The sequence below is a fragment of the Lontra canadensis genome, unplaced genomic scaffold (genome assembly GCF_010015895.1).
Source record: "Lontra canadensis isolate GAN:19392208 unplaced genomic scaffold, GSC_riverotter_1.0 scaffold182, whole genome shotgun sequence".
In the NCBI taxonomy this organism is placed as follows: domain Eukaryota; kingdom Metazoa; phylum Chordata; class Mammalia; order Carnivora; family Mustelidae; genus Lontra; species Lontra canadensis.
The window spans coordinates 34,579-178,757 of record NW_022631176.1 but is presented as its reverse complement, the minus strand read 5'-3'; the positions used below and the strand labels follow the sequence as shown (position 1 = coordinate 178,757).

General features: G+C 49.2%; 1 protein-coding gene across 1 annotated transcript; it reads right to left on the bottom strand.

The window, feature by feature from the left end:
• Window positions 1-30,313: 30,313 nt before the first annotated feature.
• LOC116860717 (transmembrane protein 132C-like) lies at window positions 30,314-135,146 on the bottom strand. Its single transcript, XM_032846897.1, has 5 exons — window positions 135,127-135,146; window positions 134,640-135,076; window positions 32,200-33,088; window positions 30,936-30,987; window positions 30,314-30,445 (listed from the first exon to the last, which is right to left on the bottom strand). Exons 1-5 carry the CDS (start codon window positions 135,144-135,146, stop codon window positions 30,314-30,316), a joined length of 1,530 nt encoding a protein of 509 aa, XP_032702788.1.
• Between the last annotated feature and the right edge of the window lie 9,033 nt (window positions 135,147-144,179).

Below are 144,179 nucleotides of genomic sequence, written 5' to 3'. Positions count from 1 at the left end.
CCTGGTGCACGGCCACTGGCGACCAGCGGAGCCCTCTCTCCCCTGCACTGAGCCACGGCCTCAGCACGCCCCATCCGCACTACACTGCAGCCATCAGGAGACCGGGGCTGCTGTGTTTGCCATCCTGGATGAGAAGCGTGAGCTCACGGAATCCACCTCAGCTGTCTCCCTTTTACCAACACCAGGCACGATGCACATTGCCAACACAGCTGGTGCACGGGCTGGCTTTTACTGGTTCCGCCAAGGAGCCCCGTCCAGTCATCCTGGGCCTGGCGAGACCCCCGCCCCACTGAGCACAGCTGAGTCTCTGGGTTCTTCCCCGGACCCTGCCTGCCTTCTCTTCCTTTCCTTGCCTTTTATCCCCCGGGGCTGGGTGTTCATGACCTGCTTTGTATAAACACTGATAAAATGAAGATTGTGTTTACTCATTACCCACAGACCAAGGTCTTCTGATTCCACTTTGCTGATTAAAATGACAAGACAACAAGACGTGGAAAATCTGCTCCTCGCAATGTAATTAAGGGGCTGATTCACTAGCCAGTTCACAGGATCGCGGCGCGAGAAAGTTACTTTCTCTCACGATGAATGACGAGGGTCCCACATTTCCTACTATGGCTTCCCTGTCATTCTGCGGGACCAGGATGTCACCTCGATGGGTGAGACACACATCATTCGTCCTTGAACCCAAACCGAGGGGCTGAGCCACACAGCATGCAGGCGGCTCGTGTGTTTTCCTGCCTCTTCTTTCTGAAATCGGGCCCTGCCATTCAGGGAGAGAGTCTGGCTGTAGTCCGACAGCAGACCCAGTTAATTGGATTTGACAGCCCTGATTTCTTGACTGAGCAGCGTTTCCCTCCAAGCCATAATCACACACCTAAGACTCATCTCCAGCTTACTCTGAGTACCAAAAGTTCAGGGTTTTCCTGACACTCTGTAGTCACAGGAGAGGAAGGGGAGGGAAGGAAGCATATCACAAAGGAATCTTAGAAAAAAAAAAAAAAAGAACCCCACTACATGGCCTGGAATGTCTGCCTTCCGTGGTTGTCTGGTTATCCGCTTCGCGGGTATGAAGGGAGGGAAATGAGCTTTTCCCACCTGTGCCCCACCTCTGACCCGGCAAGCCTCCCCTCGGGCTCAGTCTGAAGGCTGATTTCAAAGGAGACAGGATCAATCAGCTGCCTTCCTTGGAGGAGCGGGAGACCCCTCACCTCTTGCATCCTCAGGACCCAGCAAGGGCAGGGGACAGCAGCTCTCAGGCACGAGCCAGAAGCCAGGACACTTCAGAACACATTTGCCCAGACCACCTTCCGAATATATCTGCACATTGTTGGTTTCTCATCCTATTTGGGGGTTGGGGCTGCCCAAGGGGAGGAGGGCTAATGAGAGAACCAGTGCCCCAAATCACTCAGGCCATGCTGTCTTTGGGGCAAGCCTGAGAGTCCATCCCCGCCCCCCAACCCCGTTCTCTCCATCCACTTGCTACTTGATCAGAGCGAGATGACACCCGACCGGGTGTGAAATCTGAGATCTGGCTCAGAACCCGGTTCCAGTGTAGGGCTTGGCAAACATCTCTGTGAAGGGCCAGAGGAGACTTGCTTTAGCCCTCGAGGGCCAGGAGGCATGTTTGAGGGTGTTGTGTCGGTCCTCATCTAATAAGAGAGGAAATACATTTCCACCAAGGCTCCCTTGACACTGTTTCGGGTTATACCTGCATCACAGCGATTAGCGGGGTCCCAGCAGGGCCCCCGTGGGGGGGGGGTCTCTGCCGATATTCAAGTCCGTCACAGCCGCGTGGAAGCAGCCAAGGGGTATGAAGGCAGGAATGGGCATGTCCGTACCCCAATAACACTTCATTTATGTTCTTGAGAATGACGAATGCTATGCAATTTTCATGCATCATGAAGTGTTACTCGTCGGATCTTTGAGTTTGTTTAAAAATGTACAAACCATTTGTAGTTCCTGGGCTTTGTGCTGGTAGGTGTCAGGCGGGATTTTGTCCTCAGGGCGTCAGCTGAGGACCCCAGGAGGATGGAAACCCCGGCTGTGGGATTAGCCACTTTTACTTCAAGCCAGTGTCCTGGGGCTGCCAGACTGTCCTGCTGGGTCAGCTAAGGGACCTTCGAGGAAAGGTCACACATGCACTGAGCTCAGCCTGTTCCTAGCTCTCCCCCTGTCTCCACCAGGGAGGTTGGGTGGAGGAGACATGGCTACATTTTTGGGATGCTCCCGGTCAAGGGTGATAACAGCCATGTAGGACCTGCAGTAAGAGTTCTCAGGACAAGAGACTGCTTCCCAACGAGGTCTGCTAAGGGCTCAACTACCACTTTGCTGGGGCTGAGGGAGCATGATAAAAATGTACAAGTCATTTTAGGTGACACTCCCAATAAACAAGAAAGGACCGTCGAGCCTGTAGCCCCCGTCCCAGAAGGAGGAAGGGGTACACGAGGTCCCAGGGGAATGATGCTAAGGTATGGGACCTGACAAGGGCTTTGTGCTGGTAGGTGAACATTCAGTTTCCTGGGACCGCTGGGGGGCACCTGTGCTGTGTTGGGGTGGGGCTCTGTCTTTCTCCCCATATCACTTCCATGTGCCCCTAACGCCTCGGGGATGGGAAATGCCAACAATACTGTCCACCCACCCCTCCCAGATAAAGCACCTCATCCTGGGAAGGAATGTCCAGCTTGAGTATCTCCTCGATGAGAAAAGGGATCTTCTGATAAAGATATGATTGCTCAGCACCTGTCTTTCAAGAATGGGTACCACACTGAATACCAAGACCCAGCGAAGACCCTCGTATAGGGTCTCTTAGACACAGCCGCACCTGCCACACTGCTGATAAATGTGGAAAACTTTCACATTTTTATTTGGTGAGGTGGCTCATATTTAATTCAACCAGATGAATCATTCACTTTTAAAATGAATTCTACAAAAGTCAAAAGGTGAAAGGATTCTGTGCGTCCCATTTTATATTCATTTAGCCCCACGTTTAAAATAGAAAACAGTTTCCTCTTAATCACCTTGACCTAATTTTGATTTTCCACCCGGCGATAAATGTATAGTTCCCCGAAATATCATTTAACCCTGGGAGGAAATGCTTGAAAACCTATTATGGCACGTATCTGTAATGTTTTCCATCCTAAGAGCTCCAGGCTTCCTAAATGAATGTGGGAAGTGTTCAGAAGGCCCTCAGGCATTTTCAATCATCAAAGCAAAGCGGAGACTGGGGGGTAGGGATGGCAAGACGAACAGAGATGGAAGTGGAGGTGGGGAAAGAGGAAGAAGAAGAAAGAATCGGAAGGCACCCAGAAGAAAAGTAATAAGATGCATCTGGTACTTTCAAACAGCAACCTTACTCTTCTTAAGATTTATTTATTTATTTGACAGAGAGAGAGAGCATGAGCAGGAGGGCAGCGAGAGAGAGAGAGAGAGAGAGAGAGAGAGAATCCCAAGCAGACTCTATGCTGAGTGCAGAGCCTGACATGGGGCTCAATCTCAAGACCCTGAGATCACGACCCTGAACAGAAATCAGGCATTGGATGCTTAACCGACCGTGCCCCCCAGGTGTGCCATAAACTTACCAGATTTGATGGAGGTAGTGTGACAGTCCAAAATCCAGAAGCCGGGTCACCAAGGCTGGGCAAAGACCACACCTGAGGTCTGCAAGGTGCCTATTAGGAAGGAGTGGACCATTTTCTCCCCTTCATCAATGTCAGAAGAGTTAAATATCTAGTGCGTTTGCCAAGGTGGGTGTGGTGTACCCTACTCCCATTGGCTTAACCAATCAAGGAATATATTACCTCAAAAGAAGGTAGCTCAGTGGTTTCAGAGCTGGCTACTCCAGACATTTACATCAAGAACTCTACCTCCTTTCTTCTCTCCTACCTGCTACCTCCCCCATTGGCTTTATCCTCAAGCTGCCACACAAACGGCAAACTGAATTCTAGGTGTCACATCAGACGCAATGACAGTCAGAGAAGGAAAGGGAACTTTCAGGTGACACAAACGGTGACCCATGTCCTTTCCTAAATCAATTCATGGTGAGAGGAATGGATTTTCCATGGACCCACTGTGAGAATTTTAAGATATGGCCTCAAATTCCTTGACATTCCTTTTATCAAGAGCCAGGATCTATGTGCCCTCCCCAGAACTTCAACCGATAGGGAACATCAAAAAGGTTGCATATGAGTTCCAAAGCTGGGTCTGAAAAAATCTCTCAGGATGCTTTCTTGGAGGGAAGCCAGTCACCAAGTCAGAAATCTGACAACCCCGAGGTCGCCATATTGGAGAGAGCAGCCGGCCACCGACAGCCCCCTACGTTCTCGGCCGACGGCGCCACCTGACCCCGTGGAGGTCCCAGATCGTTTTAGCCCCAAGCAACATCTCTACAACCTCAGGAGAGACCCCAAGGAAGAACCGTCCTGAAAAGCCCTGTCCCAACAAAATCATGAGCTAAACAAAACTGTTGTCTTAAGCTTCTATGTTTTGGGGTAATTTGTGAACAACAACAGTAGCCAGATAAAGAATCATATCAACCCTGGTGCTGGCAGAGGAATCAACCCTCCGAGGCACATGGATGGGTAAGAAGGGTAAACATACGAACTTGAACTGACTCAGGAATCTCTTAGGATAGAGCAAATGGATGATGTGTAGGCACCCAGCAGTAATTTGTACAACTTTGAAAAATTCTAAGCATTAACCTCCTGGTAGCTAATTTGTGCAAAGCATTAACATGGTTCCTGGCATATAATAAAGCCTTGATAAATGATAGTTATTTCTATTATTATTCTATGTGCAAATGTACTTAAGAGTTTCTCATATACCTTCCCACGGAGTTCTCCAGCAAAATTTGGTTATCTTGTCTACTCCCTTGTTGATCTAGATGGGAAAAAATGCACAGGGGCAAAGACAAATAGATCTTCCTTTCAAATAAAAAGGACCCCCATAGCTAAGTCTCTTTATTGAGTCTTTTGTTTCTCTTTCTCTACCTCCTGACTCACAGTCTGCACATGTTCTCCCTTGCTTTCTTTCCCAACATTCTTACCAGACTCAAGGAGTAAGATGTAGGATCTTGCCATGCTGCTCGGCCCATCTTTCTCGGCTTCCTTTAGATGGCCAAAGACCCCAACCTCCTCCCCTTCTTTCCTTCTTCTTATCTGAAAAGCTCTGAGCCCTGAGTGCTGCCTTGCCGCCCCCATGACATCCACCACCGTCCACGGTCTTCTAAATGCTTCCTAACTTGCTGACATCCAGCGCTTTTCCAACCCCAGAGGGTGGGTTGTTGTAGACTTCTACCAAAAGTGGCTGCAATACGGCTTTGCAGCTCTTCCCACGGACTCACAGCCCCCCTCCTTGATTCTGGCACGCCCAGTGGCTTGCCTTGAACCTGGCGACTTCGACATTTGTTTGCTGGAAGTCCTGAGCTGCCACGTGAAGGAGCCAAGCAAGGATGCTGGAGAGACCACAGGGAGGGAGAGACGCCGGAGGCTGAAAGAGGACGGGAAGAGAGAAGCCCCAGCTGGGAGACCAGACGGAGGGTGAGGCAGGAAAAGCCTGCAGTAGCCCAACCCGAAGCTGTGTGGGGAAGCCCAGCCTCTCCTATACCAGCGGAGCCCAGCGCACCTGCTGAGCCCCAGCAGATCAGCCCAGGGGGTCATGAGCAAACCCAGACTGCCGTGGAGGCCTGGGTTTTGGGGGTGCATATCAGGCAGCAACAGAACTCTTGATCCCACTGCAGTGACTAAAGAATCAACAAGGTCCTGTCTTGCATTTGCCCCTCAGGTTATTATTTTTGCCCACATGGCACGACCTCAGCTCACCGGAACAGCCAGGCGCATGCAGTGGTCACCAATGTTCTCATGTCCATACGCTAAAACTTCTGCACGTGACTTAATACTTTTCTTTATGACAACTGGCCTTATTTCCTAATCGATGTACTAGGAAATGAAACTTTATGTTACTATCAAGAATGGAAAACTTGCCTCACTTGATGGGAATGGGAGGGCAACTCACCACTAAAAATGGAGGATGCTGACCCAGGGACCCCCAACCATGCACGAACCACACTTGGCAACACTGCCTTAAGTCCAGCTGTGGAAACGTCCTGTCCTTCCGTGCTGTGCCTCCTTTCTCTTTCTCAAATCATTTTGGATATTAGACGTGTTGAGAATATGGGAACAAAAGCTCAATTTTTGTTTTAATTTTTTCCTTTGCACCTATCACCATACTTTTAAGCTACTCCATTTTGTGATCTGATAATTGCCCACCTGTAGGGTGGAAAGATCCATTAGGACACTTTCTGTCCATTTTGCTCACTTTCCTACCTGTACCAGGATGGAGAGACCACACTTAGTAGGTGCTTACCACACTAGGTACTGGATGAAGGAATAAATGAATAAATTAATGATTTATGCCTCAAAGCATATAACTCCCCCCGCCAATCAAGAGTAAACTTGTTTGATTATAAAGACTCTCCTGGGAATTTTTTCCCCCATAAATCAATACTTTTTCGCCCAAACCCAAAGTGAAATGCTCACTTCCCTTCATATTTTAGTTGCTAGCGCAATACATTTTTGATGGTGTATTTATTTTCTGCCAAGTAACAATGGGTCTGATGAAAAATGGGCAGGCCTGAACCTTGGAATGTGCGAGAAAGAATAATGCATTGATTAATCAACCTCACAAAATATGCACCCCCCTCTCCTTCAGAGGGTGGCAGGCAGAGACACACACAAACAGAAAGGATGAAGAGAATCAATTTTCTAGGAACTGGAAGGCCAAGGGGGCCGGAGAAAAACCGAAGGCACGATTTTAGCCTTCGATGCCATTTCATTTCTTCTAGCACTTAGTACAGCTGAGCAACAGAGCATGGCTATTCTGTCTTCCTCTGCTGCTCAAGGATAGACCATGGAAGTCTATACACATAACTTTTTTTTTTTCGTGTTTTGTTCCAAAAGGGGGTAACACCTCAGTAGGAAAAAAAAAATCTATGTTCTTAGCAAAAATAAACAGCAAATGACCACAAATCTCGGACACGGGTCTTTCAATGGGGGTTTCACTCTCCCACTAGAAAAACCACAAATGGAAAACTTCAGATCCATTTTTGTTTTCAATAAAAATCTTGTTTAACAGCGTCATGAATATTCATGCTTTCGGCTTACTTCCAAATAAAAACAAGAGAAGCTAAATGAAACAAGGAAAAAAAAGTAGTTCACTCAGCTGCACAAAGGTTTGAAGGACAAGATTTTATGTTTTAAGACATGTGCATCTGTTAAAAAAAAAAAAAAGGAGAAAAAGAAAGAAGAAACTTAGGATAATCAGAGCACGAAAAGTACCAGCAGCCACATCAGCAGTTCTTAAGAATTCAGTGAATCCCTCACTTTCCACATTTGCCTTATCGGAGGACCAATGATGGCATTGTTTATGCGGTATTTCTTTTCGGCGGATGAATTCCATCCAACTGATTTGTAAATAATTTAGCCTCAACTCTTGTCTCTGACACTACTACTTTTATGACCTAATTATAATTTCTTATACATATTAAAGCAAATGATAATTACGAAATGAAAGAAGCGTGCCCAAGCAGTAGCTCAAGTTTGGTATACAGCCAGTGGTCTGCTCACCCTACTTCTGGAACGAATTATCCACCCAAACATTGGGCATTTCATTGGCCTCCATCTTCATGCGGTCATTAATAGCGGGCCCCATCTGCCGAGGGGCTTGGGGACAGAGCTGTGAGAACACAGACTGACTTCAATGGCTCATCCTTCAGTGGAACTCCAACTATAAGAGGAATTGGGCCCACTCTACCATCTATTCTAGACATTGGACACCCAGAAGTGGCGCTGGAGGCCAGGTTCCTGAGTGTCCCACACTATTCAAAATGGTAGCCACATGTGGTTACTTAAGTGAAAATGAATTAAAATTAAATATGATCCCAAATGTAGTGGCCCCCATCTCACCAGCCACATTTCAAGTGATCAATAACCATCCAGCGTGAGGGGTTGCTAAACTGTGCAGGACAAACATGCACAGGTCCTCTCTATCACCTGGCAAAGCTCTACCGGCCAGCTGTGCTCCAGGAAGCATGGTCCATTCCCTCCACACCCCGAAGCTACTTCTAATAATTTGCTTGTGAAATTCAAGGCCCCACATCCTCTACGGGGAGAGGGGGATCCACCCCCAAATCTTCGTAGGCACTGTGAATATCTCCCTGAAGATTCTGGAACCTTCTGAGAGTTAAACTTAATTCCTTTTCCCAGAAGTTGCCTCGTCTTGCTTCTGTGTGTCAAATATACCTTCCCCTCCTGGCAAAGGGTCCGCATGGAACCTTCCCTAGGAAGCAGCAGCCTGATTCACTTTATTCTCACGTGGTAAGACATATGTCAAAAAAAAAAAAAAAGGAAAAGAAAAACCACTGCTCTATTAGTATCTTGTACTCTGAGGGGCACACTGTAATACATACATAGCCAAGCCCTGATAAGACTGCGTCTTCACACGTTACATATTGGAAAACTATTATCACTTCCTCCATAATGGACTGGTGATAACATCAAACAAGAATGAGGTTACATCTTGGCTTCAGTCCAAACGGAGAAGTCATCCTAATAAACTGGAAACAGACCCAGAGCCCAGAGTAATGAGAAGCTCTCTGGTCTGCCTGTTTCTTGTGGAGGAGTCGGTTAACACAATTAACGTGATGAAGCCAAGGACGGAAAGCAGAGCAGCCACAGAAATGCTGAATTTGGGGCTGGGAGTGCAAATGCCTCCAGGGATCAGGAGAGGAATTTAAGTAAGTAAGGAGGCTACGGGGAGGTCCCGGGGGAAAGTGGGGGGCTGTGTTGGAACACGGAACAAAACCCTCCCAGAGCAACCTCGAGTTGTCTCCGAAATCTCGGGAGCAGAAAAACGACCTCAGTTTTCAGATCTTCTGATTTTGTAAAGGGAAAATGGAAAACTGGATTCTTAAATAAAACTTGTTTTTAAAATTCTCTGCATACCCAACAAAACATGTCTGCAAGTCCCCAGACCCTAAGCCATGTACTAAGTAATGGTTTGATGAATTGGTTCATCAAGGAGCAACAAAAAGTGTAATTTCCCGATTAGGTGGATCCCTCGAGGTGTATAGCAGAAACGACCATGAGACTTGCCTTCCCCACCCGGGGGTCCCTTCACAAGGCAACTTGACAGCTCCTCTCCTGCAGAGGTGAGGTCTGTGTCCCCAGCTTAGGATTAGTCACATGCTAATGTCAGGCTGGGGCGCGCTCCCTGGAGCCCAGAGGTGGCCATGTGAACAAGCCCAGGTGGGTCCCCCGGCCCCAAGACCCCATTATCCCAGGCCCCCAGGCAGCCCACTCACAGATGACTGGGGAAGGGGCATTTCAGACAGGAGTGAGCCCAGCCCAGGTCACATAGATTACTGACCCAGGACATCACAAGGTAAGGAAGTTCTTGTGGGTGTAAGCCACTCATTGCTAGGGTGGTTTCTCATGGAAAAGTCTCCCATAGCTCCCATGGCTACTGTCTTAGCTCAGCGTCTGTGTCAACTGGGCTCATGCCCACCTCCATCAGACCCTCGCTCTGTGGCTTTGAAATGGTTCAATGTCTCAAATTCCTCCTCAGTACCATGAATGCAATAATAACAGTAACAATAACAACAATAATAATAATAGTCCTCCTCTAGGGGGTCTTTACAAGGATTTAGTGACATAGGACGGTCCACCTGATGCATGGGACTGGAGCCTGACACACTGTAAATTTCCTGATGAATTGTTCCCCCTAACAATTTTGTTCTCTTCAACCCATTTTTAAAAAGGACCTCCAATCCTTTCTCATCAATAACGATTGGAAAAAGAAAAAAAAAATGAAAGAGATCTTCATTTTACCAACTGTTCTCCCTCAGCAGGCAGCTTCTTCCAGAAATTGGGCACACGCGGGGGGGCTTGTGTTAGGGATTGTGTTTGTATGCTTTTTAGAAAGCAAGAGAAGTAATGACTGGCACCCAGGGGCATGCTGAGCTGGCCCATCCCAGCTCAGGAGCCCACATGGTAAGTGTTCAGGAATTCGATAAGCTAGATGGTCATGTGGATGGAGAGGGTATTTACACCACAGAAACCAGCTGATGCTACAAATAAGGGTTGTCTTTCCCCCTTCCCAGAGAACGGTTATCAGGCATTGATCGGCATCCCTCTGTGTGTGCCTGTTACACACCCAGACAGGTATCAAATGCAGTCCCTTCTTTAGTAAGAATCTGGTGGCACTGGATTCCTTTGTAGGATTACCTCTGATCCCCTCTGGGTAGTCTTAAAGGATTTCAGAGAACTAGAGGTAGAAAGAGCCATATGCTCTCCTAGACATTGGAATTTGACATCCCATATATTCTGCATTCATTTATGTATGTAGCTATGGAACCACTTTTAGAAAAGATTAGTGCCAGCACACCTGGGTGGCTCGGTCAGCTAAGCAACTGCCTTCAGCTCAGGTCATGATCTTAGGGTCCTGGGATCGAGCACCGAGTGGGGCTCCTTGCTCAGCAGGGAGCCTGCTTCTTCCTCTGCCTCTCCCCTGCTTCTGCTCTCTTTCTCTTAAATAAATAAAAGTGAAATCTTAAAAAAGAAAGCAGTAGTGAGAATAGTCCCAAGAGGCAAACTGGGAAGGAAGTATCATTTTGATTTTAAGGACATTTCTTGGGGGAAGAAGCAAGATGGCAGAGGAGTAGCAGACTGAGATGGCATCGGATCCCAGGAGTTCAGCTAGAGAGTTACCAAACCACCCCAACACCTGCAAACTCAACAGGAGATCCAAGGGAAGAGCAGCAGTTCTAGGAACAGAAAAGCGACCACTTTCTGGAAGGCAGGACATGCGGAGACGTGAATCCGAAGTGACGGGAAGACCATGGGGGGAGGGCCGGCTTCCAGCAAGCAGTGCAGCAGCAGAGCACAAAATCGGAACTTTAGAAGTCGGCTCCATAGAGGGACGTCGCTCCAGAGGCTGAGCTGGGGTGGAGCCTTTGCGAGGACAGTGTGGTCTCAGGTCCCACGGGGTCACAGAAAGACCAGGGGTTTCTGAGTGGCAGAGCTCCCAGGCATCGGACTGGGGAAGTGGGTGACAGAGACGGAGCAGAGGAGTGAGCTCCCAGCTCGGGGGGACCTTAACCCATGATCCGTGGCACAGCTGGGACACTGGTCTTCCAGCAGGGACCCTGCAAGTGACGCATACGCAGAGACTCACCTTCCTTCCTTGAGGCAGGAATCTGCTGGGTTTGAAGACTCCAAACAGGGCCATGCACCAGAGACAGAAACGCTTGGTCATAGGCTGGGTGAGCTCAGAGCACAGCCGGAGACCAGGGAGCTGGGAGGGACTGACGGCTTTTCTCTGAGGGCGCACTGAGAAGGGCCCCAAGATCTCTGCTCAGCTGGGCGGAGACTGGGCAGCCGCCATCTTCATTCCCGTCCTCCGGGGCTCTACGGAAAGCGCTCAGGGAACAAAGGCTCCAGCGCAACCAGTAGCAGATGACTTAGCCCGGCCCCTGGCAAGGGCGGTGCAATTCCACCTCGGGCAAAGACACTTGAGAATCATGGCAACAGGCCCCTCCCCCAGAAGATCAACAAGAACATTCAGCCAAGACCAAGCTCACGGATCTAGGAGAACAGCCGAGCTCCAAAGATAGGGGAAAACAATGCAAGGAATTCGTGGCTTTTTTTCCCCATGATCCTTCAGTCTTTCAAAATTAAATTTTTTAGAATTTTATTTTTTTTCTTGTTCTATTTAACTTTCCCTCTTTCCTCTTTTAACATTTTTAACTATTCTATCTTAACAATACCTTTCTTAAAAAATTTTTTACAAATTTTCATTGTTATAGTCATATTTTATCCCTTCATTGTAGTCAACCTTATTTTTTGTATACATATAGGTTTATTTTCCTTTAAAATTTTGGGATACAATTTCTTCTAATAGATCAAAATATACCCTAAATCTAGAACATGGCTTTGTTCTAGTCTCCAGCCCGATCACATTCTCTCCTCTTTTTTATTTTTCCAACCAAATTATCTTATCAATTCCTTTTTTAGAATCTTTTTAAAATTTTCATCTTTACAATCATATTCCATCCCTTCATCATGTTTACCCTTATTTTGTATATATATAGGTTTTTCTTTCTTTAACATTTTGAGAGGTAGTTTCTTTTAAGAGATGAGAATACCCTCAAAATCAAGTGCGTGGCTCTGTTCTATTCACCAGTCTAATATATATAATTTGTTTTATAATTTTTATTTTTTCTTCCTTTCTTCTCCCCCCAGTTTTGGGTCTCCTCTGATTTGGTTAACACATATTTTTCTGGAGTCTTTGCCATCCTTTTAGTATTTTATTCTCTCATTCATATATTCTTATCTGGATAAAATGACAAGGTGGAAAACTCACCCCAAAAAACCAAAAAACAAAAAACAAACAAACAAAAAAAACCAAGAGGCAGTACCAACGGCGAGGGACCTAATCAATACAGACATTGGCAATATGTCAGAACTAGAGTTCAGAATGACAATTCTCAGGGTGCTAGCTGGGCTTGAAAAAGGCATGGAAGATATTAGAGAATCCCTTTCTGGAGAAATAAAATCCTTTTCTGGAGAAATAAAAGAACTAAAATCTAACCAAGTTGAAATCAAAAAAGCTATTAATGAGGTGCAACCAAAAATGGAGACTCTTACTGCTAGGAGAAATGAGGCAGAAGAAAAAATTAGTGATACAGAAGACCAAATGATGGAGAATAAAGAAGCTGAGCAAAAGAGAGACAAACAACGATGGGACCACAAGGGGAGAATTCGAGAGAGAAGTGATACCATAAGACGAAACAATATTAGGATAATTAGGATCCCAAAAGAAGAAGAAAGAGAGAGAGGGCAGAAGTTATATTGGAGCAAATTATAATAGAGAATTTCCCTAACGTGGCAAAGGGAACAAGCATCAAAATCCAGGAAGCACAGAGAACACCCCTCAAAATCATTAAAAATAGGTCCACACCCTGTCATCAAATAGTAAAACTTACAAGTCTTAGTGACAAAGAGAAAATCCTGAAAGCAGCTCAGGACAAGACGTTTGTAACATACAATGGTAGAAATATTAGATTGTCAGCAGACTTATCCACAGAGCCCTGGGAGGCCAGAAAGAACTGTCATGATATATTCAGAGCACTAAATGAGAAAAACATGCAGCCAAGAGTACTATATCCAACTAGGCTATCAGTGCAAATAGAAGGAGAGATTAAAAAGCTTCCAGGACAAACAAAAATTAAAAGAATTTGCAAACACCAAACCAGCCCTACAGGAAATATTGAAAGGGGTCCTTTAAGCAAAGAGAGAACCTAAAAGTAGTAGATCAGAAGGGGACAGAGACAATATACAGTTACAGTCACTAGATTCATATTTGTCAATAGTTATCCTGGATGTAAATGGGCTAAATACCCCAATCAAAAGACACAGGGTATCAGAATGGATAAAAAAACAAGACCCATCAATATGCTGTCTATAAGAAACTCATATTAGACCCAAAGACACCTCCAGATTTAAAGTGAGGTGGTGGAAAACAATTTACCATGCTAATGGACATCAAAAGAAAGCTGAGGTGGCAATTCTTACATTAGATAAATTAGATTTTAAGCCAAAGATTATAATAAGAGATGAGGAAGGACACTATGTCATACTTAAAGCATCTGTCCAACAAGAAGTTCTAACAGTTTTAAATATCTATGCCCCTAACATGGTGGCAGCAGCCAACTATATAAACCAATGAATAACAAAATCAAAGTAACACATCGACAATAATATAATAACAGTAGGGGACTTTAACACCCCTCTCGCTGAAATGGACAGATCATCCAAGCAAAAGATCAACCAGGAAAAAGAGGCCTTAAATGACACACTGGACCAGATGGACATCACAGATATACTCAGAACTTTCCATCCCAAAGCAATAGAATACACATTCTCCTCTAGTGCACATGGAACATTCTCCAGAATAGATCACATCCTGGGTCACAAATCAGGTCTCAACTAGTACCAAAAGAATGGGATCATTCCCTGTCTATTTTCAGACCCCAATGCTGTGAAGCTGGAACTCAATCACAAGAGGAAATTTGGAAAGAACTCAAATACATGGAGGCTAAAGAGCATGAATGGGTCAACCAGGAAATTAAAGAAGAATTGAAAAATTAAAAAAGAATTGTAAACAAATGAAAATGAAAATACAACTGTTCAAAATCTTTGGGACACAGCAAAGGTGGTCCTGAGAGGAAAGTATATAACCATACAAGCCTTTCTCAAGAAACAAGAAAGGTTTCAAGTACACAACCTAACCCTACACCTAAAGGAGCTGGAGAAAGAACAGCAAATAAAGCCCAAATCCAGCAGGAGAAGAGACATAATAAAGATCAGAGCAGAAATCAATGAAACAGAAACCAAAAGAACAGTAGAACAGATCAACGAAGAGCTGTTTCTTTGAAAGAATTAGTAAGATTGAAAAACCTCTGGCCAGACTTATCAATAAGAAAAAAGAAAGGACCCAAATAAATAAAACCATGAATGAAAGAGGAGAGATCACAGCCAACACCAAAGAAATACAATTATAAGAACATATTATGAGCAACTATATGCCAGCAAATTTGACAATCTAAGAGAAATGGATACATTCCTAGAGACATATAAACTACCACAACTGAACCAGGAAGAAATAGAAAACCTGAACAGACCCATAACCAGTAAGGAGATTGAAGCAGTCATCAAAATCTCCCAACTAACAAGAGCCCAGGGCCAGACATCTTCCCAGGGAAATTCTACCAAACATTTACACAAGAATTAATACCTATTCTCCTGAAACTGTTCCAAAAAATAGAAATGGAAGGAAAACGTCCAAACTCATTTTATGAGGCCAGTGTTACCTTGATCCCAAAACCAGACAAAGACCTCATCAAAAAGAATTACAGACCAATACCCTTGATGAACAGGGATGCAAAAATTCTAACCAAAATACTAGCCAATAGGAATCAACAGTACATTAAAAGGATTATTCACCATGACAAAGTGGGATTTATTCCTGGGTTGCAAGGTTGGTTTGACATCTGCAAATCAATCAATGTGACACAATGCATTAATAAAAGAAAGAACAAGAACCATATGATACTCAGTAGATGCTGAAAAAGCATTTGACAAAGTACAGCATCCTTTCTTGATCAAAACTCTTCAAAGTGTAGGGATAGATGGTACATATCTCAATACCAGCAAAGCCATCTATGAAAAACTCACAGCGAATATCATTCTCAGTGGGAAAAAACTGAGAGCTTTTCTCCTAGGATCAGGAACACAACAGGGCTGCCCACTATCACCAGTGCTGTGCAACATAGTACTAGGAGTCCTAGCCTCAGCAATCAGACAACAAAAAGAAGTAAAACGCATCTGGATAGGCAAAGAAGTCAAACTATCACTCTTTGCAGATGATATGATACTTTATGTGGAAAAACCAAAAGACTCCACTCCAAAACTGCTAGCACTCATACAGGAATTCTTTAAAGTGTCAGGATATAAAATCTATGTACAGAAATCAGTTGCATTTCTATACACCAACAGCAAGACCAAAGAAAGAGAAATTAAAGAGTCAGTCCCATTTATAATTGCATCCAAAATCATAAGTTACTTAGGAATAAACCTAACCAAAGAGGCAAAGAAACTGTACTCAGAAAACTGTAAAGTACTCATGAAAGAACCCTATCAAAATACCATCAATTTTTTTCAAAGAAATGGGACTAATAATCCTACAATTTATGTGGAACCAGAAAAGATCCCAAATAGCCAGAGGAATGTTGAAAAAGAAAGCCAAAGTTGGTGGCATCACAATTCCAAACTTCAAGCTCTATGACAAAGCTGTCATCATCAAGACAGCATGGTACTGGCACAAAAACAGACACATAGATCAATGGAACAGAATAGAGAGCCCAGAAATAGACCCTCAACTCTATGGTCAACTAATCTTCGATGAAGCAGGAAAGGATGTCCAATGGAAAAAAGACAGTCTCCTCAACAAATGGTGTTGGGAAAATTGGACAGCCACAAGCAGAATGAAACTGGACCATTTCCTTACACCACACACGAAAATAGACTCAGAACGGATGAAAGACCTCAATGTGAGAAAGAAATCCATCAAAATCCTTGAGGAGAGCACAGGCAGTAACCTCTTCTACCTCAGCCACAGCAATTTCTCCCTAGAAACATCACCAAAGGCAAGGGAAGCAAGGGCAACAATGAACTATTGGGACTTCATTAATATCAAAAGCTTTTGCACAGCAAAGGAAAGAGTTAACAAAACCAAAAGACAACTGATAGAATGGGAGAAGATATTTGCAAATGACAAATCAGATAAAGGACTAGCATCCAAAATCTGTAAAGAACTTATCAAACTCAACACCCAAAGAACAAATAATCCAATCAAGAAATGGGCAGAGGACATGAACAGACATTTTGCCAAAGAAGACATCCAGATGGCCAACAGACACATGAAAAAGTGCTCAGCCTCACTCAGCATCAGGGAAATACAAATCAAAACCACAGAGAGACACCACCTCACACTGGTCAGAATGGCTAAAATTAACAAGTCAGGAAATGACAGATGTTGGCGAGGATGCGGAGAAAGGGGAACCCTCCCACGCTGTTGGTGGGAATGCAAGCTGGTGCAACCACTCTGGGAAACAGCATGGAGGTTCCTCAAAAAGTTGAAAATAGAGTTATCCTAAGACCCAGCAATAGCACTACTGGGTATTTACCCTAAAGATACCGATTTAGTGATCTGAAGGGGCACGTGCACCCAAATGTTTATAGCAGCAGTGTCCACAATAGCCAAACTATGGAAAGAATCTAAATGTCCTTCAACAGATGAATGGATAAAGAAGATGTGGTATATATATACAATGGAATACTATGCAGCCATCAAAAGAAATGAAATCTTGGCATTTGCAATGACAAGGATAGAACTAGAGGGTATTATGCTGAGCGAAATAAGTCAGTCAGAGAAAGAAAATTATCATATGATCTCTCTGATATGAGGAATTTGAGAGGCAGGGCAGGGGCTTTGAGGGTAGGGAAGGAAAAAAATGAAACAAGATGGGATTGGAAGGGAGACAAACCGTAAGAGACTCTTAATCTCACAAAACAGACTGAGGGCTGCTGGGGGACGGGGGCTGTGGAAAGGGTGGCTGGGTTGTGGACACTGGGAGGGTATGTGCTATGGTGAGTGCTGTGAAATGTGTAAGCTTGATGATTCACAGACCTGTACCCCTGGGGCAAATAATATATTATATGTTAATAAAAATAATTTTTGAAAAATGACATCACTTTTTAGGGAAGGTCTGAATGAGATAGAGAATTTCAGATGGCACTGAGAAAATGGTAAGACAGGCATCCTGTGATCTGAGAAGGCTAGTGCTCCTATATGTGTGGTCTCTAAGGTCAGGTTGTGGGCTTGACCCCTAGGACAGATGCTCAACACTCATTCCCACATCCATGTCATGGGTTCCCATCGAGGCTCATCACATCTGCCAGTCACTGTCCCACTAGCTGGAGAACCCGTGTGCACCCCTTATGGCCCGGGACCCACAGCTTCTCAAGTTGAGACTTGAACTCAGCAAGCCACTTCCCCAGAAGGCCCAAGGAAGGGTGGACCCCTTGAGTCTGATTTCTCCAGGAAGGGCGAGGATTTCAAGCAGGTATCAGGCAGAATCATGAGCGCCACCTGTTGGACGCGGAATTAACATATCTCAGAAGATATATCAACGTATCTTAATAGATCTCAGAAGGCAAAAGCTCTTGCCTGGAGATCTGCATTGGACCATGCAGTCCTACTATGAAGCTTCTTATTTTTCATAGCATTAGGAAAAAAAAAACTTGATATACATGAATAACTCATTTTATCGCACTTTGCAGATGTTGTGTTTTTTACAAATTGGAGGTTTGTATCAACCCTGCCTGGAGCAAGTCTATTGGCTGTCATGTTTCCAACAGCAGGAGCTCACTAGTGTCTCTGTATCACATTATGGTAATTCTTGCAATTGTTCAAACGTTTTCGATACTATTGTATTTGTGATGGCGATCTGTGGTCAGGGACTGTGAGTCGCTGAGAGCTCAGATGATAGCATTTCTTAGCAACAAAGTATTTTTAATTAAGGTATGCCCCATTTTTAGACATAGTGCTCTTGCACACTTAATGGACTACGATATAGTGCAAACATTTTCCTATGCTTTGGGAAACCAAGAAATTCGTTTGACTTGATTCACAACGATATTCACTTTTTGTGGTGGTCTGGGACGGGACCTGCTATGTCTCGGAAGCTGGACTGTGTGGAAAAAAACAGCACTATAAGGTTGTTAGCAGCTCTGAAGATGACGGAGATTAATCCTCTCCCATTTGTTAGGACTCAATTATTATGACTCTTTACCGTTTTGTGCTCTCTCCTTTCAAGTTCTGCAAACAGACTTGGCTGCCTGTCTGCAGATAGAACGTTCCCGAAACCAGAGCAAAATCCCCGGTGGGTGCTTTTTAATCACTCTTGACTCCATTACGGACAGTTACTTCTTATTCCACACAGACTTTTCAGCCAGTGCCAGACCACGGACAGAGACACTCTAGAGAGTCTGCAAACACCAGGCGCTCAGGGCGAGTCCTCCACACTCCAGCCCAGGGAGGGCTTCTCAGCGGCAGCCACAAAGTGCTCCTGGTGAGACCAGGGACGGGGCTGAAGAGCCAGAGAAGAGGGCTTGTCTATTTCTACGCCAGTGTAATAGGCCAGTTCTGGGGGACACCTGCACCCCACAGCTCCTGGCCTTTCTCGCTGATGCAGAATGCTCTAGGACCAAGACACACCACCCTGAATGTCTTCAACTCCGGTGTCATCACAGAGGGGCGTGGCTCTCCCTGCCCAAAGTCTGCTGAGGGCTCTGAAAGCACAGTGATGTGACCGAGCTCAGGGGACGTCAAGCAATGAGGGGCACCGGGCACCGATCCTATAAACTGTGCCCTCTCTTTCTACCTGTTTCTTTGTTCTGTTCAATTAGAATGCACACCTCTTCGAACTGTTTCAATTAGATGGCCAAAATGATAGCAATCTGGAGGCTAGGAAAAAAGTTGTAGGTATTTATGTAACATTTTAGGCAGGAAAAAAAAAAAAAGTCAGCCATCTCCATAGCAACAGGCGTGCTGCCGGAGCTTCTGGAGACAATTCAAGAGCCAAGGAAGAAGCAGAAATGGTCGATGACTGAATTTCAGGGATTAGTAGAAGACTTTTTCCAGATTCAGGTATCCTGTTGGGGCAGGGTGCGGGAGGACGCAGGGATAGCTGAGCTCCGGCTCCCAGTGAGCAGGAAAGCTACATTCTGCCACTCCCTGGGGTCAAAGAAGCATGGACGTTGTTTCTTCCCACAAGCACCTGAACGCAGCCTGGCCTGAAAGCCAGAGCCTAAGGTTGTGCACTGCTCCACCCACATAAACCCTTCCTCAAGGACTGTCATTCACAAGCCAAGGACAGCAGAATCTGAATAATCACTTAATCCACCATGGGACAGGGGGGAATATGGAACGATTAACATCATAAATGTCTGTGTCACTTTCACCTAAATTGACCAAGTCTAAAATTTTTGCCATGCCTATGTTTGCTTCTCCGTCTGTCTCACTAGATGCACACATTTAGAATCTCTAGGTGTTGGCAGAATTGGTTTCTTCTGAAGGGTCCTGGTGGTTTGCTGATGTCTGTGACACAGCTGCCCTGGTTTTCCCACGAGATGTCCTGGATTAGGTCCCCCCTCCCCCCCATACTCCAGTACGACCACCCTTCACTGATGACATCAGCAATGACCTGATCCCCAAATGAGGTCGCTTTGTGAGGCACTGAGGGTCACGACTTTGGCGTGTAGATTCTGCACATAAATGTGAGCAGTAATGCCAGGGAACTGGCTAGAAATATAAATTCTCTGGGGATGCCTGGGTGGCTTCGTCACTGGGCACCTGCCTTCGGCTCAGGTCGTGATGCTGGGGTGCTGGGATAGAGCCCCACGTTGGGCTCCCTGCTCAGCAGGGAGTCTGCTCCTCCCTCTCCTTCTGCCTGCTGCTCCCCCTGCTTGTATTCTCTCTCTCAAATAAATGACCAAAATCTTAAAAAAAAGCCCCAACTATAAATATATATATATGTATATATAGATATATATCTATATATACATATATATATATTCCCTAGCCCAACTCTACATCTACTGAGCCAGAAACTTTAGATGTGGAATCTTGTGATTGACATTTTATCAAAACCCAATGATGTACTAGTGTACAGTGGCTAACTGAACACAATTAAAAAATTTTTTAAAAACCAATAAAGGGCACTCTGGGTGATATTCACGCCCCATCTAAGTGGGGAACCACTGGTTTAAGCTACTCGTGTCTGAGAATGGCTCACGGCTGCTGCAAGCCCCCAGCGGATGGATGCCCAGCCTAGCGGAGCATCTCCATTCCATGGGGGTTGAGGGCAAGTGGGGCCTGTGGCCCCAGGGGTTGACTAAGAATGGGGAGATAGACTCTTGACCTTGTGAGAGACTCTGTAATCTCAGTGGTTGGTGAGAAGGAGGCTCCGTTGTTCCCTGACCTGGTAGCCAAGAGCTCAGCTCAGTGAAAATGGTCCCTTCCCACTGTCCATGTTACTGTAGCTGCCTTGTTGGACTCTCATCTCCCAACCGTGCATTTCAGAATGGCATAATTGGGGTTGTCAGCTGGATGCAATCTTCAGTCCTTCCATCTGAGAAATCCTGACACTGATCTATCAGCTGGGAGAACCAGTCCTGTGCCTAAGAAGCCTGTTCTGGGAAGTGCTCATTAACAGCTAATGAAATGAGTGTAATTGAAGTGTGAGGCACTTTCTGCCAACGTGACATCAAGGATGGGCTCTTTGAATATACATCTCTGATGTTATCAAAGCACCCACCTCCCCTTGCTCCCCCTTCCCCTCCTTCTCCCCCCTTCCTCCTCCTTCTCCCATTCCTCCTCCCCCTCCTTCTTCTAAGGAAATTAAGATACACTTATTGTGACGTATAAACTAACTGGATTAGGTCCTTGCTCTTTGGTAAACATGAAAATTGGCCTTGGTTCGGATGGCTTATTGCCACATTAACTGTTGCCAACATCTGGGAGGCGTGTTTCAAAGAAACAGAACCTCTTACATTGCCAGACAACATCAGTTCCCAACAGATGGTTCTCACCACATGCTCGTGGGCACCTACCTTCATGATTCACTGAGAAACACAGCTGGCTTCTAAGCCTGAGAAAAGCGGAGTTAAAACCCATGATCACAGCCATGCCCTGGGGTACCAACATTTGTTTTCCTCAGGGTTTTTCAATGCCAGCATCCCTGGTTAGCATTTTGGGTTGGAAGAGCCTTTGCTGGGGAGGGGCAGGTTGTCCTGTGCATTCTGGGATGTCTAGCATCATCGCTGCCCTCCATGCACGAGACAGTGGAGGAAATGCTCTCCCAGCCTGGATAAACACGTATGTCTTGAGGTGTTCCCACATGTCCCCAGGGAGGGGGAGTAACCTGAGCCCTGATTGAGGACCTCTGGTTTGGCCTGAATGAAAGCAAGGGCGTCCCTCCTCCTAAAGGATGTGGGTGTCACCCTAGAGATGGGAGTTCCTCAATTAGCACACTTTGGGGTGCTTCTGGTGGCTCTCAACCAAGAGGGGCTGTGATGGGCTCCCTGTGTCACATCAGGAAAAACACACGTGATAAGACAAGAATAAAAATGCAACAATAATAAGCCATATTTACTAGGTGCTTAACTTGTGCCAAGCACAGGTTAAAATTCCATCCCGTCAAAGCCTCGCAATACCCCTACCCGTAGCTGCTATTATGCTTCTCCTCGTAGAGGAACCGAGGAGGAGGAATCCCTCTGCATTGCCGAGGAGAGAACGGTGGATCTAAGACTTGAACGTGAGCCTGTGTCTCTAGAGCTTAGACCCCATCCCAATGCCACTGGTGGATATCTACTGTTCCTTCCTGCCCAGCAGGTAGACCTGTTGTCTTCTAGCAGCCGTTCCTCTGTTTCCCCTTTGCCACACACTGTGCCTCTGCTCTCAGTCTACATGTCTTTAGCAAGATTAACCCAGCCCTTGTCACTTGAAGGGTAGCTGAATGAAGGAACCCATGTCATTTGCTGCTTTCTTCAGGAAATCATGTCCAAAGGGATCACAATAACAGGACAGAAAGCCAGAGGATGCTGGCACTTTAGGGGAACGCGAGATACGGTCTTTATCTTCTCCTATGCATCGTCTTTGCGAGGGGCCCCACCCGAGCAACAGCCGCCATCTGGGTCTGAGTGTGTTGGTCCGTCCAGCCCATGCTTCCGAGCTAAAGGGACAGAGGAAGAAAGCCCTAGGTGACATGAGATGGGCTAAAGTAGCAAGGTCAGGCCTTGGGAATAGAGGAAAGAGGGGGAGGGACAACGGGACCCTAGCCATGGGGGACTCGAGGTCACTGGGCTCACCTGCAGAAATGGCTGGTACCAGGCCTGCACAGCCTGCCTCTCCCCCTTCCATCCCCTCCGACACCACGTCCTCCTCTTTGCCTTCATGTCCCCATTCGCAGGACCCCCTCCTTTCTAAATAAAAAAGTACATCACCCTTCTGAAAGTAGACTGGAGCCCAGCTGGCCACGGAGGACTCGTAGATACAAGAAAATAGACCAAACGTTTCTAGGAACACAAGGAATGGGGCAGACACAGCAACAAGGTTCAAAGAAGCTTCCAGACAAGGAATGGTAATGCAATTGGAATGCTTTAGAAATAGGTAAGCTTTGTCTCCCTACCTGAGACTTTAATTCACTCAATAACTCTTGTGGATGGCCCACATTTCCCATATTAAGGAACCCTGAGGTAACGCCATGACACCACGCAAAATGGCAGCCACTCAACACTTAAAAGCGCCCCAGGGACTTCAGGCAGCTCCATCTATAGAGCCTCTGACACTTGATTTCAGCTCAGATCATGACCTCAGGATCCTGGGATCGAGTCCTGCTTTGGGCTCAGTGCAGAATCTGCTTGTCCCTCTCCCTCTGCCTCCTGCTCCCCCTTCTTGCTCTCCCTCTCCCCCCTTCTCTCCCTCTCTAAAATAAATTTATAAAAATCTTAAGAAAAAAATACACCAGTATGGAGGCTTCTGGCTGGTTCCATTGGTGGACCGTGTGACTCTTGATCTCGGGTTCATGAGCTCAAGCCCCAAGTCGGATGTAGAGATTACTTAAAGATGAAAATCTTAAAAAAGCCCCAGTGTTCTTGGACACTGGAGGATCCCACACTCTCACTGTAATTATTACTCACCCCCAGCCTGTCTCCGCTCTCTGAGAATGCCCAGGTGGACGAGCCTGCCTTGTGCACAGACGGAGCTGTGATCCAGGAAGCTCAAAGAAAACGAAGATGCCTTTTATTATTTTTTTTAATTTTTATTTCATCTTATTTTGAAAACTAAGATGACTCTTAAGTCCGTTAAAGAATGTAGCATAAAGGAGGAAGGTCCCGGTCAGGAAGGTTCTGCTTCCTTTCTCTTTTCAGAGAGCTGGAGTCAATTTTATGTGTAAATGTTTTTCCCACAACAGTCAAATGTCTCACCAAAGCCGGGCTGCCTGGCAACGCAGATGTGTTGTGGGGAGGTGGGGAGGGGGCCCTGGGCAAGAAACATTATTTCTTCACTTCTTCCCAAGCAGAAAGAAAATTGTTCCTTTTCTCTGTTCCAGAAGAATACATTTAAAATGACAAGCTGAACAAAATGAAAACAAACCTTTCCTTCGGAGACATTCAACAGGGAGATGAATTTTAGACAGAGTGTGGGAAAATGAGACTCCAGAATTGTCTGAATTACCTCCAAATTTGCAGTCAGTGCGAACCAGACTGTGTTTTGGGGTCTCCTCCTAATGATGGGTCTGGGACAGTCAGGTTACTCCTGCCCCGGGGGATGGATGCCTCTTTGGAAATGAAGAGCCAAATCGTCCAGGGGTGAGCCAGGGATCCGGAAATTTGCCTTTCAGGCTTTTCCGTACCCTTGGACACAAAGGGGATCAAGGACAGAAAAAAAAGCTCCCCCAAATTCACCTGGCACAGCACGGGTGCTGGCAGTGGTCAGTAATTGGAGGGAGGGTTTGAGAGCAGATGCAGGTGCACTGGGCACAGAAAGGCATGTTCTCCACGTGGTGAAGGCTCAGAGCCCCACTGGGAGCTCTGCTCTCTCACCAGCTGGAGGGGCCGAGGGGCACGCGACAGTTCAAGCTTCCCAGGATGACATGGGGTAAGGCCCTGAAATGCATGCCTGTCCTCTCCGGTGTGGGTGGGAGAGTGGGCCTCCCCCACTGCATGTCCATGCGGGACCTCAGAAGGTGGCCTCACTGGGAAACAGGGTCTTTGCGGAATAACTAGTCCCAGATCTCCGGATGGGATCATTGCAAGAAAGGCGAGGGGATCGGAGACATGGACACCGGGGGCCAGAGAGGGGACAGCGTGTGAGGACAGAGGCAGAGCCGGAGCGATGCAGCCGGGAGCCGAGGCACCAGCTGAAGGGGGAAGAGGCGGGGAAGGATCCCTCAGTCCCTTTCCCACCCACCTCCCCGAGCCTCCGGAGGAAGCCCGGCCCAGCCAGCACCCCAACTTCAGGCCTCACCCTCCAGATCTGTGCGATGCCACGATTCCGATGCTTTACACCACCCCGTTTGGGGTAGTTTGTTACAGAAGCCCGAGGAAAAAAATACACTCTGCTCCTTTGAGCCTTGACTTAGACCAGGAGGGGCATCTCAGCCCGGGGGTACCATCAGCTCCCCAGGCCTGTGCGGTGATGCTGGATGGTGATTCCGTTGTCCCACGGCATAAATTCAGAGACTGCACCGAAAGCCCGTGTTTTTAGCGTCTTGCCAAAATCGGCAACTTGGGGGCCGGAGTTGTGGGTCCCTGGCTTCGTCCCTCAGCATCACGGTTTCAAGACTCACCCACGCCATGGCCTGGATCACGACCTCAGTCCTTCCTGCGGCCCCACGCTGTCCCAGGACACGGGGAGATTGCGTTTTGTTTACTCATTTGCCGGTTGACAGACACGGGGGTTGTTTCTACGTTTTGGTCATTGTGGACAATGCCGCTGCGAACGTAGGTGTGTTTGTGCATTTGTGTATGTTTGGGGTACAACGAAGTGTGAGGGGGCTAGACCGTGCAGCTCCCCGGTCGGCTTCAGTCAGGACAGACGTGCTCCGTGGATCCCGCCAGCCGCCCACCCATGGGGGGACAGCACCGTGCCCTCCGCCCTGGGCTGCCGGGAACTGGGTTTACCTATAAAAGGTCCACATTGCAGAATCCTTCTAGAGGAGGGGGCAGCCAGGCCACGATCCCCAGGGGCCCTCCCTCCTCATGCATTCAGCTTCTAGGAATGAGTCCACCAACAACACATCGCGTCCTGCTTGGAAAAAGAACCTCTCCCAGCACCCCGTGTGCAAAGTTACTTTAGTTCATCGCTTTAAAAGCCTCTTCCCTACTTCCGCCCTTTATCCTTTTCATTTATTTATTGGAAGATGCTAGGAATGTGGAGAGGCTGTTAAGGGCACAGGACGTTGCATGGATTGGGTTGGGGCAGGGCCGCAGGACGCCGGTTCTTAGCAAGAATGAGCACACATCCACCAGTCCGACCGGGACAGGACGCATGAGTGGGGAGCCCCGTGACCGAGCGCTGTCTGTGCCCCAGCGGAGGGTACCCGCTTTGCCCCCTTCTTCTGTGATCCTGCCCCTACAATCACGGGCTGTTAGAGTAGACACAACATAGAGTGTCCCTCCCCTGATCCCATCTCTTAGGATTTATGCCCCGAAGGCTGCATTACTGGTTCCAGCCACAAAACCTACCCAGGAAAGGGCAGAGCAGCCCTACAAACTGCTGCTCGATTGTCGGGTGTCCCCGAGTAAGCTCACAAGTCCCGGGAGAAGGAACAAAGACGGAGATGGGGAGGTTCCTGTGGGTGCTTCTGTGCGGGGCTGGCTGGTGCAGAGGGCAGCTGCCTCGGGGGACGGCTCGGTGGCCGTTCCTGGGCTGGCGAAACACAGCGGGACCGCTCGAAGGCCACGGGAGTCCAGACACATGGGGAACCCCCCTAGACCTTCAACTAGGTCGGCAAGCCTCCCATCACACACCGCTCATGTTCTGCTCTCGCTGATGCCTCCCTGGGCACATGCGCGCAACCACAAAGTCCCTGGTCCTCTGAGAGACCCCGGGGAGCCCCCACCAGACCTCCAGAACACAGGTGTCTGAGAACTCTAAGATCACGACACTGAGCCGGGCGAGAACTTCTCCAGTGGTGACGGGGAACAGGAGGATTCATAAAGCTGCTAACCCAGGTGAGACAAAGCAAGGACTAACTACGGGAGACTGAATGAACGGACGGAGGGGTTACAATCCCGGTGACCTCGTTTAAAAACACGGCTGGCTCTTTGATATTTTCTTTTTCCATTGAAAGGACTCCTTTCCTCCTCTCTTTTAAGGCATTTATAACGTGCAGCCATTTGCTAAAGCCTATGCCTGTAAACACAGATTGAAAACACGTCCCCCTTTTCTCCCAACGGGATCTCTCCAGAATTCAGGAACTCTGATGCAATATTCTCATTCTTCATGACCATAAATATATTAGAATAAACTCAATGAGAACCTGTTCTCTTTGCAAGGCGACTCCACTGGACAAGTCCATAGCCTGGCTTCTTGGCATGAAGGCACTTTAAAGGTCTATCTGAGATTCCTTGTCATTAGAAACTTTTTTTTTAAGATTGTATTTATTTATTTGACAGAGAGATCACAAGCAGGCGGAGAGGCAGGCAGAGAGAGAGGGGGAAGCAGGCTCCCCGCTGAGCAGAGAGCCCGATGCGGGGCTAAATCCCAGGACCCTGAGATCATGACCTGAGCCAAAGGCAGAGGCTTTAACCCACTTTACCCCACCCAGGCGCCCCCATCAGACACTTTTAAAGAACAGAGGTTGACCTTAGAGAGCCCTTGACACCCCTTGGCTATGACCAGACTTTTTACTGAAAAAATACCATATTTGTGAATAGACATAGCATCAGTATCCTTCCTACACTGACGTCAATAATCCTATTCAATGAGTCTACACTGATTTTTTTTTTACAAACAAATGATATTTACTGTGTCTGTGATAAAAATGAAGTAACTACAAGAATTGTCTTTCAGATGGAAAACTAGGACGTGCCCATGATCAGTCTCTCCCTGTGAATCATCTCCGAGGCTCCATGACCTTCGTGTAAACTTCAGGGAAATCGCACGCAGAACATGTCCGGACAACCTTCGTGCCCACTGCTGGGTGGGAACGCCCACGACATCATCAAAGGGTCAAACTGCCAAGCGGGGGGACCCTCCCCCACACGGGGGACTGAAGCCGCCAACCTCATTCCACCATGTGAAGACGCTTCCAACTCCAGTCTAGAGATTTTCTCGACTGGCTGCTGAGAATCCACTCAGATGATCCACCATTGCTTTCCTTACATTTCCAAAGAGATGTCTCTTATTCAACGGCGGCTGGGCTCCCGTCAGACAGAGACCTGGTTTGCTCCTGACTTACAGGACTGTCTCCTGAAATAAACCATTCTCGTGCACATCGGGCCCTAAATGATCTTGAGGAGAGATGGTTGCTGATACCTCGTGTTGTGGATTGACGTCAGCAGGTAAAACCTGAGTCTGATTATATACACTGGAGTCGCTTCGTTGGTTAGATCTCGCTTTCTGGGAATCTACTTTTGGCCACTTATTTTCCTTAGGTCGTCTGACCTCTCTCTCCTCTCAAGGGTTTTAAATGCCCCTTAATGGTCACTCATGCCTCAAATGACATCCATTGGGATCTGACACCTTGGGGAACTCAGTGATCCAACCACTCATGTGATGGCGATGCACCTGTCAGCGCAAGGGAACCTGGGAGTCCTCAGCCTGGCTGCATTATCAGGCGTAGCAATGGAATGCCGTACAAGCGGCTCACACTCTCAGTTCACTAGGGGATGGACCCAAAGCAGAGAGGATGTTAAAATCACACGCAAACCACAGAGCCCAGCCTTGAAAATTCCTTGTGCTGACAAACCCAGTTTCGTCATGCAAGCAAAGCTTAATTCAGCTTGTTTGGCAAGACAAGCGAGGCCAACTTGACCGGGGTCATTGCTTGCTTATCCCTCGGAAAATCATGAGCAATACTTAAATTGTTCTCCTGAGTTGTTAGGAGATCACCCCTAACCCTTTGCCTTTCACTGAAGAAAATTCCCATACTGTAAACAATGTCCAGGAAGAATAGTCAGTCCCTACCTCCGGGCTGTGGGACCTCCCTGTTTCCTAACACATATGCAAGGACCTCCCCTGGCCCCCACAGAACCCTCAATTCTGAGCCTCATTCCAGGCTTTGCTTCCAGGGTTCCCGGCATGCAAACTTGTCCTTTTGGTGTGTTCACAATAAACTTCAGTGATTCATTGGTTTTACTACTTTTTTTTTTCCCCTGGACTTTGGACACAGCAAAGCCAGCCCATTCTCGAGTGCAGAAGACCCTCAGCCACCCCTCTTTGCCTTGTAGACATCAATTCTGGTTACTCAGTGATGAGGTCAAGACACCGGGGCTTCCCCAGCTCCCTCCCCTAAGTGGCCTGCGAGGTCAGGACCAGCCGAGCTAAAGTGAACATTGGTCCCAAACAGAAGAAGTCATGCAAACTCCATCTAACGCAGAGCTTTGAAGAAGCAGGGGTCTGGGGCAAGTGCCATCCCCCGCGCCCCGAGGCCTTCATGACGTCCAGGCACGTGGGGGTGGCAATGTGATTTGCTGATTGTCGGTATATTCTGGAAGCCCTTGGAATACAGAGTCATGCCTCTGCTTGCCGTAAGAATCTCAAGGTTTATTTCAAGAAGCCTCAGTTGGGCACGAAGGGAAACATCCAGGAAAAGCAACGTCTGTGATCTAGCTTTGATAGCACGAAATCCATAAATATTTGCTGGGTCTTTGCTCCACACCAAGGGGCTTACGCCCATGAGTGAACACACTTCGACGTGTCCATGAAACACATCTGGTTATGCGTTTTTCATCTACGTTGGCGATCACGATTTCTTATTTTCTCCCATAGTTTTCCGAAATCGCTATGACTACGGAAAACAAAGCTTCAACTTTCCACACTTTGACGCCCTTGAATTAAAGACATGAAGTCGTGAGCCAAAAGCCGGCTGCTTCCTTGGGCCCGTGGAAGACAGCATCATTTGTGAAAATGATCTTATAAAGGAGGCCTAGACTAGGCTCCCAAATGGGCTACCAGCCCTATAAAAATCCCTAAAAAGTCCTGGCGGTCTCCAAATATAGCCTTGTCATCAAAGCCACCATGCAAGGTAACAAGGGAGAATGCTTCTGCATCTCACAGGAGAGGTCTTTGAAGGTCTCCTGCAAGCCCCCCGAATTTCTTGGTAGAAAGGTCCCCATGATGGGAGAGATGGGTTTCCCTGCAGTCTACCCCATGGCCACGGCTGGAGGCCATTGCAGGCACGCAGGTCCCATGGGCACGCGCCCTCACATAGAATTTACTGTCTGCCTGCGTCTGTGTCCTTCCTCTTATTGCGTATTTTATCCTTGAAACAATTCATTAAAAAGTGAACGTTATGTTTAACTAAGTTACAATTAACTATGTTCTCTGGAAGGGAATGGCAGTGCTTCCTTCTGCCTCCCGTCGTGATCCCACGTCCCCTCCATCTCTCCCCCAGGACTCGGGTCTGTGGTTGGAACGATCGGGAAGGCAGACACAGGGCTGCTGCCACTCACGGCCCTGCGCAACACTGACCCGAGAACCACGCCAGCACCGCCCTCTGTGCTCCAAAGTGCTTGTCATTATAAAACAAAACAAAACAGTTTTGCTCTTTAAACAAAATCACGGTGAGGCGGGGATCAATATGGCATTGAGAACAGACCTGGTGGGTATAGTTTTATGCAAGGCACGGAGTCCTTTTACTGTTAAAACAGAATTCAGCGCTTAGGGAAGTAGTGATGGATGTTTAAATACAACCCCTCTTCGTGGTATTCAATGTTCACAGACACACTTTTATGGGCCAGGTGCTGTCAGAAGCAACTTACAAATAAATAGTGGCCCTTGGGGGCTTCCCACCCCTTCAGCAGGAGGTGCCATGAGGACATCTGATGTGGGGACAAGGGGACAGAGGTACGTGGAGGTCGGCTGAGCTGCCCACAGTCCCACAGCCAAGGAAGTACAGGAGCCAGGCTCAGAGCACAGCCAGCCGGTGCAGGAGCTCACCACCGTTCCTGCCGGAGATGATGGCAAATACAGAAAACAGCACCACCTGTCCAACGAAGCAGATCTGGGGGTTCCCCCAGCAGCTGAAGGTCCATATCTCCTGGGACCCAGGCACCCGGTGACTCACTCAAACCCGCCCCTGGTGGACCACAGAGCCCGCGCTTCCGAAAGCAAAGTTAAGGCTCAGTCCAAGTTTGAAGGGAGAAGGATGACTCGGGAAGCATGACGTGTGTCGGTGGTGCCCTCCTGGTCTTCTGCATCTACTTTCCAAAGTCAGGGCTGTGTATACTTATCGTACAATGAAATGATCAGAAGCCGAGGGTGCTGAGGGACCCAGGGAAACCAAAATTCAAACCTTGCGGATCAGTGTCCTTCCCAGCCAAGGCAGGAGGAAGCAAAACCTTGACCCTCCGATCTGAACATTTGCTCTCCTGGCCCCGTTAGAGGTTGATGCTTGCACCAAGCCACCGGCGCCCTGACGGGGAGGGCTGTCCCTCCTCTCACAGTCAGCCGGTGCCTGATTGGCCACTGAGGCTGAGAGTGCAGAGGTCACGGGAGTCCCCGTGGGGCAAACTTTGAATCCTGCGAACGATAGAGGATTTCATGACATCAGGGACCACGACGACGTAGAAGTCCTTGATCCTACCCAGAACACATGGGCGAGGAGGATCGGGTCCAAGGAGTCCACTTAAAAGTTGAAAGAGTGCATGACAAGGACGGCGACCAGACGCGCATTCTAGAAGAGCACCGTTCGAATGAAGGATGAAGAGACACCTTGAGAAGCACTGAAACCTTGGAGTGCATTTTGTGAAACAAACACAGACCCTTTAAAGATGACCGTTCTTGACTCCATACAACGGAACTTAAAAAGAAATACACGATAGAATGCTATCATTCTATTTCACAGATATTTTCCCAAGCAACTCACTCAACGTGTGATTAAATGTTTGTTTTAAGAAAGAAAATAAGGCAGAGCTGTAATCATGACCCCAGTCCTTCTAGAATGGGGGGAGGCACATGATTTTTATCATCTTTATCTTTTGAACAAATCCCAAATATTTTCTCCTTATTATGAAATGCTGGTCTGCATTTTAAGAGGATTCTCCATACATGGCTTTTCTCCAGTGTTAATAACCCTCGGAAACCAGACGCTTCCGGACCGACCTCAGAAGCTTCTCACAACAACAGAGCAGCCCTATTGGAACTTGCGAAGTCTCCTGAGTCAGCAACTGTGATGACAGGTGGGTTATTCTGTCGTTTCAATTTACTTTCTGTTCTTTCTCTTTTTAGGAGAAGGAATACCTCCGCGTGATGATTTTCTGTTGGGCACACTCCTTTAATCACAGCTACGCCGTGCTCAGGAACAGAGGTTCCCCCAGCCCTGACTTGGCAACATTCAACCTCGCCGACTTTTTTCGTTAAAGGGCGCCTCCTTGCCTTTTTTCACACACACACCCAAGGTAAAAATACCATAAATGTCATAAACCCTATGTCTCTTCTTGGGGTCTGCAAAAACAGACTCTCAATCACGCAACAAGTACCCATGTATCTACAGAAGAATTCAAAGCTAGAGAGAAATTGCATCCCTCTCCAAGTTCAAGGACAACTCAAGGTCAAAAGAAAGCGAGAGAGCGATTCGTTTACCCTTGCTTCTTTTGGATGCGGTTTCTGGCCCCCTTCCCCCGTCCCCTAACGCACGATGTGAGAGGCGCTGCTGAGTGCCTGTGGGCAGCTGCAGAGTTGGGCTTCACTGTGAAGCTGGAGGGTCCCCCGAAGGGAGCGAGACCCCAGACGTCCGGCCCCACCGCACACGAGGCCCGCGCAGGCCTGCCCGGGGCCAGCCCAGGCACCTACCTCAGGATGAAGAGGTCCACGGTGGAATTGCTGGCCACGGTGACGTAGGCAGTGACCACATCTCCTTGTTTGACTGGCCGGGAGGGCAACCAGATGACCACGTTGCTGTCCAGACGCAGCTCGCTAAGCTGGGCTGTGTCCTGGGCCCGGTAGAGGCTCACAGCACCAATCCTCTGCAGGTGCGGCACGGCCTCGTCCAGCCCGTCCCTCCCCGGCCGGATGGCATTGCCCTTCCGGACGTCGCCGCCCGCGCAGTCCGCGCGCGCGTCCCCCGGCTGCACGGAGTAGTAGAGCTCCACGGGGCTCCCCTCGGGCGGCCCGGGCGCCTTCTTCCTCCCGGCCACCACGCTGGGGGGCCCGAACCAGGCGGCCAGCAGCTCCAGCTCGGCCACGCACAGCCCCAGGGGCCCCTGCAGCCGGCAGCCGGCCCGCACCTCCCGGGTCTCGCGGAAGGCAAACAGGCGCAGGCACGGCAGCCTCTCGCCGGGGCTCGGCGCCGCCCAGTCCCGGCCCAGCAGGTGGAACAGCACCTGCACCTTGGGCCGGCTCAGGTACACCTTGTCCTGCAGGATGTGCGCCTTCAGCTTCCAGTTGAGACCGAACTTACTGGTTGGACCTAGAAAGTTCGAAGTGACCATCAGCTCCAGAGGCACGACTTTCTGCACGGAGAAGGGCCCGTAGCTGGCGTTGAGGACCGGGGGCCTCTTGGCCTTGTAGGTGAAGAAGGACTCAACCCTGGTGTGCAGGCTGGAGTTGCGCATGACGTCCTGGTGGGCCTCCTTCAGGAAGAAGGAGGTCTCCGCTCCGAGGATGCGGTAGCTCACGGGCAGGAAGGGTGGCAGAGAGGAGAACCGTGGAACGTTGTCTGTGACCCCTCGGCCCTCGATCACTGCAGGGGGCAGAGAAAGAAAAGGAAAGGACAAAGACGGGGTTATTGCTGGACTCCTTGGACAGCAGGTCCATAAGCAATTTAGAAATGAGGAGGAACATTCCAAAGCCCACATGGCCAGAATGTCTATGGTCTCCTGGGATCAGCCAGTAAAGGACCATATGCTAGTTATACACTTGTATTAGGTTGAAGCCAAGAAAATGTAGATTTTTGTATGTTTGGAATGATTCAACAGTGATGATTTCATAATGCCACCGAGCAGAAAGCTGGCAAGATAGCCATGAGTGTGGAGTTGGGATGTTTATTAATAATTTGCATGAGTTTAAAGCATTTTGATGGCATGGGTACATGGAGAGAAAAACAGACCAAGGGAATGGATGAGTCCGTAAATAAACTCACGTGTGCTTGGAAACGTAGCATGTGATAAAGATAGCCCCCAAGTCATGAGTCAGAGAGAGAGTTTCTCATAAATGCTACTAGGACAAAGGGCTAGCCCCTTGAAACAAAAGATACAACTTAAAAAAAAAAAAAAGGTACAATTAGATCCATACCTCACACCATACACAAGAATAAACGTCAAGGGAATCAGAGATCTACACATAAGGAAATAAAATTTTTCCAGTACTAAAAGAAGATAAGGGATGAACTCCTTCAGGAGATGGGTGTAGGGAAACCTTTCTAATGATGACTCAAAACCCAAATGCAATTTAAAAAAAGTGATAAACTTGCCTATGTAAAAATTTTTTAAATGTCTTCTGTATAACAACAAATTCATTAAGTCAAAAGGAAACACGGTGCCCTGGGAGATACTACAAACTGCTCGCTTACGGCACACAAACCAGCCTGGGCATGGGCTCTATTTGGTGCATGGTATTTTAGAAGACCGCTAAGAATGGGAACCATCTTGAACAACTGGGAAGTATCTGAGTTTCCAGCTTCTCTTTACACATCAGAGGACCTGGCAACCTTTATGCGTCATGTCCACATGGCAGCAAGGGGAGAAGTCACTCGGCAGGCCACGGGGCTCGATTCTGTTACCTGCTTGTATCAGTGCAGGTGCATCTGAGTTCCCTGACTGGAATCCACAGCGTGTGAGCCGTCCTGCCCTGGAGGCTGGAGTTCAGCGCTCAGACAGGCAAGAGCATCACCCCTGCCTTCCTGCCCTCCTCTGTCTATCACAGCCGTACGACCAGCAGGCTCCTTGCCGCTCGAAGGTTCCCTTAGCTTCCTCTTACACTGTGGCAGGCTCACTGAGGACTTGCTACACGCACAGGGCAAAGAGGTTCAAGTGCCCAATGGCTGACTTTGTAAAGCCCCCCAGAGCCCACAGCCATGCCCTTGTCTTTGAAAACCAGCCCAGAAATGCAAGTGGGCCCCCATTCATATAGCTGTCTCTCCTCCAGCAGCTCCACCCTCCCCCACTGGCCTTCAGCCCATCTAGCATATGGGGAGGCCTGTGTGTCTCTCCTCTGGAAGCTCCCCTAATCCTCCTCCCAGCAGGGACACTGGCTAGCAGATCAAAGCTGCCTTCCCTGGTGCTGAGGCCAAAAGGGCTTGGGTTGTCAAGATGGCTTTTCAAAGAAACAGCACCCTCCCTTGTTCTCTGCCAGAGGCTTTGTTCTAAGGCCCCCAGGAGCAAGGGTGATCCCCCTCTCTCTCTGAGGAATGTGTCTGCACGTCCATTTTAACCCTCTCCTTCCAGAACCAGGTAAAATCACCCTCCACATCCTCTGCCAAAGCAGAACATCCCAGAAAGATCACTGGCTCCACGTCCATCTAAGCAACTTAGAATATTTTGCAAAAACCAAACTAAATAGCCACATCAGATGTTTTGTTCCTGTGTTCTTGTCCCTCTCCAAAAAAAGCTCTTACACCTTGAAGTGCGGTGATTTAGAGATGGATCTGTTTGGGGATGGGGTCCTGATGGAGCAGGGAAGGATACACTCCATCATGGGAAGCACGACCAACAAGGCTTTTCTCCGTTCTTCACTCTCCCTGTGTGCACAGATTCATTTTTGCTACTACTTTTGGGTCCCCCCCCCAAAAAAGCCTAAAATATGAATCTCTTATGTTTTAGTAAATGCTGAGCTTGTTTTCTATAAAATAAAGCTGGAGTGGGCTTGCTTTCCTGCTGTCTCCTTTCTCAGGATTCTCCCTTATTTAAGTGGGTCACTCCTTCTCCTTCTCACAGAGGAAAAAGTGCCTCGGTCTTACTTTCCTGCTGAACCCGGTTCTGAGTTGTTCAGTTCATGAGAGATTTAATGTTAGGAAGAAGAGACAGACAAGGTGAAGAAAGTGGGTCTAGAATGGTGGTTAAGGGCATGAAGCTTGTTCACGGAGGCATTAAGGCTTGACCTACTCAGCCATCATTGGATCTTGACCAAGTTCTTACCTTCTGGGAGTTTCAGTTTCCATGGATGGATGGACGGATGGACGGATGGACAGAGGGGTGGATGGATAGATGGAAGGATGAAGAGATGGAAGGATGGATGGATGGACAGAAGGGTAGGTGGATGGATGGATGGGTGGATGGATGGGTGGATGGATGGGTGGATGGGTGCATAGGTAAATAGATAAATAGGTAGGTAGAGTCAGATATATGGGATATAATAGAAGTTGTATAGAGCAATTAAAAACAGCCCCAATTCTCCTTCTGTATCTACACCTTTTGCATGTGGCTCTGTGGTCTTCCGTTCAAGAGGAAGAGTCTATCGGCCTCCTTGAATCTATGCTAGTTGTGTGATTCATTTTGGCCAACGAATATGTCAGAGAGAATTTTAAGGGCAGTGAAAATACTATACGATACTGCAACAGTGGACACGTGTCATTATACATTTGTCCAAACCCACAGAACCTACAACACCAAGAGTGACCTGTAATGTAGACCACGGACTTTGGATACGTGGGAACTCTCTGTGCCTTCCTCTCAATTTTGCTGTGAATCTAAAACTGCTCTAAGAACACGGTCTCCAAAAAACGAGAAGTTATTGAGCACACACATTCCCATGACACCAAAGAACATCTCGCTCCACACACAAGGCTTCCAAGTGAAGACAGTGTCTCCCCAACACCAGGCATTCAGACGCTGCTCTCATGACATCAGCCAGATGTTTATGCATTGATAATCAATCAATGATTTTTTATCAATAATTAATACTTTATTACATACTTGATCAAACACCAGTGAATTAATGAATACATGTGTTTATAGAATCCCAGCGTAAATAAAAACAGGATCCCATGACCCCAATTGTTGCCAGTCTATGGCTCTGTGCCGGACATTTGCCATTTCTTTGTTAAATGGGGGTGGGGGGGCACATTCCTGTGTGTGAGGACCTCAAGATACAGTGACACCAAAATGAGACTCCCTCCTTGATGACATTAGAATAATTCAAAGAGAATTGAAAAGGGAATTGCTTTCTCATTTGTGAGACTCAGGTGGCTTCGTGCCACGTCCACACAGCCCCATGAGAATGGCTCCCCCAGGACCTGGGCCCACTGCCACCCTCCCAGGCTGTGAGTCTGTCCATCAGCTCAACTCAACTTCATCCCCTGATCCAGGGGATGAAGGAAGCAGAGGTGATTGCCAGCCGTGCCTGCATTTCTTTCTCTCCTGACACTTTGTCTGCTGATTGCCAGGGAATGATCTCCTGGCTGCTGGGACCAGTAGAGCCCAAATATGCCCCCTTGAATTCTCGTGGATCTGCTCACACTGTCTCTGCAGAAGATAGGATTATTTGGTCATTTTTATTGATCTGAAACAATAACCCTGCGAAAGCGCGATGCCGGTTTCCTAAGGCCATGGGAGAGGGAACGGGGGCGCCGGGGACAGCTGGACCTTTTTATCTAGGTTCCCCATTGACGGCACGTTCATTCGCCATCTGCCCTTCTGTTTATCCATTTTCTTTATCTGTGTCGCCTGTCAGTGCTGGGGAAATTGTGTCCTCCGTCACTTGCTCACTGGAGAACTCTACAGCAGAGCTGCCACCGGAAATTGAGTTTTTGAGATTCTGAGATAGTGAACCTAGGAGAACTCTGTGTCACTTAGCACCCAGACAGAATAACGCTGGGGGAAGTGACCCTTTGGGCCTGCGGGACGTGTCACCTTTATCACGACGCTCACTTGTGGATGTGGTGATGGGGATGGGTTCTTCGGAGCTGGTTCTCTCTGGGCTGGGTGGTGGAGCTTGGCCAGACTGGAGAGAGGACCCCTCCAAGAGAGGGTTGGGGCCTCGGCTTGTGAGGAGCAGGGAGGCAGTCTGCGAGCGTGGGAGGGGGCTGGAGTTTGTTCTGAATGGAGGAAGCACTGGACGCCCACAAGGGGTTTGGTAAAAATCCAAGCTCCTGCTTTCCTCTTCAACTGGAGAATGTAAAAACCAACACATGCCTTTCAAAAAGACAATCAGAGGGGAGGGGTTCACACCGTACTTGGTTTGCATTTGATTTTAAAGCATTGCCTGAGAGATTAAAAAAAAAAGTGCACATATCTGCTCATTTTACAAACAGGAAACCAAACACCTAGGAAAGTTAGTGCATTTGAACTCTACAAAAGAAAAAAAAATCACTGGAATCACCCAAATGTGTAAGTGGTATTGTTTTAAGCTATGCAAAGGGTCCTCAACTCAGGGCGAATTGGTCCCCGAGAGACGCCTGGTAATGTATGGAAAACTTTCTGGTTTTCACAAGCAGGGTTGGGGGAGCTCCTGGCATCCAGAGGCCGGAGCCCAGTGATGCCAACAGGACAGGTCCCTACCACAAAGTCTGTCCAGTCCTAAATGTCACTAGAGCCGACGCTGAGGAAGCCTGTCCAACCTGATTCCCGGGATGAGGTGTTCGTAGTGCATCCAAGGTACAGACGAGACAGAGGAAAGCTTCTGGCCAAACCCTCTTCCAAGCAGGGAGGGGAAATGTATCCTTGTGGGTTAAGGGCCTTCCTGATGTCACATGAAATCCAAGGAATCCCTGCTCTACCATGTACTAAAGATTTCGTTGCTATTATTATTTTTTGGTTTGTTTGTTTGTTTGTTGGCAAATACCTTAAATTTCTGAGCTTCAACATCCTCATTTCTTTCTTTCTTTTTTTTTTTTTAAGATTTTATTTATTTATTTGACAGAGAGAGAGCGTGAGAGAGGGAACATAAGCAGGGGGAGTGGGAGAGGGAGAAGCAGGCCCCCACCGAGCAGGGAGCCCAAAGTGGGACTCGATCCCAGGACCCGGGTAATGTGACCTGAGCCGGAGGCAGACGCTTCACCGACCGAGCCCCCCAGGCGCCCTCAGCATCCTCATAGCACCACGAAGTCCCAGAAGGCAATACGCAAAGTACCCCGGACAGAATGGGCCGAGGGCCGGGAAGGGTGCTGCTGCTACCGAATTCTTACCTTCTGAGCATGGTTCCTCTCACCATGGTTTCAGTCATGCTGGAAAGGTAGAGTAGCACGTTTTCAAGGCCACAGAGATGTGGAGAGGAACCGGCGCCTTCTGTGCGAGGAAAGAGACTGGCACCAAGAGTGGCGGGCGGGCCGTTCATGAGCCCAGGGGCCACGGGGCCACGGACACCTCCCACTGACCCACCCAGTGTCAGACCCCCCTGCCCCGTCGTAGGAGAGTCTGCCTGCCCCCATTCACCTCAAGGAAAACCCTGATGGGATTTTCCTTCCAAGTCACCGCTGCTTCCCTGAAACCCAAACCGACCCGAGTATTCTGAGATTTTTTCCCCCTCTCCTGGTGGGTGATTTATTAACATTCACCAGACACACACTGTCTCTCTCTGCTAAATATGGCACATTGTTTCTTTTTTCTTGAAACAAAAGGCACCTTGATAAATGGATTATTTGATTTCAATGCCTCTTCTGAACAACGCCTGAATATCCTTTACTGAAATTACACAGCGTGGTTTGCAATTTTGGAACAGAGAAGCTGTCCTCTAAAAGAGTCGGTACTTATCTCCCCCTCTGGGCCCCTGCCGGGAGCCCCCCCCCCTTTCTCGGGGAGAACTCTATCATCAGCCTGAGTGTGGCCCCATTGCTACCCCAGCCCCAGGAGAGCAAAAGACTTATGCCTTTCAAAGACAAATTCAGTAAAGGACCTGGAAGCAGGGACTCTATCAGCATGAGAATAGTGCCTTGGGTATGCACACGCCCTGGAAATATTTACTAGGGAGAGCCATAGATCTAAAATGCAATGTTTTACCTGCACTGCATGTATACTTCCTGAAGTCAAGTTTGGCAAGTAGTGTGGGGTCCCTGTGGCTGCGGTTGGTACCCCCCACCCCCGCCGTGCACCACCCCTCTCTGTCCCTGGGTATGACTTGGACCCCAGATCCACAGGGGGTTCCGGGGCTCCAGCCAGCCTCCCCCTAAGGCTTCCCCTAAGGGAGGGGCTCCCCTGTGAGCTGGTGTATTGGTTCCCCATTGCTGCTGGAATAAATGACACAAACTTCACAGTTTAAAATGATGAGAGATAATTTTTTATGGTTCTACCAGTCAAAAGTCGAGGTGAAGGTGTGGGCAAGGCTGTGTTCCTTGCAGCAAGTTCAGGAGAGAGTGTTTTTCCTTATCTGTTCCACTTTTGAGAGGCACCGGCAGTCTTTGGCTCCTGGTCCCTTCCTCCCTCCTCAAAGCCAGCAGCCCAAAGCTTCAGGTCCCTCTGACCGCCTGCCTCCCTCTCATGGGGACCCCTGTGATTAAATCCCATCTCAAACCATCTCACACCAGTCAGAATGGCTAAAATTAACAAGTCAGGAAATGACAGATGCTGGTGAGGATGCGGAGAAAGGGGAACCTCCTACACTGTTGGTGGGAATGCAAGCTGGTGCAACCACTCTGGAAAACAGCATGGAGATTCCTCAGAAAGTTGAAAATAGAGCAATCCTAAGACCCAGCAATCGCACTACTGGGTATTTACCCTAAAGATACAAATGTAGCAGCAATGTCCTCAATAGCCAAACTATGGAAAGAAACTAGATGTTCATCAACAGATGAATGGATAAAGAAGATGTGGGATACATATACCATGGAATACTACACAGCCATCAAAGATGAAATCTTGCCATTTGAGACGATGTAGATGGAACTAGAGGGTATTATGCTAATGAAAATAAGTCAATCAAAGAAAGACAATTATCCTATGATCTCACTGATATGAGGAATTTGAGAAACAAGACAGAGGATCATAGAGGAAGAGAGGAAAAAATAAAACAAGATGAAATCAGAGAGGGAGACAAACAATAAGAGACTCTTAATCATAGGAAACAAAGTGAGGGTTGCTGGAGGGGAGAGGGTGGGGGGGAAGTAAGAGGTAATGGGGTGATGGGCATTAAGGAGGTCATGTGAAATCATGGGCGCTGGGTATTATGTAAGACTGATGAATCACTGACCTCTACCTCTGAAACCAGTAATACATTATATTTTAATTAATTGAATTTAAATTTAAAATGTTTAATAAAGAAATAAAATAAAGAAATTTTTTAAAAAGAAAAATAAATAAATCCCATCTCAAATCCTCAAATTAATCACACCCGGGAAGTCCTTTTGGTCATATAATGTCACAGATTAGTAGGTTCTAGAAGTGGGGGCTCTTCAGCCCAGCACACATGGTATTTGGGGGACCTTGGAGGCATTTCTGGTTATCACAAGGGTTGGAGGGAGGATCCCCATGGGCATGTAGAGAGTGGGGTCCAGCTGTGGGAGACTTCCTACAAGGCAGGAGACAATCCCATGAGATGCACAAGTGTCCAGGCTGGTGCGACGTCTGGGGTCCCACTAGATACTCACAAGGGTGGGAAAACTCCTCTGCATACCCAAGCCAATAAGCTATCTCCAACAGCTACAAAAACAGAGAGGAAGGGGCAGGAATTTTGTATATGAATTACAACTACTGGGGCAAAATTGTACTTTAATTTGATAGAACTTTAGTGAAGAAGGGTTTCTCCTTTTGGAAAATGTCATCAGCCATACCCAGTCAGTTTGTGAATGCAAGGGGTCCCAATTTGTCCACAGCAGTGAGGATGCGTGGCTGACCCATGCACGGGACTCCAAACACAGGGCTGGTACCTGGCTCCTAACATCTGGTCTTCCCAGACATGTTCAAGATACAATTTTATTACAGATTACTCCGCTCATGTTTTTCCTGTTTAGGACAGGGCACTATGTGGATTTGTTTTTACATGTATGCATAAATAGGCTGTAAGTTTCCAAATCTAGGGGCACCTGGGTGCCTCAGTCAGTTGAGCTTCCAACTCTTGAGTTTGGCTCAGGTCGTGATCGCAGGGTCTTGGAATCGAGCTGTGCACCAGGTTCTGTGCTCAGCAGAGAATCTGCATAGGGTTCTCTTTTTCCCTCTCCCTCCTCCCCTCCCCACCATATGCTCTCTCTAATAAATAATAATCAATCTTTTAAAAAAAGTTTACAAATTTAATTTTATGCTGTATACAGGGAAGGGTTGAGACCCCTGGTCTAATCCAGGGGTTGGCAAAAATTCTTTGAAAGGGCCTTTGAGTAAATATTTTGGGTTTTGCAGGCTGAGAGGCAACATCAATATTACACGGGTACTTACAAAGCCATTGACAAATGTGAAAACTATTCTTAGATGTGGGCCCTACAAAAACAGATGAGGGGCCAAATAAAGCCCCTGATGTCATGTTTGCCATAAATCCCTGATTTAAACCAAATGGGTAATTCCAAACCTGTTTCCAGCAACGAGTTCAGTTATGCACCTGTCTACACCAGTGGTTCGCAAATAAGGGGCACTTTTGCCAAGAGGGGAGGGGGGTGGTGGTGGCATTCAGCAATGTCTGGGGACATTTTTGTTTGCCGCCTTTGGTGGGGGAGATGTTAGTGCCGTCTCGCAGGTGGAGGCCAGAGATATTGCTCAACATCTCCATGGGCAGGATCATCCCATAACACAGATACATCTGGCCCCAAAGGTCAACAGTGTTGATGTTGGGGACCCATGTCCTGGACCAATGGGGACCAATGAGCTATGAAGAGGAGTTTGCTGGGGCTTCTGGGAAAGAAATGCCCTCCCTCTTAAGAAAACCAGGAAGCAAATTCTTTTCTCTCCAAAGGCAAATGAGGGACCAGGTCACCCCATTAATGCTGTCATCTATCCCTGAACTATGGGTGAGATCCCCAGAAACGGCCAGCAATAGCAGGCACAGTAGAGGACTGTGGGAATGGGTCTTTATGACAAAGAGGGAGTCTTGAATGAACACATTATCCATCTTGATTCCCCGCCACACTCCCCGTTAGGATGACCAATGAATATCCCCTGTGCCTCATTGTTTTCTTTCAGCAAAAGCTTCTAAAATGGTACCCTTTGGCTTTGTTCAAATGGAACTTACTGGCTTTTGGCGTCATCTAAGGAAGAGACGAGCATGCTTTTTCCATCAAGTTCTAGATAGTAATATTTTGGGCTTTATGGGCCAAGTGGTCTCTGCAACCACTTAGCCCTGCTGTTGTATTGTGAAGGCAACCAGAGACCAGGGTAAACACACAACTGTGTCCCTGTGCCAATAAAACTTTATTGACAGACACTGAAATGGACATTTCATAGAATTCTCCCATATTAGAAACATTGTTTAAAAAATCTTTCTCGATCTCAAATACACAACGTAACCCTACACCTAAAGGAGCTGGAGAAAGAACAAGAAAGAAAGCCTAAACCCAGCAGGAGAAGAGAAATAATAAAGATCAGAGCAGAAATCAATGAAATAGAAACCAAAAAAATGATAGAACAAATCAATGAAACTAGGAGCTAGTTCTTTGAAAGAATTAATAAGATTGATAAACCCCTGGCCAGACTTATCAAAAATAAAAGAGAAAGGACCCAAATAAATAAAATCATGAATGAAAGAGGAGAGATCACAGCCAACACCAAAGAAATACAAACAATTATAAGAACATACTATGAGCAACTCTATGCCAACAAATTTGACAAACTGGAAGAAATGGATGCATTCCTAGAGACATATAAACTGCCAAAACTGAACCAGGAAGAAAGAGAAAACCTGAACAGACCCATAACCAGTAAGGAGATTGAAACAGTCATCAAAAATCTCCAAACAAACAAAAGCCCAGGGCCAGATGGCTTCCCGGGGGAATTCTACCAAACATTTAAAGAAGAATTAATTCCTATTCTCCTGAAACTGTTCCAAAAAAAATAGAAATGGAAGGAAAACTTCCAAACTCATTTTATGAGGCCAACATCACCTTGATCCCAAAACCGGACAAGGATCCCATCAAAAAAGGGAATTACAGACCGATATCCTTGATGAACACAGATGCAAAAATTCTCACCAAAATACTAGCCAATAGGATTCAACAGTACATTAAAAGGATTATTCACCATGACCAAGTGGGATTTATTCCAGGGCTGCAAGGTCCGTTCAACATCTGCAAATCAATCAATGTGATACAACACATTAATAAAAGAAAGAACAAGAACCATATGATACTCTCAATAGATGCTGAAAAAGCATTTGACAAAGTACAGCATCCCTTCCTGATCAAAACTCTTCAAAGTGTAGGGATAGAGGGCACATACCTCAATATTATCAAAGCCATCTATGAAAAACCCACTGCAAATATCATTCTCAATGGAGAAAAACTGAAAGCTTTTCCTCTAAGGTCAGGAACATCAGGGATGTCCATTATCACCACTGCTATTGAACATAGTACTAGAAGTCCTAGCCTCAGCAATCAGACAACAAAAGGAAATTAAAGGCATCCAAATCAGCAAAGAAGAAGTCAAACTATCACTCTTTGCAGATGATACGATACTAAATATGGAAAACCCAAAAGACTCCACTCCAAAACTGCTAGAACTTGTACAGGAATTCAGTAAAGTGTCAGGATATAAAATCAATGCACAGAAATCAGTTGCATTTCTTTACACCAACAACAAGACAGAAGAAAGAGAAATTAAGGAGTCAATCCCATTTACAATTGCACCCAAAACTATAAGATACCTAGGAATAAACCTAACCAAAGAGGCTAAGAATCTATACTCAGAAAACTACAAAGTACTCATGAAAGAAATTGAGGAAGACACAAAGAAATGGAAAAATGTTCCATGCTCCTGGATTGGAAGAATAAATATTGTGCAAATGTCTATGCTACCTAAAACAATCTACACATGTAATGCACTCTCTATCAAAATCCCACCCATTTTTTTCAAAGAAATGGAACAAATAATCCTAAAATTTATATGGAACCAGAAAAGACCTCGAATAGCCAAAGGAATATTGAAAAAGAAAGCCAAAGTTGGTGGCATCACAATTCCGGACTTCAAGCTCTATTACAAAGCTGTCATCATCAAGACAGCATGGTACTGGCACAAAAACAGACACATAGATCAATGGGACAGAATAGAGGGCCCAGAAATAGACCCTCAACTCTATGATCAACTAATCTTCGACAAAGCAGGAAAGAATGTCCAATGGAAAAAAGACAGTCTCTTCAATAAATGGTGTTGGGAAAATTGGACAGCCACATGCAGAAAAATTAAATTGGACCATTTCCTTACACCACACACGAAAATAGACTCAAAATGGATGAAGGACCTCAATGTGAGAAAGAAATCCATCAATATCCTTGAGGAGAACATAGGCAGTAACCTCTTCTACCTCAGCCACAGCAACTTCTTCCTAGGAACATCGCCAAAGGCAAGGGAAGCAAGGGCAAAAATGAACTATTGGGATTTCATCAAGATCAAGCTTTTGCACAGCAAAGGAAAGAGTTAACAAAACCAAAAGACAACTGACAGAATGGGAGAAGATATTTGCAAGTGACGTATCAGATAAAGGGCTAGTGTCCAAAATCTATAAAGAACTTTTCAAACTCAACACCCAAAGGACAAATAATCCAATCAAGAAATGGGCAGAGGACATGAACAGTCATTTCTGCAAAGAAGACATCCAGATGGCCAACAGACACATGAAAAAGTGCTCCACATCACTCGGTATCAGGGAAATACAAATCAAAACCACAATGAGATATCACCTCACACCAGTCAGAATGGCTAAAATTAACAAGTCAGGAAATGACAGATGCTGGCGAGGATGCGGAGAAAGGGGAACCCTCCTACACTGTTGGTGGGAATGCAAGCTGGTGCAACCACTCTGGAAAACAGCATGGAGTTTCCTCAAAAAGTTGAAAATAGAGCTACCCTATGACCCAGCAACTGCACTACTCGGTATTTACCCTAAAGATACAAACGTAGTGATCCGAAGGGGCACATGCACCCGAATGTTTATAGCAGCAACGTCCACAATAGCCAAACTATGGAAAGAACCTAGATGTCCATCAACAGATGAATGGATAAAGAAGATGTGGTATATATACACAATGGAATACAATGCAGCCATCAAAAGAAATGAAATCTTGCCATTTGAGACGACGTGGATGGAACTAGAGGGTATTATGCTGAGCGAAATAAGTCAATTGGAGAAAGACAAATATCGTATGATCTCCCTGATATGAGGAAGTGGAGATGCAACGTGGGAGATTTGGGGGGTAGGAAAAGAATAAATGAAACAAGATAAGATTGGGAGGGAGACAAACCATAAGTGACTCTTAATCTCACAATACAAATGGAGGTTGCTGGGGGGAGGGGGGCAGGGAGGAGGGGGTGGGGTTATGGACACTGGGGAGGGTATGTGCTATGGTGAGTGCTGTGAAGTGTGTAAACCTGGCGATTCACAGACCTGTACCCCTGGGGATAAAAATATATTATATGTTTATTAAAAAAAAAAAAGAAAAAAAAAAGAAAAGAAAAAAGCTTTCTCGACCATTTACAAATGTAAATGCATCCTCCCTTGGTGGGCTATCCAAAAACAGGCGGGAGGTCCTGGATTTGGCGTGAGAGCTACGGTTTGTTGACCTCCGACATGGACAAAGTCATTCTAAGAGTTGTGTTTCCTGCAGGTGACGGCTTTCTTGGTGTTTTCTTCAGGGCCCTTTGCCATGTGAATTCTACACCAGGTTTAGCTCATTGATCCGAAATGTAAACACAGCGTTTACTATGCCTCCAAAACAGCTTGGAAATTGAAGCAAAAACAAAACAAAAAAAATTGATCAAACATCAGAAAGGATTTAGAGTTGCATAATATAAGCCTTTATAGCAGAATTTAAATCGCTGCATTTGCTGCTCATATAGCTTCTGGTTTCAGGATATTTAGCTGTGTCTATTCAAAGAGAGAGGATCTATTTATCGCAGATGGTGGTATTATTTATGATGGAAACTTACATTAATCCTGAGAGTTCCAATTATCTCAATTCATGTCAATAAAAGGGAACAGCATTCCCGTTCTTTAGAAGGTCTTTTTCCTCAAAAAGAAAGAGCTTATTTTTAATATAGCCCACATATTTTCTTTTGCACTAATTATAGATAATTAAAAAAAAAAACAAAAACCTCTTCTCTATCCCATTTTTCCCCCACATATGAGTCCCATTTTCCTGCTGGTTAGCATCTGTAGTTTTGTTTGGTTACCCCAGTATTTAGGATGATTATATTAATGAGAAGTCTTAGGACACAAAGTAGAAAATGCTTTCCTGATGGCGAAGTAAATAAAAAAAAAAAAATAGAAAGAAAGGACACACCAGAAGATGAAAGCGATTTTCTCTTTCATTATACGGTCTTTAACTTTTGTGTCGTGAAAGAGGACGTTTGCACAGAGCCTCCTGAGGAGAATGGAGCATGTATAGCAGAGAATTCTTAAAAGTCAAGGAGAAAAAAAAAAAAAATCCCTAAAACATAAGATGAAATCTTGGGCTTGTGAAGCCTGCATCATCGTGACCCAGAAGGATGGAAACAATAGCCCCAATCATCAACAGCCTGTGGGTCTGGGTGCTCATCTCCTACCTCTCATACCACATGCTCCTTTCAACCTTCAATGGCCCTCTTGTGATCCACACTCTAGCCACCTCATTTTATACCTAAGGAGATGGAGGCCCAGAGAGGTTAAGTTTCTTACCCAAGGTTACACAGCTAGGAATCCCAGAATCAGGATTTGAACTCAAGACCCATGTGATCACCTTTATGCTATCCTGCATGGAATATGGAGTTAGGGTGCCAGAGCTTGTTAAAATAATTAAATATTTAAAGTAGTGGTGAGAGTACTCTTCTAAGCACTGCATCAGCCCAGAGATGCTGAATCCCAGCTTGAAAGTCAGGTTCACACTGAGGAAGGAATGACTGAGAGATGGAGCCCCTGGATCCAGCAGTACCTGAAGCTGGATGGTCTCTGGAGGTTTCCTTTCGTGGCTTAAGCCAGTCCAAGATACGCTTCCTTTGAGCTAACCAATGTTCAGCTTCCTGTTCTTTATTGATAAGCCCAGTAGGCTCATGAGAAATGTTCTCATTTAGTATTTCAGGGGCAAGACTCAATCCTGGTCTTAACACTAATCTCCAAGAAAAATCCACTGGGGGATATTACGAGGCACGCTTTTCATCAAACAAAACATTCGTTGAGAGTCTTTCCCATGTCCTATGCTGCCTGCTTTTATGGGAAACACACAGGAAAGTAAGCCATGTTTCTCAGGCTCAGTGACTGCAAACTAGGACAGAGAGCAGCCACAGAAGGGAAGGATGAAGATGGTAGAAATAACTATGCACGAGGACTGTGGCGGGTGGCCAAGGTCGGGACCCAGGTCTCAAGGGAGGTGTCTGCATGGGGCAGGGATGCCAGGGGCGGTGAGGCACGCTACACTGCTGTTGCTTGGTGTGCCATAGTGACAAGGACCAATGTCCACTCAGTGTTATCCTCGTCAAAGTCCCTACAGCATATGGACACCTCCCCGCCTCTCTGCCCCGGCCATGGTGTCCAGCTGGAGCTGGGTGCTGGACGTCACTGCCGTCTACAATGGCTCCAGAGAGATGTACCCTCCCCCTTTGGGAAAGGTACAAACTTAACGAGCCACAAACAAGAGAAAGAGAGTGCAGCAATTTGGAAAGGGTACGGCAAAGCCCCATGCAGACCTTCCTTCTCACACTTGGGACAAAGGCCTGATGCCAAAGGGGGAAGGATAGCAGTGCATGCCCTGAAGAACACAGGAGAGCCCAGGGTGCTGGGGGAAGGGGCAGAGACCCACCCTGGACTACTGGGTGCTTGCTCCCAGGGCAGAGGTTGAGGGGAGAAAGGGGCAGCCACCTCACAAGCAAGAGATGTTGCTGGCAGTCTGTGGGGGGCACCACGTCGGCACCTGCTGGGGTGTACGATGTTCCTTCCACGGACTTGAGCCTCTTCCTGGTCAGGAGCTACCCCAGGGACATGCCCATCCATAGGCACAGGTGGACAGGTCCAACGTGTCCACTGTGACCCTCTCCATAATTGTCCTGGATTGCAAATGATGTAAATGCCTATTGAGGGGGTGCTTACACACAGGGGCCACAGAAGAGAACCCTGTGAAGAACCAGGGCAGAGGAAGGGGCCCAGTCAAGAGGCCAGGTCACCCAGTTCCAATCCGGCCTGTGAGGCTGGCTGTGAGGTTTAGCTGCTTCCTCAGCTCATCTGTGCCTCAGTGTTCCCATCCCTGTAACGCATGCAATACCAGCGCACACCTCAAGGGAATGCCAGCAGATTAGAGCAGCTACTGTGCAAGGTGCTCAGAGCTGTGCCTGGTACCTGGCAGGCGCTCAACACCACGGTCCGTTCATTCCAACCATAATGAGCCAGCGGCTCAACAGGACGACCACAGGCACTAGTGCAGGAACCTCTCCAGGACACAGCATGGGTGACAGCCAAACAAATAAACAAACTAACCACAAGGACTGGCCTGAATCACATTTTGCTGCAGATTATTTTTCCCACAGAAGTTTCCAGAAACACTACCCAGGACTTATTTACTGGCTCCACAGATTCATTAAGGACACAGGATCCCTGCCTCTAATGCAGACCTTCGTGCCCACGGTCACAACAATGCTGCCACCCATCTAGCCATTGCATCTGAGTTCCAGAGAAGAGAAAAAAGGAAGGGAAAATGTCTCTACAAGGTGAGTATATTACATGATCCTGGTGTTTTTTGTTGGCTTTCCTGGAAGACTCCCAGTACACTTCTGCTTATAACTTCTTGCCAACATTGGTTTGTAATTATGCAGCTGTGAGTGAATCTGGAAAGGTGACTATTTTTAACTGGGCACGTTGCCATAGCCAGCAAATTAAAAAGAAAGAGGAAGGAAGCATGGATCCTGTACAGACAATCAGCATTATCTCACAATTATTACAGAAGTAGCACATCCTTTATGCTAAAATAATTATGTTAAAAAATAACCATCGATACTGGTATTTGTAAATACTAAGATGTTTCACATCATTCCGTTAAAACCACAAGAAAAACGCACGCACATGCACACACACACGAGTGTTTTGAAAGTTCTTCATGATAACCCCACGTTTACAGAAGAGATTACTTGAGTAGAATCTTTTAGATGTTCACACAGAAAGCAGGGCTTTGCCGGATGCTCTGACTTACTTTATAAAACAAGAGAAGGTATTTGCATGTTAGTTACGCAAGTAAAATGCTCGAAGCAGCCACCGGGGTCGGGGAGTGGGTGGGCAGGGCTGTGGTTACCTGCTTTGACCGACTCAAACCACAAAATAGGCGGAGCCACGGTCCTACAGGTTCGTGGCTTAAAGACAGGCTGACTTCTCCCCTCCCTGATCTTTGCTCTTTGTTCTTCCTTCTACTATCTGGCTTCAAAGGAGAGGGAAGGTAAGGGATTACACAGATCTCTGTACATCCCCATGCTTTGGTTTTAGCCTGGAACAAGGAGCAGTTGCTGGATGCTGGGCTGCCTGGAGGATTTCCTCGGGGACAGCCCCTATATGGGGGGAGGGGTGTCCATCCAAGCTGCACAGGTGTCTCTGCTGCACTACTTCCCTGCTGTGCCTTCCACACAGCACAGTTTACTGAGCACCTGCTAAGTGCCAGGGCGCTGTTCTAGACAGAGAAGGTACCCAGCAAACGAGACAGTCCCAGGAACACGGGCACTGACACTGCAGGGGGAGAGAGCAGAAAACAATGGGATGCTGGCTGGTTCTGGGAATCTGGAGAAATCCCTGTGTCCAGGAGCTCAGTCCGGACTGGACCACCCCAGCCAAAGCAGCTCTCGCCATTGGCTGACCAGCCTGAGCAGGAGCTCTCATTTTACCTAGTCTTCTGGCTCTTCCTCGTCTCTCCCAAAACGATCCTGGTAGACTGGTTAGTTCCTCTGCTTTAGGGTCTCTGTGCTGGAGAGAGTCCCTCCTACCGGCCAGGAAAACCCATGACGCGGAGACCCCAGCTTCTCTCTCCCTGGTGCCCAGGCCAGTATCTGGAACTCAGTATCTCCATACATACATTCTGAACAAAGCAATGAGTGAGTGAGTGAGAGAGCGAGTGAACAAAGGGACGGAAGAGATAACTAAATGCCCTGTGAGCCCAGAGCCGTCCACTCCTGCAGCGGCCGAACGGATTCCCATGTCCTGCTGGTGTCTCTGGCTTTGGTTCCTCGGGGGACCCTCCTGAGAGAGGCTGGTTGAGGCCACGGAGCTCGGGCCCCGGAGAGCCCTTCTGGAAAGAGGGGGTGGGCCGCCAATCCTTTAAAATTAGAGGGAGCACATGCACATTCATATTCCTAGTTTCTCGTAAAGGACTGCAATTGGGGGCCCTACCAGGCTGGCTTCCTGCTGGCAGCAAGTGGCTGGGGCCAAGAAGGAGTGGTCCCCCTGGGTGTCCAGGTCACCGGAACCCCCAGTAGTGCCCTCTACATCAGCCACCCCAGCCTCTGATCCCGTGTGCTCAAGCCCACTGATCCCAAAGGAGGGAAGCCAGCCCAGTGGAGCTCTGCTGTCAGAGAGGCCCCTGACCCAGACCTCTGCCTTGGCTCAGGCTCTCCAAAGTGGGGGGGGGGGTACGCATCGATGCTCTAAAAGACGGGTCCTCTCCCGGTGAGGATCAGGGGAGCCCCAGAGTGGGGGAACATTCCTAAGCTGCACCACCAGCGGGTGTGCTCTGAAGGGCCCAGGGGACGCCAAGGCCACAACCAGGCCAGCCAGGAGCCCCTCAGCAGCCAGTCACCCAAGCTGCCGACGCCCAAAAACCCCCGTCCTGTAGGCACGCAGCGGCCAGCCCTCCGTGACTTGATCTGCAGCATCTCAGCTCTTGAGGGTTTCTGCATGAATCCACCCCAGAGCTCAGAAAACCCCTCGGCTGGCCTGCAGCCCCGGATCGAGGCTCATGTTTCCCATGCCAGGGTGTGCGAGGTGCCTACGTTTCCTCGAGCAGAAACCCCAAATCGGGGACAACCCTGGAGCCCACATTCATTCACGAGCGGCTCGGGCCATGAGGAAGAAGGCCCCCAGGCCAGGCCAGAGCCACAGAGCCTGTGACTTGTCCTGTGGGTCCTAGAACTGGGTCGGGGAGGGGCACAACTCAAGGCTCGGCCCAGCTTTGTAACCGCCTCACTCCCCGACACCCAGCCATCCATGTCCTCTGCTGCCGGGAACCTTCCAGTGCACGGACGGAGAGGCACCGGGGGCCAGAGAAACACAGAGTGCGCTGTGTTGCGTCGAGTGCCGGGGGGCGGCAGAGGCCTGGAGCATCCAGGCAAAAGGGCAGTGGCCCTGGGCCAAAGGCCTGCCTTTCTCTACCAGACACAGTCCTCTGAGCTGTGGGAGAGCAGGAATGCCTGGTCAACCAGGTCGTCAAGAAGCAAGAAGCCAGAAGCCAGTAACAGCTTAACCCAATCCTGCCCCAGAAGGCATCCGAGGGCTTGGGGCTGTGTTACCTTGTTACTGGGCACCCTCCCACTCCCCTCCCAACCTCTCCCAGCCTTCCCAGCCCCGGATCCACCTGCTACCACCGCTACCACTGAAAGCAGGGCTTGTGCGGGGCTGGGATGAGGATGCAGAGAAACACAAGGAAGGGAGGAGGAGAGAAGTCCCGCTTCGGGGGGCTGGCCTTCCATGGGGCCGTGGGGGACTTGGGGACCTCCTGCATCCTGGGGGAGCTCAAATGCAGATCCCCACACTGTCAGGCACCGACCTCCCTGCCGTCTCGGAGAGGACACAATGTCGGTTGGAGTGGGAATGAATGGTGCCAGGTTCACCCACAACACAGACAGAAAGAACTGCGCCCAGGAAGGGGCGCCTGGGCTGGGATGGGGACAGAATCCCCAACCCAGCCGATGTGGCCAGCCAGGCTCTGCTCGGTAACATGCCACACAGAAACTGGGGACTACTACCTCGTCCCCCGCCCACGTGCCTGCCAGGTCTGCTTGTCACTCTCCAGCCGGCCAAGGCCACAGGCTGGGCTCTGGGCTCAGGGATGGCCCTCAGTCCCGGCTCAGAGCCGGGGGTGGGTGTGGAGGACGCAGCTCATGTTCTCGACAGCCTGGTGGGGTGAGGCTCCCCCCTTACTCCCAGCGTCCATCTCCCAATCTCAGCAGCAAACCCGCTCTCTCTCCTGGTTGCAGGTGCATGCTACACAGCCGGGCTGCCTACACACGGGCTTTCCCACGGGTCCTCCCGGACCTTCAGAGCCGCGTCCCATTCCCCTCCTTGCTGTCCTCCGCAGCAATTAAGGATTGAAATGGTGCAGGCGTGGGTGTTTAAACGCACCCTCTGTTAAGCAGACAAGTGGTTTTCTGCACGACGCAAACAGTACACAGGCTGGGTCTTCTCTCGTGGGCACTTACCTTAACCGAGAAACCCAAACAAAATTCTAGGGGACATGCAAACCAGACGGTCACCCCTGGTGCATCGGGTCCAGTGCTAGGAAGTGGGGTGTTTGTGTCAGAGATTTTCTGTCCCCTCCTGTGTCATCAAAATGGGTGGTGCGGCTCCAAAGGTACAAAATTCCACACAGAAAATAAATAAGTCCTAGGGATGTAACGTACCACACGGCGACGAGAGCTAACCATCCGTCTCATACATTTCGAAGTCTCAAAGAGAGCAGATCTTGAAAGTTCTCACCACCACCAAAAAACATGTGTGACTGTGTTAGTGATGGACGTTAGCTGGACCTCCCAGGGTGATCATTCCACAATATAAACACTGAATCATTATGTTGTACACCTGACACGATTATGATTTGCTATGTCACTTGCATCAATGATATCTCCATAAAACAAGTCCTGCTAGGCCTTGCTATGCCCATTGCACAGATGGGAAGAGTGAGGCTGGCAGGTTAACGAAGGCTCCTCATAAGGGAGCCCAGCAGAGCTCCGCCCAAATTCCAAACCTAAGCCCTTCTCACTACATTCTCCTACCTGCACCTGCGAAAGTTTGCAGTTGTGGCCCGTGAGGGTTCCAGGCTGTTTCCAGACAAAGCAACAAAAAAATCGAGATGTGAGGCCATGTTCGAGGCTGGACTGTTACAGACTCAGGGCCTGGATAGGGAGGCATACTGCCTGGGGGGCTTCTGGGGACTCCGGTTGTGCAGTATTGGGTGTGAGGCTGGTAGCCCGCTGGGGCTGGTGAGTGTCACTGGGGAGTGGAGGGAACGCCGCACCCTCCCCTCCGTGGAGCTGGTCTTTGGTGCCTCCACAGTGTGGGGGTGGGGGAGCTGAAGGGACCAAACGTTCACCTGACGAATGACGTCTGCTTACATGAACTCAGAGTCCCTCGAAATATGTGAAAAAGTCAGAACTGAACGAGATGCATTCATAAGACGGACCCTCTCCAAACTGGGGGGACCCCAGGGGACTCCGGTGCCACATGGTGACCTCTTGAAGCCGACAGAAAGGCCACCAGATGTTGGGTCACCCAGGTGCCTCACTTGGAATCAGGGAAACTGGTATCTGATCTTTGACATGTGAGACGAGAAGCCCTCCCCTTAAATGCTCTTGACCCCTTAAAAGGTCCGTAAATGCTCTTGACCCCCCTTGGCCTGATGGCAACCACATTGTAAAGCCCCACCCCCCCACAGTCATGGGGCCAGGACCACAGCTAAAGGCAGGCTCCTCGGAGACCCAGCCAGACCCACCACGGAGCTGCCTGCACCCCGAGATGCCCCCCAGCTCTACCGCCTGGGCCCGGGTCCAGCACACCCAAAACCAGCAGCCCCAGGGGACCCACCACAGCTTCCCCTCCAAAACCTTCCCTCCTCATCTTCCGAGAAGGAGAAGGCCAGACTTCTGTAACCCCAGCCGTGATTTAGGTCGCTCGCTCATTGGATTTTTCCCTTGGTCCCTTTTCTGGAACCCGACTGCCTCCTTTTATTTAACAGCTTAAATTTTTTTTTAATTCTCTTTCTCTTTTTTTAAACCGATCAGGTTAGCTAAACTCCACACCCGGGATGAACGATTGGCTGGTAGTACACCAGCTGAACAGATGCTAGTTTTCTTAGTTGTTTGAAAAGCCCAGCTACTTAGATAATCCCAAAATGCCCCGGTTTTGAGGGATTTCTCAGTTAAAAAGAGCAGTTACAATACCGAGTTTCCTCGAAGCCTAGCACGGCTTTGGGAGCTGTTAGAAAAGCAAAGTGGCTTAGCCCCCTTTATCCCAGAGCTTCGGATTCCCTCCCGCATTAATTGTGCCTTTCTGGGAAAGTACTCGCCTGGAAAAACTCATTCAAGGGACCTCTGAAAACCCTGATGGTCCCCTGGCCTGCCAAGACAACGGAGGGGAGGGAGCAAATAGAAATCCCCTGGGGCTGGGGGGAGAAATTTGGGGATGATGAAGTGATTAGGAGAACAGGGGGGCTTTGTGTCATTAATCTGACCTGACTTAATCTTGCCCTGAGTCCAGGGACACCCAGGGATTCCCAGTCGGGTGTCCCGAGCGTGAGCACCATGGGAAACAGCCCGAGCATCCATCAGTGTGGAGGGTAGATTTGGGCCTCGTGGTGAGGTGCCCAGATCCGTTCTCGCAGGGTGTCTGTCTCGCGGCTTAGGGGAACGACTGAGCCCGGGAGCCGCTGGCCCTGTGAAGGCAGAAAATGCACCCATCCCGACCCCCTTGTAAGTTTCTGCCCTAGAGAAACACACACACACACTTGCTTGTACACTCACGTACACAGGCACATACACATGCACACGCAGACATAGAGACACCGCATAGACAGACACACACACCACATGCATGGAGAGAAACGCACAAGGGGGCTCATTTGGGCCTGAGTTTTGATGTCGTTGGCTGTGGGTCTGGGATTAATGAATCAATGACAATCTCTTAAATCAGGGCCTTTACACAGAAGCACGCGTGAAGTCAGGGTATGCATTTGTGGGCGGACAGAACTGTAGTGGCCAGGGGCTCACAAGGGGCAGTGTGGTTCAGATCGGCTAATCCGGCGTTCACGGCGACTTTTGGGAACACCACAACTGTGGACGAGGCGAATAATGACGATCGACGAATTTCCCTCGAAAAAGACAGGAAGTTCGAACAACGTATTTGGCTACAGCGTTCTCTAACATCCTGCGGCGTGTTTCTTACGGAGAATGGACGATAGCCCAGGCATTACGGATCTTGTGCAGAAAAATAACGTACAGCCGTAGGTTACTGTAACTCAGAGAACATGGAGAACCCGAGGGGGGGCGGTGGGGAGCCTCGCCTCGCAGATCACCTTGCTTTATACAGATTCCTTCATCTGATTCACTCAGACGTCTGCCGACGCAGCCCGCCGCCCATCCATGCGTCCAGCACACCACTCCTGAACGCTTGCTTTGTGCCGGGCACGGGTCGAGGCCCCGAGCTTAAAACAGTGAACGCAAAGTGTCCAAAACCTTGTCTTTCCGGCACTTACTTTCCGTTGGGAGAAGGACAACTGGCGTGGGGGAGTGGGGAGCGAAGTGACTTGCCCAAAGTCCCTTAGCAGAGATGTGACACCACTTCCTTCTCTTTCCAGCTGTCCTAACGAGCTGGCCCCAGGTCCCAGCACAGTGTGTGCTCCTGGGAAGTAATTCTGGAACAGAAGCTGACTCTGACCCCATTAGGATACATGTCCTCCCTCTTCGACCGTACGGTGGGTTGAATGGTGGCCTCTGCAAAGATAGATGCACTTGGAAACCCCCGGTTCCTGCGAAGGTGACCCTATTTCCACAGAAAGGGGTCTTTGTGGATAGAACTAAGGATCCTGAGATAAGACCATCCTGGATTTTGGGTGGGCCTTTTAAGAAACAGAAGAGAAGACGCAGAGAAGAGAAGGCCATGGGGACAAGGAAGACGGATGCAGGCACAAGCCAAGGGAAGTTGGGAGCCATCAGACGCTGGGCAGATGGGGAAGGATCCTGCCCCAGAGCCTTCAGAGGGAGAGCGCTTAGATGTCTTGCCTTCTTCTAGAATGGCGAAGATACATTTCTGCTGTTTTAAGCCCCCAGCTTGCGATCCTTTGTGGAAGTCCAGCTCAGAAAAGCCAACCAGAGCCACCCAGGATGTGGGGGCCGATGGGCCAAAGCAAGACACGGGAGGACAGATGCAGACGTCAGCCAATCCATGCCAACACCACCCGGGACATCAATCTTCTCTCTCTATCCCTACGACCTGCCCCTCCACCCCACATCCTTCCCTCTCTCCTGAACAAGAACCTGACGGTGGTGCAGGACACGCAGCTCCAGCAAAGGTGCCCAGACCTTCTGCACCTTGTAAACCCGTCCTCACCTCCTTGCTAAGCCTGGAGAAATCGGTATCACTGTGACGAACTGTACTGCCGGCGTCGACAGACACCCTAACACTGCCAAAGAGTTCTTTGACGAGGGCAGCCTCGAAACCGTGTTCTCCTTCAAAACCCGGGATAGGCATCAACCACGTGTCCGTTAAATCTCGATCTCCCCACTGTGTAATGAAGGTGTAAATGAGCAGTTGTCCTTTGATGCTTTTGAAACACTCTGTGCTCTTCTTACATCTCCGGGCCAACATTTCCCATGGGTACAGTCACAGACCTGAAACACCAGTCAGATGACTTGGGTTCCCGGGCCCATTCTCAAGGGCGGGTCACCCTGTGCCCGGAGGTGACGTAGGCGGAAAGGCGATCTGAGGTACATATGTGGGGACATCAGAAGTCCAGCTTGCCCCACGCCTGTAACTGCCCGACCAAGGGCAAGAACCCATGCGGTTCCCAAGGGAAGGAAATTGATGGCAGAGAAATATGGATGAATCTAAATATATTTAAATATTACACATATATTATATTATATATGTATATATAAATACATAAATTCAGCAAGCCCAAATGCAGGCTTCCTTGTGCAGACCTCTATGTCCTCTGCTCCCCGTTATTCTGTGCCATCCAATTCCACAGCATTCTATACCATTCTAACTCCTTTTTTTTTTTTTTTTTAATACCTAAACTCTCCGCTGAAATGATCTCACCTCCTTCCAGTGGGTCACCGCGTGCAGTTTGAAAAACACCAGCCAGCCGGTACCTGTCATGATGAGTTCATGAGACAAAAAGGTACAGTCCATGCATCCTTCGGAAAAGTTCTCAGGAAAGCATGACGGTGAAGAACGGGGTAAAACACCTGAGCTCGGCGAGCCCTGCGGCATCTCCCTGCAGCGTCAGGGAAAGAGACGTTTCTGCGGCTGAACACAGGTGGTATGCCGCTGTGACGTGTGTCTTTGCACAGGTGACTCACAAGGTGAGGAGGGCAGAGGGCGGAGGGCAGAGGGCAGAGGGCTGAGCGCAGAGGACGAGGCGGTGGTGGGATCAAGCTCTTCCTCCTCTGTCTCTTTCTCTTCTGCTTTCTGTCGTCGGTGCACCATGGGATTAGCACCCCGTCTGCGTGATGTTTTCTCATCTCTGCAATAAGCGTTCATTCATCCAACCAGTGTCTTTGAATGAAGCCAAAGTTCTGCTCTGACTTTCAACATCCCCTAAATGAACTCACAATTTGATCAGCCTTATCTAGGCTGAACCTCACCTGACCCACAGGATCCGACTGGCTTGTCTATGGCCTCAAGTTATTGAGTGGGTTAGCCTCTGAATTCTATCAGGTCATGGCATGATTCTCTTGGTGTTTATTTTTTTATTTTTTATTTTTTTAGATTTTATTTATTTATTTGACAGACAGAGATCACAAGTAGGCAGAGAGGCAGGCAGAGAGAGAGGAGGAAGCAGGGTCCCCGCTGAGCAGAGAGTCCGATGCGGGGCTCAATCCCAGGACTCTGAGATCATGACCTGAGTCGAGGCAGAGACTTAACCCACTGAGCCACCCAGGTGCCCCATCTCTTGGTGTTTAAAGTCAATATTGTGCCCCAGGCGATATTCTGGAGGCTTTATTTCCCCCTCTCAAGACCTTTGAGCGAGTCATCATAGGAATTTTATTGTGAGACAAGTAGAAAAGTTTCAGATTCCTAGGAAAACACCCCAGAACACATTCGATCAGCACTTTCAAAAGGGAGACCGTGAGACCTTCATAAATCAGAAGAAGAAAGCTAATCTCTTCGAAGCACCTGGTTACTTGGAGCCCAGGAGATAATCAGGGCAGGCTACTGTGGCGCTTCTTTCGTTTGCTTCCTCTTAAAAATCTCAGCTGATGATTTCCAACATTCTCATGGTGTTTACAGCTTGCTGATGGTTAACAGCTGCAACGTCCTCTCTCCTGAAGCCTCCACCAGAGGAAACACGGAAAGTCAGAACAGACCCAGAGCAGCCACGGCTTCAAACCTGGCCACTCCCTGGCTCTCAGAATACAACCAAACCTCTTCTTGTGGTCCTGAAGCCTGAGTTTTCCAAACTCACACTCCCAGCCTTCCCCTGACCTGGCCGCCACCATTGTTCCCTGGTACATCATGGTCGTTTGTGCCTCCTGCTTGATCCCTCCTCTCTGCATCCGTGACTCTTTCTGACTCTCGCTCTCTTGCTCTCTGTCTCTCTCTCTCTCTCACACACACACGCACATACACTTCTGTACATGCCTCATTCCCACACTTGTCACCTCTGTGGGTAGCATAGTGGTTCGAACTGTGTCCCCCACAAGATACGTCCATGTCCTCATCCTTGGTCTGTGCCTGTGACCTTGGGAGCAAACAGGGTCTTTGCAGATGTAGTAAGTTCAGGATCTCCGCGTGAGTTATCCTGGACTTAGGATGGGCCCTACATCCAATGACCGGTTTCCTTGTCAGAGTATGGACAGGGATATTTGAGGCACGCAGGCAGAGAGGACAAACAGAGAGAAAGGCCATGCAAACACAGGGCAGAGACTGGAATGATGGGGCCACAAGCCAAGGACTGCTTGCAAACACCTGAAGCCAGAAGGGGTGTGGGAAGAATCCTCCTGAAGAAATGCTAGAAAGAACCAACCCCGCTGATACCTTGGTTTCAGCTTGGTGGCTTCCAGGAACTTCTATTGCTATAAGCCACCAACAGCAATGTAATTTTTAATGGCAGTCCTGGGAAATGAACACAGGGAGACGCCCTTAAACTTTCTAGTGAACTAGCGCCATCCACTTTCAGCCATGCTCCCTCCACTCTGTTCTTTCAACTGGGGAGATTTTGTCCTCTAGAGGACATTTGGCAAGATCAGAAGGCACTTTTGGTTGGAACAACTGGGGGATGCTTCTGGCATCTACTTGGTAGACACCAGGGATGCTATTAAACATCTCATAAGGCCAGAGGCTCCCCTACAGCAAACTTGGCTGGCCAATGACCAATAGTACTGAGGTTAAGAAACCTTGTTCTAACCCACTATTTACCTTCACTTATTTTTATGAGCCTTATCTCTGCAAGATGGGTATCATGTGATTATTCATTTATGGCTTTATTGTGTCTCCTACTCTAGAATGTAGTAAGTTCCAGAAGGACAGAGACTGTGTTTTGTTCCACACGATGTCCTCAGTGCCCAAAACATCATCATCATCACCACCATCATCACCACCATCACCATAATCATCATCACCATCACCACCACCATCATCATCACCATCATCACCATCACCATCTCCACCACCATCACCACCATCATCACCATTACTATCACCATCATCATCACTATTACCACCATCATCACTATCACCATCATCATCACCACCACCATCATCATAACCGTCATCACCATTATCACCATCACCATCATCATCACCATTCATCATCATCACCATCACCACCATCATCACCAACATGACCATCACCATCATCATCACCACCATCACCACCACCTCCAACATCACCAACATCACCATTCATTATCACCACCACCACCACCATCACCACTGCCATCACCACCATCATCATCACCATCACCAACATCACATCATCACCATCATCACCATCACCACCATCTCCACCATCTTCACCATCATCACAATCGCTATCACCATCATCACCACCACCATCACAGGCATCCCCATGTGTCCTGGTTTACCACGTGTCAGCCATCACTCTTCATACTTCACCTCAATTAACTCATCATATGGAAGTGATCTCACTCATTTTCCCCTTCTGAGATGAGAAAAATAAAGCACAAAGAGGGTAGGTGGGGAAAGTGGGATTTCAACCTAGGAATACAGACTCCAGAGCCCACGCTTTTACCTAGTCTACACCTTAAGTCCAGCCACTTGCCCGATTGAAGCATGGAAGTCAGGCTGTGGCTCCAGGAGTGGAACCCACTGAAAACGGAGCATGGAAGGCCACCCACGACCTCCTTCCCAGATACCTTTCTGGTCTCACCTCCCTGACTCTCATGTTATGGTATATGAATACAGAACTGCTTGAGTGTCTTCTAATACACTGAACAGATTTAGATATCCCTTTCGTTGCTCATGCCTCTACCTGTTGAGCCTTTTCTGTCTCCCCTCCTCCATTCTCAAGTGACGCTGCACTTATCCTTTAAGATGAACTCAGTAGTCAACAACTTCGGATCTTCCCCAAAGCCCTATGGGGCCAGGTGCCTACCTTCTGTGCCCTGTGACACACCACACATCTCTCTATCTTAGGCACAGGATAGAGAAGTCATCTGCCCAGGAACTGTCTGCATTCATCATTTCCCCTTTGGCAAACATTGCTAGCTCCCTCCTCCTCCCCTTCTTCCTCACCAAGTGACACTGATTGTGTCAAGTTCAGCAAGGTGGTGATAAACTGGTCAGACAACCCCCAATCCCATTCCCATTGGACAGTTTCCTCTATTTCCCAGCTGACCTAGAAAGTAGAGGCGATCCAATTCTGCTCATCTATAATTAAGGGCCTATCTGCTTGTGGGCAAGGCTTTTCCTATCTTGATAAGAAAAAAAAACAGAAAGGACTGACCCCCCCTCCTTCTTCCTTTCTTGACCAAGGATGTGACACCTCAAGGGAAATAGTAAATTTTGATCCTGAGGAAAGAAGCTGAAAATCTGAGGAAAGCCAAGCAGAGAGGTAGAAAGACCCTGGGTTTCTGAGGACATCTGAGTCACTGAACCACATCTGGAACCCCTGCCCCCACCTGACAGAGCTCTTGGTATTAAAAATAATTATAAGCCTTTGTGTTTTACCATATTATTATTTGCAGCCAGAAAGATTCATGAATGTCCTAATACCCTTATGGCTGAGCACGTAACATACAGGGCACAGCACAAAGCACCTAGCTTTTTGACCAGATCCAACCCTGTGCTCCCCATGGATGGTGTCATACACACCCCTAGAAAACTCATTTTAGCTCATTGCACTATGGAGTGGCTCAAGAGAGAAATCCAGCAACGGGTTGGTTTCGTACACTTCTAAACACCTTATTTTAAAAACTAAGCATATTTCTCCCTTAATTGTGGATACTCTAGAGCCTAGAGTTCAACTGTCATCTCAGCCTTTAGTAATTGTTCATGTAAGTCTTCATTTAAGCTTTTGGCTTACTAAGCTTTGAGGTTCTGAGTCCTTCCCAGCCCTCACCTCCTTTTTGCTTCCTCTTTCTTATTTTCCTTTACTTACTCTTCCTGTCTTGTCAGCATCTTTTTAAGTCTCCTTCTTTGTATGAGACAGAATATAAGAAATTAATAAGTAGGCATTCAAATTTTTTTCTGTGCAAAGGAGTAGTCAACACGATGCCAATTTAGCTGAGAATAATTACTTGTCTACATCCCATCCGGCTCTTTGTCACCAGCAAAGCTTACCTGTACTCTCTCTCATACTCATTTCATCTTGCAGTCTCTGTCTCTCTCTCTCCCCCTCTGCAGTATAATTTATAATTTTTTGTGTCTCTCCATGGCTCACCTCATGTCCCTATGCCTTGGTCCAATCTCAGACAAGACCTCTCCTCAGTGTGCCAAGATGGCGGCCAGCGATCCCCAGAGACCAACAAGGCTGGGGTGGGACTCTGGATGAAGGCGAAGGAGATGTCTTAGGGCATGAAGGAAACATCTTAAAACTGGGCTCATGGAGACGGTGGCACAGTTCAGTAAAGTTACTGAAAATCATCAAGTATATACTTAAAAGAGTGAATTTTAGAGTATGTAAATCATACTTCAATAAGGTTGTTTAAAAGAAAAAAAAAAAGTTAAGAGCAGTTGGAGGCTTACATCCTATCACGTCATTCCCAAAGCAGACATGAGGCCTTTCCCTCAGCAGAACCTGTAAGAACCCCAGGACCAGTCCCCTTCACTCTGGTTGGTCTAATTTGTGTTCATGTCTATCTCTGGACCAATCAGTTTGGCCAGACGGAGGGAGAGAGGGATGCTTGGATTGGACAGGCTTGGGTCACATGCCTCTCCTGGAGGCCGGACAAAGTTGACTTCCATTGCCAGAGAGCTAGGTTTTCCTCCCCAAGGAAAGCCCCGGTGCTGCCAACAGAAGAACGAAATAGATCTTCAGGAGGCAAAGCAACAATATCCACACCCCAACCACTTTCTGCCCAACGAGGGGCACGCTGGCATCCTGCTGCTCTTGCAGGAGGCTACCTATGTCCAAGAGGTGTAGGGGAAAATGGTTTACTCCCCAGAGAGCCCTGAGCGGAACATCTGGGCATGGCAGGCTCCTTCTGTGTGTTTGCTGTTCCTCTCATGTTCTGCAGGAGAGGCTTAGCTCTACAAACATATGGAAGTCAGTTTTAGGAGCCTTCCCACCACACCTCCATTCATCTCTGCCTTTCTCTGTGTCTTGGGGAGCTGTCCAGCCAATGAGTCATCTGGACTCCTTGCATGCTTGCTCTGAGCAAGGGAGGAGACAGTGTGGAAAGCACACAAGATCGGGATCCCTTTCCATGTCCCTCTTGTCTTCAGTGCTGTCTCTGGCAGGCGCTGCTTCCCTCCTGGTTTATGTCTCCATCCTTGGCAGCTCTCAACATCGCTGGCTCTAGGAACATGAAGTCCTTTGGGTTCCCCCTGCTGCATGCATCTCCCTGGGTACTGGGAACATCTTTGTTCCCTGACCCCTGCCCCAGCTCGGTCAACAGTCCCTTCGTTCAAAATGCTTCATTTGGTTTCTCTCTCTCTCGTTTCCTTTGCTCATTTGTTTTATTTCTTAAGTTCCGCCCATGACTGAAATCAGACAGTATTTGTTCTCTGACTGACTTATTTCACTTAGCGCAATAGACTCTACTTCCCCCTGTGTTGTCGTCAATGTCAAGTTTTCGTGGCTGAATAATATTCCATTGAATGTATATTCCGTGTCTTTACCCATTCATCTGTCTGAAACTAATGACACTGAATGTTAACTATACTGCAATTAAAATGAAAAACTGAACAAGTACAGATGCTTCATTTGAACCACACTGGGGACATTCTGTTTTTTGCTGGGATGCTGTCCAAGTCAGGAATAATCTCTCATGCCGGTATTCACCTGAGGCACCTTTCGCTGGCCTGAACGGTCCAAACTCAGCCCATGCACAGGGGCCAAAGGAAACCATTTCTGCACCAGGACACTGCATGGTGCTCATGCACATGTCATAAGACCGGTGGAGAAGGTGTGGCTTCCCCCCTGCACTCCTGGATGAAGCTCTGGCCCGAGGCTCACTGGCCAGGGCATTCGCCAGTCTAAGCCTGGGCCCTGAAGATGTCCATGGATGCTGAGGGCGGGGACAATGGGGGAAGGAGAGAGAGGGTTTTAAGAAATGGAAACTTAATCAGCCACAGAGAGCCCAACTCTGGACTTGATACCCAAATTGAGTTTTGGGGTGGAGAGGAAGCCGGGGAAACACTAGGAATAAGTGAGCAGCTATTTCATGATGTACGTACTAATTTAGAATCAGGGACAAGGATCCCTACAACAAGAACAAGTCAGGAACCCTAATGAGCACATGTAAGGACCAAAGTGCCCACCTCAATTCACCTCCAAGTCAGCACGGCTTCAAACCCCAGCACCCCCCCCACCCGAGGACTGGGTGAAAACCCCCACTGGATGTGGGTCACATGCATTCCAAGGTCTGGACTCGTGAACAGAAACCATACCCCAGGCAGTCACTCTCCTTGCAGACAGCCACCGTGAAGACTTTCATTGGAATGGAAGAGCAGGAAGGACAGGGCTGGTGATGGCTGCGCCTTCTGCCTGCTCCATATTCATCCCAGCTTTCTGCTCACTGGTCCTAGAACAGTGTGAGATGACGGCATGGTCACCCCACTTTACACATGACAAGACGGAGTCTCCAAGAGTTTGCGGCACCTGCCCAGCCCTGTATCAGGAGTGCAGATCTGAGATTCGCATCCAGCGGTCAGCCCCTTGCACAGGGCACCCAGCTGTAAAGGGGGGACTGGGCCGGAAGCTGGGAGTTTGTTTAGAGTGTCCATGAGATAATCTGCTTCAGGTGCTTAAAGTAGCATCTGGGAAAAGGGCTCATCAAACAAGAGCGACCATGACCCCCTCTCACCTCATCATCTTTGCACTGTCACAAAAACTGAGTGGCTTTATGAGCATAGCAGTAGCCTAAGAAAGGCAATGTCTAACAACCACCAGGTCATGTACCCCTCTTGCAAGACCCCCAGGGAGCCGCAGGGAGCCTGTGTCTGCATGCCACACCCCTGCAGTGCTCCCCCTGTCACCCCTAAATGGCAAGATGTGGCGAGCTCTCTGTAGCTTCAGGGAAAGCTCAGGTCCCAAAGCCCGTCCACCTGCCCTTGGTGTGTTCTCCTCTAACTTCACACCCTGACTCGCGGTTTCCATATCCATGCAAGGCACTGACAATGTCTGCTCTGGGAGTGAGAGAATGCATAAACAGTCATCCAAACACGGTAAGCAGGAAACATGGTCTGCACTTTGTAGGATCGCTTTGTGGGGGGACCAAGTAATCCAGACTGAGGGTCCTCCAAAGCCAGAGAGAACTTTCCTCATCAAGCTCATCTGTTCATACTTCATGCCCTGCACCCACCCCATGGAGCTACCACAAGGACATGTGACATCACGACAGCAGTGGACGGCTACAGAGTAACTGCTCTGTGTCAAGGCTGGACACATGGGAGAGTCATTGATCCCTTCATCAGACCCACAAGGCCCTAATACCATCATTGCTGTTTTATAAGTGAAGAAAGGGAAACTCAGAGAGCTTAAGTAAACCATCTAAGATTAGATGTCTGGCACTTTGTCTTCATAGCTTGACCAGAATTCAGGCATGTCAAACCCTACAGACAACAGTATTAACCACTAGGCTACCTTGCTTCTAATAAGACTCCCTGGTACCAAACCAAACCATATTGGTTCTGCCTATACAATGTGGCACAGGAGACAAATCAGTCCTGGGCTGCTATGGACAGCTGTGCAGGCTGTGAACTGCACAAACCCTCCTGGCCAAGAGGGCCCTGGTGCAGTTTGAAGGATAACCCATGCTTCATTTTCCAAGCCATGCCCTTGAATAGGAACTGGGTCATTTTGGAAAAGGGGGCATTTTCTCTTTTTTATTATGTATAGAGGAAGAAGCTTTTTCTAATTCACACAAAGCTGCTGTGTATAAAGCCAGCGTTCCAGGAACATCCTACGTAATATTACCTCCTTCCCTTCTCAAGTCCAATGGAAGTGCAGTAAGATTGCTAGACCAGTGCGTTCTCATACAAACACAGCAAACACGCCTCAAACACAGGCCAAAACAGAATTTCCTGGTGTCCATAGTCAAAGGTAAAGAGAAACTGGTAAAATGAATAACATATTTTATTTAACCCAACCTACCCAAAATATGGTGGTTTCAATGTGCAATCATCATATAAATTAGCCATGAGATTTTTGTGTTCTTTTTTTGTAGAAAGTCTTCAAAATGCAATGTGTATCTCACACTCACGACACATCTCCATGCAACCCGCCCACTGCGAGGGTTCCACGATGCCTGTGACTCTGCGGGAAGTCGAGCAGGGTCAGGGTCACCAGCAGATGACCCTGGAGGTGGGGCGGGGGGGCCCATAGGCCTCTGTAGTGGGACCCGGACTCTCACTTCTAATCACTGAGATTTCTGGTTTTAAAGTCCTGGTGGCCCGACGGCATAGCCAGGATTAGCAGCGGGAAGGGAGGAATTCATATCCATGTTTGGGTACAAACGCTAAGTTGAAACCCAGAAGATGGAGGGGGATATGGTTTTGAAGGCAACACAAGGACTATTTTAAGAGGCTGGAGGCCATTGATTCAAACAAGGCTTCATGAGCTAAGAGGAACAGACAAGTGGACAAAGAAGTAATAAATGGGGGAGAAAAACCCAGGATCAATGAGGAAGGAAGATAGGAAGATGCACATTTGGAAAACCTCTCCATCTGCAAACACCAGAGTCATGATTATTTTAGGCAAAAGTCATCAGTGGATGACAAAGTCGGGAGGGCACAGAGGAGTAACGAGACCTTTACCGGTCTTGTGGTATTTCCCTAGGACATACTTACTGGCCATGCAGGGAAGCAGGGGCTTTGTGGAGGAAAAGACCAAGCAGGAGAAGGTTCATTGTGACCAGATGGCCTGCATCGGACCCAGAGGAAGCCCAAGGGAAACTGGACAGAGGGGCGTGCTGGGAGACCACTACCTTCCTCATTGCAGGTGCACAGGTGTGGCTGACTGTGACGTCCCAGGGAACCCAAAGGGCCGTTCTGGGCCCACGCAGAGTAAGGGATCCTAACCACTGAACCCAACACGTCACCCGGGACATTCTTTTGCTAGGAAGGCTATTTCCGCGACAGCTGGAGAAATCCAAAGAAGGTCTGAAGATGGGTTATAATATTCCGTCTGTGTGAACTTCCTGATTTGAATGATCTTGTGATGATGGAAGAGAACCTTGTTGTTTTATGAAATTCAGGGGTGAAAGGACGTCATGTGTTTACCATGCTCTCAAGCATTTCAGAGAAAATGGTGTGGGGTTATATACGTATTACATATATGTATGCACGTTAATATGCACACGCATTGGACGGGGGTATGAAAGAGGTAAAGAAAATATGGTAAAACATTCACATTTGGACATTGGCGATGGAGAATCTGGGTGAAAGTCATGCCAGATCCATATTATTCTTGCAACTTTTCTTAAATCTGGAATTGTATCAGAATATCTATATATCTATATCTATATCTATCTATATATATGTATATATATATATACTAAAGGACAAAGACAAATGTCCAGGCAGTGATACCGAGGATTAGAACAGAGCAGTGGCGTCAGAAAAAGGAAGGATTCAGGAGAAACCAGACAGGCTGGATCCACAGGGCAGGTGACCCACGGGAGGTGGGATGGAGCAGGCGTGACTCCGAGGTGTCCGGAGGGGCTAACCAGAGAATGTCACTACCTGGGGTGGAAGCGGGGTCTGCCGAGAATTCGGACGATGCTGGAGAGCTCATCGACCCAGGTGGGGCACGTCAAAGGGGCTGTTGTGAATCCACACGTTATTTTCCAGCCCTTTGGGTCGAAGGTGGGGACTGTGACCAGATCAGCTGCTGAAAACAACCCACTAGCACAGGCAGCTTTCTCCCCTAAAGATGGCCGTTCTGCATACGAGCACAGGACTGAGAGCTCACGTATGTCAAATCTGCAAGAACACAGTACTCAGGGGCTGGTCCCAACAATGGACAGAGCTTCGGAAGCCTCTGCTCCTGACACAGACCAGCGTGCTCAGCAAACCCGCAGGAATCAGTCTTGGAGGCCTCCACACCCGTTTACTTACCTTCTAAACCCCGGTCACACTGGTGACCTTTCTGTGGGGCCCAGGGATTTACTTTCCCATGCCCCTGGGCCTTTGCACGTTCTGTTTTCAGCCTAGAATGCTCTTCCCATGGCTGGTTCATTCATTTCATTCTAGTGTCCACTCCAGTGTCACCTCTGCAGAAAGTCCCTCTCTGATACAACGGTTCAGGGACCTTCAAATCCACACCCCCTCCCAGGTACCTTCACGCCACCCATTTGGTTTCCTTTCTACCATGTATGCTTCTCTGAGTTCACATTGATCACTGATGCACTTGCTTACTTTCCGCCTCTGTCCATAGGGATGTCCCGGCTTAGCGTTCCCATTCTGCAACTGGGCAAGCACCCAGCCATGAAAGGAGCTTAATCAATGCACCCTAGATGAATGAATAAAGCTAGGAAGCATCTTACAGCCCGCCTAGTGCCCTCACCAAATGTCATGGGTGAGGATTCTGAGACCGCCTCAGGGTGCCCCCGGGATGCTCCCAATTTCCCCCACTACCTATCTGTTACACCAGCCAAGCTCAGCCAAGAGGAGGGAGACAAGGGCCACTTCCCTGTCCCGTTTACTAAGACATCAGACAGTGGCCAGAAATCCAGGACACCATCCAAGAGCTCCGTGATCCTGGAGTACGAGGACCCCAGTCTAGCTGGGAAGCTGGGAGGAATGTCACGAGAGGTTCCGCATATTCTAGGGACACATGGGTGCCTTTTTTTTTAAACCCCACCCCACAGGACCTGCCAAGGGGAGTAAGCAAGTTTGCGTTGTGCATTTTTCCACACTGGGAAAACTGCATCAAACAGACCTATTCCTTCCAAGACTGGCAATGGGGAGGTCGCCCAGTGGAGGCACACGGGCGGGGAAAGCAAAGCCCGCTGATCAGGGGTCCGCAATGTTAGGAGGAGTGCATGGAGACAAGAACGGAGGCCTGGGAGGAGGGGGAGCAAGGCACCCCGCCCTCCTCGGCACACATCTTGTCTCTGTGCGCGGGGCAAAGGGAAGCCCATTCACAGCGCCTTCCCAAACACCATCTCTGCAACAAAGCGGGCAATGTGTTTCATCTTGGCCCTCGGATCCAGCTGAGTTTACAGCAGTGGGTGGCTTTCAAACCTAACATTTGATCAAAATGAAAAAGTGGCCCTTCCTTTCACCCTGTGACAAGCCTTGGCGTATAAATAACAGCCTTCCCGGGGAGGGCTCCTCGGAGCACAGTCCCCCGGGGAAGCCTGGCCCACCTCCGTCCCATCTGGACAAAGGGGGCTGGGGCTTCCCAGGGGGCCCAGGGGCCTTTTTAAAGGCCCCTTGTAAAAACGAAACTCAGACCCCGTTCCAGCGCGACCAAGGGGGCAGGGATGGAAGCCATCCTCCTAGGAGCTTTGCGTTTTATTGGCTTTTAGAGCTCAGTGGAAAGCACACCCCCTGCTAAAACTGTGCTCTGGAATCCAATGCTACAAAATCAAGCGGAGGACAGACATTTCCAGGCTTCAGAGATTTCTAGGATTTGGATTCTACGAGAAAAGAATTGAGAAGTGCGCCTCTGGTTGGGGAAAAAGAAAAAAAAAAGTGTGAGGATGATCACGATGATTTGAAAAGAAGCCACTTGTCACTTAATAGTTAAGAGGTTAGGTTGGCAAATTAATAATAGTGGCAATGGTAAAATTGTAGAATAAGATACATGGTTGCAAAGTAAGGACGACAATAGCAGCATACAGGCAAGAATGTCACCAAGGATTCCCATAAAGCTGGCCAGATGTTCAAACGCTTGAACACCGCTGTCTCCTTAAATCCTCTCTCCCAGCTTTGCGGAGATGTAATCAACATATCACATTGTATATGATTAAGGCATACAATGTGACAATTTCATACACAGGTCCCGTCCAGTGATAAGCACATTAAGGTTAGCTAACATATGCACTGCCTTGCATAGGTGCCTTTTTCAAAATCTGGGGTGGGGTTGGGGATGAGAACCTTAAAGAACTCCTCTCTTAGCACACAACAGAGCATTGTTCTATGTTCCTTGCTGAAGGCTACCTTCCCCAGACTTACTCCTGGAACCTCTCCCATCTTGCTTTGCCCCAGGCCCTGGTAACCACCTCTCTACTCTCCCTTTCTAGGAAGTTTGATGCTTTAAAGACTCCACATATAAGTGAGCTCATAGGGTGTTGGCCTTTCTCTGTATGACTTCTCTCACTCAGCATAATGCCCTCCAGACCCAACCACATTGCAAACGGCTAAAAATGTCCCATTGTGCATAGACACTAGAGCTTCTCTAGCCATTCGTCTCTTGGTGGACGCTTGGGTTGTTTCTGTCTCTTGGCCATTGTCAATAATTTGGTGGTGAGCATGGGAGAGCAGATATCTCTTGGAGATCATGAGTTCCCGTCCTGTGGAATTGATCAGAAGGAAAGGAATCTTGATCCTTTTAACAATTCTGTGTGTGGTCACTGGGATCATACCATGGATCAAAGGGACCGCAGGCACTTGTCCACCCAAGGGGCAGACCCAAGACAGGGGCCCACTGGTCTGACTCCCATGTGGACCCCACCCCCTAGAGTCCCCACCTTAGAAAGATCACCGGGTGTCCTCTACCTCCCTGTCTCACCATCAAAGCCCTCAGGGGGCTCATTTTAATGTGAGAACTTGCCAGTTCTTAAACCCCATGGTAAGCAGTTGATGTGGGGTGGGATGAGAAGGCTTTACCTAGGGCTTTCTTCTGAAGAGTGAACACTATGAAAACTATACATTTGCTCTGCCATTTAGCAAAGTGTGGGTTGTAATGAAGATCATGTGCTCACTTTTAGAACAGAGATTTTCGGTGAAGACACGGCAACTTGACTTCTTCCTACAAGACTGAGTGATGGTGCTATCAACATATTTTTGTATCTGACTTTTTGCAGCTCAATCATGAAGCAGGACTTTTTAGGGTTTTTTGGTTTGGTTGGTTGGGTTTTTTTTCAAAGGTTTAGACTGTTCCATCGACCTTATGAAGGCCCTCTCTTGAGACTGCGATCCTTCCCTTTCCATGTCCTCGTCTTCAGCAGCGGGTGGGCAGGGCCATCCCCACCCCCCATGCCCGACCCCGCTAGGCGTCCCAGGGACCTGTTCACATGGGTTTTGCATATGCTGGGAGCAGTTTCTCTGCACAATCTCTTCAGGAAACCCTGCACCTTCTGCAAGATTGCAGATTCGCTTTGGAAAACACTGCTTTGCCTCACGCAGGGGCGATGTTTCCGGTACCCCCAAATTACAACAGGACCAAGAAAAGTCTCTCGCCACATGACAGGTGGAACCTCACCTCGCCTCTGAGCTAGTCAAGTGCTAAATGCAACCTCCCCTCAGAGGCTGTCACCTGGTCACAGTTCTGGGACAGCAATCCGACCAGGACGCAGGGCCACTTGGACTCCATGGGACAAGTTGCAAGGACTCGCGGGCAAAGATGACCCGCCAGCTCCCCACCTCCAGAACACCTTCAGTCTCTCGGGATGTCAGGGACACCCCGCTTGCTGTCTGTTGTGATGTCTTCAGAGTCTGGCCATCTTGCAGGTGAGAGCGGGGTGCAGGTGGCAGGATCCTGGGGGATGGCACGGGGGGCAGGCCTGTAGGGTCTAGAGCAAGGACCCCTCCCTCGAGGATTTGGGGCAGACCACCCCCTCCTTCCTCATCTCCCCTCACTCCGAGCACTGGGTTGCCCACGTTTCCAGCTTGCTGAGGCTGCACGGGCTTGACGTTTCAAACCTCTCTGCGCTGTCCCTGTGTCTGCTAATGAGAAAGAAGGAGGCCTCCCGTTCCTAAAGAGACCTGCTCTGGGGCCACGGGCACCGAGAACCCCAGCAGGTGCACGGCAAGCGCCTTTGTCAGTGCATCCTCTGGAGAGCGGATTCTTCTGGAATTGGAAGCACGTGGCCTGCGTCTCTTGCCCCGGGCACAGGGGGGCACAGAGATGTAAGAGAAAGATCACTTGGGAGAACTACGTTTCGGTTTCTGGCAAGCCCAAGGGGCCCGGAAGCAGTTAAGCAGTTACCCGTCACGCAACCCTGTCCCCAGGCGTTGGCTACTCCCCATCACTCACTGCTGCAAGACCACCGATGGAGACGTTTACTCTCTGGGGAAGCCCAGACTTCAGAAGGCCCGTCTTGCTGAGGGTGAGGGGGTGGCGTGGACCAGACAGGCGCCTTGGTGCCTTGGTGCCCACGGGTGGGAGATTCCCCACACGGATGCCCAGGCGCTTTGGGGTCCTCTGGCCAAGCACGTGGGCCATGCACACAGAGCCCTTGTAACTTGGCTCCTCCTTTCCTGGTGAAGACCCCAGAAGTTCCAGGAAACACGCTGAGCCAGAGTCCTGGCTTATAAGCAGTGGAAAACAGCTTTGGCTCATGCACCCAGAGAAAGGATTGACCGGGGCACCCTCGGCATTGGGGTGCACTTGGAGGACTGTCAGGAATATGCAAGAAGGAGGGGAAAGGAGAGCTCCTGTAAGCTAAAGGCTTGCATCGGCTGAGTGTCTTTTGGGGTATCAGCCCCGAGCTAGTCAGCTCCCAAAGCTTGCTAAAGATTCCCACGCCTGGAAGAGAGCATCCCGTCGACTCATCTCTTCACGCACTCACTGCAGCCGAGTCAGGCACTCCGAGCTGCCCCGGTCCAGGCGTGTGATGTGCCTCTCCCTTGGAGTTAGCGGTGAGGTCAGCTTCTCGAGACGACACGGGGCGAGCGTGGGGGAGGTGGGAATGTCCCTCGGGAATGTCGGGGAGTGACCAGCAGGTGTGCGCCTGTGACAAGCATCAAACTAAAATGTCTATTTCAGGTTTGTCCACATCTGATTCTTCTCTTAGACCCTTCAGTCCCCAGAGCTGGCATGGCGTTGTTCTTAGGGACTGCTCTGTGTCTGGTACCCCGGTCAGACACTGGGTAAACACCAGCCCAACAAAGACAGGAGTGACATTTGAGCCCGCTGCAATGATTATCATTCTCCATGCAGTTTAACAGAAATCACCAAAAAATTAAATCATTCTTCATCACCAGTCCTCCCGGGTTCCAAATTGATATTTTGTCTTCTCTGCTGTAAGCCGTCACTCTCATTAGCTTGCTTCTAATTAGCTTTATCTCGCTATAAAGACTCATTAGCCGCTATCTTTGACTTAGCACTGATCCAGGTCCTGTCAAGGGGTGTCTCTGATGAGCAAAACTCACGTGACCAGCGAAGGAAAAGCACGCAGTGTTCTTGAGGTGTTGGAGGTCTGCCGGGCTTCCACCTGGGAGGTGCCGGAGACTACGTGTCATTGGTGGGGGGAGGGGGGTCTGCAAGATGAAAACACGCTCAGAAAACCCCAGCAGAAGTACAAATGTTGGTCATCACTTGCTTTTTAGAACAGGGTCGGGGGAAAGTTGCCTTCAGAAGGAATGGGTGGCTTTGCTTCTGATGTCGCAAAAGAAAATGACAAGCAGAAGATCTTAGGAGCTCTTCAAAAAGACCCGGAGGTAGAAGGACATTGTGGTTAGAGGTGAATCTAGACTCTGTCCCTGTGATGCCTCCGAGAACTCACGTGTGTCCTGGGGCCTCTTTGAACCTCAGTTTTGCCATCTGAGAAATGGGAACGCTGTTACGTCCCTTGCTGTGGGAGGGATGCGATGGGCTGATGCACAGCAGAGACTCCAGTCCAGAGACCGGCCACGTAAACACTTGCCCGGGGCTTGCTGTGGCCACGTTCGTGGCTTGTACCTGTTGGTGTGTTCTCTTCCTTTGCTGATTGGAAGGAGAGCGAATGAACTCAAGTATCATCATTGAGTGACTCGGTTTTCTTGTCCCACATCTCAGAAGGCTTTGTGCACAACTCAAGCTTGTATGTGTTTCCTTGAGTCTCCTCAGGTGTGTTTGCTGCATGAATCCAATACGAAGTCCCTCTGTGGGTACCCTGAGGGCTCTGGGGTCCCTGGGAGCACATGCAGGCTTCACCCCAAGGCACACGCTCTTGTCCCCTGGCCCCAGGGACGACATGACTGTTCCTGGCCCTGTTACAGTGTCCTGGTGGGTGGAGATAGGTACCGCACTCTCATACCTGGGACCGGTTCAACGGGACACACACACACACACACACACACACAATTTTAAAAGCGGTCATGATATCCTTCTATCATTTCATGGCGCTCACAACCAGTGTTTTCCGTGGGAAAAAAAAAAAATCCACGTCTCATATTAGAGAATGTGAATCAGCACCACCATTGGTTTTGCCTCTGAAGGACGCTCATCAGTGCAGAAGGCACCCATCCAGCGGCTCTTCTCCGATGATGCGGAGCTGGATTAGCAGACTTTAAAGTGTCCGAGAAGCACGCTGGGGAGACCTCCGGGGCTTGGTTCCTTACCAGAGATTCCGTAAACCTCCTTTCTCTGCACCGTTCTGACCGGCAGCATAGCACTCCCTCCGCCCCAGTTCTGTATGGTCTCCAGCCTTCCACCCTGGGAAAACTCACCCCTGGGAGGGGAGCCTGCTTGCTCCGGGCCTCTCCGCCCAGGGTACAGGCTTGGCTGCTGGGACCCCCAGGAACCAGACTGCTCACGAGAATCATTCCTGCACATGGGGACCCGAGACCCTGAGAAGCAGCAGCATCAGAAGTAAGTCCTGCATACGGAGCACATGGTGGCCCTGGGGGGGGGGGGCAGTCCCCTTGGGCCCTGCAGCTCCCTAAGGGGGACTGAACTGGGGTGGTAGGAGAGGGGAGGGAAGCCCTGGGGAGGGGGGAGGAGGGAGAACAGAAGCAACATACAGCAGCACAGACTTCCAGCCGCCTTGCCCTTGGAGGCGGGTCACCTTCTAGATCTCTCTTAATTGAGTGATCTGACCACATGGGAACAGAGAACACACACGGGTATGGGGGGAGGTGGTGACGGAGCTGGTGGGGGAGTGTTCTGGGGTGGCCTTGGCCCGGGTCAAGCTAGAGCTGCATGGACACAGACACTGCAGGAATCCTGCAACCACGGGGGTGGGGGGCAGGCTAAGGGTCTGTGTTCTGCCCCACAGGAACTCAACTCCCCTTCTCACACCCATGGATCCAAGTTGGATGCAGGGACCCCAAACCCCTATTCCATTTGAGGGAAGAGCGTACTGCTGTTCTGTCTGCTACGTGGTGGTTCTCTCAGTTAATGTATGGAGATGCTTAAGGTGTGCATGCTTGTATGTGTTACACATGTGTGGAGTGGGAGGAGGCAGAGAGAGGGAGAAAGAGAAGGAGAGAGAGGGAAGGAAGGACAGAGAAGGAGGGAGAGGGAGAGAGAGGAAGGGGGAGAGAGGGAGAGACAGGAGAGGAGAGGGAGGGAGGGAAGGACAAAAGGGGAGGGGGGAGGGAGGGAGAGAGGACTTTTATATAAACTTTAAATATAAATGAGATTTCTATCTCCTATATTTATCTTGGGTGAGTTGTAGGATCCATCTCTATTTTAGGTGGAGATAAGCACATTTTTAGTGGGAGAACAAAAGCAGCCTCCCCAGAAAGGCGAACCACAGAGCCGACAAGACTCATTACAAGGCCAGACGTGGCGTGGGGTCTCCGGAGTGGGCAGGAGGCTGTAACATTAACACACGGTTCATTACAGCCGAATTAGAGGCTGGTTACTCAGCGCTCCAGAAATTAGGGACGGTCAGCCGCAAGCTGATTTTCCCAGGAAAGCAGGAAGCACCCTGTTCAATGCCGGAAAATCACTAATTATTGCTGCGAGGCCGTGTGAATGCTCAGGCGTCCCAGCATCGGTGGCCCACTTTAGCTCCGTCCTTTCTGGGTGGACACAGCCTCTTCCCTTGGGAGCTGGTGTCCCTCTAAGAGTCATTTACTTCCTCCTAACGGAGTAGGCAAGCAAGCAACTGTGTTCCAAGGGCACGTTTCCGTGGGTGTGTGGGTGCGCCTACAGCGGGGTCACTGAGGGCTGTGCACGAAGATGCTACCATCCAGGAAAGGGAACGGTTCAGGGTGTCATTCACGCTGCCACCGCTCAGCACCATGACCGTGTGCCCGGAGGAGCTCTGAGATGTGTGACCTGGACCTGTACTGACCCGCTGGAGGACAGGTCCCTGGCTTCTTTCCACACCAGTCTCCCCCTCCCCCCGCTGCTTGGTCCTCCTCATCTTTCAAGACACAGGTTTTGCCCAACTTCATTCAACATGACCCCGAAATATAAGCTATTTCTTTGGAAGCGCCAGCAGAGAGAAAGCCATCAATCCCAAGAGTAGAGAAAAAAAAAATCAAATTTTCAAGCCCTAAGGATTTTTGAGGGGAATTCCTATATGCTATCATTCATTTCCTCATCCACTCTCCCAATACGGATCTGTTGAGTGCCTGTTGGATGTCTGACACTGTTCTGGGGGCCGAGGGTATAGCAGAGAAAGAACAAGCCAGAGTTCCTCCCCAGGCAGAGATGATCTGCTTCTGGTTGAAAAACAAACACCAAGTAAGATAAAGTAAATAAAATATACACCAGACGAGCTGGAGACAAGAGAGGAAGGAGAAAGGAGTCTGGGGAGACAGTTTTAAACAACACAGTGCCCTGGGAAGCCTCACGGATCAGATGAGATTTAAGAAACACTCCAGAAGAGGCAAAATAGAGCACACAGAGTTTTATCGGCAATGGAGAGAGCACATGCAAAGGTCCTGAGGTAGGAGCTTGCCGGGAGCATTTGAGGACTAGCCAGGAGGCCAGGGAGGAGGAGGGGAGGGGATAAGGAGAAGAGTCTGTGTTGATCATGCCTTGGAAGTGACTCTACAGACCACGGGGGTGTTGGGTGGGGGGAGGCAGAGCTGACCTGGGACGGAAGAGGATCACTTGGGCTGCGTGTGGAGTGAATGGGGGTGAGTGTAGATGCAGGAAACCAGTCTGGGGGCTCTTGCAACGGTCCAGGTGAGAGACCATGGTGGTTTCCCTGCTGCATCTACTTCCCCCAGGACCATAAAACTCAGCCTCCCAGAAGATGCCCCTCCACGGGTCACTCATCACGGTCACTGCAGGCTACAGCCTCATCGGGCCACTTCTCTCCTCTGTGGACCATCTACGCTTGTACAAAACCTCATCAGAGCATCCAACTTTTTAATACCTCGATGTGTCAAATGCCCGACTCTGTTCAGGTAGCTCAGAGTAACGACATGTTCATTATAAAGGAAAAGCAGGTTCTGGGCAATAATGAAGTCACTGTCCCAGCATGTCTCTTCTACAGCCTCACTTAATCCTCGGGTTGTCCCTAGGGGGCAAGCAGGGGGAAAGGCAAGAACGGGGAGCTCGAGGTTCTAGGTTCTAGAGTCCAGCAGAGGCAGGGCACAGACCCAGAGGGCCCACTGTGTGCTCTGCACAAAGGTAAGTTTCCTCCTTCAGTGGCACCATTCACAGGAAGCACATGCCCCAGTGACAGCCTCAATGGGAGGAGGAACCAAGGAAAAGAAGACCCTTAACTTGCATGACTTTCTCTGGGCTGCCCTCTGTTGCCATGCCCTGGGCTTTTGTCCCAGAGCAGACACCCCGGGGCAGAACAGTCCAGAGAGGCAGGCCGCCAGGGCCTCAGGTGGCAGCTGGGTGAGCTCCTATGTTCTGTAAGAGACTCCCCACTCCGAGCCTGGCTCAGGGAAACCTTGTTGCCACAGTGTTGTGGGGCCTGTCCCCTTGGAATGGGAAGAATCACAGGTCTCATCACATTTCCCTTTTCATTTGGGCTTCTAGGAAACCTCTTACTAAAGCACATTAAAAATAAGTGGAATGCTTCAACTGCTTCCTAGACCACAGAACAGGGTACACCACAAGGTCAAGAGTGCACCAACCTTCTGAAAGAGGTTACTTGGAACAGAATAGAGTTACTTTTTATCTAAAGAGCAAGAAAGTAGCTCCGTCTCAAATCCTTAAACTGCTAGATTGCCTGAAACTTCTCCAGCCACCACCTGGCGTCATCTGTCACCCTAAATTTCCCCTGGGGACAGCACAGGGACCCTGCTTACTTTGCACTGTAAACAAGAGGTCCAGATCCTCCCAAGACTGCAAAGAAGGCTGCCCTTCTTCAACTTCCTCTCGGTGGTGCCGTCAGTGTGCGTGCACATGGGCTGGCCAGAGCTGACCCACCATGCACACGATGGGAAAAAGGAAGCGGGGTGGGGGGGGGAAGCTCCCTGCCTGCTAATGGGAACCATCTCCAGGCAGGAGGTGCCCCACGGCCGAGGAGCGCAGCAGGCAGGTGAACTCCATCTCTGCCATCCCTGGGAAGGATCCAAGCAGGATGAAACAAAACCCATCTGGTCTGGAGAGGAGCCTTGGCTCATGGAGCGTTCTTGGGTGTCAAGGCTTCTCAACACTTAGCAGGCTCTAGGGAACAGAAGGAAGGAGGGAATGGCAGCGGATGATCAAACTCCCTGAGAGTGACGAGTGACACTGCAGGCAGGGGATCTGCCCCCAGCAGGGCCCCGGCCCCTTTCTCTGCTTCACACCAGCCTGGAGGAGCCTCTGCCTTACGCCATCAGGATAATGCACTCCTGGCCTGATACTTCCACGGCAAGGTAGTTAGAAAGGTGTTCTGACAAAGAACTGAGCACCGAGGGATCCTTTCATTCTCTTCCTTCTTCTTACCAAACAACCTCAAAGGAGTGTGGTCAGGTGAGCTTTTTACAAGGGGATTGGTGTTGACTATAGTACCGGGATCTGAGAGAGATGGAATATAACACTCACGTGTCGGTTAGGATAACTCGAAGGACCAGTTGTTTATAAAGTGGACAGACATTTCTTTCCTTCTCACTTATGTCCAAAGACGTGAAGTAGTCTGAGGCTGGTTAGATAATGCCATTGTGTAAGAAACCCTGGAACTCACGTGACCTTCTTTGTGATGTCTACCTCATGAACCCAAGATGGCTGCACAGTTCTAGCCATCGTGTCTACATTCTAGCCAGCAGCAAGAAGAAGAGAGGAGACACCTGCCCCAGTCCTTTCAAAGAAATTTCTTAAAAGGTGCACACTCGGGACAGCTGGATGGCTTAGTCGGTTGAGCGTCCGACACTTGGTAACGGCTCAGGGCATGATCTCAGGGTCCTGGGATCGAGTCCCACGTCAGGTTATGAGGTCAGCATGGAGACTGCTTAGGATTCTCTCTCCTTCTCCCTGTCTCTCTCTGCCAAATAAATAATTTCTTTTAAAGGTGCGCATTCCATGTCTGTTTATACCTGTTCTATGGATAAGTTAGCTCCACCAAGCCTGGGGTGGGGAGGTGGTGAGTAATGTCATCTTTTTTCCTAAACTACGCATGTTTGCCTGAGTCCAAAACGTGTGGGTGATAATCGGGCTGAAATATTTTGAAGTCCTTTGGACTAAAAATAAAACACCTTAGCGGGTAAATGGCTGGTAATGACAGTCATTTCTCTTTCACATCAACAGACTACTTCTATCTTCCTTTATGACTCCAAATTAAAATATCCACTGAGAATTCTCCTGACCACGAGTAAAGAGAACAAACATGGTCTGATTGCCTTTCCATCCTGAACTTCCAGTGAACAAATGAAAAGCAACACGGAATCCGGTCGGAGCTTCATCAGCGGAGACCAGGAGAGAGTCCGGGGAAGTGAGATGGTGAGCTGTATGCCTCCCCGCAAAGTGTACGCTCCGTCCTGTGCTCCCAGAACCCCCTTGCAGCACACGGGTGATAGCCTGGCTCGGTGAGGAATGCAGTCAGATGAATGGATTCACTCATTCCGTTACCATCCTGGGTCCCTGTGGTCTATCCACGCCCCTGCCTTTCCCCTACTGGGCCACTCAGATTCTTTATTGATTCGTAACAGCTCTTTACATAGTAAAAATAAAACGCGTCTGTCATCCTGTTGAAATCAATGTAAGCTTTCATAAAACAATGGGTCTTGAAGGAAAACTCAGAATGAAGAACCACCATTTGGGTTTTCAAGCTATTGAACAGAATTAGGCAGAAAGCTTTTTTGACCTACAGAGTTGAGATGATGATTTCCGGACCAGGCACACATGAGAAAACCAAACACACTTTCCGTGCGATCTTCCCCCGACCAAAGTTTTTATACTGTTCTTAGATGGTTAAGACTCCTGGACTCCTAAACTCTGCAGACCCTTGGTGCCTCCCCGTAATTCCAACAGAGTGACTCTTCCAAGGACAAAGCAGACAAAGGAACAGCAGCTGAAAGTCATCTGAAAAAGCCGCTGTGCCCCACCTGGGTATGGGAAGGTATTGCGGAAGCAGTCTATAAACTCGAGAGAGAGATTCAAATGTTCTTCTCTTTGCTTTCCCACTGTCTGCACAAAGATCAGCCTCCCGCCACCATGTTTGTACTGCAGGAACAGGAACAGGGAGTAGCTCAGACCATCCTCCAGAGGGGACCTGCTTGGACACAGGTCAGCCAGGATCCAGCGCATGGAGACCCTGAACCGCATCCCAGAGCTGCCCAGCAGCAGGGGGAGCGACTTGACAATTTCCCTCTGCCCGGCTTGGGGTCCACGTTCTCAGAGGCCCAGAGCACAAGACCACGCTGCACCAGTTTCTTTGGAAGTACTGGTGTTTGCTGCTGGGTAGCGGAGAGACCCCAGTGGGGCTCATGGAGGGAAGACCCCCTCTCCGCAGCCCCATCTTTGTGGGAAGACAATATACAACACCAAGACCACAGTCCCCGATGTCGGGGACCACCCAAGGTCCCCCTGCACATGATCACTTTCCTTTCCTCCTCTCTTGACCATGGGGCGGGGAGAAAAGGGACCTCTCAGCCTGATCCAAGCAGGACACGTACCTTCTGTGAAACTGAGAGCCTCTGAGCCAGAGCCCTTGATAGGCAAGGGCAATGAAAACAGGGGACCCCTCCTTGGACCCCTCCAGATGACCCAGCAAAGGCAAGATTAGACCTAGAAAGGCAGACCTCCACCCCCAGGGCTGACACCCAGATGCACTTAAAAGGCAAAACTTGGTAACTTGATCCCATCCAGCTCTGAGAGCTGGAAGTCTCCTCACAGACCACATGCCTGCAGGGCCGGCTGACCTCCAGTGCTTTGAAGGGGGAACCTCCCCCAACAGGGACACACACTCAAACACAGCTCGGAGAAAAATAAGCACAGGGAAGGGAGAGGGGCTGGAGTCCTTTTTAAGTTTGCCTTCCCAGATGCGAAAACCCAGACAACCTGGGAGGGGCCCTCAGGGGGCCACGAAAAGCTTTACCCGCCTTAAGTTAAATCCCCCTTAAGGATCTCTCGCTAATCATGTAAGCCAACCCACATCTTTACAAAATCGAGGGAATTACCCAAAGCCCTCTGGGCAGGGCACTTCTAAGTGGAGATGGAGCTCACCTCGTCCCCTGACATCCTGGGAGAGGGATCGGGGAACAGTGAAGAAACCGTAAGACCTTGGGAGATGGATTTCATCTTTGGGGCAGAAAACAAGAATAAAAGGAAAATGTGTATATATTTAGTGTCAAGAAGGAAACTAGGAGCAGGATGTAGGTGCAGTCAGCTATAGCCGGGGGGAGGGGGCCACCAGAGGCTTTGGCAGGAGCGGAGGGTGTGTGGACTCCCCTCGCTTTCCAGAGCTCGTCCCCACGCCTTTCCCTCCGCCCATCTACCAAGCGATATTTACTAGCCGTCCACCATGTGCATTTTTAGATTTATGGAAACATCGGATGGAAAGTACAGAGAAGTCCCACGTATCTCCTCTCCCCTTACACACACACACACACACACACACACACACACACACACACTTTTCCCTATTATCAGCATTCTTCCTCAACGGGGCACCCGTGTTATAACCGATAATCCATACGGATACATCGCTGCTGAAGTCCACCGTTGGCTTTGGGCTCATTCACGGTGCTGTAGAGACCCGTACGTTTTGTCAAATGCCTCGTGTCACATAGCCACCACCCCAGTGTCCTAGAGAATGTTCTCCTGCCCTGAGAGCCCTCCGTGCTGCACCTGCTCCCCTACCCTCCCCCTCCCAGCCCCTGACAACCACGGGGCTTTCCACTGGCCCCATGGTTGTGCCTTTTCCAGAGTGTCCTAGAGTTGGAATCATACAGGAGGCAGCCTTCCCAGAGTGCCTGCTCTCACTTAACTAATACGCACTTAAGCTTCCTTTGTGTCTTTTCAAGGCTTGGCAGCTCCTTTCTTTTTACCAGTGAATAATATTCCATTGTCTGGAAGAAGCACGGCTTGTTGTATCCCTTCGCCCACTGAAGGACATCTTGGTTGCTTCCAAGTTTCCACAGTTACGAACAGCGCTGCCATAAACATTTGTGGGCAAGTTTTGTGTGGACTTCCCTTTTCAGCTCCCTTGCGTAAAACCAAGGAACGGGATTGCAGAATAAGGAGATAAGCTTGAGTTTGGCCTCGCAGGAACCCACCAAACCATCTTCCCAAGCGGCGGTACCATTTTGCGCTCCCACCAGGCGGAGGCGAGCCCTCCCGGCTGCTCCCGGTCCTCGCCTGCACTGGGTGTCGTCGGCGTTCCGGACGGGAGCCCTTCCGAAAGCTGTGCACCCACTGCAGGTGGCAGTTTTAACCCAGATGACTTCCGGGAAGGTGACACTGATCAGACACTTGGTGGGCAGGAAGGAGGGAGCCGTGCAGGCGTCGGGACATCTGATTCTGCAGACTGGTGACTGTCTTCTTTGTACGCAGGTTGGATGAAGTGGGAATGTTGCGTGTTTGGAGTGCGGGGAGGGTAGGACCCTCACAATGGAAACACACAGGTATACCTAGAATGTTGTGAAGGGACAATGCTTCCCAAACCCAGGAGTGATCTCCTGCGACCCTTCTGGGAGAAAGCCAGTGAGCCGTTGATTTGCCGGTCCCTTCAGGTTTACCCCGTCCCGTCCTATCAAGAGCCAACCTGCATTTCTACCCACAGGCTTCTGAGGAACACACCTTATTTCCTTCTACACAAGGGCCTGTTGTGAACTCTGCGGTCATAGGGGACCTCAGCGGATCAGGGCTGTCACCATACATTTCCACTCTAAACGGCTTTATCTTTTAATTTGCTTTCCACATTTTTACCCAAGAAACGCTCCCTCTAGAACTTCAGGTTATTGCCAGCACACCCTAAGAAGACCACATGTGTCTGTAGCGGCACGTTGTGAAATCAGCTGTCCCTACGCAGAGACCAGTCCCAAGCATTAACAGGAGAAACAGACAAAAGGTCCGAGCATCCGAAAGTTCTCCCTAAAGAGCATCGGGCTTGATTTCTGAAAGGAACACCTAGGAACAGAGGTCCCAGTCTTTCTTCATTCTTACTTCCCTCAAGCCCTTCTACCTAGCTCGGTCATTTGTCTTTCCATGGGCAAAACTAAAATGGGGTGATTAGGGCTGAAAAAGCCATCATGCCCGTGAGGCTCCATAAGGACAGGGGTGGGAGGTAATGGATACCAGCAGAAGGGGCTGGAGATGCAGACGGGGTCTCGGACGCTCACAACCCACGCGCCGTGAGGTCATTCCTTACAACGAGAAACAGATTGGCCGCCATCAACAGGTTCTATTTATTTATTTATTTATTTATTTATTTATTTTTAAAGATTTTATTTATTTATTTGACAGAGATCACAAGCAGGCAGAGCAGCAGGCAGAGAGACAGGGGGGAGGCAGGCTCCCTCCTGAGCAGAGAGCCCAATGCGGGGCTCGATCCCAGGACCCTGAGATCATGACCTGAGCCGAAGGAAGGGGCTTTAACCCACTGAGCCACCCAGGTGCCCCCATCAACAGGTTTTAATAAGAGGACCAGACTGCCGTTCAATTCACTAACAGCAAACTAGAACAAAACTGGCCCCAAAGGCGTTACGACCTTCATCTTCCCTGGAAGCCGTTGGAGGAGTCTGTGTCTCTCGGGTGTGGAGACCGAAGCCTGAGACCTCCGTGGGCCGGCACGCACGCACGTCCCTGTGATTCCAACGATTCCCCGGGCGCAAGTGCCGTCTCCCCGTCGCTGTCATCTAAATGACGCCATGTGCAAGCCCAACCAGCTGCTCGTGTCACTGGTCTAAGGCGCCAAAGAGAAAACCCTTGAACAAATGGGTCACACGGCTTCTGGGAACTTCTCCGGGCAGCAGGTAAAAACAGAAGGCGAGAAAGGCAGGCATCAGAGTGCAAGGCGTCCAGAGCAGAGGAAAGGAGTAGGAAGCTGGGGTCGCGCAGGCTCTCGAGCTCCTGGTTACTTCAGCTGACCTCCCCTGGGGTGCTCCGATTTCTTCAGTGTTACTATGGCACATGTTTGTGAACTGGGATGAAAAAATTAAAAAAAAAAATCTACCTTCAAGTTAATGCATCCACTTCGAGAGCTCCACAAGGAAAGAATTAAGCAGACAGGAAATCATCCAAACAGGAGGATAAAAGTCCGGCAGAGAGCTTTTGAAATAGGAGAAGGGGTCCAGCGAACTTGCCCAAAGAGCAGGAACAGCAGAGGCTGCTCTAATTCCCTAAGGGAACAGAGCAAAGAACATCTAGACCCGAGACCCTCTGTCTGTCTGCAGCAGAAACTGGGCTTCCAGAAAGCTCTGTGCAGAGGCTAATCTGGGTTCTATCAGCAGTAAGATTCTTAGTGTTTTTTGCTCCATCCCAGGAAGGGCGTGCGGCTCCAGGACGTCCCGCATCCGGGGCTTTCCAGCCCGAGAAACCAGAAGGAGGTGGAAATGTGACGGAAAGCCCACCTTGGGTCCATCACCGACTTTTCTGACGCCTCACCGTGATTTAGCCTCAGCTACGGGTGAGGCGGAGCTCTGAACACAGCGTGAGGGTCTGGGAACAATGGAACAATATAATCGAGGAACCAAGCCCCAGCACGGCGATAATTATTGTTATCCTGTCATTCCCTGTTGAACATAATAAACCAGACGCTATAATCTTCAGGCAAAATGTTGCAGAAACAGCGGTAGCAATGAAAGGACATGCTAACAAGATCAGAGACAATCGAACACAGACGAGAGGAAGAAGAAGAGGAGGAAACTGAGACGGTCCCAGCCCATCCCTTCCTGAAGCTCTCCACCTTCACGCTCCAGGGCTTGCTCCTCTAGCTTTCTCGAAGCATCGTCCCCCAGGCCGTTTCTCAGTTTCCATGGCTGTAGACTCAAGTTCGTCATGCCAACCTGGAAAGAGGCCAGACCGTGGATGGATTGGAAACGTCCAACTTTGGAGCAATACAGACTCAGAGCAGCGGCTCCCCAAATGCCCAGAGGAGACGTGAGCCCACACCTCGCTCTGCCACCTCCTCCAGGAGGTCCCACCGGACTTAAGGGCGATTGGGCCACGAGGTGCTCTTTCTAGACCGGCAGAAGGGAAAGAAAGACCAGGGCAGAGACGCAGGCTTCCGAAAGATGCTGGCAACGAGCTGCATCCTGGGGACTTTGGCATAATAAACTGCCCGTCACCTAGTGTCTCTCTCCCGCTGCTCGAGAGAGGAAAAGCCACCACAGCCTGGGGACAGACAGATGGCTCACCAAGATGGCTTCTCATCACGGCTGGCTCATTTTGCCCAGTAGCATAGTAAGAGCAGTAGTAGACCCTGCGGATAAATGCTTGCCTATTTGGGAAAAATGATGCCTACGTGGTATTTAAATCGTAGCGCCAAACAAAAGGAATGACTTATCAACCTTTCCAAAGAATGGTCTGGCTGCAAATAGTCACTCGACTTTAAACACGGAGTTGCAGCTGGGATGTCTTCATCGTATAATTAGGGAACCGGAGACACGCCGTTACGAGGCGGGCGCCCGAGTCAGCGCCGCCCCCCCTCCCACAGAACCACAGCCTGCCGAGGGAATGCTCGTTCTCACAAAGCCCTCTAATGACCATGTATATAAATAAGTAAGCATCTGTTTACATATGCACATATTTAAATGTAGTAATAGAGGCACACATGTATTTTTATAAATTCCACTTCTTCCCATCTAATGAACAGACTCAAAAACAATTCTATTTTATCCAGGGCAATGGGATGAGTAGTAATTACACCAAAATCACTTAAACCTTTATTGCCCGATATTAGACAAATGTTTTCACAATGAAGCCGGTTCTATTTATTTAAAACACAAAATTATAATGGAAAATTACCCTGATCACTTAAACTCCAATACTAGAGAGGCAAAATAACACTTTCTCCCCCCCCCCCCATTGATCTAATTTAATGAGCTGGGATAAAACACCGGATAATTAAGGATCCGATCTAGGAGAGGATCCAACTCTGCGTTTCCCACCGTGTGATTCCGGGACAGGCTGTTGGGAGTGACAGTGAGAACACACGGGGTGGGGGATGCTCGAGTTCTGGGGTTCAGAGCTGCAGCTATGCAACTAGATTGCTCCGCACCCCCCTGCCCAGTCACTTGCTGGGTATCCTGGGACAAGTAACTCACCCTCTCTGTGCCACCCTATTCCCATCTGTAGAATGGGATCATGCAAGTACTCACTCAGTGGGGCCAGAGGGAGCCCCCGCGGGTTAAACCTGGCTTTAGCAGTCACGGAGTAAGCCAGTTATTTTTTTCTGTTTTGCTTCCATTTTCCTCTTCTGTAAAATTCGAATAACCACTGGTCCTTCTTCACAGGCCACCGTGATAACTGGAGGACAATCTGTAGGCGTGAGTACCGCTGAATTGTCGCAAGCCTTTGAACCAACATTGGCTATGACTGATCTTTCTTGACCTCACTGGATACACCGATGGAAAGTCAAAATACATCCGCGATTGCCAATCTCAGTAGCTGACCTCTTTTTTCACAAATCAAATGCCAACATACACGATATTTTAAAGGGCATTACGTGTGTATTACAACAAACTCCAATGGATACAATGTTTTATCATAGCACAAATCGAAGAGAAAGAGGAGGGTATTTTAGAGGACAGATATACATTTACGTGAAGCTCCTTTGCCACAGTTAAAAAGTCAGATTAGCCCCAAAAGTCGTGAAATTATCCCGCTGTCACACTATTACCGAAGGCATAGTCATCATTCACCCGTTGGTGGTATCCGGGCTGAGGATACGGAAAGGGGATACTTTTAAAAAAGAACGTGCTTTTCAAAAAATTTCTGGTCCAGCACTACAGCTTCAGCAATCACGACACACCCAAATAGCCCTTGAGGGAAACAAGCCATAATCCGATGGAAACCCCGACCCTCTAGGGCTAAAGGGAGGGAGCGTGGAGAAGCTCCGCCAGGCAGTGAGATGGGACCGTCTCTGGCCTTAGAGGTGTGTATGTAATAGATGAAGAATGGCAATAAACGAACAATGCTTAATTTCGAGAAACGAAGAATGATAAAAGGGTTTTGGTAACGACACGGGAAGTACGTGTTTATGTATCTGCAGACGGCCGGGCACTTCCGTGGAACGCAGTTGGAAACCATTAAGCGCCACGGGGAGACAGAAAATACTAAACACGTGTTGGGCTCGACCACTGGCCCCAGGGCTGGAGTGGGTCCTGGGCCCAGAGGGTCTCCACACTGTGAATCTGGGGACAGGGGTGGGCACGGTGGCCCTAGGAGAGGCTGGGCTGACACGGAGAAGGGGGCTTCGGGCAGTGGTCACTTTGCTATTTTTGCACGACTGGCCCTTTTGTACAGTCGAATGTGTGCTGAAACTAGATGGTCTTTGTCACTCCTTCCAGCCTTTCCTGAAATCCAGAACTTACCGATTTTTATTGAGTTGGGGTGAGCAGGAGGCAATCATGAAGACCAGCGGAAGAGGGGGGCAATTTCCTTCCCCCACCTCATTCCTCCCAAATGTGTGCACAGCACACACTGCTCACACACACATGCAGCCCACACATGTGCACACATGCACAGCTCACACACCCATGCACACATCAACATGCTCCTCACACACCTGCACACAGCACACACATGCACACACGTGTACACACGCAGCTCAATCACGTCACATATGCTGCTCACACACATGCAGCACACACAGCTTGCACATGCACACACACCACTCACATGCACACAGCACTCACAGCACACACATGTATACACATAGCTCACACATATTCACACTGCGCACGCAGCTCACATACATGCACACACACGCACCAATAACCAGGAGACCTTTAAACCTAACATTTCAAAGCCTAACAGGATCCAGGCGTCTCGCCGTGTTCCCTAACGCCGGCCTCCAAGACCCACGATTTCCGCAGCGGATTCTGCGCTGTCTAGAGGGGGGAGGCATCCGCAGAGCCACTGGGCTGATTTCCAAAATCCCAGGCCACTTGGCAAGCCTGGCAGAGGCTCCGACAACTGCAGCCCTTTGAAGAAGAAAGACGATCTCAGCGCCGACCGGGAACCACCCGCTTGCCCTCCTGCAGGAGACAGAGGGCCCTGGGACACAGCCACTGGCCTCGGCCATGGACAGCCTGGGGCCACCGCGCCCTATAGCACAGGACGCAGAGCCTGTCCCTGTGGCATCCCATCAGCAGGTGCACCGGGGAGCCGCTGCTGGGCCGCCGCAGACGGGGTCATGGCCTCCTATTTTTAATCCCTCAGGAAAATCAGAGGCAGTGCTGGAGGGTCTGGGCTCAGAACCTTGACATGTGAGAATTATATGGTCTATCACTTCCAAGAAACCACTGTGGCTCTCAGCAGAGAGAGAATGAGGGAGAGAAAAGACGTGTTCGGGGAAAAGCTGTTAACAATCGTGAAACACAAGATAGCAAACTGACGTGGTTCTTAATATTAATATTTCCAGATGACAGCCCAAGGGCTGGGTGCAGAAACAGCTCTTCTAGCAACAGAGAAAAGGACAGCAGAGCAGCAAAGAGGCCGACCTTCCTCGAGCAAATCACCTTGCATGGGGTGATGAGCCCCTGCATGGGGCTTATGTGTCTTGGAGACATTCTGAAAACATCCAAAGTGGTCCCCCCAAGGACCTCGTCCTGTCCCATGTGGGTACGCCATGCGGGGCACCGTTAAGCGCCTTCAGGACACACCGGGCCTAAGCTGCATGCCTGTCTGTAAGGAGCTACTTGCGAGCACAAGGGAATGCCAGGCAGTGGGGTCACTGCTGTCCCCCCAGAGGACCCAGCTGAAGTCAGGCCCTTTCCTTAGGGCTTGACGGGCAGGGCAGGCCAGAGCGAGGCTGCGTTCGACCATGCACCGGCGTAATCCCCCGCCTCTCTGCGGTGATGCCCGGACACGCCCCGGACAGAAGGGGCCCCCCAGCCCCACCTGCAGGCGAGCCGACGGTTCAGTGCCGCGCGGACCGTAAAGAAACCCACGCACCCAGCCCCTGCGCCGCCAGCCTGCCCGTCACAAGCTCCCATCCAACGTGATAAATCAAACCTCGGCACCTTTAATGAGGGTGTTCTTTACCAAATATTTGGCTCTATATATCCGAGGGACATTTTCCCTTATTAGCATTTAGTTGCCCAGACTTCTTGGGACCAGCTTAATGGCCTCCACATGGCTTCTCCACGGGGTCCAGCTCTGGGCCCCCTTCCCTCCAACGTCGTCGCTGCCTCTCCATTACAGGAACAGCGGGAGGCTGCGAGAGCTCCAAGTCCCCAGAGCTGCCAGACCTCTGCATACCATCTGAAGATCAAGGGGCATCCATCTGCGGGAGGATAATTTAAACCATCTCCCTGTCTCTAAACGCAGAGAAGAAAAGAACAGCGGGACCGGCTCCTCTGTAGATCCGAGGCAGGAAAAACACAACTTTGTTCAACTTCTCTCGAGACTGGTATTTGCACAAACCCATAAAAGTTAGTCCTCTTGCTAGAGAGCTGCCCCGGCCCCACGCTCTGGGCCAGACTCAAATGGCCAGAGGCTCTACGGCCCTGAGTCCTTAAAGAATTCATCTCAGTCTTCTGACTCCCTGATAGGGTACTGAGATCAGGGTATTAAAAAAAAAAAAAGTTTTAAACAGAAAGGAAAAAAAAAAAAACTCCATAACTATGCTAATAGAATAGAGTTTTCATCTCCTAAATAATCCCAAAGTTCAACCGTGTTGGGTTCCTTCAGGGCGAAATGCAGAATTACTTTAACAAAACAGGTAGAAAAGCTTTTCAAATCCGTGGGTAACCAGAGCGTTTTCCTTGGCCAGGGAGGACTACCAGGGGTCTGTCGCTGGAAGCAGGGCTGCTCCTTCCCTTGTGAAACCCCAGGGCCCAAGACAGAAGTCTCTGACTCAGATCAGCCCTGGGGGTTCCCATGGAAACCAGCGGAGGGAAGTAGGAAGAAGAGCAGAGAGCAGGAAGGACAGCAAGAAATGGAAACCTGTCCCCAGATCCCGGTCCCTTCCCTGGGTGTGGAGCGGATCTGCGTTGCAGGAGTCCTGACAGCTCTGGCTGGTCTGTGTTTGGCTTAAATCCCAGAGCTGTTCCTGGTTCCCCTGGCCTCCATAGACAGTGAGCACCTGTGCGCCCCCAGATGACCCCCAGATGACCCAAATCCCAATCTGACCCTATCCATATGGGAACAGTCATGTTCCCCTGATTCCCACCCCCCCATCAACTCATGTAAAAAATCAGCCTTGTTCTCAATCACAGGATATTAATGCTTCGACGAGCTAATTAGTTTGAAATATTTCAGCTGAAACATCATTTTAAAGGCATGGCCACCCAATCCCACCCTCTCTGGAGGAAAGGAAACCCTTTCCTCGTTTACTTTTGATCACATCTGATGCTTCCTTGACCATCTACTTGTTCACGTGCACCTGTCTCCCTGCCTGCCCAGGGGCGGCAGGCCACCCAGGAAGGAGCGGTCTCCTGGTGCTGTTTCCTGCCCCCCACCCCCACCCCGGGCTACCGTTTCAGTTCCAGATCCTGGAGATACCCGAGGTGCCCAAAACACAGGAGGCTCAGGAGGATGGAAAAGCAAGGTCCCTCTGCATGTCTAATTTGTGAGTCTGCGTTTGGAAGACAAGTGACATCCGCCAAAGGCAAAGACGTATTTGTCTTTGTAATAGTTTCTAGCAGACCTGGATGCTTGGGAAAGTGCAGCCCGGCCAGATTAGACTAAACATCCGAGTCCAGTCCTTTCCAGAGACTCAGACAAGGGAGGGTCGGAGGAGGCCGCAGGGATGAACAGAGACCTAAGACCCAGAGAGAGGTTTGCCTTGATGCTTTCTTCGGAGTTTGGTAAGCAATGGACTTCCGTGTATCAAAAATATCACACAATGTTACAGGTGATGTTTTTCCGCCTAAGCAATCCAGGTAATACTCATCTTTGAAGACACACCCATTCATTCATTTGTTCACTCGTTTTATTCATTCCCCGTACTCGGTGGTGACTGGCAATGTGTCCCCAAGCCTGGAGTCTACAGGCATGCTAGGAGGGACCACCCCTGTCCCATCCCTATGGGGCCACGAGGCCAGGAATCAGGATCTGAAGATAGAGAAAAACTTTAGTAGCCCAGCAACCCACAGTGGGGCTGGCCAGCGCCTTCTCCAGGATGCTTTCCTTCCTGGGAGGGTCCGCCGGGTGGTCAGGCTGCTGGGGACGGAGCGCGCCCAGAGCCCTCCAGGTTACCACATGGGGACTAACGGGATGGTACGGGGGGCACAACCGGTCCCTGTTCGTCATGCTTCAAGCTAGAAATAACCATGATTTGTTCAGCCAATGATGCTAAGACCGTGTGGGAAGTACACGTCCCAATGAAAACATCTCCAAAGCATATTGAAAACCATGGCAAAGACGAAGTACCACTTAAGGAAATGACACGCGGACGTAGGCATGTTCTTTTAGACGTCCGTTCACATCGCTAGACGGCATTCTGCTAATGGTGCCGCGTGGGGAGCGTGTCTGCGATGCCAGAGGGATTCGGTTCGCATGTCCCTTTCTGCCACGGTCCAGCATTTGCACCAGATGCAGACACGGGTGGGGATGGGGGTACTTCACATGCCCGAGAAGATTCTGTGGGCATGAAACTGAGGGGTTACTTTCGGGTCATCTCTTTGGATTCTCTGTCAAAGGCACAACAGCGAGAGCAGCCACCAGGAAGACAAGAGGGTGTGAGCAAGAGAGGCAGGAGTGCTCCCGGGCCACGGGCCCCATCTCTCCTGCAGCGTCACCGGGCCCCTCCACACGGCAGCCTGAATGGCTGAACCCTTGTCTCGACTCCAGCTCAGTTACTGTGCCGCTAAGGATTTGGTTTCCGGAACTGACTTTTAGGGATTTATAATGATGGGCTTAAACAAACAAACAAACAAACAAACAAAAACAACTAACAGTGTTTATGGGGTATGATCACAGCCAAAAACTGGAAATAATTCAAGCGTCTGCTCATGGGACTGAATATAAGACATGATCATTGACGTCTTCCTCTCAAAGACGATTTCTGGAAGGAAGGAAATGCTCACAAAAATGATATGAAGTGGCCAGAAAATTCTGCACGAAGGACCCGGAAGTACCATCTGGTTTTAACTTTGCAAACAAACCGTGCATTTATATACACGAACACACACATGTGGAAAGAGTAAGCAAGTGAGCACTGGATTAAGGAAGAGAGCAGGAAATATGTAAAAGTGTGGATGGCCAATGTCATTGCGTGGGGACAACTCTTGGTTTTTAGTTTATTTTTTATGGTCCTTTTAGTTCTATAATCTGAAAAACCCGCAGTGTAAAAACAGCCATTTCATCTCAGCCTTGGTCCGGAGTCTGCCTGGGGGTCCTTGTCCGCACCTGGCTCTCCAGTCACAGGGAAGGTGTGTGGAGGACGGTGGCCGGCCTGCTGAGGGCCTGCAGAGACTGCGGGAGCCTGGCACCTGGGCTTGCAAGAGAGCCTCCTTGCGGCTCCAGGCGGGTGTGGGCAAATGCGTACACGATCTACCCCCTCCTTTAAAGTTCCGCACTGTAACCAAGGTTTTTACAGCAGCTTTTCTCAAAGCACCGTTCGGCAGGTGCTTCTGCTTTAAAACACGCATGTGGACTCCCTCCCTGCCTTCGCATCCTTCTATCTCCCCCTCCCTCCCTCCCTTCCCTCCTTCCTTCTTTCTTCCCTTCCCTCCTTCCTTCCTTCCTCCTTGCTCTCTTTCTCTCTCCCTCTCCCCGCCTCAGTGACAGCTGCGCCCCTGCATAGGGTATCCTCACTGCACACAGGCACCGAGGCTTCCCGGGGCAGCGGCACACAGGCCGCGGGCCGCCATTGGCCGAGCTGCCTCCCCAGCTGCCTCCAGGACGGCCTCTTGCAAGGGAATTACATTCTCTCAGAGGCGACCGGCCCCCCGCTGGCCCACGATTTCCCCGCTCTGTCACTGTGCTTATTGGCAAAGCCGGCAGATCCTATCTGGCGCCCGGGGAGGTGCCGAGGCGCGTCTATCAGTAATCTAATTCCACGCGCCCGGTGAAAGGAGCCAATATTATCACAGCAAAGACTCGTCTCTTGCTATATTGATTTTTATATTAACAATAAAGGACAGCCGGTCCCCCAACAAGCAAAGCTGGGAAGAGAAGATGCACCTTGCACACCCCCGCTTCCCTCCCGCTCTGCAATTTGTGAATCTTCTCCGGATGAAATTCCTGCTTCGTCACGCCCGACAATCTCGCCTTGTAGGCCGGTGGGCTCTCCATTCCCGTGGCTCCGGGCCAATCTGCGGCTGATGGACCTAACACTTTGTCCTCCACGTTCCCAATCAGCCCAGGCTCGGGAAACGCAGCCGCTCCTAACTGATAGAGTTCTTCTGGGTTCCTGTCTCATTTGCCCACACGGAGCCAGGACCTCACGGAAGGATTCCTCCCAGAGTTCGCGTCTGAGTTCTGCATTTTTGCAGAAGTTTTCTTCCCGGAGGCTCTCCGGTGCGTCACCGAAGAATGACGGGGAGGAGCTGGTTTGCGTGTCTGCGTGTTTCAGTCTCTCTCACCAGGATACGGGACCCCGTCCAACGTGCTTACGGGTGTATCTGTTGTCCCAGACAGTGTAGGCACTTGAAAATATATGCTTAATGAATGGATGAGTTCTGCTTTATTTTGCATAATAATATCGCATATCGAACCTTCCCCAGAGACTATTCCTGCGTATCATTTTAATGGATATCTCTCGCTCAATAGGGACGGAGCAGCCAGGTGGAACTGGCAGTCCGGGTGGGAGTCAGGAAACCTTCAAGAAAATGGGTTTTTCAGCGGAAGATTATTCAACGCTCGCATGTAATTGATGTCCCAAGTAGTCGAAATGCTTCAAAAAGATCTTGGGCAGTTTCCTGGTCTGACTTCTTCTGGCCACTGGTGTCTTCCCAACTCCCCCGAGCCCCAAGGTGAGCTCTCACCAGTGACCGGTGCTGGAAGAGAGGACATCGGTCCTATGTTGGTTCTCGCGTTACCCCCAGCAGGGAGTTTCCACTTTCCCACCCTGTGCTCTGTTTCCAGAGAAGGTGGTCTGCTTCCTCATTTCTGTTACAGACCATCCCCCAAATTTTTGGCTTAAAACAACCACTTTTGCTCACAAATCCATCATTGGGCAGGGCTCTGCCGCGACACCTTGCCTCGTCTCCGCGTGATGTGGGTCGGAGAGGCTCAAATGCTGGGGGTTAGACTCACCCTCACACTCACTCACGTGTCTGGCCTTTGCCCCTGCTGTCAGGGGGACCACCGGCCAGGACACGCACACGTGGCCTCTCCACGTGGATTGGGCTTTTGCACAACAGGTGGGTCCCCGGACAAGTGACCCAAGAGATGGAAGGGAGGCCGGCAGATGTCACGACACCTGCTACGGTCTGGTCTTGACACCCCATGGCATCACCAGTATGTTCGATCTGTTCTAGAAATCACAAGGCTGCCCAGGTTCAAGGGGAAGGGAAATCGTCCCCACCTCTTCATGGGGCACATGGAAAGGTTCTGGAAGAGTCACCCTGAGGAGATGTATTTGCCACATTAAATGAGGGAAGGTCCCGGCTTCTGGCTACAAGCTACGGTGTGTCTGATGGACCTTCCCCCGACACCCTCAACTCCATCCTGTTGGGGAAGGCAATCAGCCAAAAGCGCACTCCCGCCTGGAATGCCTTTCCCACGTGGATATTTTTATTGAGAGAATTATGGATGTACATGCAGTTGTAAGAAGTAATGCAGCGAGATCGTGGGTGCTACCCGGTTTCCCCCAATGGCATCGTCTTGCTAAACAACACAATGACACGGTCGCATTCAGACATCCCCCCTTCGGTCATTTCTGTCCGTCGGTACTTAGCTCTGCACGCTGTTACCGCACATCGGGGTTCGCGTATCCCCCATCGGTCAGGGTGCAGAGCTCCAGTCCCGGGCTGCCTCCCGCTGCCCTTTACAACCATACCCACCTCCCCTACTCCAGCCCCTGGCAGTCACCAAAGCAATCGCCATTTCCAAAACCGGTCTTTCCAGCAGCGTCATTTAAATGGAAGAACGTGGTAGGTAGAATGCGAGAATGGCTCCTTATCACTCCTCCTCCTGCCTTGGCAGTTCATCCAAACTGTGGCTTGGAGTCATCGTTTGCCCCTCTTCACTGCTGTATAGTATTCTGTGGAGCGGATGGACCACAGTTGGTCTAACCTTAACCATTTCCCTGTCGAAGGACACATCTCAGAATTTTAAATTATAAACCACAACCTAAGTGCCAAAGAAACAGCTGGGGCCAGTCGTCCGGTTTTCAGGAACGGCGCCCAGAGTGCCCCTACCCACTGCAATCATGGCGGTCGTGCCCTTTGTCTGTCCTGGTTTCCACGCCAGCTTCTAGGAGTCCCTGTCAGGTGTTGGATGGGTTTTCTTCTGCTTCCACGACCCCAAACCAGTTCCTGATGCAGGCTACCCAAGAACTACCCTTGATACACCCCTACATGCAAGCGCTTTCCATCAGCGGTCCAAGAAATGGACATTGAGAACAGCCTCCAATTTCTTGGGAACTTATTTTAAAAAACTGTATTATCTTATCCTTCATGATATCTTTACCTTCTGGATGTGTCACTGCCAACTGGCCTTAAAAGACAGGTGAGAGGGGCGCCTGGGTGGCTCAGTCAGTTAAATGTTTGCCTGTGGCTCGGGCCATGATCTCAGGTTCCTGGGTCGAGCCCTGTGTTGGGCTCCCTGCTCCGCGGGGAGTCTGCTTCTCCCTCTGCCCCTTCCCCAACTTGGCGTGCTCTCTTTTTCAAATGCATGAATAAGCTGTTAGTCTTAAAAAAAAAATCAAAGACAGCTGAGAATCAGCACAAGAATAGAAAGAAAAGAGGTACAGATCCTGAATCATTGGCACAACAAATAATTCAAGGTAAAGTTGCGCTCTCAAATCAACCAAAGCCAGCAAAAACAAAACTGACTTGCACAATGCTCCAATGAAGATTTACAGGCACTCAAAATGCAAAAACCAAACAAAGAGAGGAAAGAAAAAAGTTACAGGTAGAATCCCACTCTCTCTCACATTTCATTGCATCTTGATGAGTGAAATAAAATGAGTCGATTTTATTTCAAGGGCAATTCACCTGAGGAAAACACACTTAGATAAAATGGCCCACAAGAGCAAAAACCGAAGTGCTTTTAACAATAATTTTGGGGGTTTTAGGTTGAGTCTTATTAGACTGTTGGGCAAGATAATTAAAGAAGTCCATTTTTTTTTTCTTTTTAAGTGTCCCTGAGATCCACCATCTTTACGCTTTTCCAAACACTGATGCTAATGTTCTCATCTTCTGAAAATGTCCAGGATCTTAGGCAGAGTGGAGATTTTTCTCAGACAGACGTCAAATGTGTCCCTTACGTGTTTGCAAAGGTCTGAGGTGGGAAAGGACAGGGAGGTTTGTCCATTTGGGCTGTCCAGAATTCAGTCTTCCTGCTTTCGATCACCACGTCGCCATTTCTAATCATGGTTAAGTGCCCCTCCCGTGCTGTGTGAGATTGGACAGGACTGTCATGGGCGCGTCCTGTCCCCCCTCATCGAGACACAGCCTGTGAGCCCCGCCTGACCCAATAGCCCTTCCGGACAGATTCTGAAGCTTGACTGGAGCAAAGGTAGAGACAGAAAACATGCAGGGAGACCGTGTTCCATTAGCAACGCCCTGGTAGGGCTGTTGGGCTTCTGTTAACCAGACCAGTGGCATATCTGGCTTTTGCTAATGTGGGTCATCCTACTGTCTTCCAAAATTCCTTCTCTGTTAGGTTATCATGCAGTTTCTGTTGCTGACCAACCAGGAACTCTACTCCATGAAGGAGAGCGACTCGGGATCCTAAGCACCTTGTCTCATCACCGGCTTCGTATCTACCCACCCGAACTGGGGCATCTTACCCGAAGTGACCAGGGTAGGATATCTGAGTCCAAAGGGATTTTTAAGACCTACCCAACACTCATTCTTGAGATGGAGACACTTCAGCCCTAGAGGGGAGGTGGTATGCTTCAAAAATCCAGCCGGGCTTAGAACCCATCATTTCTCCTCCCGGTTACCCCTTTTCTTCCAGCAACCTTGCCTCTCACAGGGCAACAGCTCATTTCAATACGGGTCTCCTTCCTAAATTTCATGCGAGCACCTTCCCAGTCCAACATCTGAAGGCTGCTCTGCTAGAATGTAACTCATCGCTCTGTGATCATTTAAAAATATTCAATCCATCGACAACCCCCACCCCAGTTAAATGTCTCCTGTCAATTAATTAAAGCACAGACAAATGAAATACTGGTTTTTACTTAAAGTTTGGTTAAAAAATGGCACGCAATTAGCTGGCAACAGACGTGATCTCAGCAGGGTTTCAATTATGTTATGGATGATAGTTCCCTAATTCAGTACGAAGCTGTAATTAAGAATGCAATTAACTCCTGAGGTCGCATGGGTGTCAGCCACCACCAGGACTCATAACAACCCTTGTTCCTGTACCAGATCCTCTGGCAAGTCAACTATTTGTCTGGACGAGTGTGTGTTTCTACTTATCATTTAAGTACATAAAATAATTTCAAACGGGCACTTGGCCAATAGGTTGGTTACATTTACGATGCCAGGGAAATGCAAGACATAACTTTTCAGGCACCTGCTCTCTGGGACGCAGCAAGTGAGAAACTCGGAGTTGTTTCTCATTACAGATAAAGAGCCCTTTGTGGTACCATGCACCAGAAGAGGAAACTCCAAAGCAGCCCCTGTAGGAATTTATCTTCAAACACAAGTCAAGTTCAATATCCCTTCCAAACTTTTGTTTTTGATGCATCGGTGGCAAGCAGCAGGGCGGGGACCGCGTCTGTTTTATTCACGGTGTCCTCAAGGTCAAGCCCAGTGTGGCATCTTGCGGTCGCCACTACGTATTTCCTACATGTGTGACCTCACACCCGTCCCGCACGTGCCTGTAAGAGATTTCTGATATCACAGCCGAGATCCTAGAATAACTAGTACTGACTTGCTTCTAAAATCTCTCCAATTCTCCGCGATTTATAACCCCACTTCTACAGAGCACTGCTTCTCTAGAAGCACCTAAGGGAGTTATGGAAAAGGAAACAGAAGAGAAACATAGAGTATGTCCAAGTTTCTTTTGGGCTTCCTGACTCCTCTTTTCTTTGTTGGTTTGCTGCTCCATATGGGTTTATCTATTTTTAACCCTCTCGTGTATTATCATCTGGTATCACCTAGTACCATGATCTGGATGCTTACAACACGTTAGATGCCTTTCTGGCGAAAAGGTAAACTTATGAGTGGTTGAGTTTACTAAGTATCTGTTCTTGCTTCTGCTTATTGCACCAGCACAGGGCAACCTGCTCCCCCCAGCTTTGTGCCTCGGAGAACCCAGTTAAGAAAGGAGGAAGTTTTGCTCAGGAAAAAAAAAAATGTGTCCAGAAGTACATTTGGTACAGGTCAGTAGAGGAGAGCCTACCCAGAAGACGATGGAGAATTATTTGCTTTTGAACATGGAAAACTCCTACCCGAGAATTACAGATGCGTGTGAAACAGATTTGGTTACTGAGCAAACTGAAAGATTCAAGCCTTCAGAGTATTTATCTGGCTGCCTTTTTTAAAATGCTTGTGGGTGATAGCTATTCAAAAAAATGCATGTTAAGTGGATATATATCAAGGTCCCAGATTTGGTCATGAGCTTGCTGGTGCTTATCATGTTATTTACACATAATTAATTAAATAACTATATAAATACAGGTGAGTTACACAGGGTGCAGAGAAGGAAGTGTGTCACGAGGAAGCCAGGTCTCCACCTGAGGCCAAAAAGTAATCATAAAAATAAGACAAAAAATTAAACCACGATGATGTCACATTAAAATGTTAAAAAACAAGATGAAAACAAAAAAATGGGCAAATGAGAAATGGTTAACAATTATGGAGCAGAGACAGCTGCTTTTTCCCTCTGCCACAGTGGTTCACAGGAACGTCTCGTTTTAATTTGCGTCCTGGTCATCCCGAGTCTGTGACCCCAGGAGACAAAAAGCATGCCTCCCTGGCTTTCTCAAGCTGCATTTCCAAATGCAAAGCCTGGCTTCCTTCAGAGATGGCACTCACTTAACTCGGGTCTTTCTAATGACAGTGGTGGGTCCCGACTGCCCTCCCTTCCCTAGAATGGAAAAGGCGTGTCTCCAAAATCAAGGAAAACCCTCCAGCAGGTCTGATGGGAGAGGACAACAAGAAAACCGAGGAAGGAAGGGGAGGGCAAAGCTGCCCCAGCGCTTTCCCTGTGGAATCAGGATGGACGGATCCCCCTACGCCCAGCGCTGTCCTGACAGTGTGGGCAGGGCCATGGATGGGGCTTCCTGGTGACCCAGGTCACTGAATCAGTGACAAAGGGAGAAATGAGGCTCTTTCTGCATGCCTTCCCCACCCCCAATACACCGCATGTCCCCGCTTGGGCCTTTCTTTTTCTTCCTACAAAACGCCCCTGTTCCCTGGAGGAGAGCGACCTCACCGCCCGCTGGGCTGCTGTCCCGGGACCTCAGGAACAAAGGGCCACAAAGTGGGAGGTTTGAAACAGCAGGAATTGCCTCTTGCACAGATCTGGAGACCAGATGTCCAAGATCAGGGTGTCGGCAGGACCGCTCTCCCTGGGAAGGCGCTGGCGGAGGCTGCGAAGGTCTGGTATCCCTGACCATCCTCGGCCATTCTGGGCTCATGGACACAGCATCCCCCACCTATGCCCGCATCCTCACCTTCCTCCTTTTCTGCGTGTGTGTATGTGTGTGTGAGAGAGAGAGAGAGAGAGAGAGAGAGAGTCCAGTAGTGTGTGTATGTGTGTGTATGAGAGAGTCCAGTAGAACCTCACTTTAATTTCACTCACTGCATCTGTGGAGTCTCTCCTTCCAAAGAGAGCCACATTCTGAAGCTCTGGGCGGACGGGGCACTGGGGGGAATACTATTCATCCCACTCTACCCCCGAGTTTCCCCAAAGAGGGGCAGCACATAGTAGGTTCTCAGTTAAATACTGAGGGATTAATGAGTGAACTTTCTGCCAATGACATATTCTATTTTTTAAAAAAGATTTTGTTTATTTATGAGATAGAGTGAGCATGAGCAGGAGGAAGGGCAGAGGCAGAGGGAGAAGCAGACTCCCCATTGAGCAGGGAGCCCGACATGGGGCTCGGTCCCAGGACCCTGGGATCATGACCTGAGCCGAAGGCAGACGCTCAACCAACTGAGCCCCCCAGGCGCCCCAATCCCCTCACCAATAACATACTCTAAACTCTAAATTTGAACAGCCCAGACAAGAGGTACGAAAGTTCGCTATTAATTTGTGCCTTTGCCAATTACATTTTTTCCCTTATAAATCAGAAATCTCCTAAAAAGCAACCCCTTGGATTCATCATCAAGAGTGAAATGGACAACACATTTCTTCCTCTTTTCCCACTCTGAGGATATTTTTGGCTCAAACAATAAGTGATTGAAGTAACAGATTTCTCTGCTGAGCAAGATAAAAGTCCTTTGATCTCTGGGAGACTCTCGTTTGCTTTCCATGCCAACAGTTATTAAATACATTCTAAGTTCAAGTGTCTCCAAGGGACCCCAGCCATTTGTGGGGTTTCCCACCCCTTTCTTCTCTGCCGTGAGTGATGGATTTAATCAACTTCTCAGACAGCTTGCAGTATAAAGAGAGTATCTAGCCTCAAACAAGGAGGGGGGCAGGTCTTTCTTCTTTGTGGGAACTCAAAGATTCTCCTAGGAGAAGAAATATAATAAAGTAAATTAATCCCCATATGCTCAGCCAGCCCTGCACCCCCTGTTATAACTCACTTGGTCCATACGCTGTGTTTTCTCTGTAATTCTGCCCACAGCGCCCGTGGCAGGAAATCACCTTGTGGGTTACAAATACCCAAAGACTGTGGCCACCCTCCCTGAAGAATCTTGGTTTGATCACTTAATCTACTCCACTCTGGCGGCCCCATCTATGGTCCCAGGGGCTGTGTCCTAATTGACCTGTTAATCATAGTAAAAAGACACCCTTGGTCCTCCATGGCCTCATAAAAAGGAAATCTCTGTGTCTGTTTGCCGCAGGTAATCCACAATCCTGCTATCAGAAATGCACCAGGTTCACTATTCAGAACGATGGGAAAAGCTTGTCATGATGTCGGGCAATTCCGGACTCTGGGAAAAGAATCCCCCTTTTTCGGGCCTGTGATCCACATCAGGGAGACTGTGGGCAGGAGTCCTGGCAGGGACAGGCGGCCCGGTGCTGAGGCAGGATCTGGATTTAAAGTCACTGTGTGACCCTGAGCAAGTCACAGCTTCTCTGTGCTCCGATCATGGATATGAAATGGTGGGATATCAACCACACGGCAGTGACCACGTGGATCTCTGGACCCCCGCCATCTCCCTGCAGGGGCTGAGCCTGCCCGTCCGGCCCAGGAGGCAGGTAGTGAGTCCCTGGGCAGCTGAAGCATCACCAGCTCTCCTGGGTGAGAAATGGCAGTGAATAAAGGCCGTGACTCTCCCAGGGCTGCTGTAACAAAGGACAGAGCAGAAGCCTACTGCCTCACTGTTCTGGGGGCCCACAAGCCCCAAAGCAAGGTGTAGGCAGGGCCAGGCTCTCCAAGACGCCCTGGGGGAGGGTCCGAGCCTGTCTCCTTGCTCTGGTGGCTCCCGCCATCCTTGGCGTCTTGGGCATGTGGCCACATCACTGTAGTGCCTGACCCCGTGGTCACGTGGCATCACTCCTGTGTGTCCGTGAATCCAAATCCCTCCCTCCTTTCCCTTCCAAGGATCCCAGTCACGGGACTCCTCCAGCAGGACCTCTGCAAACATCGTCTTTCCAAGTAAGGTCTCGAAGTTGCAGGAAGCGTGGATTTGGGGAGACACTGCTCCTACCACCACGGAGGGCAACTCAGAGGAAAACGGGACCCGGAGAGGGAGGGAGGAAGACTTGGGAAGGTATCCACTGGGACCCAGGTGCCTGAGATGCTCTCCATGGCTGGGCTGTATTCATGGTGAGTCAAGCAGGTCCCATGGATCCTGTCAGTGCCACCGTCTGAAGCTGGGCTCGGGTCCCCATCACTCAGGATCTTGATGCACTCAGTGGGAGGTAAGCTTAGAAAGAGGCCAGGGGTTCCACTCCCCTCTGAACCCGAGTCCCCCCTGGAAAGGAGGCAGCTGTAGCCGCTGGGACAGAGCGAGGATGCTGGGGTGGGGGGGCAGGGGCCTTGCGGGAGCCTGCTGCACGGGAAGGCTGAATCTGGGGAGACGAGGGCGTGTCCTGCTGTCCGATCACCTACAGGGGCCGCACGGAAGGGGCTGTGTCTGGGCAGCGCCCCTAAAGCACGTGCTGCCACTGTCGCCCTCAAGGACCCGTCCTCAAGTGGTACCAGCGAGGAGCTCGCCACTGAGCAAATCCGATGAACTCCGTCGCTCCGTCGGTGTTTGGTGGAAGCTCAGTCAAAACTGGAGGCGTTTTCCAACTTTTCCTTCAGGAAACTGAAGTAGAGAGGAGGGGCCAGAGACCCGGGCCCCTCTGATTGGCCTGCGCTGCGGTTTGTGGGGGGGGGGGGGGCAGAGGAGAAGCCGCCCAGCATCTGGCCCACTGAGTCACAGGCGGAAAGCGAGGAGGAGAGCCCACTCTGCGTGCGGCCTTTGCGCGGAGCGTGGCTGAGGTCACAGCTGCATAGTGGGGACCTGACCTTACCAGACAGAGCGCTGGAGACCATGGGCCTGCACCATCCGGGAATGGGGAGCACGGCCGGGGTGAGCACCCCCAGGGCCTCGGCGGGACTGAAGGTCCCTGCCGGCCGCCACCCGTGGTGCGTCATTACAAGCAGTACCGACATGATTATATTAGCAAGAGAGGTTTTCCAGAGTTCGTGTGAATATGGTTAATGATGCTATTGGGCAGCTATCAATTACATAGTACTTAATTAATTCTGTATTAATATAAATTACTAATAATAACGTTCACCATCGTTAAAAGGCACATCCTTGCCCACGAACACTCACAGCAGCACTATGCGTGCTAGCTGGACGGTGGAAACAACCCAGAGGCCCACCAACCCATGGAGGGCTACACGGCGCTGGACATCCATACGGGGACAATGCAATGAAGACGGCCATGTGCCACCACACGTATGGGCCTCCAGAATGTCCCACTGCGTAAAGGAAACCATTCGTAAAGGTCAGGTATTCCATGACACCCAGAAAAGGGAAATGCACAGAGACAGGAAGTTGATGGGGGCTTGCAGGGCGGGGGGGCGAGGGCCGCGAGTACCTGTGTTCTCTGGGGTGATGAAGATATTTCGACACTTACAGAGAGGTGAGGTTTGTGCGGCACCGTGAACGCACTCGACGCCCTTGGGTGGTGCACTTGAACTAGGTTAATCGTATGTTCTGAGAATTTCGGCTCCACAAGAAAACGCAAGCACGGGTACCTGTGGCATGCTCTGCATTAGGAGTTTACAGAGAAAACCCGAATACCATAAGGCAGGTGGTTTGCCCAATTGCATGAGGGAAGAAGACAAAAATCAAGACGGGCATCCTTGTCCTTCCCGGCTTTCCCGGCTCTGGGCACGACTCGCAAACACAAGCAACCAGCTTGGCTCTGAATCCGGACAGCCATGCCCACTGGGTCTTGGGGAGGGAGGCACTGGACCCGTGGGACGTTATTGAAAGGACTCTCTCTTTGCTTGGGTGAGAACAGGGATGCCTCTCCGGTGTCTCCTGGGTCTTTTGTTCCTCACCAACACACCAAACATTTCCCGAGGCTGGCCTCAACCCAGCACAGAGATGGCAATTATCCGTGTCATCACAGCAGGGGGGTGAAATGCTTTCCATCACCTTTTAAAAATGCCATTTCCTTCTACGGGGACCAAGGGAGACCAGGTAATTGAACCTGAGAGCTAATTAGTTCACATGAAGGAAGAATCCTGATCCATGAAGATGAGACCGAAAGGTTTCTAACATCTCCTCTGGGGTCCACGGGAAGCCACCGAAGAGTCCAGGGGAGCAAGCACTCCAGTGCGTGCACACGGCGCTCACCGGGTGTTTGCTGAAGGTCCGTTGCTGCAGCGGGTGGGGACGGCAGGGAAAGCGCGGGCTCACCCACCCGCCCTGTCCATCGTCCTCCCAGAGAGATGGCAGCCCTCTGATACTTAGAGTTCTTTCCCCTTCTTCCATTCATTCTATGAAACTGTCGTGAGTGCCACGGACCTGCCCAACTTTTGGACACCGGTCCCTGTGTTCCCTTGGACTACCTTCCTCAGGACCATCTGTTGTCTGAAGCCGTGTGTTTCTAGAATGTGATAAAGGGAACAAATCTGATCACCAGAACTAAAAGGAAACGGGACGGCGTGTTTGCTAAGTCTCAGTATCACAAAAAAGCAACGAAACTCACTGAGGTTTGAGATCCCAAGAGGGCAACTTATGGGTTCCTGTGATTGAGAAGTCTCAGGGGGATGCCTCGGTCCAAAAGATGCTGGATCTAAGAGCTCAGATGATGTCCGGAGAGCCTCTAGGCTGTGTCTACATGCAGGATGGCTAGCAGAAGCTCCAGGAGGTAAAACCCAACTCAAAAAAAAAAAAAAAAAAGTCTAATTGTTGCAGCCAAAGTCCCAGGAAGTGCCACTCACTGCCTTTGGCGGGTCTCACTTTGAAAATCTGTCAATCCTGAACCAGACACTAACTCCCATGAAAAACACGGCTCTCACAGGGCCTGGGTCGAGTGACCACCTCTGGAGCCGGGGGCTGGTACCCCACTCTAGGGCACTGGGGGCAAGGAGGGCAGTTCCCCCAAAAGTGAGCCAACAGCCCCTTGTAAATGAGGGCAATGCCTGCAGTGAAGGGACTGAAAGAGACATTCACAGGTGACAGCTGGGCTCGGACCCCAAGGGCACGCAAGTCCCAGAACAGAGAGATCTAGAGTTCTTGAGAATCCTGACATCGTAAGAAAGGCACCGGGAACATTTATTCCAAAAAGAAACGAAAAAGTCAAAATGCCATTAAGAGATAATACAGTTTTTGCTTTCCTTAATTATTAATAGACATCAAGGAATAATTTAGAGTTATATTAAAACTGGATGAAGGAATTCATAATACATTTGGGTCACAGGAGATTATGGAAATATCTGGCCTCATTTTCATGTCACCTGATAGAAATTTATCCTGCAAAACAATTGTGAAACGTAATAATGTACGTTAAAATATGGGCCCTTGATAATAGCTTCACTGTTTTTTTTTTTTAAATTTTGAGAGCGGAGGCTTATAGTTTTATGTGCTGATGATTTTGATCATCTTTACTCAAACATTCCTAAATTTCTAAGCCACATTTTGGCTCTTGGTTGGGGTGAATATTTGCACATTTTGACAACTATCTCCCTCCCAGATACCACCCTGATTTCACAGGACATCAGGGGGATGTGATACTACTTCTCTAAGACTTGTCCAATTTAAGTGGAAAAGGAAGTCCTTAAAGCTGGCGAGGTCCCTGGAAGGTGCCATATACCCTGCAGCGGTGGGTGACCCAACTGTGGCCAACAGAATTCCAGCCAAAGACAGATTCTTGAGGATGCCAGAAAGACGGGTTTGAGTGGTTCCTCCCCTTGATCCCTGTTGTAATAATCAGGGTGTTCAAGCAGCACCTCAACCCCAGGGCCGAGCCTCTACCCTCAGGGCTCACCATACCCAGAGCCAGGGCACCCACACTTTCCCAGCCTAATGCGAGGTGACCCGCTTTGGGGGACAGGAGTACCAGCCAAGACAGACAACACCCGTCTCCCATTCCTGCAGCGATCTAACTTTCCTTAGTCCATTAGGGGCTGCTATCACAAAATCCTACAGCCTGGGGGGCTTAGAGACAACAGACACTTATCCTTCATGGTGGGGGGTGGCAGGAGGAGGCTGGAAGTCCCAGGTTGGGCGCCCACGGGGTTGCAGTGCAGTAAGAATTGGCTCCAGGTCGTAGACGGTAGGCCAGCCCCTCCCTGCGTCCTCCGTGGTGGGAGGGCTGAGAGGGCTTTCTGTGGTCTCCTTTAGGAGGGCACCAACCCCACTCATGAAGGCCCCATCTTCCCAAAGGCCCTGCCTCCTCACACATCACCTTGGAGGGTGGGATTTCAACATGGAGTTTGGGGGGACGCAGACATTCAGACCAGAGCAGCCCTTGGTAAGTCATTTTCCCTAGCCATAACCCATTGGGCAGATGGGGAAACTGAGCCTAGACAGAAGCAGACAAAGGCTCCTTCTTCTCTTTCTATGCCCTTCCTGAAACCTTCAAAAACCAGAACAGTAAAAAAACAGCTCCACAGGGCTACAGAGATCCTGCTGTCGCATCCACAGTGCCCCTCACACAATTGTCAGCCTCTCCCTCCAGCCTTTCTAAAAATAACATGACAAGGGAAAAAGCATAAACCGCCAAATTGCACAACAGAATTTCTTCACGAGGCAGAGGGGTGCACTCTGAGCGGCAATCTTTACTTTGTAAACATTTCAAATTGAAGTCAAGAGAGGAGCTTGGGGCCAGCGGTCGCCAGTGGCCAGCACACTTGGGGAGGGGGTGGGGTGGAGACCCAGACAGACCCCGGGACCTGCACACCGTCTAAGGTTCTGAGTCTGAAAGAAGTCTCAGGGAGACTCTGAAAATGGATTTCTGGCTCCTTGTGATAATGTCCAAAAGATGCATCACGTCATAATTATAGACAACAGCTGCTACCTACGTCTGTCTATACCAGGCACTGTCTACACCGGCAAACACCAAACCTTCAGGATCACACGAGAAACGTCTGCCAAAAACCAACATAGTTCTTCCAAAACCCAGAGGTGGAGGATACTGGCATTCCCTTTGCTTTGAAAGACGGAGTAATAGGCATGTGGGGGGTGGGGGGGGGTTCTTAAAACAGGTCTTTTGCAAAAGACAACTCTTTGGATGGCTGTGGGGAGTTCCTGCTCTTAATCACCAGCTAGCTCTTCCATTAGGGCCTCAGGTAATGATGTTCAAATGTCATCTGATGCCCACTGTGTAACAGCTGTGGTTTCGTCATTCCAGATAGCTTAATTATGAGTAATAACGATGAACAAGGAAAAGCCACAAAACCACAACATGAGCGGCAGGAGCGGCTAGAGCACGGGGCACACTTTCCATGTGGAGAATGTATTTCGTTTTCAGGGTTGATAGTGATTTCGGGATTCAGGCCTTCCAGGGGCGGGGGGGGGGCTTTGGGTAAATTGGGAGACAGGAGGACCCCCACGATGGGGATGGTATGCAAAACCCTGAAATGGTCTCTTTCTCTATAAGGGACATCCTCGCTTTTGGGACCAGTAAATCGCGAGCAAAGCCTCTGAGGAAGTCCTGGTTGGAGGCACGCCATGTGGGCGCACACTGTTCCCTATCTCTCCCCACCCCGAACCTGCTGGCCCTCAGCCTCTTGTACTGGTCTGAGCCAGCCCAGCTCAGGCCTGGGGACCCTGCTTCACGCCCCGGCCCCTCTGTCTGCCTCTCTTCCCAACCGCCCTGTCCTGTGTCCGGAACCTCTCATGTCTGCTCTGGCCAGACTCCCCTTTCTCCACTCCCAACCCTCAAAGCTACAGGAGACTTGCGTGGAAACCAGGGAGGTAAGACTTCCGAAATCAGGCCCTAAATTTCCCATGTTTGTTTCACGTGTGCTGATGCTTTCTGTTTGAGTAGTTTATATCCAGTGCTTCCAGAAGGTTCTTCCAACGCTCAAGAAGCATGCACGCCATCACTGAGGTTCCCGATTTCAGCAAACGCCGCTTCTGAATGCCCAGCGAGGCTCGGCCCCCCACTTGTTCACAGGCCCAGAGAAAAGGATAAAATGCATTTACAAAAGGTAAAGGAATAAGGATGTGTTTATGCCCTCAACCCTACTTCTTAGTAATCTAATTACTTGTTGCTCACAACTGCTGGGGACACTCAGTGTATCAGTCAGTTTTGACATGCAACAAACCATTCCAGTACTTGGTCGGCCTAAAACAACAACCCAACAACCAAGCATTTAGCTCAAAGTTCAGGGCTCTGCTGGGTTCACACACCTGTGCCTGCAGGGACGGTCAGGCCGGTGGAGACTGGCTGGCCGAGAATGACCAGAGCTGGGAAGACTCTTCCTGGGGTGGGAGGCTAGGGGTGTCTCGCAGCCTCTTCCAGCAGATTCTCCCAAGCTTGTTAATATGGCGACTCCTGTTCCAAGAGGGACACAGAAGTGTACAAAGTCTCCGGAGGCCTCGGCTGCCAACTGACTGGCACAATGTCACTCCCACCACGTTCTGTTGGCCAACACAATCGCAAGGACAGCTGACTTCAAGACACAGGGAGGTAAGCTCCCCTGGTTGGGGGAGCTCGCTTCCGGTGTGCTGCATCCCCAGAGGGAAGGGGAATGGCGGCCATTTCTGTGATCAGTTATTACATTCCACCGCGGGCCCACCTGCCCACCGCCGCTGATGCCAACGCGCCCGGACCTCTTGGCCCAGCCTTTCCTGCTTACGAGGAATGGGATGAATGACCCTATTATTGGCTGGGACAGACTGATGACTAGGTGGCCAGGAGTTATTCGGAGAGAAAGGCTTGAATTTCTGCAAAAACTATTAAGACAATCCCTCAATCTCTCTCCCCGCATGAAGCGAAGGTCGGGACTCGGGGTCAGGAACAAAGGACCCCCGTGCTGCTTTATTATCAGAACATCTGCCAACACATTGCTCCCGTGAATGGTCTCGGGGGGTGGGGTGCTGGAGACAGCAGGCCTCGCAGGGCTTGAGCAGAGATGGTGCTGGAACCACTAAGAGGTTGGACCCGTTTTTACAGATACATCTTGTTGCGCGCTCTCATCGGACCCTCTTGTTGGGAGAATAACTACTTTCCTTTTGCTTCAACAACAGAAGACAGAATGATGACTTTTCGTCTCGATGCCCATTAGCAGAAGCTCAAAGCTACATGGTCTGGTCAGATAATAAGATTTGGACTTTACCAATATCCTTGTGGGCAGGAAGGAGCAGGGATGGTACGGTCTTGGAAGGACATCTGTGGCCTCTTCTGCCACGTTCCTCATCACTTCCTGCTTTCGTGGGAGACCGGTGGGGGTAAGGGGCACTGCCTTATGGACCCACAGAGGCTTCCCAAGCTGTAGGCTAAGGCACATTATTGGGGACGGATTTATAAACTGATACAGGAAGGTGCCCCCAAATGTCCACAAATCAGGGTCTGAGAGACGTTCCTGGAATAGATCATCTGAGTTAATCCTTCTCCACTAGGAACCACCATTCAGCCCACATGTCTTCAAAGCATATAAATCATTTCATGTTGACCGAGGTCCGAGCTCTGACACTTTGACACTGTGTCCGTGATGCCCCTGGTGACCCCCACTTACAAGATTCCCAAGGAGCTTCATAGCTGTCCCCAAAAAGTCCCTTCCCCCTTAGCGCCATGTAGGAATCAGCCCGTGGCAGATGCTTGGCACGTCTCCTTAGCAAATCTGCGGCATGATAAGGGGCAGGCCACTTCTTGACGTGGCTGGGCTACAGTACCTACAGCTCCTTCTGGCCAAAGTCAGTGCCCCAAGTGGCACTCCAGGGCAGACGGAGACAGCCAGTAGGAGGAACCCCTATGAAGGAACCCCTATGAGTCACCCCTATGCAAAACCTGGTTTTGCATACTTCGCCCCACTGTCCTACGGAACACAGCCACGGCCATTCCTTCTGAGAGTGACAGTGACACCACCAGACGCTTGCCTCATGTCCACTTGCCAAGTGGATGTCACTCGCCAGCTGACATGAGAGTGTTTGGCGTTAATGGCACAATAAAAAATAAGCATGAGGTTCTCTCCCAGGCTCCACTCCCTGATACCGGTCCCACCCAGCATATGCATACAAGGGCCAACGCACAGTGACCATGCAACGGTCATTCACACAAGGCTTTGTGATGAGAGGGTACCCTCTGTTGGGCCCTAGTTTGCCAAATCAATGCAAATGAAATGCATCCCTTTCCTCCGGTCCTTGGGAAACTTCCTGTTTGGTGGTGATGGTGGTAGGGGGAATAAAAATTAACTAATTTAATAATTTAAAATAGTAATATTACCATCCTATAAGACAGAGCTGATTCTTCAGAAACAAGGCAAATGACCAGGCATGGGAAGAGATGTAGTTCCAGGTGATGCTGGGGTCACAGGGAGAGAGGGTATTCTTGGCTGGTCCCCCATGGGCACGGTAAAAGGTAGTTGCCCCACAGCCCCTGAGTTTTGGGATTAGCTCAGCTCCTCCCACAGATGGAGCCTGGTATCCACCCAAATCCCAAATGCCAAATTTCTAAGAGAGAATCACGTTCTGACCCTCCCACCCCCGGCACAGGTGTCCACTCCTTTGAATAAAGCTGAGGCCTAGGGAGGGAGCAGGGCTGGGGTTGGGGGGTGGGGGTGTGGCACTGGGTGGGACCAGAGCTCACAGGCAATCTGGAGCGATGGCCCAGCAAGGAGAGCCCCAGGCGGGGTACCCACGGTGAGGACTGGTGTTTATGGCTCTCTCTGGTAGCATCCAGAACAGAGCTCTGGGCAGAAGGGCCTACCCGAGAGCTGCTGAGAAGGTAAATGGGAGGAAAATCTGAAAAGCTCTGTGACCTCTCGAGGCATACTTGCAGCTAAAGCAGCACTCAGATGCCCTCTGGGCAATGAGAGCCCACATAGGTACAAGGGGACCCTGACATGAAGGGAGTTTGGGGGGGTGGTTTCCAAAACATTTGATAACCAAAGTCAGAATTGTGAGAAAATAAGGATTTTGTCAGTCTCCCTTCCACGTGCCCTATAGCTAAGCACTGTTTTAACTGTGGATTGCAGACGGTCAGCGGGGACCGTGACATTGCTTTCCGTTATGGGATCTCGGGGGTTTGATCAGACCCTGGGGAAAGGATGAAGTTTTATTTTTCTCTCTGCTTTTTTGAGGTCTACTGGACATACAAGGCTGTGTGGGTTTAAGGAGCTCAACATGAGGATTTGATGCAGAAACATATTGCAAAGTGATGTCCACGGTACAGCTAGTTAGCACGCCCGTCACGTCACGTAACTACTGTTTGCAGGGCGAAAATTTAAGAGGTACTCTCAGTGGGGCACCTGGGGGGCTCAGTCGGTGAAGCGTCTGCCTTCAGCTCAGGTCATGATCCCCGTGTCCTGGGATCGAGCCCCGCAATGGGCTCCCTGCTCAGTGGGGAGCCTGCTTCTTCCTCTCCCTCTGCCTCTCTCCCCCCTGCTCTCTCTCTCTCAAATAAATATATTAAAAATCTTAAAAAAGGAAAAGACCTAGTCTCAGTGACTTCCAAGTACACAATATAGTATTAATTGTGGTTACTGTGCTATCCATGAGACCCCCCCGCCAGAGCGGCCCCATCTAATAACTGGCAATGGGTACCCTTTGACTGACTCCCCCCCAAATATTTCTCCCACCCTCAACCCCCAGTATCCAAAGACCATTCTATTCTCTGTTTACAGATCATGCTTTAAAGTACTACCCCGAGAATTTTCCCTTAACATCACTGGGTGTCTGGAGGGAAAGGTCCAGCTGAGACAATGAATCATAAAAAAAGAAAACACACACACACACACACACACACACACACACACACACACACGCAACGTGCCAACTGGTAGCTATTTCTATGTGCTCAGAAGGGACAGAGAGAATTAAAGTTGCACCTTCTGAGTTCAAGTCCACAGCAGCTTTGAAGCTAACATCCACAGGCCCCAGGGCAACGTGAACCCAGTGCAGGAGGAACACAAAGGGGGAGACTCAACGTTAACTAAGGCAAGACCCTCACTGATCCCAACCCCGGGAGGCGGAGCTTAGTAGAGACTCACAGCCATGCTCGGGGCCATAAATCACTCAGAGGCAGGACTGGCGGCTAATCCAATAATCCATTTATGACTTTAAATAAATCTGGCTCCACGGCTAGAGCCCTTCTGTGCTTACAAAGCTATAACACCCCCTGCCAGCCAGCCCGCACCGGTGGGGGGGGGCCACCGGACCCAGCCCTGCGACCGCGCGGTGTTCATTGCACAGAAAATTAACCAGAGGCAAGCAGTCAATACCACATTATCTCCCACACTGAACTTATTTACTGTTTGCTGCTCTTCATTCCAAGCCAGGGCCAGGGGAAAGTGGGCGCGTCCCACCCCCGAAAGCATCCTCTTGACTCCCTCTGTCGAGTCATAAAAGTTTAAAAAGACAAAAACTAATATATGTCCATGGCAAGTAGGAGAAAAACATCTCCTGATGACAGCTGTGTCCCCCACGTCCCAAGTTCCACCCAAAATCATAGGATGAGTTTTGGTGGAGGCGGCGGAAGGGGAGGTCTCATCCAAATCAGTTGATTCCCAAAATGGCACGCTGATACATAGGTTTTATTTTTATTATTATGTTCCTATTTCGATACTTGTTATACTTATAATACATATTATTACATACTTATTTCGATGCCTATTAAAAGAAATGATTACAAGTATATTAAACCCTGAGATTTAAAAATATATATATATTTATATTTATATATATAGATTTCTTGTTGTTGGTAAGTTAAAGAAATGAGTCAGTTTCATGAAAAATGTTAATTCCCAGCATACTCCTGATTTTATTCAAACCTCTGCGTCCTCACCGTCCAAGCCAGGAACCTAGCAGCCCTGGGCCAACTTCATTCTCAGCCCCAGACCTTGGCTCTGATCTGACCGAGGCTAATCCAGCTTCCTTCCCTGTGACTGGTTGAAAGAACAGCTAGGAGTCTTAAATATAATGAACACAACAAGAAGAGGGAACTTTCAGGGTGGTTCTCCCCATCCTTGAAAGAAAGTCCTGAAAACCTAGCCTACCCCTCCATAAGAAAATAAATTGTGGACCCCGAATGGCACAGGCAGCTGTCCTGTGACCATGAGGACAACCAGCTTCCAGATGAGGCCAGCCCTGAGGATGATCTGGGAGAGACAGAACGATGTTGACCATGAAGCCAACGGCAAGCATCAATGACCATGGGACAACCCTACTCCTGGAGCATGAGCTGAAACGTGACCGACTTGCTAGGACTTGTAGGTCAAAGCTCTGTATTTAGGACGCCTGAATGGCCAGAGATTGGGACACTCTGGTTTAAATATCGGATCGGCCCCGAGGATGTGCTCCTGGGTTCAGGCTTCTGGCCATGAGCTTTGTAGACCAAATCAGCAAATATTCCCGGAAACACTGTGCTCCTGTCGTAAATACAGCAGGACCAAGACAAAGACACATGGACACCAAGAAGGAAGAGGGGCCCTCAGAAGCCCCCAGGAACATGAGGTTGGTTCATTCTTTCAAGCAGCATCTCACTCTTACCTGCTGGATACTCCAAAACATCCAGAAAACACAAGGGGCAAAGTCCATGTCTTCAAGAAATCACAGGGAGGGGAGGAGGTATGGACAGAGGAATGGATGACTTGCCGTGATCTAGAAAATGCACCCCTCTGGACAGACAAGGAAGGAAGATCAGGGGAGTGACAATGGTACAAGCCGACTGGTGCTCACAGCTGAGCCACCCTTCTGGGCTGATCAAGGAGGAGTTTACGGAAGGCTTTGTGTGTTCTCTTCCTTTTCGGGTTGCATCCTCCTTGAAGGAATTGAAAGGCACATGGCAGGAAAAGCCTGAGAAGCTGTGTGAAGGGCAGGCTGGAAGGGGGACCAGACAGCTGCATGGAGGGTCATCATTGCTTCCCTGAGACTCAGTGTTCCCCTCTGTGAAATGGGAAGGGGAGCTTGCCTTGCTCTCAAGCAGGTCTGAGGTGGAGATGGAATTATACACATGAAAGGTCTTTCGAAATACCCATATGATATATTTATGATGGCGTCACAGCAAGTCAAGGATGGGGGAACTGAGGCGTTGACATAATGTAGATGAAATCTGACTACAGTATCAATCACAAGACATCCAGTCCAATGCCTTCCCATGCTCGGGATGCCACCCCATTTCCCCACCTGCCTGCATTCTATATTCCTTCGAGAATGGTGGCGGCAGCTAGCAGAACCCTGAGTCCTCAGCAAAGCCACCTTGCTATCAGGAATCACAGGGAGGGGCTCCACTGTTGCTGAGTGTTGGGTGGTTCTGGATAAAGGGAGACACTGGCAGGTCCCAGTCTCTGTAAGAAGCTGTGTGGGACAGGAGCCATGTGCCCTTCCTCCCATGTCTTGCTGTCCCAAGAGAGCCTTCTAGCAAGACACCTTTGAGTAGGTGTACTGAGAGATGCTCAACGGGGAGCCTCTAACACACTCCGTGAAGTGGATTCCATTCCCTTCACTTCTCCTCACGACGCCTCCCAGTCCCATTCCGAGAGGCGAACACCTGACCTTTCTACTGCTCAGCAAAACCCAAGATGGGTCACCATTTTGTCTCACTCTGATTCCCCAGGAGACCCGATCATCTGATTCCCCTCTGGAAATATTCTGTGCCAAATGAAACCTGAGCGAGGTCATTAATTATGAAAATTCACAATGCATAATTATAATAATTACTCTGATCACATAAACATTATACCACCATGAATAATTTAATAGGAATCGTGCTTTTCAAGAGAACGGCAATTAAAATAAAACCCAGGGTGGTGACAGGGAAGATGCATGCTCTGGTTTCTTCCGAGGGATGCTGGACTGTCCCCAGAATGTTCCTTCCTTGTAGTAAAGAATTACCCCAGACCTTAGCAGGTGGAGGAACAAAGAAGACAGTGATGGGCTGGTTCATGAGTAGTTCCACTTGGGAAAGTAGAAGTCAGGATCCCAAACAATGGGTTTTCCCCCTGACTATAACAAGTCCCAGCTTCTGTCTTCACCCACCAGCCAGAAGAAGAAATGAATCCTGTTTTATCCTACGAAGAGATGGAGAATTCAACCACCTCCCAGTGCCTGAAAATTCTGTATGGAGCCGGGGCTAGAAAGAGATACCCGTATTCTGCACCCCCTGCCCCCGCCAATATATCCAGTTAAGCAAAAGTTCAAGGAGAAGGGAGTGATACTTTGTATCAAAGGCAAGACCGCAAACCCACAATAGCCTGTGACTTTTCTTATCACCCAAAGTTTTTGTTTTTCATGCCTTTTTTAGTTTGTAAGCAAGCCACAATTTCTATATGAGATATTATCCCAAGATTAGAGATTTAAGTCTTTTGGAATGGCTGGAAAAGAGAGTTACCCTGCAGAAGGTGCCAGATGAGGGCAGAGAGGTGGGCGGGAATTAAGAGGAAGGCTCTAGGCTCATGGAGAATTCCAGAGACACCACACGCTCAGACTCACACAACTCCTTACCAGCCACAAGAGCGGAGCCTGTCGTCCTGCTTGCTGAGTCTTCCACACTTTTTAATCCAGCTCTATTGTCAGCAAAGCGGTTTACAACGCAAGCCAGCACGCGTGCACACATGCACACAGAACACCGCGACCTATCATGCAAAATGTGCTCTGAGAGTTTCCGTTCCATTTATTAAAAAGGAACGCTAGTAGAGATCCATTATATGGATCTCGCTGCATTCTTACCTAAGTATTCGTTCCAGGGGCATTTATGAAGTCCCTACTGTGTGCCTAGCACCGCCCTACAAGCCTTACGTTTCAGAAGAGCCAAAGGAGACATCATCCTTGCTCATGGGCAACTTACCTTCTAGTGGTGAGACTTAGGAAAACACTGACAGCTCCACTTCCCACATGTACCCTGTATGGGAGGTGGGCAGGGATTCTGAACCTCCTTTTGACAAATACAGGCCAGAGTGGGGCTGGAGGAGAATCTGAGGGAGGCAGGCTCGTGACTAAGGGTCTCCATCTAAGTATGTTTCTTTGCACCCTTTTTGGTCAGGAGTCTTTGGACTGCAAGAAGCAGAAAGCAAACTTGAACATGCATGGGGAGGGGGGGATCCAGGTGGAAAACACACTGTTGGGGTCATCTTGACACTAAGGTTTGAATGCAGGGATTCGAGTACAGGGGAGACAAGAGCTAAGAAGCCAAATATGGACAGTGAGACCCCCAGACACCAGCCACTGTAGGAGCCTCCGCTGAGGGCTGGAAGGACAGTTGTGGGGAGGCGGTGCTTCCTGAGGTCAGGGCCAACTGTGGGGAACAGAATGGGACCCCGAGGGAGGGGGCAGCTTGCTGGCATCAGAGCCATGGAGAAGAGCCCACCCCAGCCCCAGGCAGCACGGGGAGCAAAGCAAAGGGGAAGAGGCCCCATGATTCAATGTCCCCTCAGTCTTGTGTCTGGCCCTCGGACGGCACTCAGGCACCTGAGAACCGAGGGCAAGGGAACCCAGAGGTACAGCCGCCGGACACAGCAGAGAGCACAGGGGACCACTGATGGACCTCTGGGCAGTCCCCCGTGCTATGGAAGGACAGCAGGCCCATGCCCAGGTAGAGCACCAGGCGAGGCTTGGGGAGACGAGAAGCAAACCAGGGCCTCAGACCCCTCTAGAGCCTCTTCACCTTCCCCTGTCTCTGCACCGCTGGCATCCTGCCTCCGGTCCCCCCACACTTCCAGGGGGCTAGGCTCAGAGCCACGCCGGCAGCACTCCCCGCCCCCAGAAGCAGGGGAGGGTGTTCTGGTCCCTCCCAACTTGGGGAGACGGTTCTGGTTGTCCCATCTGGGAGAGGGGTGCTCCTGGTAACTAGTGGGTGAAGGTAGAAACCCTGAAGGACAGGGTTCAAGTTCCCAGACCACAGGAGCAGGGCTAGTTTCCCGAGCTTCCTGCACACGAGACAGCTGCGGCTTTTCCTGCACCCCGGATTGACTCGTCCTTGACTGTGCTGGTGAGGAATTCAGGAACTTCGCTGGGGGTGTCCCAATTCCCTCGGGGTCCTCCCTTTCCTCCCTGGTGAGTTGGCTGCAGTGCGAGGCCTCACCAGGAGGGCGGTGCCCTCAGCTTGGAGCGCCCAGGTAAGCCCAACTCTTGCAAGGAATGAAGGGTGCTTCCCTTCAAGGCAGGGATTCTCAGCTGGGGGGGGGAGTGTGAGCATGTCAGGATCCTGGGGCTATACTCAGCATTCAACATGCTATTCCATATTTCTGATTAGTAAATTGAAAAATGACGTGTGTTTTATGTTAGCTGAACCTCGGAAGGCAAAGCTCAAATACTTTGGGACAAAGCTTGTGTGTTGGTCCCACAAAGCATTTACTGCCAAAGACGGAGCAGGGTGCTTAAGGACCAGTCCAACCCTCTGGGAGAAGGAGCAGAGAAAAATCCTCCAGATACTTAAAATTACTTGAAAAAAGCATGTTTAGAGCTGGGAAATGCTGCCTTAGATATTGGTTTATTGACTAGAGCCTGGGGCTGTCCTGGTCTGCAAAAATCCAACATCCAGCTAAGGAGGTAGAAGGTCCGATGACCTCCTGTTGGAGGACTCATCACTCGTGATTTGCAGAGTCCTTTTCTCACAGGCCACACCGGGCTTTCAGGACTGCAAAGAACCTTCCTTCCTTCTTTGTCTTTACATTCACTCTTTCAGGATTCGGGGAATCCACTCGTCCACTTTTTCCAAAGGTTCCCGGTTCTGTGACAGAGGATGCAATCAGGACACTCAGCCATGGATGGAGGAGAAAGCGGTGCCCGTGGGCTCTGCATGCCACCATCGGCCGCCATGCCTCGGGCCGGTGTTTGTCTACGTGTGGGGTGGGAGACGGTTTGGGGCAAAATGCAGAAAGGCTTTTAAGCATGTTATCAGTTATGGGTTTATCTTAATATTTTGGGGGGAGAAATGCAATTAGCATGTAAAACAGTGACTTTCATGGCGAGTCTTGCTTTGGGCGAAGCTTAGATTAAATAAAATATTTGAAATAGGGAAAAGCTGTTTTTAAGTAAATGGAAATGCAGATGAGCCTAATATACGGCAAAAATTATTGAGTTGCATCGGACAGACTGCAAATGAGAAAATACTAATTTCAAAGTCACGTGCCATTTTCTGTTTTTGAAGATGGGGGACTCAAATACATCTCTTGGGCATGCTTTCAGAAAATCCTCCAAAATGGGTTGTATAGGTGTGTGTGGGTCCACTGGGGGGAACTGCACCCCTGCAAACCACATACCCCATGTTCTTGGAGATGCAGTTAAGTCTCTACAAACCTGGTAAAGATGTTCAGTGTGTTGTTTGCTCCCGTAAATGGATCTTCTAACAGGACTAAGCCCCGAAGAGAGGGACTTTTTTTTTTTTTTTTTTTTTTTTACAACTAAATATGGATTTAGAGTCCCTGGTCCCTAGAAACTAATGTCTAGACCTGAGGGTGTGAGTGCCCACGTGTGTGTAAGAACTTTCTCCAGAAGCATGAAAGCCCAGAAGAGCTGGTTACGCCAGGGCAGGAAGAAGCAAGAAGATGTGATTTTTCCTGCGACTATCATCAAAGAGACAGCTTACATAACAGGGGATGCTCCAGGACAGTGGTTGTGTTGGGTTTCAGGGCGTGAGTGGGGTTCGACCCATGGGTGGTTCAAAACGACTGCCTCCAGATGGTCCCCTGTTGTCCCCTCGCCCTTCAGAACCTCCAGTTAAAATTCACATGCTGGTCTCCATTGTGCTGGGGAAGGTCCAGTGGGGGCGCGGGGCAGGCTTGTGGGGACTTCTGCCACATGAACTGGGGCTTGGAAGGGGAAGAGTGGGCCCTGCAGGGATCCCAGGACATGGGCGACACTACGCTTACACCAAATACAATTACCCAAACTCAAACTTCATGTCCAGAAGGACCAGGTCAATCCAAAATGAACAGAGCTACTGCATAGCAATCAGTATTGACCAAATTGAGGGTCATTCCACCAAAAAGCTGGCCTGTAATCTTCAGGGTTATACAAGACACAGTGGTCCTGTTGTTTCTGATTCTAAAGACTTAAAAGGAATTTTACAACTGAATAGCATGCAGTCCTGGATGGGATTCTGAACCACGAAAAGCTTTATTTTGTTACAAATGATATTAAAGGAACAATTGGCAACATTTTATAAAGTCTGTCACTAGGTTGCACTGCTGTAACAGTATAATATATTGATTTTGATCACTATCATGTGGAATACCTAGGAGAATGCCCTTGTTTTAAGGAAACACACACTGAAGGAGGGTCGTATGGGCAATTTACATATAATTAATTCAGAAAAAAATATATGCATATGTAAATAAAAGAGAGACACAGGGAAAAAATGCTTCAAGCAAATATAATGAACTCTGATTTGGGGGGAATGTAGGTGAAAAGTATATGGGATTCTTTGTACTCGTTTTGCAACTTTTCTTAAAGTCTGAGATTCTTTTCAAGGAAGTGTTTTAAAAACATTATGATGCAAGACATACTTGATACATGGCAGGCATTATTCAAACAAGTGTTTCTCAATCAGGAGGTACTTGGTGAGGTCTGCACACATTTTTCGGTTGTCCTAACTGGGGGAGGGGTGTGGTGCCTTGATGTAAGTACTTACAGGAGAAGCAAGCTTCTTCACGACATTCTCCTTCTGAGCCTTGACTCTCTGTCTCTCCTGTGGCTGTCTCTTGTCCAGCATCTCAGCTCACTCCATCCTACCTCTTACCAAGTCCAGATGACCTTGTTCCAGTAGACCTTGCTTTGGTCTACTAGCATCACTCCTCTCTCTTCTTCCAGGACCAACAGCCCAGCTCTGGGGAAGCAACGTTCTCCTGGCCCCGACCACGCAGATTGGATGCAAACTTCAATATCTGCGTGGATCTTGCTGCTGTGCGGACATGTCTCTGCCCACATTGGTGCTGGTAGCTCTCTACCAAAGAGCAGAGTAATCAGAAACAGGGTTGAGAGACGGGCTGTCCTGAGCCTGTCATCCGGACTGTTGGTCCCACAAAGCATTTACTATATTTTGGACTTGTTGCCACAACCTGAAAACAGGGCCATTTCACATTCTTAAAAGTCCTGATTTCTTGGTTTACTTGTATCATTAAGACTTCAGGGTAACAACTGTACCCATCTCCTGGGGTCTTTGTGAAGAATAATTTAAATGTGGGTATCTGTCTCAAAGAAGAAAATCTTTTGGGAATACAACATACGTGTTTGAAGGGGAAAAAAGGTATTTAGATATGTAAAAAAAATACTTTTCTTTTTCTCAGGTACTGCAGCAAAACTGTTGACATTGACTTCATTTATAATCTCCCACACCTGGTACATCCTGGTAATCACTGATGGATACAGGTACAAGGGAACCTTAAAGTGGCATCACACACTCTTTCATCCTGTGGACAAGGAGTTTCTGAAACAAGACAGCTGCTCAGTGTGGTAGGGTCTATGGCCATGTCTGGTCAGAGGGCTCACTTGCCCTGAAAAGGAGGACACCTTGACAGAGACAAGTTGCAGCCTATCCCTTTGATTTGAGACATACAGACATTGTCTAAGGAGATAATATAGTGAAATTCATGCAAATAAGAACACAGATATTCCCCCTTTTAGAAGAGCTCAGTGCTACTGGAGGGGGCTAGCATGGTGGGTGGCAGATGCTGGGTATCAGAGGTGGGGCGGCTGGAAGAGCAGCCACCTGGGATGGAAACCTCGGGCACCACAGACTTGATGGGGGAAGGAGGGCAGCCAGCAAGAGGTGCTAGAACCTGAGGGGGCTGGGAAGGGGGCACACAGGGGAACAGCCCGGTATGGAGATGGGGGAAGGGAGTGACAGACAGAGAAGAGGAGAAACCTAAAATAAGCTCTGTGATTCTGAATTAGAATTTGAGCTATCAGTGTGAATTCAAGAGTAAGCAGAGGTGGGGACGTGTGTACACTTCCCGACTCTGTCCACTGAGAGGATTGGAGCACCCAAAGTGCAATGAGAACATTGAGACCCTTGATTTTGGTTTCTAAATACCACGCCCTACTAGAAGGAACTCAGCTTGATTCTGAGCCCCAGGGCAAGGAAACTGCAAGGTATGCCTGGAAGGCCTTATACCCAAAAAGGAAGGACAAGCTTAAAGGACAAGGAAGATATGTCAGAGGACATGGAATATGGTAAGACAGCTCCCCACTGGCCAAATGAAAGATATTCTGAGCATCAAAATAGTGACAGGAATGAAATAGATGCCATAGACGGAAGAAATCCAGGAGTCCATTCTGTTAATAAATTCCTGGACAAAATATTGGAATTCTAAGGAGGAACAGGTTATTTACACCATCTCTAAATGTCTTTCCACGAAATGTTTATTAACTGCTAAGAGAACAAGAGTGACTTGGCAGTAGAGAAGTCTGCCCCAAGCTGCCTTAATCAAGCTATCAAAGTGACCAGCATTCACATGGTGATAAATTTAAATCATGAGCCACCTGACAAAAGGCAACAAGAGGAACAGAACCTCCCTTCTGAGACACTCCTGCCCTAGGTGCATAATCAGAATCTAATCATGAAGAAACATCAGACGAACCCAAATGGGGAGACGGCCACAGCATAAGTAGTCTGCCATCTTCAGAAGTGTCGTGATCATGAAATGCAAGAAAAGACCTGAAGGAAAAGAAAGAAGCGTGACATGAAAGAGATTATCCAGACAGGGGAGACTAAGCTGGGGTCTGAAAATGGAATGGTAGAAGACATCCATGTTCATTCCCTCGTTTGGAGGTTGTGTTATTGCTTTGCAAGAGAATGTGTTTGTTAGTGAGAAAGCACCCACCAGACATTCCGGGGTGCTGAGCCTCTATATTGACAGTTACTCAGATATAAGCTAGGCAGGCAAATATTCTAGGCACTTGTCCTTGAAGCTTTTCCCGGATGTCTAAGCTTGCTTAAACACAAAAACAAGACACCTGCCACTATTCTCCACCATGTGTAAGTTTCATTTGTATATGTGTCCATCTCGAGAGGAAGGAGAACTGAACTCAGGGTGTCGGCATGCTTTGAAGGGGGCACTACTCATGGAGAAAGTGCACATGATGGGAACCAGTGGAACGCAGTCACCATCTGAGGGGGCAAGAGAAGGAAGTGTTACTGAGCCCAGTGAGAGTGGGTGTCTTAGGCAGGGGCCCCCCAATGGGAGTTCCAGTCACGGGGCGGGGCGGGGAGCGAGTGAGGCATAAGTACTCCAACCCCCCTCTTCTCCTGCTCTCCAGCTCCTCCCAGGGTCCTGTTGGCCAACCCCAGATGGACTCCAGCAGACACAGGAACTGCCCTCTGCAAGGGTCAGCCTCCCAGGGCCCAGAGGAAGATGGAGAGAAAAGACATTCTATCTGGAATGTGGAAAAATATACAATAACCCACTGGTCCCTTTATGGTCACTCTGAGCCCCATTGCACAGATCCAGAAACTGAGGCTTTGCGGGATCAAGCAGCGTGCCCATATCTACACAATGGAGCAGGGATTTCACCCAGGCAGATATGCCCCCCAAGCCTTACTCTTGCCGCCCAGCAGGTGAGGCCGAGGCTGAGGCCCTCCCTTGCTGAAACAAAAGCTCTTTCTGGATCCTGCCTTTGTCTCACGGAACACCTCTTGCATCTGATTTCGCCTGATGGTGGAGAGTGCTGGCTTGACAGGCAAATGATAAACGATGTTTGCTCATCCCCAGTTCAGGCAAGTCTGACACAAACTCAATTAGTCAAACGCATCCTTGTGCTGCCTCCCGTTCATCCACACTGACTCAGGTAGATTTCTGAGCAGCAAAGAGATACAACTTGTTTGCATGCCTTTTCTCAGTCTCTTCTCCCTTGCCGCTCGTACTCTTGAATGTGGAAATGTAGGAATATTGATTTTTGTTTTGTCCTCAGTTGCTCACATTTTTCATCATGGTACCACCCAAATTTTCCTCTGCACCTCACTTTGAGCCCTCAAAAACTCCTCACCCAGGACCCAGAACCAAACCAGAGCCAATGAGACACAGTATGGCCTTTCCTGGGTGCATTGGGTGCCTCACCTCAGGAAGGGGGAGAACCTGGAACTGCCAAGAGCCACCACATAGAACTTAAAAACGAAGCCCACACCATAACGGGCAAAGAGAAGAACTACAACAAACAAACAAACAAAAACCACAAACTGATGTCATATTTGAACACCTGGATCAAGCCGTATCTGATGACTAATTTTAGTGTAATTTCATCATCCCCCAAAAGATATCTTGTATCCATGTGCAATCACTTGCCATTATTTCAGTAATCCACTCGGTTGTTCAGAGAAAATCCTAATCAAGGATGTTTTTCACTGTTTACGCTGAAATTCTGGTCTCTGTTTTAAGTTGATTCCTTTCATGTGGCCATCTCTGGGAAGCATTATCTGTAAAGGAGCCCCTCTCAAATCACACCAGAAAGGAAGAAGCAGAGATGTGCAGAAAAGGAAGCCATGTAGAAAGAAAGTCGGTGACTTGAAAGATGTCTCCTCTGGCCAGCACATCAGAGCATCACACTCCTGCATGAACCTTTTCACCTCAAATCCAACATGGACACTTCTCGGGAGTGACTGATGGGGAGAAGGAATAATGGCAGGTTCTGTGCTCAGTAGAGACCATTGATAAAATGTTGGCCATCTAGAGATGTCTAGCACATAAAAAAAAAAAAATAACAACAACAACAACAACAACAACAACAAAAAAACACACCTCCCCGTTTTTCTGACCTTTACCCAGATCTAAGAGATTCTCTCCATGTAAAAGACACTATGGGAAGCAAAAGATAGAATTAAGTCATTCATTCACCAAGCAGTAGAGCCTCCTATTTGCCAGACACAGAGGCTGCTAAGCAAAACAGATATATACAACAGTGAATGAGACAGAAAACACTTTCTATTCTCACACAGCTTAAATTCTAGGGGAGAGGAAGATGGATAAACAAGTGAGTCCAATCTGTGGATTATCAGGTGGTGATACGTCAAAGGAAAACGACAAAATAGGGAACAGGCACAGAAAGTGCCGTAATGGGAAGAGCAGATGGCACAGACAAAGGGGGACCTCTCTATGAGAAGATGACCTGTGATCAGAGACCTGATCAGAGACCTTAGTGTCTCAGTGGATATCTGGATGTTAACCCACAGCAGTCATGTGCAAAGGCCCTGAGGTCAGGGGGTGGTGAGCATCAGCAAGGAAGCCAATGGGACTGGAACAGAGTATGTATGTGAGGGCGTGGGGGTTGAGATAAGGCCAGAAGAGTGTCTCTGTAGGATTCTGAACAGAGGACACTGTGATTTCACTGCCTATCAAGAAGAGTTTAAAGGAGGCCCCTACAACCAAGACACAGATGCTGTGTGTTGAGGGTGTTAGACATTTTGGCCTTCCTTTAGAGTTATTAAAGTGAAGTTGTCTCTACAGGACTAGCGGTGATTGAATAAGAAAGTGACACGACCAAATCATTACCAACATATGTGCTTGGAGAACAGGAGGTTAAGACATCCGAGAGAAAAGAAAAAAAAGTCCTGACCAAGAAATCCCAGAAGGGGTGGTAAGAAGCTAGGGTCTACAGACTTCCTGCTGTGGCTGAGAAAGTGAGCCCCCAGAACCAACAGTCCACCTCCCCGACAAAGCCACTGCTGGCGGACCCACAGTATGGATGGTGGGGGTGGGGTGTCCAAGGGCCACACCATGGCCAGGGAGAGGGCTGAGCAGGAGCAGAGAATGACAGATTCCAGCAAGAAAATGGCATTCTGTTGTTAGGACATCTGCACCACAGATGAAAATGCTGTTTCAAGACAAAATATAGAGTCTTCTCTTGGAGTCAAGTCATTGCTTACAATTAAAAAAAGGCAAAAGTAAAGAAAATGGTCACCGAGGCTGTGTACTGACCCAAGAGATATACAAAAATTGAAGAAAAGAGCTCTCACTACTTAGGAAGCAGGAAAGAGGAAACAGAGCTGAAACAGAACAAATTGCCCCAAAATGGAGACTTCTCCTGGATTTTTTTTTTTTCTCATAAATGAGGATGCCGCAGCAGGAAGACTTAGGGTTGCCCTCCATGGCTGACACAGTAGAGGCTGGTGGCAGGATGTAGGAACCCAGCCCAGAACCCCTTCAAGTCCTAGGTGGGCACCTCTCGGGGAGGATAAAGACCCCTACTGCGAGGAGAGCCGCTAGGTGCCCGGTCCATGGCCAGCCTCATAGGGAAGTCTGTTGGAAGGAGGAGTCAATGAAAAATGGAGAGCCAAAGCAAACACAAAAGAAGAGGAGGCCACTCTGCATTGCAGGTGCCTGGGGAAGTGGGCAGGCCGTGATGCCCTATGCTTAGCGGTGTGTGCCTATAGCTGGAACAACACAGTGACAGTCTGGGGGTCAGCTGCTCCTTGGACTCTGACTATACCTGGGGCAGGCAGCCGTGCAAATGATCTGTGGTTTCCTTCATGTCATTCATTTGGTTGCTTGGCTAGATTCTTGCCTGCCCCATGTCTGTTCCCTGTGTCTGATTCCACCCAGACTGTCTCTGGGCCACCAGGCCCTCTGTACTCTCTGTCCTCATCACTGGGGTGGAGGTGATCTTGGGCTCCCAAGACCAGAGTATCTCAGGCCTCATCAATCCTCAGCTCCATGCTCTCTGGTCACAGTGACAGGTTTACAGTTAGGCCAGGAACCCCAGTGAGGGACATGAGATATACTCCATCAACTCTACAATCATTAGGAAGTCTCTTTCTTTTTGCTGGGTGCGCTGTGTCAACAGAAGGTAAAGCTGGGGCTTCTAGTGACAATGACGGCCACCAGAAAATGCAGCCAACACAGAGGGCACAGGAGAGAAGAGATGGGGAGAAGCAATGCCTAGTGGCACTGACTGACATCTGGATCCAGCAGTGACTGAAGCCCACCCAGGCTTTTCAGTTACCTGACCAACTACATTTTTTCTACCAACCTTTTTCAGTTTTTTTCTTTTTTTTTCATTGTGTGGCTTTCATACCATTTGCTTACTGCTGGGTTTTTCACCATTTCAATGAAAGGAGTCAGTAAACTCAATAAATTGTGTTCTTTGGTGCATATTTGAAGACCACTTTCCTCAGGCAAGTGGGGAAAACTTGCTCCAGGGTTTCAAACACAACCTCATTGTTTCCAATGGAGACAAAAACCTGTCCCCCGGTCACATCCTGTTTATGGTGTGAGGCTTGGGGACAGGTGGCTTCAAATCCTCACTAAACTGGAACCCCAAGGTAAGAGCAGAAATATCCTTCAGTTCCCTGTGTGTGGTGGGGGTGGGGCTTACTGCTTTTCAAATTCCTTTGTTTATTTTGAGAATAAGAGAATCTTTTATCACCTTCAAGAGCCGCTGACGGACCACCATAGGCCAATGCAGGTCATGTTAGACCCACATGTCTAAGCATCGGGGTCCACAGAGACAGTGAGGAAACAGGGCGGAAAGCAGACATTATAATGAAAGGGCCAGAGGGGCGCCCCAACAAGAAAGATGAAAAGTCAGTGGCAGAGCTGGGTGAAAAAATTAACCTCGGAAAGATGAGACAGCTGCTCTGGTTGGTCCTGAGGGCTCTGCAAACCCTGGGGAGGGGGAGAAGGGCTGCCTCACGAGTATTAGGAAACTAAGCCAGAAGGAGTTAGGTCTAAGCTACGTGTAAGCATGACATACGTCAAGGGATGTCTCAGGATATCAACCACCACTGGCTCTCTGTTTAGGCTGATCATAAATGACACCCTTGCATGTGGCCCAGACTTTCCTATTCCCTGCTACTGTCACGTCCACTGTGTGTCTTTGTCTTTCTTTTATGTGATGCTCCGTTATTAAAAAAATATCCACGTGTAGTTTCTATTGGTCATATTGTGTGATTCTTCTCCATGGCTTTGATAAGTAGGCATAGGAGAAGAGCTAGGAGTTACTGAACTTCTATGTGCCTAATCTTACCATGTGCCATAGGTAGAATGGAGGCCACCAAGAGACACGTCCACTCAGAACCTGTGGACGTGACCTGATTTGGAAAACAGGTCCTTCTGGCGTAAGTCAGTCAAAGATCTAGGGATGACATCACCCTGGGCTGGGGCGGCAAGGCACCCAAATCAGTGACAGGTGTCCTTCTAAGACTGAAGGGAAAAGGCAGGCAGAGAAAGCTGTGTGAGCCACCCGGAAGCTCCTGGAGACAAGGAAGCCAAAAGAACAAAGAAGGAGCCTCCCCCAGAGTCTTCAGAGGAGGCCCCACATTTGAGTTTTGACCTTTGGCTCCAGGACGGAGAGAGAAGGGGTTTCTGTTGTATGGAGCTGCCCCAGCTGTGGTCATCTGTGAGGGTGGCCTCAGGACACTAACCCCACCCATGCTCTTCATGCAACATTCTCGATAATCCTACAAAGCGGGTATTATTATTTCCACATAATAAAACCGAGGCTGCTGGGGACGTGGATGGTACTGTCGGCTGGGGGGTTCCGGCTCTCGATTTCACCTCAGGTCATGATCTCACGGTCATGGGACTGAAGTTCTCTCTCCAGTTCCCTCTGCCCCTCCCACTTGTGCTCACTCTCTCTCTTTCTGTTAAATAAATAAATCTTTTTGGGGGGCACCTGGGTGGCTCAGTGGGTTAAGCCTCTGCCTTCAGCTCAGGTCATGATCTCAGGGTCCTGGGATGGAGTCCCGCATCGGGCTCTCTGCTCAGCAGGGAGTCTGCTTCCCACCCCCCCCCCAAGCCTGCTTCTCTGCCTACTTGTGATCTCTGTCAAATAAATACATAAAATCTTTAAAGAAAAAAATAAATCTTTTTTTTTTTTTAAAGACTTTATCTGACAGAGAGACAGTGAGAGAGGGAACACAGGCAGGGGGAGTAGGAGAGGGAGAAGAGGCTTCCCGCTGAGCAGGGAGCCCCATGCAGGGCTCAATCCCAGGACCGCGGGATCATGACCTGAGCCGAAGGCAGCCGCTCAATGACTGAGCCCCGCAGGTGCCCCAAATCTTAAAAATAAATAAGCAAATAAATAAACCTGAGCCCGATGAACATTTGTTGATTCTGCATCCAAAACCCGTCCCACCATCTTTCGTAGCAGCTCTTCAGTGTCTCTCTGGGAGAAATGCCCTCTCCCCTTGAATACGAAATGGTAGAAATGCCCATTGGACTGCCTTAAACTGTTCTAGACAGAGAAGGGCCTAGGTAGACAACCTCTTCTGATTCCTGGATACAGTAGAAGCCCAGAAGAGCTTCTAAACAATAAAGATGATCAACCTTGCTTCTCTGCCCACCTCTTCTGCCACTAGTGGAAGATCCTGCTTCAATCAGCTTGGGGCAGGGCCTGGGGGTGGGGGGGTAGCATTTTTGAAAGCTTCCCAGGTGATTGTAGGGTTCAGGCAGGGTTCTGGGCTTCTTTGCTCCTGGAATCTAAAACATGAGCCTAGAGATAAAAACAAATAAAATGGCTGGAACACCCTGAAGCAAGGCATCAACTGTAACAACAGACACTCTTGAACAGGCAACTTCTGAGCCCCAGGAAGCCTGGTCTCCCACCTGCAGGATCATGAACTCCAGATTCCCTATTTTGCAGCTGGCCCTCCTACATTTCTGCAGCTAACAGAAGCTTCTGACCAATGTATCTATGGGATGGCAGAACACAGGCTCAAATTTAAGCTCCTGCTTCTCTGATGCTAAGCCTCCCTAACTAATCCAGAAGTGAGAGCTCTGCACGTTGCTGACAAAGCAAAGGATGCTGAGGAAGAAAGAAAAGGCATTTTATGTTAAGAAAACATGGTCTTCTATATGGAGCCTTTGAGTGGCCTCAGCATCCCAGACATTTCCAAGTGTGAACCTAACACGCCTCTCCTACCACTGAATCAGTAAAAAAGAAATGTACACACCACAGAAGACAAGGAATCAGTCACTCTAGGAGAGTATCTAGAACCATTGTCCTGGAAATTTTGCTAAATCAGACTTGGCTGCATTGCATTTCACCTTTGTTCTCTCCTTAAAGGCAGTTAACTTCTAAATCCCTGAGGTGTCTGAACACTTTTGTTCAGCTCAGCACACACACGGGAGAGAGAACAAGGTCTTGCAGAGAAAACTGTTTCAAGGGTACCAGAAGTACCCACCCAGAAACCAAGGCAAGCCAGGGAAATGTAATTTTTATCCTTCCTTGAAATATATACAAAAAAATCTCTAATTAGAAATTCTCTTAGCCATATCTAGGGGGTGAGATGCTTACATTTGAAAAGGATTATATGTGGGGGGGAAGTATTAGAGATACAGGGTTTTAAGTTTCTTAACACAACAAAAAAGCAGCATAACATATTTTGAAAGTAGGCTTTGATTAATTAAAGATGTATAATGTAAACCTGAGAGCACTAATATTTAAAGAGGTATAAACAGTGAGCAAATATGGAGATAGATGGCTTCATAAAACATATATCCAATATTAAAAACATGCAGAAAAAGAAGAAAAAAAGGTAAAGAATAGGTATAATATAATGAAAACAAAGAACAAGGTGGTAGATTTCCACACAGACATATCAATAATCACATTAACTATAAATGGTCGAAACATAATGATTAAAAGACAGAGACTATTAGATTGAATAAACAGACAAAACCCAACTATATGCTGTCTTCAAACCATGCAGGAAGAAAAAGCTGACAGAATTTTAATGAAAAATTGACAAATGCAAAACTTAGTTGGAGATCTCAACACTCTTCTGAGTAATGGACAGAAGGAAAAAATAAAAAATAGCAGGAATATGAAGTACCCCAACAGCACTGTAAGCATTTGAAGAATCCTCGTGACCTTGGGCTAGGCAAATACTTCTTCCATGCAACACAATATTACTAAGAGAAAAATTAATACATCAAACTTCATTAAAACTAAATACCTTTGCTCTTCCAAAGACACAAACTGGGAGAAAATCTCTGGTAAACATGTATCTGATAAAGGACTCACATCCATACTATATAAAGTACACTCAAAGGTCAATAATGGGAAAATAACAACATATTTTTAAAAAGGCAAAGATTTGAAAAAGTCACTTTGCAGAAGATGACAGAAGATGGCAAAGAAACACAAAAAAAGAATGCTCAACATCATTAGTCCTAGGGTGAAAACTAAAATCTCAAAGAAATACCACTGACCACCTATGAAAACTGTTAAAATCAAAGAAAAAAAGGGGGGTAAACCAGTAAGCAGTGTTGGAGATAATAATCAGCTGGAACTCTTATAACTTGCTGGTAGGAATGCAAAATGTCAGTAGGTGTGAAAAGAGTTTGCAGTCTGATAAAGTTAGGCACACAGTTTCCATATCACCTAGCAATCCCAGCTCTCAGCATTTACCCAAAGGAATTAAAAAACTGTGTCCACATGGAAACGCGTTTATGAATAGTTAGAGTGACATTTCTCCTAATTACCAAAAGCTAGAAGTAGTCCAAATGTCCCTCAACTAGGAAATGAATGAACAAGTGTGACACAGTCATTTGATGGAATGTCATGCCTCATTAAAAAGGAACAATCTGCTGCATTGTATATAGGTGAATATTTATTAAATGCGTTGTGATAAGCAAAAGGTAGCAGATTCAAAAGCTGCACACTGCAGGATACCATTTTTATGGAATTAGGAAAAATCAAAACTACAAGGACAGAAGAAGGGTCAGGGGTTGCCAGGGGACATGGGGAGGCTACCCGGAGGCCCAGAAGAATTTTGGGGAGTGATGGAAATGTTCTCTACCTTAACTGTGGTGGTGTTTGCATGACTACATGCATTTGTCAAAACATACAATTGTACTCCAAAGGGTGAATTTTACTGTATGCAAATTATATCTTAATAAATCTGACTTTTAAACAAAGTAGACTGCTATAAAAAAATTCTATCAATCAGACTCCCCATTTATTCCATTAATTCAGTAATACTCCCTTTCACTCCAATTAATATACCAAAGGCTCTTTTTATTAACCTTGCTTCTCATGACTATGGATGTATGAAATATCTAATACATGCAGAGGTTTTGTTTTAACCTCTGTTCATGGAGGTGCTAACTGCTAATATAATTGAGAGTTCTGAGTTCTCTGCCTGACGCTAGCTACTCTTGTCAGTAAGCTAACAGTGAGCAGCCAAATGAAGGAAGAAGAGCCAGAGGCCCAAGTGGCTAGGGGGGCCCAGCAAGGAGAGAAAGACAGGTGAATAAACACCCCCCAGGGGGGATTCCCACATTCAGCTTTGGTGCTGTGTAGTCATATGAAGAGATGTGCCCAAGGTTGAAAGAGAACCCACACTCTGAAGGGGAGTTGGAAATCCTGCTTTCTATTTGAATTCTCCCCATTTGGGGGAGCTTAATCACTTAGAAAAAAGAAAAACCACATAGGCAAAACAGTGTCTGTCTGTGTCTGCAGGTTATGAAGCTCTCAAGGACAAGTCAAGTGCTTGGGTATAGAGGAAAGAATTAAGACAAGCCCAGAGTCAGGTGGTTTAACTGAATGGCTTCTAAGAAACTGAAATCACTTATTTCTAGGAAGCGTCAATGCAGCACAGAGTGTAAGCTTGAGGACGGGCACAGACATAAGGCACACTGTGTCTACCAAGTGTGTGCATGTGATCTAAGTGTAGGAAAGACACATTCTCCAGCGTCATCCTGCACCCTGTGTCATCTCTCCACCCAGACCACCTTCTACTCAGGAAACATGCCAAACCCTTTCTCAGAAACTCAGCATCCCAAAAGGTTTGCTTGTTTGGTCTTAATGCACTTGGTGGCCAATGCTGATCTCAAGAAAAGTGAGGCTGTTTGGGAGGTCTTTACCGCCTTTACGTACTTACACAGTTAGTGCAGAATGACCAATGTGCGTGATGACGGGTGTGACCACGCCCAGCTTGGGATGTTACACAATAGATGTATACAAGTCTATGCTTCTAGCTAGCTAGCTATTCAAAGATCTCCATAACTCTGAATCTTAAAGCATATCTGCCCCCAAAGACTTCAGAATAGGTTGTGGTCCCGTGTGACCTTCCCAGGGGTCCCATATGTGACCAACGACCATTAGAACATGCTGATAGCCTCTCAGCCCACCCAGACCCTCCCACTGCTCTGTATGGGGTCAATACCTCAACCTCTAACTGAAGGACACTTCACCTCACCTACCCAAGCCTTAAATCTTGGGTCTTAAATCTTAAATCTTTCAATGCCCTGGCTATTTATAGAACCTCCCAGGAACAATGATTCCGCTCTAACCCTTGCAGAATCGCAGAGCCTTAAATCCAACAGTTGAGAATAAACATACAATTGGTACTAAAAATTGATCAGCGGTTTTGAGAATTCTAGAAATCAGCACTTAAATCCTTGGGCAGGAAGAGTCAGAGATGGCTCTTCCTCCCCTCCCCCCCTTTTTTTTTAAGACAGCACAAATTTAAATGAGGGTCAGGAAACTTTCCTCTCTATAAGAAATCTCACGGCGCACACATTTTCTTGGAGGAATCAGGAGAAATGCAGTGCTGTTATTGGTCCTGGGAAACAATGAAAAATATTTGGCAGAGGATGAATTGGGGACCACAGGCCCCCAGGCCACAGTGGGGGAAATTGTCGAGCCAAAGCAAGGAGAGGAAACTCAAGGTTGCACTAAGCCAGGAAGGGGTGGCTTTGGGGGTAGGGGTGGGACATCTCCATGCTCACAATCTTCATCACCCCCAACCTTGCTGTGTAAATAGCATCTTTAAAACAAAATTCCCAGTTCCATTTTCCAACCAAATTGCTGGCCTTAGTCTCTTCTACGTGGACCTTTGTAATGGCTACTCCTAAATTACAGCTCAAATCCTCTAGATAGGGAAAAAAAAAAAAGGAATTTAATTAAGAGAAGCCCACAACTTACTTTAAAAAGGACATTCAACATTCAGAGTTCTGGGCTGAGTAAATCCTCCCCAGGTGGGGGGAAAACCTGATCCGGGACTCTCACCCCTTGCCCGGTTTAAAATGACACCACCTTCCCCTACAAAGCCCTTTCCATCCATCAAGTCTCTTTACCACCCAGAAGTCCCTGGCAAGTATTTGGGGGAAGGGATTTTTCTTTTTTGAGTGGCCACTTTACATTTTGGGAAACGGAGTCTTGTAAATGCTAGAACGCAGAGCTAGCGGCCGAATTAAAGCTTCGGATACTGCATGTTTGCTCTTTCGGTCCAGTTCTAAACCAAAGTCTCCCCATTTCTACCAGCGCCGCGCGGGTGCGCGCGCGCGCGCGCGCACACACACACACACACACACACACACACTGCTGTCTACCTGGGGCTCTCCGGAGAGAGAACACTATTTCAAACAGCGATTTTCGCCCAGCTGGTGTGCCTGAGAACCTGCAGCCTCAAGGAAAGCCGATTTCTCTGGGATTTCAGGCGCTGCATAAGGACTTTTAAAAAAGCAAATGCTACTTTTTAACCTCAATTGGTAACTTGTCTCTCTCTACGCATTTGTAGCCCGGCCCGCAGAGCTTCGGGCAGGAGACAGCCGGGATTCTCGGCGGGCTGCACTTGCCTGGGCCCGAGCCGCAGCGCCGCGCAAAGGCGCACCGACGCCTGTGCCCCCGCGGTCTCACCCAGTGGACCTGGGAACCCCGACCCGAGCGGCGCGGGCGGCAGCGAAGCGTCTCTCTCATTTTCCGCCCCGGGCCGAGCAGCCGGGACTCCGCACCGCTGTGTGCGTGCCGCCCGCCCCGCCTGCCCGCGGCCCCGGCGCCCAAGTCCCACCGAGCCCGGCGGGGCAGGGAGCTCCCCGGCCGGGGCCCCGCTCTCAGCGCGACTCGTGCCGGCGGTCCCCGCTCACACACCCACGACCGCCACAGCAGCAGGCGCCGCGACCCCCCGTGAGCCTTCTGCGCGGCGGGCTTTCGGTCGCTGCAGCCTCGCCAGCCTAGGGGCAGGGTCGCGGTCGTCCCCATTGCCGAGATGAGGAGACTGAGGCGCGCTGCCTCCCGGGACCGCGCTGCCGGGAAGCCCAGGGCCAGGGCCGCCACCGCGCCCACCAGGCACACCGCACGCCCCAGGCACACCGGACCGCAGCTGGGCTCCGGAGGGGCCCTCGAGAGCTGCGCTGTGAGCGCACGTTCCTCCTGCGGCCAAGGTCGCTTCTCGGGACCCCACGCCCCGGGCGCAAACCCGGTCTGCTCTCCCGGATCTCCAGTCTCAGTCTGACTGACCCGGGGATTGGGGGCTCAAAGCTAGGAGGAAAGGGGGCAAAGAAGCCGGTCCCCCCACTCCACACTGGGACTGCTGGGTCTGGGTTAGGTCCGCACGGAACTCGGGCGTGGGGGACAGTGTCTCCCAGCCACGCCCCCCCACCCCTGGAAAGCACCCCGAATCCGGAGGTGTCGGACCTGCCGAATCTGCCCAGCTCCTACGTCCTCCCAGCTAGGGTAGGGCCTCTCGGCGCCCGGCGGCCGGCACTCGGGCGCTCCTGGCGGGACCGGCGGCCTCCCCCAGGTTCCCGCGACACCCCCGCCTTCCGGCTCCCCCCGCCCCGGCTCATCCTGACCCGGGAACTTCCCGAGCGCCGGCGAGACAGACGCCCGCCCTGCCTTACCTTTGCCCAGCAGTGCGCCCAGCACCAGGCTCAGCGCCCCGCACAGCGGCGCCACCGGCCCGTGGGCCGCGCCCTCGGAGCGCATCCTGCGTCCCGGCAGCTCAGGCCGCCCTCCGCCCGCCTGGGGCGCAGCGCCGGCCCGCGGTCCCCGCCGGCTGTCCCATGCCCCGGGGCGACCCCCGGCTGCGAGTCGGCCGGCCCGGCTGCAGATCCGGTGGTCTCGCCTGCCCCCGCCGTGGCGCCGCGGCGGTTCTGGATCCCGCGGCAGCGCGCGCTCTGGCCAGGACAACTTTTCTCCAGCCTCCGCCGCAGCCGCCGCCCGCCCCGCCCCGCCCCCCCGGGCCCGCCCACCCCGGTCCGCCTCCGGCCCCGCCCCCGGCCCCGCCCCGGGCCAGAGCGGAGCTTGGAGAGCCGGGAGGGGCGCGGTTGCGTGATCCCTGGGGGCGGAAGAGGTTGGGGAGCCGGGAAAGCGGGGTTCGGGCCGCACCCGGGGTCCGCTTCGTCCATTTGCGGCCTCCCGCCCCCGCGCCTTGCGGCTCGCGTCCCGGAGACTTATGCGCAGGGACCCGCGACTCAAGATGGAGCTGGACCCTTCCCCTCGCCACCCTCCAGCGGCCGCGGCGGGGCGAGTGGGAGTCCCTCCCTGCTCTTCAATTTCAGGTCATCCCCCGATTTTTTGTCTTGAGAGCTGGGGACATCTGGAATTGAAAGTCCCGTGCATCAGCTGCGGAAAGCTCTGGACGGATCATTCAGTGGGGAAAGCAGCGTGCGGAACAGCCTACCGAGGGACACGGGTGGAGGGAGGCGTGTGCACATCTGTGCATGTCTGTGTGTGAAGCAGAAGATCGCAGCGGCATCTCGGGGGGGGGTGGAGACTGGAACGCGGCGGTGGAGAGAAGGTTCATTTTTCACTGCGGATCCTTTTATATTGTTGGGGCTCGTCCCCACTCCCCATGTGTTTTTACTAACTCTTCATGGAGGAAATACGTCCTCCCCCAGCCAGACCTGCTTCTGCAACAACTAGTAACCTGCAGTTCGGGCCAAAAAGATGTGCACGCGCCGCGCCACCCCACTTCGCGACGCTGCCAGAGCTGCCCTCCTTCCTCGCGGGGACCCCAGCTGCTTGCCTGGGCGGTTATTGACGCTCCGGCCTCACTGGGGTGGGGGAGGAGGCCTGAACAATCCGAAGGCGGGACCCCAACTCCCTCTCCTGCCTGTGAGTGAGAGGTGGTGCACCGGGAGCCCAGAAGCTTCTCTGGGAGGCCCAGCCCACCCCAAGCACTCCAGACGCTCCCCTGGGGTTGGCGTCTGGGCTCCTGGAAGGCAGGGTCCAGCGGCCCAGCTCTCACCAGAGCTGCAAAGCCTCGGGGAAAGGCAGCCAGGCCACTTCTCAAGGGAGGCCTGCCTGGGTGGCAGAGATTTTCAGGTTTTAAATGGATTATGGTGATAATTGCGGAATCCTTCAGCTGATTCAGCTAGTGCAGACACACCTCGGGAAGCAGTCCTAAAGGAGACTCGGACTCCTAAAATGGAAAACACACTTCCTTCTCATTTTTATTTGTTAGCCTAAAGTCACTGGAGAAGAAATATTTTTCATGTAAATGTTTCTACCCTTAGTGAGAAATGCGACGTATCTGTTATTCCTGAGGGAGGGGTTCAGATCGGCTTCATCCGCCCCCCTCCCCCGTCTGATGATGGAAACAAAAAGCCCCTAGTGACGCCCTCCATGCCCCTGCCCTTCTCCTTTGTAAGTTTATAATTTGCAACCCACCCTCTCTCCCCCATGCATACACATAATTTCTTTCCTTTTGGCACAGAATACTGCTTCCCACTGCAAAGCCAAAGGCAGATGGTGGTCTGGGACTCCACGGTGCAAATCATCAAGAAGCAAAAAACTGAACGAACCACAGAAATATGCATAACGGGTAAAGATGAGAAGAAAAACAAGAGGTCCTCGGCCAGGTAAACCCGCTTCACATTACCCTCAGGTGTTCTGAATCTCGCCAGCTCCTTCAGGGGTGGACACAAGGAGACCCAAGTAATGGGTGCTTCTTTTCTGCAAATCTGTTTAGGATCCCATTTAATCTACCTGGTGACCTTCTAGGTATCAAACATGTGTGCAAAACCAAATAGAAGGGAGGATGTGGTCGAGTTATCTTTTTAAGCAACCCCCCCCAACGGAGGTGAGAACTTAAGAGATTCATGGGCTAACAGTTTCCTGTATTTATTTTTTTTAAGGCATGTATTATTTAACCCCCAAATCATTAATTCCTTAACTTAAATTACTTCCAGATGCTTTTCTGAATTTCATAACAAACTTCAGAGACCACTAATCCCCTCAAAGGCTTTTTCGAAACTCCCCGTGGGCTGTGGGCACATGGAGACAATTAACATGATTTATAGGACACAAGAGCTATTGGAAAGAGGAAACCTGCTGCCTCCACATGTGCCTGAGTTCCTAAGTCAAAGAGATGATTTCAGACTACGTTGTTGTTCGTGCCTACATTCCAAATTTTTAATGCCGTTGTAAAATGAGGGATGGAGCTTGCGAAGTTAGCTCAAGCGTTTCTCATGAGATGTGCCTCTGGGCGGGACCTATAGGCATATATTACCAAGGACAAGGAAAATAAGGGCTATGTGTTGGCCTTACAAGACAGCTATAGTTGTCTTGCAGATGTAAGGTCAAGTCCTTGGTGTTAGAAGAAGGAAGGAAGGAAGGAAGATTGGAAGGAAGGAAAGAAGGAAAAGGGGAGGGAGGAAAGGAGGGAAAAGGAGGGGAGGCAGGGAGGGAAGGAAGGAATGGCAGGAGGGAGGGATAGAGGGAGGGAAGAAGGAAGAAAGGGAAGGAGAGAAGGAAGGAGGAAGGAAGACATGTGTTTAGCAATCTGGGCTGGCACTTTTCTCAATGTTTATAGACCGCATCCCATTTAAGCTTCACCGGAGCCTTAACGGGAGAACCGTCACTGTCCTTTGACATTTCCTTCATTCACTCAGCAAATATTTCTCTATTGGTCACCATTTGTCAGGCCCAGATATGGGGTTCTAGCATTGAACAAAACAGATGGAAGTCCTATACTCACGGACCTCACATTCCAGGAGACAGACTCTAAAGAAAGCCATCCTACAAGACAGCAGGTTCCGGGAGAAGAGCTTTTCAGGCTGAGGCACCCAAAGTGTAAAGGCCAGGAGGTGGAAGATCCAAGGGTACCATTTTTCCTTCAGAAGGGTCATGTGGCCTCTTGGAGGACCCCGGTGGCAGAGGAAGCCTGGCGTTCATTAAGTCGGCTGAAGGCCGGCAGGAGTGTTGGGGGCTGGCATTGGAAGGTGGGCATGGAGGCCTGCTGTGGAGGCACAGACCCATGAATGCTGCTGGCTGCTGGTGGAGGCAGAGAGCCCACGGATGGATGGTGGGGCCGTGGGAGAGCATCAGTAGTCTGGGGTTTTGGCCCAAGCCACTGGGTGCCAAATATACCCTTCAGGGAGCAAGGAAGACCAGGAGTGAGCAGTCTTGGGGGTACGTTAGCACAGAAAGCTGCTGAGGCTCAGATGGGAGTTGAAGCCGGATGCTAGAAGATGGCAGTGGTGGCGATCAAGGTGAGCCCTCCACCTGCTCCAGAAATGGCACAGTTCATAGCCCCCAGCTCTGAGTTAATATTGGCTTTGACCTTGGTAAGATCCATAAGCTTTGGGTTCTCTCTTCTTCTGGCAAACTCCAGGAGCTCTGCCTGGCTAACACGGAACAGGGTGGGGAAGTAGAATGGAGAAATAGAGTGTCCTTCCTCTCTTCCCACTGCCACACCTGCCATGCCTGGATCAAGAGTCCAGCCTCGTGGCATCCAGTAAGAAAGGAAGCACCGAGGCAACCCTGGGGGCCATTCACCGTCCACTCTTGCTCACTCACATGCATATTTACTGATGTCTATCTGCAGCCTCCCCCAGTCCATGTCAGCTCCGTGGGGGAGGTCTGGCCTGCTCAGCCCTGTGTTCCTAGCCCTGCCACAAGTGTGTGCATAAAGATGAAGCCCGTCTGGGGAGTAGCTATCATGAAGCTACAGATTACTAGCCCCGCCTTACCAACCAGGAAGCTGAGCCCCACACATTTTTACCTTGAGCTCACTTGGCCAGGAACAGTGAAACAGTGATGATCCCAGTAATGGTAGTAACATGTATTAGATGCTTGCTAATTGCCAAACAACTCTGTTCACAGCCTACGGATATGTACCTTATTAGCCCATTGTACAGACAAGGAAACTGATGTCCAGGTGGTTATGTGGCTTGTTCAGGGTCATCCAGCTGGGATGTGGTCAAACAGGGTTGAATTGAGGCCATCTGTGACCACTCATTACACTACCTGTTCGAGGTTCATGCTTATGTCTGCCCATTCTCTACATGAGGTGTCTTGGTAACCTGTGTTAGGTCTCACTTGCTAGACCTTTCTATTTTGAACAAACACTGAAAAATTATTCCTTTGTCATTTCCACTTAGCCTAACAGACAAGCTCCCCAGTGTCTTGTGCTGCTCTGGCATCTCTGCCTGAACCTGGCCTCTGTGGAGATTAATTTACTCTGGCAGGAACACAGGCTCAGCTACCCCAGCTAAAAGGCGAGATGTAAGTGACTTTTGGCCTGTGAGGATGGCTTTTTTTTAATTAATTATTTTTATTAACATATAACATATTATTTGCCCCAGGGGTACCGGTCTGTGAATCATCAGGCTTACGTACTTCACAGCACTTGTGAAGATGATTTTTAAGACTGATGCTTGAATGCCCACGCTGACACTTGTCCTGTCAGATGACCTGCAGGCTTGTTAGCCTCTTGGTACCTGCTGCCTTCCCAGGCTTTGGGTAAAGACCCACAGGGCAGATTTCTATCCATCACCTTTCTCCTCAGGGATCAAGGTCAGCAAATGGTCCTTTTAGTATAGGAGCTGAGTAGTAATGCTTCAGATTAAGTGATAAATGAAGTAATCACACTGACATCACCTTAACGGCATTTGTTTCCTGATCATCATCATCACCACCACCACCATCATCATCATCACTGCCATCATCATGTCCACCATAACCATCATCACCATCTCCACCATCATCATCATCATCGGCACCATCTCCACCATAAGCATCACCATCACCACAATCATCACCGTCATTGCCATCATTGTGTCCACCATAACCATCATCACCATCTCCACCATCATCATCATCATTGGCACCATCTCCACCATAAGCATCACCATCACCACAATCATCACCATCCACCATCATGACCATCACCACCGTCACCATTACCATCATCATCACCATCATTGCCATCATGTCCACCATAACCATCATCACCATCTCTACCATCATCATCATCATTGCCACCATCTCCACCATAAGCATCACCACAATCATCACCATCCACCATCATGACCATCACCACTGTCACCATTACCATCATCATCACCATCATTGCCATCATCGTGTCCACCATAACCATCATCACCATCGTTGACATTATGACTACCATCACCATTACCACCACAGTCACTGTCTTCATCTCTAACACTTACAGACTTCTTATTTTATGCTAGGCACTATTTTAAATACTGTGACAAGTATTTGACTCATTTACTACTTGAACTCATTTAATCCTCACAATGATCTTATGACGTTAATATTGTCATTAACCCCATTTACAAACAAATCGAGACACAGAGTTTAAGCAACTTATTCAATATCACAGAGCTAGTAGTTGGCAGCCCTGGGATTTGAATCCAATTAGTCTGGCTAGAGAATCCCTGTAAACAATTGTCAGGCCTTACTGTGCTTACACAGCACCTTGGGAACGTGTTAAAACGTTGATTCTAATTCAGTAGATCAGGATGGGGGGTTGGGGGAGGCTTACAACAGTTTTCCTAATAAGCCTGCAGGTCATCTCGAGGCTCTGTGTCAGGGGACCAGCTTTTGGGGAGCAATTCCCTAAATCATTACTCCATTATACTCCCTACATAATTATCCAAAGTCATTATTCCAGCTATTTTTATCTGAAAATGTCACCAAAGTGAAACTCTTACTTGGGTCTCAACAAAGAGTAGGCATGTGCATACTCAGTGCATTGCATCATTCCAGAAGAAGCATGAGGTTGGACAGTTTATCATGGAGTCAGTTAAGGAGGGTTGCTTAACACACATCTCACTGAACTCCATATTCAGAGAGGATGGACGTAGAGATGGGCTTTGGTCAAAGTGGCCCCTGCTCTATCACTTGGGTCCCTGAATGACCTCAGTGAGCAGAGTTCCCTGCCAACCAGCAGTGGTCACCAAAACATTGAGTGACACATAGGTGTTCACGGTTTTAAGCCATTGACATTTTGGGCCTGTTTGATGTTGTACCATAACATCGCCCAACCTCACTGAGACACCCAACATTCAATGCCACACTTCACTCGCTCAGCAGTGCCCTTGTTCCTTGTGGATTATCAGATCTTGGTACAGGAGGAAAACAATCTCCATGTTTCATCCATCTTTGATCCTATGAGTAATTGTTGAGTGATTACTATGGGTGGGCACTGGGCTAGGACCCTGTCCTCAGAGATTGTACTAGGGGAGATAATGCGCAAACACAGATGTCTCGAATGACCATCAGAAAACAGGCACAAATGAAATGTTATAAGAACCCAAGATCAGGAGTTCTCATCGCCTACTTATCTTCCATCTACACGGATTTTACTTCTGTTCCCTACACATGCTCTACTCATTCTCCCTTCAGAGACTTCGTACTTGATGTTTTCTCCCCCCTGAGAGCCCCTGAATAACTTCCCTCTCCTTTTAAATGTCCCACTTCAGCCAGGTCTTTCTCCACATAGCCACTCCCCTTGAACCCAGAGAGGAACCAGAATCTGCCTGGCCCGAATTTGTTGAACACATTTCAAGCCATAGCTTTGCGGGAGTGATGTTCTATCACTAGCTTCAGGGATGATGAGAGATGAAGTGTGGGGGGTGGGTGGGAAGCCTGGCTGGCTCTGTCCAGAAGGGGTGTGACCCTTGATCTCAAGGTTGTGAGTTCGAGCCCTTTGTTGGGTGTAGAGATTACTTGAAAATAAAATCTTAAAAAAAAAAAGAGTGGAGATGGGCAAGACAGGAGGGCAGAGTCTTTGTGGAAAGGAGAACAGGACAGGAACACAAGACAGCCCATAAACAGGTGTAGAAATAGTCACTTTCATTCAGTCCCATCACTGCTGGCCAGAAGAAACAGACTAAGTCCATTCCAAAGTCATTGGCCCTGAGATGTGATGGGTCCAGCCATTCTACTGACTGCATCCTCTCCACCCTAAGTCTTCGGTTTTGTTTTGTTTTTCAATTTTATAGTCATTACTTGGTAGGAACTAAACATTGAATTGTTAATAGGGAATAATTCATTTCAAACTCGACCAACCACTGTGAGAGGCAACCCAGCATGTAACGCTGATATTACTCTCCCTTTTAAAGCCCATCCCGGCCGCCCCGTGATCAGCATCTTAAGCCAAGGATTCATGACTATCCTGGCTGCCTTCAACCACCTCTCCCAGGTTCAGACAATCCGGGTAACTTCAGAAGCTTTGCAGCTAGACCCACTGCATTGTTCTTGACTCCCCTTAAAAGTCTCTGATGGCCTGTTAAAAAAAGATTGAGCTTCGAATGGAAAACTGCCAAAATTGTGTTGTTTTGACAGTTGGAACAATGCAGTGCCAATTCGGTGAATTTATGGGAGGCATAGCTCTGCTCCCTCCCCAGGTGCCTGCTTCAGATGGTTCTAGAGTCAGCAGTGCCCCCTGGTGGCGCTGAGAGGCATTTTCTGCAGGCCCAGTGGAAAAGGAGAAATGCTCCAATTTGGGGGCTGAGCAAAGGAGCAGATGGATCATTAGTGCCATTAAACCCAGCAGCGTTTCACACAAAGGGATGTCTTTCTTCTCAAGAGACCCCCTACCTCTCACTACAGTTTCCTTGCCTCTGACTTGTGAATACAAGGTGGGATGCTTCCCTGCCCACCATCTGTGGGACCTCAGGAGCCCATGCTTCCCCACATAGCCATTGTCCTCATAGAGTTTAGGCAACTGGCATTTGGTCTTTGTTGAGAGCTCAAGAGATGAAAGGTCGGGCCAGGCAGAACCAGAAACGAGGCTGGCCAGGGGACGGAGTGGGACCCTCTCCCTGTGGGACTGTTGCAGAAGGCATGGCCAAAATCATGTAGATGGCCCTTGTATTTGCTGATGGAGCTCAGGGGCCACAATTCATCAAGGTGGGACTAGGGGATCTCAACTACTATGAATGGGGAACTTAGTTCAGGAAAGAGACCTTATATAATTGTGGGAGAAGCTAGGTGAAGAAAAATCCAGAAGGGGGAGTCGGAGGATAAGCAAAAGTCAGTAACCAGCTTTCCTAAGCGCTGGTGTGATTCAGGGAGAGCTGAGTTATCTACCTGTTTCTGGGGGACAGATTGGATCTTACGGAAGGACCAGAGAGGCAGGGGTGTCCAGCTTCCAGAGCAAGACAATTCAGGGGGAACTCTTCGAAGAGGCCATGGAGGAGTTTAGCCTCAGCTGTGGTGGGTAAGTAAATGCCTACTAGATAGACAGTCACACAGCTTACAGCTCCAGATTCTGAATAAAATAAAATACAAAACCAAAACAGAAGCATGAACAAATGACCCAAACAAACTTCCGGAAGGCTCTGAAGAGTGAAGGGAGGCAAGGAGGCAGATTCCAAAGGAAGCCAACACTTGGAAGAAGGAAAAGGGGTGAAGAAAATTGCCCGCTTCTGTGGCTCTTCCCCCTAAGGACAGGTCACTGTCACTGCTGCTTAGGAACAATGGATTCTCCTGTAGAAACCACTCCTTGTGGGCTGAAGAACCAGAGGACAGAGTCTGGAACAATCACAGTCACTGAAAGTAAAGAGGAGTGGTCTAACAACAGACAAGACCAGAGAGGAACATCCCCAAATTTGGGGTATCAATTCTGCCCACATTTTTGGAAGACTGGTGGACCACATAGGCATGGGGAGTAAAAGAACTGAAATAATTTAAGCTGCAGCCCAGGACATAGCTTTCTAACTGGACCAAGTTGCTTGCCAGCCAAAGCTAAAAAGTTAACACTTTTTGGAGGAATGTAACAGAACCCAGAATCACCACAGAATTCAGAATTCTCACAGAATCTTCTTGCAGAAGATAATCCATAATTATTTGACATCCAGAAGCCAGGAAAATGTGGAAACAGAGCCTAAAACCTCCTCCTTTGGCCATCCTAATGATTTTTCTTGGTGCTTATTCCTCTGTTAGATAACTACGTTTGAAGGATTTACAGTAGCTCCTGTTTCTTGCTTTGTTCCTTGGCCAAACAAGGGCAGCTAGTAGGTATTCTGAATTCCTATAACCAAGAGAAAGTGATCATAGGACCCAGAGGAAAAACTGCAGGGTGCATGCTTTCATATAGAGGGATAGTACATGTTTTTAAGGCTCATAGAGGCGAGTGAACTTCAGTGAAAACCTTGCCTTTCCGTCTCTTCACTGTAAAGGATCTT

Excerpts from the sequence above, each read along its gene's own strand:
- LOC116860717 (XM_032846897.1), bottom strand. The coding sequence starts at position 135,146 with ATGGACGAAGCGGACCCCGG. Across the intron at positions 30,988-32,199 it reads GTGGACCTCTTCATCCTGAG|GATCAAGGACTTCTACGTCG; the intron begins GTAGGTGCCTGG and ends TGTTCTGGGTAG. Across the intron at positions 30,446-30,935 it reads ATGTCATGAAATCCTCTATC|GAGATATGGACCTTCAGCTG; the intron begins GTTCGCAGGATT and ends CCTGGGTCCCAG.